Raw genomic sequence first — 138859 nt, 5'->3', positions numbered from 1 at the left:
CCTTCTGGCTTGTAAAAGTCAATAAGGAGTGATTGCTTCAGAGTTACAACAAAGTCTTCAGGATATATTCCCAGTACACAGACTTTGGCTCATAAAGGAATTTCCTTTCCAATTTTAGGCCTCATACATTCAACCACGCACTCCCAAAATCGCTGTAGCTTTGTTCACTCCCACAAACAATGAACTAATGTGCCCTTTTCCACTCTGCACACAAAAATCTGAAGATTGGGGAGCATTTGACTTAAACTGCATTAACCATTTATATTGTAATGATTTCCATTTCTATTAATAGAAATAGAAGCAATTTCCCAATCCACTTCATGAATATCCCCCTTTACATCAATTCTCCATGCCTCTAGCCAGGGGCGTTTCTAGACTTTTTTGACTGGGGTGGCACAAGAGCAGCACTGACTTATACAGGGGTGGCATGAAGTATGTGTGTGGGTATGGGTGTCCATCTTGTTTACCTTGTTTTGAGTGTAGTTGTACTACAGTTAGTTATTCAATTCTTGGTTTATATGGTTTTGCAATATTTGGGTAAAACTACAACTCCTGATTCTTCATTATCTTACTGCTTGGTCCCTTACATGCAGTAACAAAGGATTGTACTTCCCACCTCTGACTTAAAGAAATATTTTAGTTAGTAGTTAATGGGTAGTTAATGTGCAGAGTAGCACACTGACACGGTACTTCTGATTCTCTGTCTGTTTGCTTTTAAAGCCTATGTGAATTTAAGTCCCGATATCGATGTCTGCTCTGTAGTCACACAAACTGGAGAAGAGAGATAATACATTGATTATCTTAACTGAGCAGTGCAGCAGTGCCATTTTCAATTGGGGAGCTGAAGCCCCCCTCATTAATATGATAAATAAATCAGCCTTAGTTGGAGTGCAGCCTTTTCATTATTCCAGAGCAATTTGTTCAGTAACCTTACTTTAATATGTTGTTATTTTGGTAGATCTAACATGTAATTTAGTACATTTTAGAGGTTTCAACTTTGGACATAGCTAGGCTAGCTATTTCCAGTCTTTATGGTAAGCTAAGCAAACTGCCTGCTGACTATGGCTTCATATTTAGCTTACAGACAGGAGACAGGTGCCAATCTTCTCATCTAATTCCTTGCAAATAGATTTCTTTTTTTAAGGACAGGTTAAAAACCCATGCATATTTAACTATTTGTTATCTTTCCATAAATTTGTGGTAGGTCTGTGATACCTGTCCAGTTAGCACCCTGACTGGATGGACAGGCCACTATGAACAGGTTGAACATGTACAGAAAACCAATGATTGGATGCATTATAAAAGTGGAATTATATACAAATAACTCTGCTTAAAATTGTTAAAGCCCATCGGGGTGCAAATGAAAGCCACAGTCCTGTTTCATCTAGCATCTACTCCCTTGTCAAATCTGTATACTCCAAATGTTTTAATGAACAAAAAGAATGAAAAACACCTTTCTGAATTCTAATAAACACAGCTGATACTAGGTTGAAGCAGTTGTTGGTACTGTTTAAACCCATGTTCCTACAAAGGTGGTTTAAACTTGTCTGTCACCTTCCAGTTTTTGTATATAGCAACGTAGAGACTGACAAACTATTTGAAGAAGTGCAAGTTGATTTAAAATCAGGTCAAGAAGCCAAATTACTGAGTTTCCAACTGCCTGGAGGAGACAGGCATTGATTTTTGCGTAACTGCAATCAGCTAAATGAGAGAGTCGATGAAAACCTGGACCTGTCAAATTCAGCTGCCACCCTCCTCAACATGTCACACACACACACACACCTCTGTACCTCTTTCTGTCAGTCTCTGACAGACCGAGTGGCTTCCTTTCAATCATAAGCTCAGGCTTTTGTCTTTTGGGGGCATAAGCTGTTTACATGCACCTTGATGTACACAACACGACACAAATTATCACTATGGAAACTAAGCATGCAGAGTCAACATGAACCAAGAATAAACAGGAAAAGATGCACACATGCACTTTATCTAGGATACTGTAAGTTTGAAGTTATGTAAGATGACAATTCCAAGCACACTGCAGGTTTATCATCCATAAACTAACAGCAAATCCTCTTTTCTGTACAAGATCCCCTCCAGCATATATTAAGACATACAGTATATAAAGAGCCTGCTTGGAACAATAATGTGTGTCTGATGTTTTTCTATGTTAAAAAAATAATTTCCACATTAAAATCCTTAGTAATTTGTGCTACCTCATTAAAACTCCAGAATCTCTGAATATGCAAATGTTGTTCATTTCTAAAGTTTTCCTGCTGGACACAAGATGTCTCCTACTTCACTGTAAAGTCCATTCTCAGTGGACGTGCACTGGTGGCTTCAAGTTTCTACATCACACTGTAGGAATAAAGAGAAACACTGATTTTTGAGTGTGTGTGTGTGTGTGGGGGGGGGGCTTTAAATGCTGACTATTTTGATCTTGTCTGATTGTGTAAATCGCTAGAAAGAAAAGTGTCTGCACTCATTTATACACACCGATGATCCCTTCACTCTCTCCCAGACATCATCAGCCTGTTAACAGATCACTGTGTATTGTCAGAATGCGGACACACAGCACAAGTGGAGTTTGGTGGGGGAAAAAAGACGCATTCAGCTAATGAGTCTGACCTTTCCACATCTATACTCCTGTGTTATTCCACAATCTGGATATAAAGCACCTTGTAAATAATGTATCAAACACCTCATCTCACTTCCATCTGTGGCAGTTGCTGCTAAACGCAGAGTGTTCAAACAACAGATGTTGCATCTACTCGCCAGTTCAGAAGGTGCAGCAGACGTGATGTCATTTTGTGCTCTCCAAGCATTTCTCTGGCGTCTGTCACTCAGCTGATGGTGCTAGTGAGAATTTCTGAGGAGAAACTTAATTTTATCATTGTACAGTGAACTCTTTTTTACATAATTACACAACTGTGAATTATACCCCCTCCCAGCCTGGCTCCTGAGTATAACTTGCTGAATCTTTCACCTCTTGCATAAGACTTCTCAGGCTTATAGGGCCTGAAAATAGAGCCTGGCCTTTACTGCACAAAGCCATCTCTGCTTAGATACACTCTTTACACAGAGAATCCTTGTCTTCTCACACTTCTCATTCATGCACGTACAAATAACATTTTTCCTCCTCTTTACCAAAAAAATAACACATTTTTCCACCTGCGCCCCCGCTTCTCCTGTCACTTTCTACTCTTCTTCTTCTGTTCCCTCCCTTTCTTCTTTGGCCTGTCACCCTGAATCCCATGATTTGTGTGCCTCATTCCATTCAAATCCTACTTAATGTGCATTCAGATCTCCTCTCACGAAGTCCATACATGGGAAAAATAAATACACATTATCCCTCTGCTTTAGCTACAGTGACATACTGTGTAATATGCCATACTTGTCCCATATTTGTGAGGCTGTGGGATCCACAGTATTTTAATTTCTGCCTCCTTCCTGCACTGCGGGGTCTGTGGCTTTGTTTTAGCATGAAATAATCTCTTCAGCATTACAACACAGCCTTTAGTGGTTTAGGTGGCACAACATGAGGAAAATGGGCTTTGAATATGTTGACCTTACCGAAATGTTGAGTTAAGTAAGTTGGTCATTTTAAAACTAAGTAAAATAAACAATTGTTTAAGACCCCGCAGTGAGTTTTCAAAAGTTTTCAAACCTTCATTCATAGATTATGGCCACTTGGGAGCAGCACAACAAGCTGTAAACAAAATTCAAACAAACATTCTTTTATAGTCACGACTGTCCACCTGTTAAATGTAGGTTCAATATTAACTCTACTTTTAGCTTTGTTTTGGTCTAAACCAATTCCTGATCTCTATATCTCTTTACCAGCTTGTTACTGACTTTGTCTATCTGCTCTTTGTTACTGGACAGGTAGCATACAGTGAGTTGAGACACTCATGAGACCTGTGAGAGTGAACCAAAACAATAACGTTGTGGTCCAGGAAACCAACACAACTGGCTGAAAGACGTTAAAACTACAGAGGTAAAGAGAACTGCAGAGTTGAGTGTTAATTCTCTGTGAGTTAATCGCTAAGAGTGTACCCTTTCACATTACACATATTAATTTCATCTACTGCTAATATAAAAACAATTATTAGTGCAGCTTTAAAGGTCCAGTGTCTAACATTTAGGAGACACTATTGGTAGAAATGGAATATAATATTCATAGGTATGAAAATAAGAATTGTTGTGTTTTTGTTACCTTAGAATTAGCTGTTTTTAAATACAGACAGAGTCCGCCACCATGTTGAATCGCCATGTTTCTACAGTTGCCTTAAACTGACAAACCAAACACTGTTTTTGGTTCAAAAGTTTTACTGCCACCGTAGTTTCTCTAACAAGCTTGGAAGACTGAGCTGTATTCAAATGGTTGCAATCTGCAACTTCACCACTAGATGGCACTAAATTCTACACACTGGTCCTTTAAAGAAATTGACCTTGCAAATGTTTAGTGAGAAAAGGAATTCAACACACTTGTCAGGGCTCAAAGATACACACTGTACATTTTGATGAGAAACATTGAATTTAATTATTGTGTTTGTGCTCAGATATTATCCACAGGGTACCTCTGAAGTCAGTTATATAACAGAAAACACGTATTGCAATGTGTTTGTCACAATGCCAATGCTTACCTCTCATGTCATCAGCAGCATTTGAAGGACAGAGAGACAACATGATGTAACAACAGGCAGGGCCAGTCTGATATTTTTTCCCTTATTACAATCTGCTGTGTTAAAGATTCAAATGCATGTGATTCTTATTGTCTGTGAGAATCAGGCTAACAAGTACAGAGCCACACAAGATCAAAGGAACTGTGTTACTGTGATGTACCTGGTTCAATTATTTATTTCAGAGGACAAGTTTTGTGTGAGTATGTGTGTGTGGGAGGGAGGATGGAGAATGTGACAACTGCAAACAGACATTACAGAAACAGACTGCAGTGGGTGTCACAGTGTTAACTGCTACCTCTCTTACCCCTGTCGCCTTTGAGTCCAACATGACCCCAGCTAATGACTGTTATATTTCTGGCTCCAGCGCTGCTCTGCCCATAAACTGAAACTAAAACTTTGACTGATGCACGCACACACACACACACACACACACACACACACTCCACACAGAGAATCTCTTTTAGCTTTGAGGATAGATGGTACAGTATTGTAGTCGGTCTTGGGGATCAATCACCCGTGCATGGATGAGTCGGAGGACACCTAGGCTGTCTGGAAAAGATTATTGGCTCATGATTGCTGGCTAGGAACATACAGTACCCATCAATTCAGGAGGACAAGAGGGGCTGCAAGAATGAAAAAAGGACAAAAAAGGACATCTTTATCAATTATATGAGGGACATTCTGTGGGTGTTGTCTGTTTGGAAGTACTAAAAGAGCGTGTGTGTGTGTGTGTGTGTGCTTCCGTGTATTGCTTCCTAATTGAGTGCTGCAGGAGACTAGCATCGTCCTCGTTCCTTCAACAAAAATTCAAGGGGATCTTTCCATTCTTTCCATTGGATTTTGGATTGTTGTAGAAACTAAGCTCTGTGATGAACAAAAGTTTATGATACTTAAACGTTTTCTTCAGCAATATTATCTTCAGAAATTCAGCACCACTTTTATGATTTTTGAAGCGTAAATGCAATCACCAGAAGTAAAAAGCTAACGTAAGGCTATAAACAAACTACACCACGATTGCATGACTTCCAATTGTAATTGTAAATTGTAATTAAATTGTTTAATCAAAATCTGCAAGTTGGAAAGTTTGAGTTAGTTTGCAAGATAGTATAAACACAACGAGGCTGTAAAGGTGGACTAGTAAGTAGAAGTCTCCACGTTCAGCATTCTGACCACCTCTGTATTTTCCTTTAGACACCTTTTAGCAACCGCCTTTTAAGACACATAAAAGCTTTAGAATTTAAGGGGAAAAAAATGTTTTATGTTGACAGACCTTATTTCAGTAATTTTACCAAAAACCCATTCAAAAAACTCATTGACTTTGAGGCCAGGGAACCAGAAGTGCTAAAACTCATTTCCGGGTTTTTGGTCTCACTTAAAATTCAGAAAAGAATTATCTTGGCAAGAAATAATTCACCTCCTGGGAAAATAGCATGGGTCTTTCTTACATAAAAGTCTTGTCCTTGAAAATACAAGACAAGTGAGCAGGCTGCACCAAGCAGACAGCCTTATTAATTGAACTGACTTTCTGAGTCGCAGCTGCACCAATAAAGAGATATTTCTACATCCTCAACTGAAACACACTAATGGGACATTCTGTCCTCCACATAGTCTTAAATTATTCACTGACATTTCAAGATCTCTGCATCAAATGATTATTATTTTCAATAACATTAAGGTGAACTTTCAGCATAACTCCATGACTGTTCCTTAATGTCATAATGTTGAGGTGCAGGCCGGCCAGTGTGCACAAGAAGGGACAATAATTGGTTCTCTGGTACTGAATCAGAACCTCCAGTGTATAATATAATGCGTGTGCACATGTGGGCAGTTCAGATTAATTATCAATGCTGGCTGAACTCAGCGCTATCAGTCTCATTTGGAAATGGCACACTGGAGATTAATTGGAAGATATAAAAGCGATTTTTAAAATAACGCAGCCCGGTCTGTGCGTAAAATTGACTCCTGTGGTTAACATTTCCCCAGATAATTGTATTAGGCAGCTGTGGCATCAGGTGCACAGTCAGTGCTTACCAAACTTTTAATGAAACATTTGAATTAGTAATTTTTGCATAATCACACCTCTCAGTGTCCCAGAAAGCATCCTCTCCTCTTCTCTCCCCACGCGCACATTTCTTCCGTTTAAAGGGAGCTGAACGGTGTTTACAGTTGCACCCATGAGACGGGTGAGTATCATACACATTTTTGATATAAGATCTTCAGGGTGAGTGTTACAGTGGTGACGTCAGGAGCAAAGAGCAGCAGGCAGTGAGCGCGAGGCGAATACGCGAGACACAACCTGTGCCGGTGCGCATCTTCCCAAACTTCTCCAGCGCTGTCCGAGAGCGCGGAGCGACACACAACCACCAGCAGAGAGAAGAGCATCGGGGCGAGCGATGAATAACAATTCTACCAATTTAAACACGAGTCCGCCGCGGGTCGGTGGCGGCGGCTCCGGGACTGTGGACCACGAACTCGTCATCACCTCCACTTTCGGGACGCTTCTCTCCGTGGTCTACATCATCGGGGTGTCGGGGAATGTGTACACCCTGGTGGTGATGTGTCACTCGATCCGCTTCGCCACTTCCATGTACATCTCCATCATCAACCTGGCTCTGGCGGACCTGCTCTACCTCTCCACCATCCCCTTCGTGGTGTCCACCTACTTCCTAAAGGACTGGTACTTCGGGGACGTGGGCTGCCGCATCCTGCTCAGCCTGGACCTCCTCACCATGCACGCCAGCATCTTTACCCTCACCGTCATGTGCACGGAGCGCTATCTGGCCGTCACCAAGCCGCTGGACACGGTAAGACGCTCCAAGAGTTACCGCAAAGCTCTGGCGTGGGGGGTCTGGCTGCTTTCTCTGGTTCTCACTGTGCCCATGATGATAATGGTCGCCCAGACCACTAAGAACACGCCCGATGGGGGCGTAAAGAGGATGTGCGCACCCACCTGGGCACCCCTGGCTTATAAAGTGTATGTGACTGTCCTGTTTGGCACCAGCATCATGGCCCCGGGGCTCATTATCGGTTACCTGTACGTCAAGTTAGCCCGCACTTATATAGAGTCCCAGCGCAACTCTGTGATCAGCAAGGGCGGCAAGCGGTCACCAAAACAGAAAGTGCTGATCATGATCTTCACCATCGTGCTGGTGTTCTGGGCGTGCTTCCTGCCGTTCTGGATCTGGCAGTTGCTGCCTCTGTACCACAGCAAGCCCCTGAGCCTGGCCTCGCAGACGCACACCTGCATCAACTACCTGGTGGCCAGCCTCACGTACAGCAACAGCTGCATTAACCCTTTCCTCTACACGCTCCTCACCAAGAACTACAGGGAGTACCTGAAGAACAGGCACAGGAGCTTCTACAGGTACACGTCGTCGTTTAAGCAGCGGCCGCCCAGCCTCTACTCGTGGGGGAAGTCTGCGTCCTCCAGCAACCAGTTTGAGTTCAACTCCGAGACGCTGGTCATGGGGACACTGAAGTGACTTCTGAGTCACGTGGAAGAGAAGAGAAAGCTTTTGGAACCGCAATAGGTAGGTGATGACCTCTGCATTACGCACAGGCCGGTGCGCACTGCTGACCAAAGTCACAGGCCTAATACTTTCTCACCATGCATTTTTCTGTGTGGATTATTTTCAAGCAATATAATCGTTTCTAGTCTGAGGAAACCCATTTATTCCATCCATGTTTGGCCGTTTTCGAGCCCTAAATCCCAGTGAGCCCCATTAGCCCTTACTCCTCTTTCTGCTGCGCTCTTTCACCTCCTCACCCTCAGAGGAGGAACTGAGGGCTTTTATATGAAATACAAAGAATACAACAATGGAGCAGCCAACCCAGTTTAGATAAAATATTTAGTGGAAAGTCATTTAAGTTCTGGTAACATGAGCATGAACATGAGTCTGGGGTAAAAATAAAAGTTCTGTTGGGCCCTTACTGACCCTACAAACTACTGCCAAGGCTGGAAGTGCCGAATATGCACCTCTAAAGCATAATTTGAAACGTCACTGCCCGTAGGTGGCTCTTAAAGAGGGGACATGTAATATAATGTAATATACATGGTCCATGTGCTTTAAACAAATTTGTGTTTAATTAAAGGTCCAGTGTGTAACATTTAGGAGGATATATTAGCAGGAATACATTTGTGTATAATCATCTATAAATAAGAATCGTTACCTTTGTTACATTAGAATGAGACATGTTTATCTACAGATGCTGGGTTGCCTTCCACGAAGGCCACTGTGATGAACCTCCATGTTTCTACAGTAGCCCAGTACAGGGGGGACAAACCAACCTGGAAAAGGGAAGGTGAAGCGAGTGAGTTGCAATCTTCAACTACACTGCTAGATGCTACTAAATCTTACACACTGGACCTTTAAAAGATCACAAACTAAATTCATTATGTCCCAGGGCCACCTAAAGTAGCATTGATCTGGTCTGACTGCCCTTTGTGCAATGTGTATATACCCTGCCGCCCACTGAGCGCAGTGAAAACCACACACCTAAGCTGGAGGAATATGTAATTTGTGTTTATTTTATCAAACACAACTTTATTAGGAATATGCATCATAAAAACATGGGGTTTGAGTTTGGCCGGGGACCTTTGTTGCATGTCATTCCCTATCAATCCTTCCGTGCACTTCCTGTCCTCTCTGCTCTGTAAAGTGCTCCCAAAACACTTACTAAATGAAGCATCATGAAGGCATAATACAAACTAAAATAATAAAGCTCCTCTAATGAGGCAGGACCATTCTTAGTGTTCAAAGGCCCAAACAAATTTGCAATTAATCAAGGGGCAGCTGACCCCTCTGTCCGGTTAGTGATCTATCCCTGGCCATGGGTGGTCCCAGGCAAAGAGTCCTCTATTATTTACCATCACACCACTGATAACAGCTCATTTCCATAGCAGGCACATGTTGAGTAAAGCCAGACAGGTGGTTTGCTTTGTGACTGAATTTAGCTCAGAAGATCTGATGCAAGCCCACATCTGGACCTCAAAGGCGTTCTCTGGCAGGAGATAGGAAAAAAAACAACAACCTCCACCTGCATGCCCAATCACATTCACTGAATTTGCTCGCATCCTCCCACAGAAGCAAACACACATCCACTGCTGAGCACTTCCAACTAGGCTTTGTACGCTCTGTCTGAACTGTGGCCTACTTACCTGAATGAGGATGACGACACATCCTAGCTGTGTGGTTCACACTTGGTTTTTCATTCAATAACTGATCGCCTGATTCAATCAACATCCGAAAGGACTTAAGAAGTACAGAGAGAAGTAGCTGACGGTCCCATCTGTTCAGGGTGTTCCTTTTGGCAGGTATCATAATGAGTGATGCACAAACACTCCTCATGTTTTATGGAGAGTTCATAACTCTTTAATTAAGATGGCTTCTAGCACTGAAGGGAAGGTCTTTTACTTTAATCTGGTTTATTAAAGTCTTCTCAGCTCGCACCACCATCTGCTGTAAAGCTACCCCGTCCTCCTCAGATTCACCATGCAGGGACTGGAAAACAAACTGCGTGCATAAAGAAAAAAGGATGGTTATATTATGCATGTTTGGACACGGCTGTCATGTTCCACAAATAAAACATGCTTAGCATCAGATTTCTTATAATCATGAATACTATATGTATGATTTCTAGGGCTGTGACATTTTGCAACTAATATCCCAGGTGGGATTGGACACTTTGGTACTCATTGACTTTTGTGTGTATTTGCATGTCAAATGTCACAAACTAATGCATAAATTCATTGCAGCCAATCCCTTGGTGCTTCACAAACATTGTCACAGTATAGATGTGGAAAACTGGCCTCTCCTTCTTTCTTTTTCCCTCTTCTCCTCACATTGTCTGACAAGTCTTTGCAGCATTTGCTCTATGTAAATTTTAGGTTTGATCGGTCCTGTGTGGGACTTATCAGCTTATGGCTGCATACATTCAAGATTCATGAGAAATCTTAAAAGGCTTTTGTGTTGATTTATCTTGTGAGCCTGCAAAACCTGTTTATCCCTGAACTGGAGATTAATATGCTGCAATGCAATACTATATTGCCCAAAGCGAGAAATTAGACACATTTAATAATTCTTAATATACAGTGTAAAGAAATAGCCAGCCCTTTATCATCAAAACAAACAAACTATTTTTTTGTCTTGGTGGTGATTGAGGATAGGTGAGTCTGTACATTGTGTCCAAACTTTAAAAAATGAAACAGAAAACATGTTATTATCCTAAAAAATATGAAGGTGCTCCTTTAAAGTCCCCCTCAAGGCAAAAATATGTTTTTCTTCTTATTCCTACAGCTGGATGTTCACTGTGCAGAATGATGTATGCGCATGATTTGTGATATCACAAATAGTTTGGAAGTCAGTCCTGGTCCAGTATGCAACTTGTACAGTGTGATGTAGAAACTTGAATAAACCAGTACACATCCACTGAGAATGGACTTTACAGTGAAGTAGGAGACATCTTGTGTCCAGCAGGGAAACTTTAGAAATGATCACAATTTGCATATTCAGATATTCTGAAATGACACACATTATTGGTCCAAGCTGATTATTTGTCTTTAATCAATCAGAAATTAGATGTGTTCTCCGTCATTTTGATCAAAATTAGACTAATTTATCAATTAGTTATGGCCTTCCTGGGTATATTTGTAGAGTTTCTGGCCACCTGGGGGCAGCGCAACAAGCTGAAAACAAAGCACTGACGTATTATCACCACCAGCTTGTTGTTAACTTTGTCCATATGTCGTTTGGTGGTGGACAGGTTGCATACAGTGAGATTTTTTGCTGCAACAGCTGCCTGCTGTGTCTACAAACAAAGCAGAAAATTCGCTTAAAGACGCTGAAATGCTCTGTACAGCTGAGGAGAACTGCAGAGTCAGTTGATCATCTGATCTAACTCTGTGAGCTTGCCCTTTGAACACCCTTTTACCTAAGGCATTGTTATTGGCATTGATCGGTTGTTAACATAAAAATATTATATTATAGTCTGTTCAGCTTTGGCCCCATACCTGATGTGGCTGGCCACACATATCATAACCAATCCCATCCCTATCACCACATCTTAATGCTTTAATCAAAACAGCCCTCTGTTTAATGCCTCTCAACTTTGGCAAAAATATTGGGAATTGTTGCTTACGTTCTTGCGGTATATAAAGCATGTCAATCAGTCTTGTATTTTGTTTTCAGCCCAGGAAACATCACAACACTACAATGATTTAGTAATCCACTTCCATAAAATTTGGGGCATATGTAAAAAAGTATGGTCAAAGAGCAGCAGAGGCAGAGATATCCTGACTATTAGCATCCTCCTTGTCTTTCAAATGTCACCCCCCCCTACAACGCAGACTTCCTGTCTGTGTCTCTTAGCATAAGCTGTGATCACTTAAGTGATGTCCCTTAAGTAATCTCTTAGATTTGGCCAAGATCCCAAGAGGCAGAGAAGACATTATTCAATTGTTTTTTTGAGTGTTAATTCTCATGACTAATATACTCATTTTAAAGTGTAAAAATGGAGTGCCACTTTAATGAACTTGATAACCTGCCACCGAAAACAGCTTGTGCTTTGGAAGGACAGAAAGAGGCGTAGAAATTGATGAAAGTACACCTTTTTCACTTTAGAGACCTTCAGAAGTGTTTGAAAGTTATATTCACAGTTTCAGGATGTGGCCTTTAAATGACAGAACACGCTGCCAGTGTGTGTCATCATCTTTCCTTTAAAATCCAACCAGAGAAGTCACCTTTGTTGGACAGAAACTTTTCATCTTTACAGCTAATAGCACTTTTGTGCTTTGTGATCCTAGTTTTAACATTAGTCAAGCCAAAGTAATGTGCCTGACCTCCATCTGAAACAGTGTAGGTGGTATAGGTGGAGCTTGTGACTTGAATAAAAATAAGCTGTGATATTTGTTATCGACTACAATAAATAGGATAACATCTGGGTCCTAGTGGAGTAAGTTATTCCCATGTTGTTTAATAGAAATTAACTTTATTATAAAGAAATCATAAAAGTATCCATACAGTTCTAAGTGTGATCAAGGTCACATAGAATCATTTTGACGTACTGTATTTCTGTACTTTATTGCGCCGTAGGTTATACTGTTGTCAAATCCTATTATAGTATTTTGCTTTAGAATGAAATTTTGATATTAGATATTATATTATTACATTGACTTCCCAAGCTGTCTGAACCACCATCCAGCTGCAGCCCATGGGTTTATTAGCTGTTTGTGAAGTGCTTGTATTGGCAGACACTTCCAAGAGTTTCATTAAATGGGGCTTAGTCAAGTCAGCAGTCTGACTCCTCTCTAGACCTTGTGGACCTCGGTATGTAATGGGGCCAGTTGGCACAAGCCGGTTAATACCAGTGGTAATCAGACTTACAGTGCAACTAATTACATAACCCATATCATGATAGAAGCCCGTTGAGAGTGAGATATTGTACCATGAGTGCAGTTTTTGTTAAGGGTACAGTATGTTTATGGCTGCCAAAGGCTGGGTAATAATACTGTAAGCAGGTTTTTAAAAGTTCAAGGCAAGCATTCTCACTTTACTGTACGTTGAAAACCAGCTAATGAAAAGTTTCAAGTACAGAGTTTTAACTCTCCAGAGTTTTGGATATAGAGTTACTGGACAGTAAAAACTATTTACTGTATTTATGTAAGGCAAAACCATGCAAAAGCAGGGAATGTACAACTGTTTGCAAAAAAAACCCTCACCCTAACGATGACTGACTCACTCAACTCACATCACTTCACCACATGTTGAAGTGGTGTGAGCTTTAGTGAGAAAGCAGTTCCAAAACCAAAGACTCAAGAGTAAAAGTGTAAGGCACGGAGTGAACAGTGTGTTTATCTGCTCTACTGTTGCACCTAAACAGGTTAGCTGTCCAGCTAACTAATACTCAAAACAGCTTTAAGGCCAAGATGTAGCATAGCTTACTACATTTTGTGGGGTAGAGGTCATGTAAAAGAAATAAATAAAAAATCCCTGGTGAGGGGTGGTAATATCTGTCTGCACTGTCTGTAACTTGTAGTCCATCTTACCTAGGACTACAGTTCCTTTGATGTCACATAGGTTCAACTGATGACAAACAAGCCCGACTGATTGACACAAGTGTGCTGCATTACGGCTAATCAAGTGATGTTCTTTTAACCTTGTGGACTGCTGCTTCCACCTGCTACTGTCTCTGACTGAGAGCTTGTAGAATAAATAGGATTCATGCATATATTGGAGTGTGTGGATGCCTTTCTCCATTGAAAACCTTAAAACAAACCTGCCAGTGACCGTTGTCATTGCAGCTGACAAAACTGACGGTCACCAGCTAAAAATGACATGCCTGTTTTTGTCTACCTTTGTCTGAAAATGACTAAGAAATCTGAGTGGAAAGTGTTACAGTATCTAGACGGGCGTAACAAGAGGTGAGCGAGCAGGGCTTAGCGAGCAGCCAATAGCTTTCCATTCTTTAAATAAAAGGGGCTTCCTGAGATTGAAGTCTTTAGCAGAGATTATGGAGTCAACACAATTTTCTAGATTGCATGAAAAGTTTAGTCTTCTGTAAAACGAACAGAAATCATTAACTAATCTTGACAGCATTAAAGGGAGGGTAACGGAATAGGGTAAAGGATGTCCATTGAGGTTTAGACCTTTAAAGAATCCTCTAACCCAGTAGATCAATATGTCACATGAGCCAAGATGTTAGAGTTGAAGACGAAGAACCAAATCTATTGAATGGCTCTTTAACATGAATGATGGGAACCGAGTCGCAGTTGGGAGCTGTTCTTTTTTTTTTTTTTTTTTTTTAATCGCTGTCACGCACACAGCATGCACACACAGGCTCCTCCTTTGCTACTCCACTGAGACGGAGAGCATGCACAACATGGGGAGGAGCGTAGCAGAGTACATGTGGGGTGCCAATTTTATATGCAAATTTCACTTGACGTCATCTGAGTTGTCCTACACAGTGGCACATCAATATTTCAAAATAATTCAAACTAAGACATCCCACCAATATATTATATATTGGTGGGATGTTTTAATGATTCTGATCCAAATCTTACCCTATCATTCCTTCCAGTGATTATTTCCCAGATTAAATGGGTTACCCCCAGGCTTGCTTCTTAAAAATAAATAAATATAAAAATGAGCCAGTCTTTTGAACGGCTCTTTGAAAGGAACGGCTCCTCAAGATCCGGCTCCCTTCAAAGAGCCATAAATCCCATCTCTACAAGATGTGCTTAATTAAAGTGACCAGAGCATTTTCTTTGAAGATTAAAGGAAATCAATGATTCATTTGATGGGAAAACTACCCGCCAACTTCATGTTTCAGAGTAGATGAAAAACTATGAAAAAGGTGCTGAAACACATGTGAATGACCATGCCACATTGAAGCCTATTATGTTCTCTTTGTTGCTACTTTACCTTAATATATCCAGAACCATCCTCATTTCACTAAAGCTGGCATTCCTCCCACACAGCCTTCCTCCACGTGTAGGCCACAACACTAATGAGTGTTATAATAGGTCCCTCGGGAGCTGAGAAGAGCAATATTGTGCTATAGGCACAGTAGCTGTCAGTGTATGTGAGTGGATCTGAAGTAATGTAGGGATTATGTTACAAGCACAGCAGGATGCTCTCCACCAGTGTGTTTGCAAGTGTTGGGTCCTTAACTACAAATCATCTGTACTTCTGTAAGATTTTTAATGACCATTTAATCTTGCTTAAATGACCAGTGTGTAACATTTAGTGCCATCTAGCGGTGAAGTTGCAGATTGCAACTAACTGAACACTGCTGGTGTAAGTAATTGACAACCTGGGAATGAGAAGTCTGTGAAGTGGGTAGGAGAAACTACTGTGGCGAGAAACGTGGAAGGTCCAATTCATAGCCAGTGTTTGTTTGTCCATTCTGGGCTACAGGAGAAACCGGGTAGTTCACTGCCAATAGACTCTCCTAAATGTTATACAATGGACCTTTAAGTGACGTATTTCATTACAGTGAACATCAAGTTTGCATTTATTTTTGTCAGTGTTACATTATTATTATTAATGAGGTTTTAAAGCTGCACTAATCCATATTTTTATATTAATAAATTAGTCAAATGACTGTAGGGCTCTGAGGGTCTCTTGAGCTGTGTGGAGCATTTTAGTATCTTGCAGCTAATTGTTTTGGTTTTATGGCTCGCAACTTTACCATTAACTAAGCCAGATATCTTTCTTAGCACTTGGTGTCAGGTAGCGAGACACACAACTCGAAATGAATGCTTAGGTTGTTCCATGTTTACTGGATGTGTAAACTGTTTGCTAACACATGAACACATTTAGAATATCAATTATGTAATTATGTACCTGTTGTGTTTTCAGCTAGTTCTGCTGCCTTAAAAATAAAAATCTGAAAAAGCCCTCATCTTCTATCTCATAACAATAATGAAACTTAAAAAATAACGCAGTGTTGATGTTTACTTTTCATTCATATAGAACAGAAATGAATGGAAGTCAATGGCTGCCTGAAGCAGTAGTAAAAACTAGAAAATTCCTAAAGAAATTTTGATTGTGCCTTGCTCTGGTTAATGTTAATACCATGTCTTGCTCTCTAGCACGCTAGCGCTAGCATATACCATGTACCATGTAATTCTCTTTAGCTAGCTAGCTAGCTAGAGCTAGCATTTTCATACCATGTCATTCTCTTTAGCTAGCTTGCTAGAGCTAGCACACATAAACTATAGATATATACACATACATGTATATATCTATGCATATAAACACACTAACCAAAGCTAGCGCTTAGCTACGCGCTAATCGCTAGCTAAGTGCTAGCTTTGGTTAATGTGTTTAATTGTATTATGCTCCTGAAGGAGTGCTAATGTAAATTAAGGAACAGCTCATAGCAGGGTAAAATATTTAAGGTGCATTGAACTTATTTTGTGTTAATATTAAAATCATTCAGCTTTAAATTGTTTGCTTGTTAGCCACCTGCTAATTATCTTTAGCTAGCCAGCTAGCGCTAGCTTATTAATGCCCTGTCAGCCTCTGTAGCTAGCTATGTGTGTGCATGTATGTGTGTGAGAGGCAGACTTTGGTTGTCATGGCAACCAGGGGAGACCACAGCACTTGAGACTCTTGAGAGAGACAGAAACATTTAAAATGAATCCCCTCGAACCCATGGCCAGGAACGACCGAAATGAAAACCGAAAAGACCGTGAGCGTCGTCATCTTGTTGACTATAGGACTGCCGAGTTTCAGTGGTTAAAGTTTAAAAATGTCACCTGGGGAGATTGAGAGAGAAGAGGTTCAACAAGCTCCTTTCAAAATTTCTAATCTCCAATTAACATGGGAGTAGATGGGGCAGTGAGAGGGTGTTGCTGGCGCATCAGTGCGTCTCCCGCCAAAACTATTTGTCTGACAGCTTCAGCAGTGGTATCACTGCGACCCCAACGAATTTACCTACGTTTCTATCTATAAATTATTTCTGTAGAGTGACATTTGTGGCCTTGAGAGCAGTTTACAAAATAATTTGTAGACAATTTTTTCTCTCTCCCTACACTCTAGCGATGATGTCACGCACTCTAGCGGTTGAACATTCTTGCAATACACACCTGTTCATTTTTTGGACCGGTTTTTGGCGATTTACCGGCAAACTGTTTGGCGAAACGCCTCAAAAAGTCATGGCACTAATGTCCTCACCGAGCCGCACGTTTTGATACCTTTTTGTGTATGTGTGACCAAAACTGCGGGAGGAGTAGCGCGCCGAAAAACGTGTGGAAGAATAATAATTTTATTAAGCCTGAGGAATAATAGTATTGTGCTTTTCAAGGCACAATAATTACTTTCAAAAATTCTAAAATATAGTAGCAGTTTGCATATAAAGCAACATATGTGAAGTAAATAAAACATGCACAACCACTGGCCTTGTAATGGAAATAGCTGCTGGTGTTTGAAACCCACGTCCGTGATAAAGCTGCCTGCATCAACAAAATGAATGCATGACAATGTAACAATGTCCTGCAGTAAAGAGCCAAAGTAAATAAAAAAAAAATCACTGCTGCTAATCACATGTGGAGCCCTTGGTGACTTGGAGTAAACAGTTGATTTAGTTTTGTTTTGATTACTGGAAAATGGCTGCATGTCATAAAAAAAAAATCTAAATCCCATGCAACAAAAGTAAACAAAGCATTTTGATTACTGGAACCCAAACTACTGACTTTGGACACATTTCATTAAAGTTCCCACATACTATGAGAAGAAACTGAACAAAAAAAAAAATCACATGATCATACTACAAGGATGGTGCCATTAACATTTAACACAAGCTTTTTTTTGCGTATATTATATGCAAACAATGATGGAATCTATAAAGCAGAAATGAGAATGGAGAAGCCGCCTGGTTCTGGGAAGTTGTGCGGAAAATAAGAAAGGCAAACTTGATGACTTTTTTAACAAATGACAGTGATTGATAGATCAAGCAACTCCTCAAGTGCCTGGCTGACAAAGGAGGTGCCGATAGGACTCTAGTAGCAATCAATAGAAGTATACAAGGGGACGATAAATGGTTCATTTAATGAGAACTAAATATTTGTGTGGTTACTGAAGTGTACTGGTTTCTTAATAATTTTTTTGCAGAGAAAACAGATCAAAGGCTTTAATGGGGCACAGAGACAAAGACTTTTCAGGTTCTGTTAGTATTTTATTTCAGACCATTCTCAGTGACCACACTGGAGAAGTAAATGTAACACACAAGAAAGAGCAATCACTCTTGAACAAAGAGAGGGTTCTTCTTAGAAGAAAACACCTCCTGTGTCATAGGTGGGGGGCAGGATTTTGTGATGAAAGGTTGATTCAGTGGGTGATTGACCAGATTTATATCTCTTCTTCAAGGAATCGACAGCTCTCCTTAAAATGAAAAACACCCAGAGACACACAGAAAACACACAATCCCACTTTAGCCTCTTTGAAACAGTTTCAGTTGAGAGGCAATCTCTGCTCGAGCCGTCCCTCCAGTGGTCAAGGGGAACAGATTGTGGAAATGTGTGGGGAACCCAAACACGCCTAATGCTAGCAATTATGATGGTGCAATAAAAAAAGCAAGTGGTGTAGAAAACTGGATAAAAATACAAGGGTCAATAACAAATAAGAAAACACCTCTGCAGAAGAGATGTTTTTTCTGTAGCAGAATCAGTAACGGGCAGCATGTCAATATCTGAAAATAAAGGAAAATTACACAGATATTGACCGTGCAGCTACAGTATACCAATATAAAATCTCACTTCTTCCTTCCCCTCCGTCCCTGTCCCTCCCCTCCGCTGCTCCCCCTTCTTTGTTACAGGGCTTTTACGAGCCAGAGGCCAGTGCCGTCAACCGTGGGTGCCTTCGGGCAGGGCGGGGTCAGAGATGGCGTGTGCAGGGTCGCAGGTGAAGGACACGGTGATGGCGAAGCGCGTCCCCCATGTCACCCTCTCCACGCGGTGGAGGTTCTCGGTGCCGGAAGAGAAGAAGGAGACTCGTCCTGGAAAGAATGAGAGAGACTTCTTAGAACAGAGGAGAGGAAAAGGGTTTAAAGGAATAGTTCAACATTTTGGGAAATGTGGTTATTTGGCTTTCTTGAGTGAGTGCATCATAATCTGTATCTGTCCAACCAACTAAATGGTCTGTATGTGTATGTAGGAATGGGTGGGGCTTAAACCAAATGTAAATGGGACCAACCAGACGTTAATTTAAGCCTTAAAACTGATATTGGTTGATTACAAGTTACTATATTTATTAGAAAACTGTTTTCAGAACAGCCTTCAGAGCAATGTTTTTTGTAGTTGCTATGTTTATTATTTATTACAAAACTGATCACACTTTACTCTGATGACTCATAAAAAGTACAATACTCGTTTAAGCGGAGTACTCGCTCAATCCTGTTAGTTACTGAGCTTTGTTAACTGTGTTGGTGGAAGTAAGCTAGCTGTGCCCCCCTGCCTCCAGTCATTAAGCTAAGATATGCTAAACACATCCCAACTCCAACTAAACTGTTGTTTGTCATCAGAAGCTACAACAAGTAACTCCCCCTAAAAATCAAAAATTTCATTTTTACGTTTCTGTTCCTCTACAGCAGTGGTTCCGAACCTTTTTCTATATACTATTCAATGCATAACAATAACAGTAGAGAAGAGCTGATAAACTGTACAATGAATCCAAACAGTGAACACAATAACTGCTGAAGGTTTATGTAAAACGGGCAATTTGGATGAATTATGAGCAAATTATTTCCTGTGAATATTGATCGTAGGAACTTTTTATACAGTTCTCTCCGTATTATGTGTGTTATGTATTTTTAGTTTTGAACAATCATACATAGTTAATAAGATTTTTTTTGGACAAATTAAGTGTTTCCTTTTTATTGTTGTTTGCTCTTGGGTTGTTTTAACTGCGCACTAGCTGAGATATAGGCCTACTGTTTATATTTTTTAAGTTTTCTTACACCCCTTTAAATCAAGAAGGCCTTGCGACAACCTGTGAAGCTTTGGTGACCCCTAGTGGGGGTCCCAGCCCCCAGGTTTAGAACCACTGTACGGCATAAAAAAAATTAAAAAAAAATCGATACATTGTATTAACTAGTGAGCTTCTTTATGCTTTCCAGCTCTGTATTTAATTCACAGACATGACAGCAGTAATGATATTCTCATCTCAATCTTGGAAAGACAGTAAATAACCTTATTCCCCAATATGTTGAACGATTCATTCAAGTATGCACACTGTGCAGTGCTGCTTGTGGAACTGAAGGGAAATTGGACAAAGAAAGAAGCCTGAACCCTGTAGAGATAAAGTGGCCACAAGGACACGCTCAGCTTATTCCGGGAATATGTATTTAAGTGAATGCTGAAATGCATTCTTTTGACAGTCTGATTTAAAACATTTTTTCTTGGACCGACACGCAGTGTGGGTGTGGGGAGGTTTCCTCATGGTAAATTCTCTTCGTTTATCAGAGGCTTTGCTTCGCTGGGCCAGCTAATGAGCTATTACCATTTACTAGCTAGTTTGGTTCTTTCTAACACAACCTGCTCTCTCTTTGATCGACATTTGCATTAATGTTTACATATCTATTCTGCGTTTGTATCCCATAATTAAGAGATTTGTATTTTAAAAGTTTTCAGACTCTTGTTACAAAACTTTTTCATTTCAAACATTTTCTCTGCCTTTTGAAGGGGTTATCTCATTATGTGAATATGAATAAAAAGCTGGAATCATTGTGCCCCAATTTGTTTGGTATACTTTCCCTCCAAGGAATACCGACGACTTTCGTTTATCTGTGCGTGTGTGTGTGTGTGTCTGTGTGTGTGGGAGGGTAAATCCCCCTGGCAGGGCATTAGCTGAGGACGTCAGGGGAAATCACTGCTCAGTTAAACAATGGAATTTACGCACTGAGAACCCAAAGAATGGGACATAAGAAGAAAGAGAATGAATGCACAAAAAGCAGAGCGTGAGCAGCAAGACAATAAGTACTGGTCTGCTTATTTGATGTCATTGAAAAGGAGAGCATTTCAAGTGCTCAAATTAGCAACACAGCTTTAGATAACTGCACAATGAAATAATCTTTGAAAATAATCCAGTGCACTTGTCAATATAAGCGTTCCCCGTGTTTACTGTGAAGGGCCCGGCAGATACAGTACAGTCAGCAGTGCAGATTAGTGGCGACACAATGGAGGGATATTCACAGAGGAATTCAACAGGGTTCACTTTCCCAGGCATTTACAGGACATGATTCCAAAACCCAGACAACCTCCTGTATAAGGACATTTAGTGCAAAGTACTTTAATTCGACATATTATGCCCTCTACTGGTTGAATTTCGGCTATTGCAATTGAGTTTCGCTACTGGCTGATCTAGAGGCTGCTTCAAAGTATGTTAACCTCCTGAGCATTTTGGAGTTTTCTACTGTTTTACCATTATTTCTTTTATTAATCAGAACCAACAGTTTTTATATGAATCAACAGGTGTATGTTGAATGAAGAAGAAACCAACTGTAAAGTGAAAAGACTTTTGGTAAACTTTTGTAGGGGCAAAAGTTAGAGAATCCTAAGCTGGATTGTTGACCGAGCAGATCAATACAATCAGGTGATACAAAATTCTTAAATTGCTAAATGCAATGAAATGAAACAACTTTAGGCAAGAAATTGAGCAGCACTGCAATATGTAAATCGCAGAAGCTGCAATTTTTTGATTAAAAAAAATAAATAACAGCATTATAATGAACTTGAGTACTATAGTTCTGAAGAGAAGCTCTGAGCTACAAATGTTGTTCTTTAGATGTTGAAAAAAAAACATGTTTTCTCATCATGATTTCAATAGTTGTTTGTTTATAATTTTAATTGTAGTGCAAAAATGATCATTTCCAAAATAATCGTGGATCATATCGCAATAGCAGTATCAATAAAAATTATTGCAATATGATGTTTTCACCATACCAACTGTGAATGTGCTTCTAGCGACCATCAAAGACAGACCGTCTTTGTTTCCAGTGTGGAAACTGAGAGTCTGATAGCAGCTGTTCATGGGTGGCTAGCTCGGTTAGCTCTGGGTACAGGCAGATGTATTCCTGCCACCCTGAGCAGTAGTCAGTCACCCTGGTTGATGTGGAATGTGGAATTTGCCAAATTATACCCAACTCACTCCAGTAGATATTGAAGAGGCCCAGGTTTCTTTAGAGAACAAACAGGCTATATATGAAACTATTTTCTTCAGCCATCCACATAGAAGTGGAAATTTATTCTTTTGTTCCCCTGAGGCACAGCAATATACTTGTTTCCAGGAATCAATCCTTTTTAATAAACTCTGCCTCTTATGAAAAGGCAAAGGGGAGCAGTCCCCGGGCAGGACAAGACTGATGACCAAAGTCTGAGGCCCTGACTCCCAGTAGTGTTCTTATATCATTTCCAAACCATGTGTATAAGGGTCCCTGACTCTGTTTTGCATCTGCATGATGTGGAAGTAGTGTGGTTCATCTTGTGGAGTATTCCCGGTATAAAAACAAACAAAACAACAAGGAGCTTACGGTAACTATTTTTAGAGACTGAATCCACATAAGTCAACATCGATTGTTAAAAAAATTTCTCCACTTGGCCTTGTAGTAGACTTTCATTAGCAATAAGGTCCAACAATTCATTAGAAATGAAGACCAAAAAAAGAAAATATCTTTTACCATCTCATCAGCTGGAGGAGGTTTAACTGTGTCAACCCTCAGCCCTGATGTGCCCTGACCAGCAGCATCAAAGGGAAGACTGAAAATACCTCTCAAATAGCTGATGATCAGTCAAAATATACACAGACATCAATATGTCTTTAATGAGCTAGAATTGGCTGACTGTATCTGGCATTTCAGTTAATCTGTCAGCCTCTAAATGGTTGATGAGATGTTGATGAAGATGATTTATATACCGGACTGGATTTGTTGTACTGTATAGTGGACAGGATAGAGCAGCAAGTGTGCTAGTGTTTACCCATTAAATGTGTTCACAGTGAGTCATTATTTGCAAGCAAAATATATGTACAACAAAATATGTAATTTCATCCATTGTTCAAAGGCAATTAATTCTTCAGGCTTGTTTCCGCTCTCTTAATCCCTGCTGTACTGTTGCTACTCTCAGTTGTATACATGTCAAGATGCATTCAGGAACTACAGACTATAACTGTGAGTTAGACATGATTACAATTCCCGCTGGCTAATACATTTTGAAGGCTTATGACAGTTTCTCGCATAACTTGATTGTAAACTGGGACATATTGTCCAATTTTGACACGAAAGAAGCATTAAAGAGGAACACCAGCAACTGTATACATCAAGGTCTGTTTACAAGCCTTGGGGAGTACAACAAAAAAAAATTGTATAAAGCGTTTTTGTGGGTCCAGAGGGAGCTGTGTGAAGTCTGATAAATGTCCCATTATTAAAGAACGTAGCGGATTAATTTTCTGTCTAGACTAATTGTTTAGCTCTGCATGCATGTTTCTCTTTTTGGGGCTCTTTAATCTTTGACCTGTCTAGTAAAATGATTCACAGTCCCCAGGCTACAACAGCTTCCTTAAAATCAAAAGATATAATAAAAACCTTCCCGTTCTTAAATTCTTGTTTCTTATTAAGTTTCTCTTTAAACTGCGTGCTGCACAGTTTATTGACAACACAAGGTAGGACAAAATGTAATAGCCAAGTCTGGAGATATAATGGAAAAGCAATGTAATGACTATATTAACCAATGGCTTAGTTTAGGTATTTTTAAGCATGATTAAGCATGACTTGTAAGATTTTGTAACTTGTTAGGCAGCTAATGCATTATGCAGATAATGTATTGTATTTTACATTTTCAGTTTGTTTAATAGTGAATATAAGGAGAGCTGGATAGAAACCGTATCTGAACTGACAGAAAAAGAAGTGGCAAGTACAGAAAAGTAACCTATGAAATTCAAATTTCATCAACAGGAAAATTATGAATTCATTGCTTGAGCACTTAAAACACTGGTTGACATAATGTTGGAGATATGTACTGCAGAAACACTACAGTGTCTGTTTGAGCATTAAGATTTTCAATGGTTTTGTTTTATATGGTTAGTAATCATAGTTAGCCTCGGAGTTTGTATTTACTGCTCCGCTGGTTGCGATCACCGACAAACGACTTCCCTTTGTCATCGGTTCAACACCAACTGCCGCTCTTTAAGCCTCTGGTCCATCTTTGCTTTAATAAAAACAGCCACCAGCACTGATTTGCACTTAATGAGGTCTTTAACTTCAGAGAGCCAACGAGGATGAGTGTGCGATGCTAACAAGATGCTAAACGGTGCGTGACTCACCCGATCCTTATACCGAGGTTTGCTGCTACAGTGAAATGCCCATAAACATCACCAGCATAGTTAACAAGGCGCACAGCACATCGGCACACTGTCCAGTCAATGTATTGATTACTTCCATCGTTCCCGGCCTCATTATTAATTAGTGGTGGATGACTCACACAGGCTGTATGTCTCTAAGGAGGCTTTGATGAAAGTTAAAAGGAGATGATGTGCGGTGATGATGAATTAAAAAGCAGTTTGAACATTGCAGATAGATCTGAGGTGGAAAATACTTTCCCAAATGTAATTACCAGGATTACTTGAGATTCAGCCGGGGGCTACGATTTAAAACCCTAGAGTGGTCTGAAAGTAATAAGCATTTTCCATTTGTTTCCCACCACACAGTGGATCAGCCTATGGAGCAGCACGGAGGCCAGTGAAGCTGTCGTTGCTCTCAGCGATAATATCACTTGTTTACGATATTGGCATAGGAGCTCGGGGTTTTTAGTGTTTTATACAGTATGGACGTGAGCCACCTCACCTGAAGCAAAGACCACCTCCAACTAACATCTTAAAAACAAATAGAGTGTTATGAAATATAACATTCATCATGTATCACTACAATTTAATGTTTTTAGTCTAGTCTTGATTTGGAGCCTCTCTCTGTTTTATATTATTTCTAACTGAATATCTTTGGCTTTTGGACTGTTGGTCAGGCAAAACATGGTCAGCTGAATTGTAATGGACATTTTTCACTCTTTGATTGACTAAACAATCAATTAAAGTTAAGTTTACATGTTATATGGGAGTACTACTAAAAACATCTGTATGTTTTTTGTGGCTGTGGAAGAGTCCAAGTCAAGTATAAGCTCCCAGGAACTAGGCTGTGAGCAGCTCTCAAAAATACTTGACCAATACTTTATGGAAGTACAATACTAAATTGTTGGTGTGCACCTATAATCAAGAAATTAATTGATTATAAAAACAATCATTAGTCGCAACCCTAATTTTACCAATACAGCACTGGGAATCATGTGCCAAGAATCAGTTCAGACATTTTCTTTGCATTCAGTGTCTGTGTTAAAAGAAGCAGACCAGCGAAGGTCAAGCTGGTGGGTTTAAGGCGGCAGGCCAGCTGAGGTTATCTAATTCCCCTGTGGTTGTTTAAGCTGGCAGGTTAACCCCTGTTGGCTCCTCTGACTGACAGGCGTGCCTTTTTCACTCTGTCCTTCCTTTGCTTGTTTGTATCTTCCATTCCAGGCCAAAAACCTTATCTCTCTATCACATATATACACTTTATCTATCTCCCAGCCATTTTCTGTCCACCCTCCATGCAGTCTCCCTCTTTGCTCTATAGGGGATGCTTTCACGTTCTGCAAACCCATCAGTCATCTCTCTCTCTCCCCCTTCTAATCCTCCACTCTTTATCCTCCTCACTTCCTCCGCAAACTTGAACAACACCTCCACCTCCATCCTCCTGATGCGCACTATCATTACAGTTGTAACTTTTGCTCTCTCTGACAGCCAAGTCCTGATTGTCTTCCTGGTGTTATAATTACACCTTATTCATCGCCGTCACCTCAATGAGCCATGATTATCTCAGCAAACTAATCATCCGTCCAGATATGAGGATCAGACTTTCACAAGTCAAAACCTGTCAGTCGGCTCTTAAGTATGCAACTCAAAGAGCTTCTCAATGAGGTGATGTGTGTTTTAGCAGAGACAAATAAATGATCTGGGCTATTGATGCATTATGCATGGGGTTTTGCTGTGTCTCCTACTTGATGCATCTCTCTGAATGAGAATCACAGTGACAGGCGTCAGTGACAGTGCTTGGGTTTTATCAGTGGCTTTGACGGGTCCGTCATATTTAGATTCTCAAGTTTGCCCGACTCCACTGAAAGTTAGAAATCTATAAAGGAGAACCTTAGAGAGAGAGCAGTTGTCCTACATCTCTCTTGTCCCATCCCTTGTTCCTCTTCTTCGCCCAGCAGGTTTCAGTGGGTTTAAGATCATGCTGTCGCCATTCTCTCAGTTGTCTGGAGGTTACTCTCACTTCACTGATGCAATATGGCTGTGCTATTCACAAAGTCCCAGGAGACAAGGCGGTGGGCAAGCCACAGTCACTCCTTATTACCATATGTCCTTCAGTCCACGTCCCTCACCACTCCATCAACAGACACGATCAGTGGCCAAGGATGCTTCACTGTTGCTCACTGACTGGGTAAGAGGCTTGTGTCTGCCTGGCAAATGGGGAGTTTGCGCAGAGTGGAGATGGATGTCACAAAGGGGCCGGATGCGGGAGGAAAAGTGAAAAATTGTAGGCGAGGAATGAGAGGGAAGAGGACTGCCTTTCTGAATTGCTGTTGATTTAAAGTGGCAGAGGAGCTGGATTAGAGGGCAGGTGATGATGGACAATGGGTGAGATAATGGGAAGGGAAGGGCAGCAGAGGAAAAAGTGAAAGAAGGGACAAGGTGAACAGAGACAGCAGGGGATGGTTTGGCTGTCAGCTATGATAGAGTGGAAGTAATGCTGTCAGGAAGAGGTCGAGATCTTTTCCATATTGAGCAGGTCCACTGAGCCTTCGCTCATTCAGGAGCAACAGAGGCAACGTATAGAACAAAGCAGGGATACATGACTTGAGAAGGATGTTGTTTTTATTGCGTATTACAGGCTAATCGCAGTAACTACGCTAACAATGAAACGGAGAAAAATGCTTTCAAAGTTTTTTTGACTGTCCAGCCAAATGCGTTTAAGGTACAACAGCGGTTATGTGTTTATTTAATATGTATTCTTTTTTATTCATTCAGTCCTATGACCCCAAAAATGCACTATTCACTACCTATGTATATCTTTATGGTAATACAAAGACAAAGACAGCGTGCTCCCGGACACAATCCAAATCTATTTTCAGGTCATATTACATTAAATCTGTATTTTCTTATTCTTTCATACGTAAGAAGTATTATTTTCTGAGGTTTAACCTATTAAGATGGGAAACTGAGGGAGAGCGCAGTAACTACGCTTTGACCAAAATTGGCAGTATTGCTGTATCCCCTTTTCCCCCTGTCTTTTGTATAGTTTTTCCTTTTTGAGGGTGTTGTGGGTTGAGTGCGTAGAGAGGGCGTGTAGAGCCCCTTGAAACAAACTGATGAGCTTAGGCTTGACTAACACAAAACCTTAGGCCTCATCTAAGATTCCACAAGTGTTCTTTGACTTTCTGTAGGTAAACCAGATTGCTTCCATGACCTTTCAACATCGTGCTACTAGCTCAGAAACATTGCAAAGGTTTGTGTTTTGTGCTAGCCATGAGTCAAATTGAAAAGTTGAAAAGTTGAAAAAGTTGAAAAGTAGTGCACAGTCAAAACTGCAGAGTAAAAGTGGAGCAAAAAGGCTGAAAATTCACCATTCAATTCAATTCAATAGAAGTCTGAAACACATTGGTAAAGCCATTCTGGCGCATTCCTTTAAAGTGACCAGCTCGGAAACTTCCCTGATTTTCCACAAGCTCCCCAGAGAACTGATCCAGTTCCCCTGTTTTTAAATGCCACACATTTGCCTCTGAAGTCCCATGGTACTCCTGAATATTTAAACCCTGTATAGGATAGTTTTCCTGTGTGCTTTTTGCACAGGTAAGTTTTAAATCCCCATTTAATCACAGCTTTACCCATATTTTCTTTATCAAGTCAAGTCAGCTTTATTTGTCAAATATGCTATACATGCACGACATACAGCACAGATGAAATTTCAGTCCTCTCAGACCCAGAGTGCAAACAGGCAATATACTAAATAAAGATGTTCTTTATGTTCTATATGTGCAGTATATAGGTTGTATTAACAGACACAGACTACTGTATTTCCTAAGAAATTAAGATGTTGTTATATCTAACCCTCCGGGTACTATAAGGGTGGTAAAGCCTAATCCCCTGTAGCTTCCCTGTGCAGCAGTCTGTGCTGCTGATTACCCATTTACAGAGGATTACACCCACTTTTCTACATATTTTAGAGCACTAAAACCACCTCCAGATTCCCTAATGCAGCCGAGTACAGCAATTATAATTTTAAGCATGGCTGTTAAAATCCTTAATCTATCTTGAATCACTTACTTTAACTGTGGATTAATAGGCTTATATAGACAAAGCCAGGGGTTACCAGGAGTTACTGCTGATAGTCTGGATTTACAGCAGATCAAGCATCACAGTCTTTGAAGGTGAACCAGAAAAAAAGCAGCACTACATGGCACTACGTTAAGCAGATTTAGTCTTTAATAGCTTGTAGTTACCTGCACGTGGTTCCACTGTCCGGTTGCCATTTTGGTCCATGAAGATAAATCGTCCCCCGGTGAAGTCAGAGCCGTAGTCAGACAGGTACAGCAGTGAGGTGTAGTCAAAAGAGCCATAAGTCACCTGACAGAGAGTAAGAGGAAGACAGTTCCGGCATTAAAACGTGACATTTCACTAAACACTGTTCCAGATTTCATAGAACTCCATTCAACAGTGGAGATATTTCAGTTTTGATGGTAGGTGGTAGACCGACTGATCAATCTGACCTACACCCTTAGAGCCTAGAGGTGTTCGGATGGGCCTGCCCTCACTGCTAAAACTATTAGCAGTAGCAGCGTCTATTAAACTGGCTCCTATAATGTGCATAAACAGTGTCACTGCTGGGAATCACATTCACTTCTGACAGTCTTTTTGGTTTCTCAAATTTATTCTGTACCCAGCACCCATTTCCAAAGCTCCAAAAAGCCTTTCGGTGCTGCATCGTGATCACTTCACACAACATGCCCCTGAAGATTTTATTCTTTATATTATAAGGGTGCTTCATGTGTACTACGTGCTGCACTAACAGAGGCAACAATACACTGTCGCTGCAGTATGTCAGCCATTCTCATTGGAAAGAGTAATGTTTAATCTTCCTCTGGGATCACTTGCTGCTGCCGCACCTGAACTGCTCTCCTCATGAAGACCTTTGAGACAAATTAAATACAGGACTTCTTTATTTGAAAAATAATGTTCCAAAGTTGATATAAAATGTGGCTTCCAAGTCGCACTGGTGCAAATGTTTATACAACTAAATGGACTGTGGTTTGAAGGCAGACCTGCAATCTGTGGTCCCGCCTTAAGATGTAGCGAACTGCACTGTGGGCTATTTAGGCGGCACAAGTTACAGCAGCACTAATAAGGCATGTTCAGATCCATGAGAGCCCACTGCGCTCAACCAGTATGTAGCCCTAATGAAACATCAAAGAGTGAGTTGACAAGGAACATGAGAGGCTGTCTTTTCAAAGAGTCAAACAGTAATTTTAGATTGAGACTGCTCTCACTTGATCGTACCACAAAGAAAGAAAAACACAGTCAACTACAGAGAGTTTCAAGGAATTGCTGAAACAACTTCAAACTCCCCCTGGTTCAGAGAACATTCAGTGTTTCCAGCTTAGTTCAATAATTTCAATACACAACTTTGAAAATGACATATTATATTACTAATCATCAGTGCTTCTCTGTCTGGAAGACTGTGTTTCTACCTGCCTTAATGCCTCAATGCTGCTCCCCGGCCACAAGATTCAAGTACAGCATAGTAGTAGTAGTATAGTACAGTATAAATTAGTAGATTTCTGAAATGAGCTAATGGATTGGAGTCTAATCTTCTTAAACCATATAATGGACATACATTTTAAACAAATTTTATATTTCTATACATTTTTCTAAGGCTTTCACTTATATTCTACAATACACTCTAAGGTCTCTATTTAGCAAAGAATCACACTTGTACATTTCTGTACACTGTATTTCAGCTGCAAGAATGTTTTTCTCTCTTTTAAAAGTATGATGATATTTATAAAAGGGAGGTATCTTCATAAGCCATTTTAAGCATTCATGAGCCAAAAAACATTTTCTCAAATCTACTGGTATCTATCCATGCAGACAGTTGGTTTCATTCCCACTACTGGTTTATAGACATTTAGGGTAGATGTCCCGAGACCTCAGCAAATAAAACTAAACTATTAGAATTAAATGAGAAAACATATAGTTTTGTAGTAAAGTTCTTTAGTCCCACGTTCCAAATCAACCAAGTCTGGAGCCTATTGTGCATGGATGATTACTATATTAACAAGCTGTTGCATATCCTTCATTCAACAGTAAGACCAAGCCAAGGTCATGAATGAAAGTACTACATTTGACATTAGTGCCTGCAAATATAATTCAGTTTCAATATGAGTTTATCCCTGCCATGAAGGAGATAAAACACACTCTCTGTGTTGTCATATTACAACTGGTGCTATGACACCGTATCAGCGATATGATCGATGGGGAGAAAATTCACCGGCAAAGACGTCAGGGCCCATTTACATTTAAATGAGGGTAGGGTTAGCCAATTAGCCCCAAAATGGCGGCAGAGACAGATGGGGAAGAGAAGTGGGTCCTTTCAGATTAGATTTTTCCAGCTGTCGAGGGCCAGCAGAAGACGATGAGGTAACAAATATTAATAAGGAAGCAACGGCAAACATGCCATGTTCCAAGAAGCACCACAAGCAAAGTAAATATGTACTGTTGGGTCTCTTTTGCTCCCTCCTTTCTCCTTTTTCTCATTTAGCAAGAGGGGAGTATAGATCAATATTGAGACAGATGCTTCAACAGTTTTATGAGCGATGGCAATAAATAACGCCTGCAGGCCTATAGTTCAGAAATCTTTCCAAAAACAACACCCAGCGATGTCAACTGTATTACACAGAATGGCAATGATTTTTATGAGCCTGCCCTCCCGGTAAAAACAATAAGAAACATTAAACAACATCAAATATACTCCTACTCTTATCAATTCAGGAGTTACGCATCATATTTTTCCACTTTTTAACTTAAAAAAGTTGTAAAACATTCAAACTTTTCTCCCCAGATGCGGGATTTGTTTAAAACTTGCTTCAAGGTCTTTCCATCCCAGAGCAACTTCAACGTCTCATGATGATGACCAAAGTGTAAAGTGAAAGACTCAGATTAAAGCGGGGACACAAAAGCGGCACCGCATGAATATTTATAAAGAATGAACCATGTATGATGTGAACAGTTTACATAAGAGAACAGAAGCACGGGCAATAGGAAATTAAGAAGCTGCCTTGAAGGGGACCACTTAATTTAAGAAATGATGTAAAAATAACTATATCTTGGTTGAGCAAGATCTAAAAAACTTTCAGCAGCTCCATGTCTGAACTGAAGTGAATGTGAGAAAGAACCCAAAAGGGGTGTTCAGTAATTCTTATCCATTTTCTGCTGTTAATCTGATCACAGGTCCCATTGGCAGCAACCTCACAGTCCTGCATTTGTGACGTTTGGAAAGGTGTGGGTGGAGGGGGCTGAAGACGCTGTTTGATGCTGCTTGAATACTGCAAACGTTTTCTGAGCAATCCCAAGGTGTTCCCAAGCCAAATGGGTCTGCTCCCAGTTGGACAGGCCAGGGAAACCTCCTCAGTGAGGCGCCCAGGAGGCATCCTTATCAGCTGCCCTAACCACCTCAACCACCTTTCAATGCAAAGGAGCACTGATTCTACTTCAAGCACCTTCCGGATCTTTTTCTGTCGCTCTTTACTGGCTTGTTGAAGTTGAACTGACACCGAGCAACTTCCGGAATCAGTCGAGACACAAAATCAATGTGGCCATCACAAGTCTATTGCCTGCCTGCAGCTCTTTGCGCATGGTCTCTAGTACTGTAATTAGGTGTTGCACACCAGAAACCGCCTCTTCTAAAGTATTCATGTGGTGCTCGGTCACCTGGTGCGCCTTTTGAAGGATGGATAAGCGTGCTTCAGTCACCCTTTATTTAAAGCCCAAGCACCCTGTGGAAACTCATTTTGGCTTCTGCAGTGCTGACTGACTGATAAATGGAGAGCCAATCCATTCAAGATATCAAGAGGATTCCCATCAGCCCATTTAACGGGAGCAGACGACACCTTAGCCGTGTCATTAGGAATGAACCAAACCTGAACTTTTCGCGCCTGGTACCAATTCTAAAACTTAGACTCAGGGCCACATTTTATCCAATGTAGAAGGAGATGCGGCTGTTTTTGTGTTACCTTATCTATGTGTGGGTGCCAGTACTCGTCGTGTTGGGTCTTGGCTCCTGTGCTGTTGATTCTGGAGAAGAAGGTGGGCTTGGTGAGGTACATCAGGGTCGGGTCCAAACCAAAAGTCTCAGCAATAACTGTCTGGATACGCCCACGTACATCTCTAACGGACACAGAAAACAGACACAGCATGTCAGGTTGAAAAATCTGCCTTAATTACTAAAGGAAATATGATTTATGACCATGATACAGTGAGCAACTTTAGGCAACGTTCGTCAAGAGGATGTGTCAACTGCAGTTCAGCAGCTAAGGGTTGATGAGGACTGATACAAGCACATTAGTACTTCAGCTGCCACCAGCAAATGGTTTCTGACAATTTATTTGGGTGCTTGTGATGTTTTTTTGCTATACTCAGGAATCCGAGAGGTGTGTGCATGAAACTCCATACATCCAATTTGTAGACTAGCAACATCCTTTAACACTTTTGATCATTCCATACCTCTTCAAATACAGGCGGATGCTATCAAAGGCATTATAATAAGGAATTATGTTTGTTATATTGTGTACAAAGTATCATCATTTGAGTGTATGTCACAAAAAATGTTGGGTATTTTATTTTGGATCAAAACTCTAAGAATGTGCAATACATGCATGGGTGATTTTTAATTACGGTTCCTTAGTCACCTGTAAAGCTGGAAATCCTCTTGTGTGAACACATCCCTGATCTGATCCCCAAAGTACCTGCAGCCACATTCCGCCACACAATCACACACAGACAGTTCAGAACGCAGACAAAGCCAATCAGAGACACATGAGCAGACACAAACATGAGTGCAGACACAGCAGAGGGGGGGAAAGAGAGCAGAGGAGATGGGTTCTGTTAGCATAAATTAACGTTTCACAGCCAGGCACAGTGCGCCATTATCCAGACGGGTGTGCCACCCAGTCATCCAAAACACAGTAGATAGTAAACGTCTGATTGCTTCACATGAGGAAGTCCCCAGTGGGGGGTGAAGGGTGGGAGTGCTATCGTCATCATTTCCTGATTAAAATGAGCCAGATGGTCCCCGAGGATCCGGTGTCAGCCACCTGCCCCGTGGGATGAGAGAGAGAGAGAGAGAGAGAGAGATGGGAGGAAACTCAGGGAGAAAGGGATGAGGGGAGGAGGTAAAAGAGAGGGAGAAGGACAGAGAGGAGCAGATCATCCAAATAAAACTGGGTTCTGCTGGCAGTGATGAATGAGTGCCGTATGGGTCACTGGACCTGGAGAAGAAGCTCACAAGGTGTCAGTAAGATTGATGACTAACTTCATATTTTGGTGAATATATCTCTGCAAGTTCGACATATTATGCAGGATGTCATTTTTGCAGGCATAAAAAAAAAGTGTAGACACAGTGAAGAACAAATAAACAGGCGGTGTATTTTCCCACCTGTAGATGTTGACAAACTGTTTTCCCATCGACAGCGCCCCAGAGTGCAAGTCCAGTATGGAAGCCTGCAGGGTCAAAAGCAAAACAGGAATCAGTGCAAATGACAAATCGGTCGGCTAAATGAATGCTGGCTGTTTATGCACACACATGGCACAGTCAGTGCTTCAGGATTTAGCTCTTTCCCCTCTGTGGCCTTTTCATGGCATTCTCGCTCTGCCCTTTAGTTGTTATTGCTTGTCAACTCCTTTGAGGCACTCCACTGTTTATCACAATCCAGAAATAAGTCATTTTCTCAGAAGTTCCCCTGTTGCTTCCCCTCCCTTCACTTAAGTGTCTTAACACTCCATAAACAGTTCATTTATTGGCTGGGGACAGAGAGCAAGAGGTAGGGCATGCCAGGGACATCCAGACGTCTCTGGACAAGAATATGACTCCACGTTTTATCTGCCAGAGCGGCTCGTCAAGCTGGAAATCTGCTTATTGTGCCAGGCTGCCTTCTAGTGTCAACAGAGGCCCATTACAGCACGGAGTCAAACAAATGGACAAACGTGGGCTTTCTAGGCTGATCTTGGTGCTAATTTCTATGTAAAGAATGGAGATCTGTTCATGAGAGCACTGTCATGGCAAAAGCCCATTAGATTTAAGATTGACTGTATAATTAGAAGCAGAACATACTTTATATTTAAAAGGACTGTACCATTGAGTACACTTACCATACTTGTGCATGATTTCAGTTCATTTTAGAAAGCTATTAACATGAGAGGCTAGTGGTATTGCATATATTCTTATTGTCAACAAATCCAACAAATAGCCTACGCCAATTAGATTTATTTTTAATGATGATGATGAGACCTTTTGTTTAAATTCTAATTATTCAGCAGATCCCATTAGAAGACAATGGCAGATATATACACAGGAATCAAATTGCAGGGGAGACAATTTAAAATATTACACAGCTTGTTGAGTTCTTTTCAGTGTATTAGATGTAATTCAGTAATTGGTGCATAAGCACACATGTTGTAAAAACATCAGAGGAAACAGAAATTTCAAAGAGAGGTGAAAGATGACATGTTCACCTTGGTATGATTTGGACTAACCACCCTTTCAGTATACATTGGCAGCTAAGGTGGACTGTGAAAAATAACCATAACGACGATTAGTATGAAGAACTGTTAGGAATACCGCCTCTGGAGAAACTGACCCCCACCTTCCATGAACCGAGTCATTTGCCGGATTCACACTGCACAATACATTTGTCTGTTAAAATGGTCACGTGTCGAATTAAGCGTTTATAGAGTCATCAAAACTGACAAAGCTTGCCATCTTTCCCGACATACATGATGCTGTCGGTAAAGAGGTGCCGACAGGGACCGACTTCCGTGAACAAGAATATAAACAAGCAATGGTGTCTGAAACGGTGTGTATGACACAAAAAGGAAGAAAAAAACTAATGTGACCTTTGCTCTTTTTCCCAGTTCTCCTTGTAGTCCTTTAATGGGGTTTGTTGAGCAAAATAAAAACTACTGCCAATGTCCTATTTATTTATTTATTTATTTATTTAAAGCAAAGCGACATCCTCTTTCTAGCTAAAACCTTTTGAAAAGTTGGTGCATTAGAGGGTGTGTCAACAGCCAAGATTTAAAAGGACCAGTGTGAAAAAGGACCTGCTAACTCTCAAACGCCTCAGTCTAAGGTAAGTTTCAGGGGATTATACACTTATGAAAACATACCTATGAATATTATATTTCATTTCTGCCAATAAAGCCTCCTAGCCATCACAGCTCATCAGCACATTACTTTTCAAAAGACAATTATCAGTTCTGGGATGTCAAGGTGTTCTTGAATGCACCACAGTGGAGACAACGCAATAATGAAGGATTAACTACATATTCTACGAGCACTGAAACAAATGGATACCTACGGCTGCATGAAAGCTTATTCTTAGATTTGTGTTAGGCTTTGGGAAAATGGTCAGCAAAAGGTTTAATGGGTAAAAACATGCAAAACACCAAGGGGAATGGCTTCACCGTTCAGTCAAGCAAACGCTGACCGAGTATGCAATAATGCCTGCCTTCCTGTCAATTTATTATAACAATTTAATTTGGCGATATACTCACTCCTCCTTCTGACCCTGCCAACGCCAGCCCTCTCTCAGCCAGCCTGCGTGTCAGAGACAGATAGCATTAAAAAGGATTCAGCTGCACTACAGAGATAGAACCCAGTGAATGGAAAAACAACTAGGGAGGAAGAGAGGGAGATGAGACACATTGCACTTTGTATGACAGTGTTTACCTCCTGAGGAGCTGAGCCTCCTCCCTCGTCACCACGCTGTCTGTGACTGCGCGGCCACACTTCTGAGGGGTGCATCCTGGGAGAGAGACGTGTGAGAAAGGATTCGGAAAATAATAATAAAGTTTGTGAGGTACCCTCTGGTTTTGGAGGCTTCGGGCCCCATAGCAGAGAAAGAAAGTACAAGGTAAGGAGTTGATTAGAGTTCTCTCATTAATGCCACAAGATTCAGGGTTTCCCTCCAACCTCTGACGATTATCATTCATCGCTCGAAGCCTGAGCCTCCCGCTGTGTTTTCTTTGCACAGTTTGAACTCTAGAGGCCGGCATGTTTAGTAAGACAAATTTCCAATTTGTACTCTACTTTCTTCCAAGGATGGGCTCAAAAAAGTTTGAAATAAATATCACAGGAGATTAGGCAGACAGCTGTATCCAGTACATTTGGAAACGTCTCCATTCAAGTAAGTTGTGTTTGGAGTTTTAGGGAATCAAGAGTGCTTTGATTCCAGTAAGATAATAAATATTTGACTAGAATAATTCCTTTATTATTCATTTTATATTTCGGTTGATTTCCAGCACATCGGAATGAGCCGAGTTTTGTTGGCCAAATGGAAATCAGCCTCTGTCACCTGACCGTGGCCTGCAGACCTGTACTCACTCTTAAAATGAGCCATTTTGAAATTATTCTGATCAATCTTTATTCTAATCTATTCTGATTAATGCAAAACATTCTCTGCTTTTAGCTTCTCAGGATTTGCTGCTTTTTCGTCTTTTGTGAAAGTCAACTGTATATCTTCTGGTGTTGGACTGTTGGTTGGATAAAACATCTGACGTCATGTTGGGCTAGGAAAAGTAATGCTGCAACGTTTTCACTATTATCTAGGACTCAATAGACTAAACAATAAACGCAGCAAAGGGCCTCAGCCAAGAGTCAGACCCTGGGCTGCTGCAGCAAGGACCCAGCTTTGGTACAGTGGGCTAAATTTAGATTTCTATTTTCAGAGGCTTTTTAACCGTATGAATGTGAGATGTAAAGTTAGAAATGTCACACTTGTTACTGTGTGTGTGTTACTGTGACAAATGTCTCACAGAACATCATCTCTTCTGCACAAAGAAAACAAAATCAATTTCATTAACTATGAGACAGACCAGTTTTACATGTATTTCTCTCCTCACTGATCAGTCTAAAAATACATCATTATATTTCTTATATTTCATTCATGCCAACTGATTAAATGAATTTAAATACTGGTGAACAAACAGGAGTTAAATGACTCCCAAATGAATTTATTTTCATTCTATGCTTCTGCACTGTCTGATATTATAAGATTATAAGCAGCAGATTTCTTTATTTAATAAATGATGAAACTGGTGAGGAGCATTGATAAAAGATGTGTCTGAATGACAAAAGTCTATCACTTTAACATCTTAATGAAGCCAGCAATGGTACGTATCCCTTGTCTGAAATGGGCTTCTGAGCTGGGATTGTTTTGTCTTTTCAACTTTTCAAGGCCAAGAATAAACATGATTATTCATTCATTCATGATTACCTTTTATTTGAGTTTTTATTTTAGACCCTTATTTAAAGTTGAAAAATAACTTTTTATCATTATTGCTAAAATGTTCACAGTGTTCTGACAGTTAGTACGTGAGACAGAAAATCTATGAAAAAATCTGGTTCCTCTGGCTTGTTGTAGCATTCCTAATGGCATTTGCAAGAATCCATCGGGCTTGGAGGAAAACAACCAATCAGAGCCAAGAACAATGTAAATCGGCATTGGGTTGGAAGCTTGAACATAGTTGATTGATGAGTCTCATTCCTAGGGTCTCAAAGCCCAGACACCCTGGGAACACTTTACTATCTTCTTGGCTCTGATTGGTTGTTTTTGTTCAATGCCATTAGGAGCACTAGTAGGAGCTACAGGAACCTGATCTTTTCACAGATTATCTGTCTCATATACTACTGTCAGGATATAATGTAAGTTTCAGCAAATATGACAAAAAGTTATTTTCTATAAAGATTACTTACTGCAGCTTTAAGTTTAGGCTTAACAATATCTACATTTGGGGAAAAACTACATTTTCCAGTCAAGCATCTCTCCCTTCTGACCACAGTGACCTTCCACGGGTTTAAACACATTTCTATGTATGAAACTAACAGGTTAGTATTTGCTGTTCATCACTTTCAGCTTATCTATAGATGAAATATGCAGTCCTACAGTACATATGGTAACATTATGGTCAAGTAAGCTTGTGCTATACTGCCATCTAGTGGATTATTTCCATGCTGTTTCACACTTTTAGGAATCTGGAGACAATGGTTCTTTAGTTAATATAGTATAATATACTATATTTCTATATAATATACTATATTATATTATATAGTATACTATGTTATTTAGCCAATCAGACTTTTAAGTCTACTTTAAGTTCAGTTCTATTGTTTTTTATAATAAAAACAATTCACATAATTCAGTATGATGTTAAAGACAACAAGGTTTTCCAGCTCTTACATCATGTAAAACTACTGAAAGCCAGAGCACAATCCAACACCAGGAACGTGCCACTGGATTAGCATGGTATTTATCAAGTAGGCTTGGCTTTATCTCGTCCCAGCCATGTTTACACAGCAGAGAGGTCAGGTGTCAGCTGACTGCCTGACACAGAACAGTTCAGGGAACAGAGTCTCACCTGGATAGCGTTGGTAGTTCTCGTAGTCTTCAGAGCACTGGACTGTGTAGACTCTGGGCTGGGGAGAGACCAGCTCAGCTCGGCTGACCAATGTTTCTGTAATTTCGCTGTCCAGAGAGGTTATGTAGAGCCACACAGCCGCCCCGCACAGAGTCACTGCTATCAGCAGCAGGGCGACAGGCCCTCGGGACGCCCTCCACGCAGATCCCTGCCGCAGCGCATTACCTCTGACCAACACAGATAAAAGGTCCACGTAATCGAGTGAATTTGACTGACCGAAGTACAGGGTACTTCTGCAGTTGAGTCTATGTGGAAAGATTGTGGACTGGCTCAACTACTTTGAAAAAATGTAAATTATTTGATGATGATCAAAACAAAATATATCCACATATTTGTGTTTGGGAGGAAAATTAAACATCACAATAGGATTACAGATTGGTGTGATGCTTAACTTTAGTAAATATGATAAAGAATAAACAATAAACTACCAGCTATGATACGCCAACTTGGTAGTACACACCTCCAAAAAAACCGTAAAGCCAAGAGTAAAATTAACTAAAAGCAAAAATGGATATATCATTGAAATAGTTGGAGAAAAGTATTTTATAAACAGCTGAAATAATTATCTTAAAGTAATTCATAAACTGTTGAAGTAATTAACTAAATGAAATGTGTAACAGATAAACAAAGTCCAGCTTCTGCCACTCCAAGTGTACTAGTATAAACTCAAACTTGAGAAAACCATCGTAAACACAGAATTCATAATAATGACTAACAACTAATAGATAGTATAGTTAATTATATTTATAAAATCACTATTTTTATAATCATCTGTATTTAATCTCATGCTTTCCAGCATGAAGTTTTGCCTACAATCTCTTACCAACAATCACAATAACTACGATAACTGACTGTCTCATGTTGGCCTTACATAGTGTGTACTATCCCTATACATCCAGGTATTATTTTATTGGCTGGTAAGAGATTGTAAGGTGTTCTCTAGGTGAAAATGCTTTGTAACCACCTCGGCCCTCAGTGTGAGTCCCCACTATGAGGATGCCTGCAGCTAACATGAACAAACTGTTTACAGATTAAAGTAATGGAGTGATGTTAGTAGTACCAGCAACCTCATTCACATACAGACACAGAAGTAGTACTATTTATTTATTTAATCTATTTCTTTCAGCATGTATTTCTTTATTATTTTCATCTATTCATTATTAACTTAAGCTTTTCTTTTTTTTTTTTTTTTATTGCAATGATGTCATTTCTTGTCCTCCATATCACCACTAGGACGATGTGATATTGTGGGACTAGCAGCGATAAAGTGGTAAATAAACGCCAGGTACACTCAAATCAGGGTCACGATATGGTCCACAGAAACACGAATTCAGTATTAATGAATGAATTCGCTTGTTTGTCTCTTTTCCCTGAAGACTAAAATAACATCTTACAATAGCAGCATCGGTTTGGCGGCAATTAAAAGAGCTGCTAGCTAAAGCGTCCACCTCGGTCAGCATGCTGACAGTCCCTGGCTGGCACACCCTCCCCCTCCCCCTCCCCCCTCTCCTCCCCCTCCTCCCCCCTCTCCTCACCCCTCACAGACACAACAGTCGCTTCATTTTCTCCACTTACCTTTTAATCTTCTTCTCTATCTCAGTGGCGTTAGAGCCCTGCGCGTTTCTCTGTCGCAGTAGCACCATTTTGACTCAACTCGTCTGCTGTAGCATTTACAAACCACCGTCATAAACGGTTGTGTCCCTGCCCTCACCGACCCTCACCGACCCTCACCGACCATACCGTGCAACCCGCCAACAGCTTGTACCGCCACCTGAACGTCTCCCCACTTCCTGCTGCGCTCGCATTGGTCAGTCCATTGGCTCCCCGGAAGAGAAAGCAGCGTTTTCATTGGACCACATCCCAGGTCCAATTGAGTTCGGCTGCAACGCACAGCTGCAAAAACAGAGGACGTATGCTACTGCAGGGCTACACCGGGATCATGTGTTTGAAACTCTGCTTTAAGCTTCACAAACTTTGAGCTCTTACGCCCTGTAGCATGTGTTCTTCCATCCATTGCTCTGCCCGCTGAGACTAAATTAATCGATTACCTACACTGCGTAATTGCATTGGAAGGAACGGGAGCGGATAGAGGCGTTTCTAGTGCAGGGAAAGTGATCTACCTCACAACAACATCCTCCTCGCAGTGTCAGTCCTCTCTAATATCCCACCTCGGGTTCTTGCTGGGTCTCTACTGTTCTGGTGAGTCAAACAAAGTATCTAATGTGATATTTATTCACAAACACATGCACACCCGTCGGCTACTGTTCTTAATGTGAAGCTTTATTCATCCCTGCAGTCAGTGCCAGGCAGAATGACGTGTCCACCCTGGCCAAAAGGCAAGAAACTGGTTCACCTGGATTTGAAAGGTGCCCCCCCAAGGGTAGAATACCTTCACAAGGTAAGAGCTTCCTCTGTGGTCCGCTGCAGCACACATTCACACGTCACCGCTTGAATATAGTCATTTATGTTTAATGTCCACCTGATGTGTGTTTCATCTCCTCAGCTCATCGAGCTGTTCTCTGATCTGGGGGTGGATGGCCTGCTGGTGGAGTATGAGGACATGTTTCCTTACGATGGGGAGCTGAAGCTGCTGCAGGCCACAGTTCAGCCTGCTTACAGGTGCATTTTGGGATGTAAACAGCGGACACTGTTATACTATTCCTGATTTATAAGCTGGGTGCAGATCGTTTTTTATCTGCTTTATCGTGCTGTGAGATCCTGTAATAAAATCATCATCCTTCCTGTGCAGGATAGAGATAAAACTTAATGTGCAAGTCTGGTGTGCCATAAAATGCTTTGGGTCTGTAATTTATGTTCTTTTACCATGTGCTTTGTTCGCAGCCGAGAGGAGGTACTATCCATGCAGGAATTTGCCAGATCTAAGGGAATGGAGGTCGTCCCACTTGTGCAGACATTTGGTCACATGGAGGTGAGGAGAAACATCCTGTTCTCCTGCTGTAACAGCTACAAATGGCCAGTTTTCACATGGTGTTTGTCCCCATTGTCACCGTCCCTTCTCTATCATAGTTTGCATTGAAGCATCGGCCCTTGTGGAGCCTGAGAGAGGTGCCGTACTGCGTGGGCACCCTGAATCCCCACAGAGAGGAGGGCGTGAGGCTGGTGATGGAGATGCTGAGGCAGGTGGTGAAGCTGCACCCGGGCTTGAACACGCTGCACATCGGAGCAGATGAGGTAAGGTAATAGTCTTTTGTCGACTCGCTGTGGGTAGAAAGTATCGCCAATTCTCTCGTGCCCTCGCCCCTGATTCCTCCAGGTGTACATCCTCGGCGAGGGGGAGGAGTCCAAACTGTGGCTGGCCTCGCCCGGACGTACAGTGGAGCAGCTTTTCCTGAGTCATGTGACCAAGGTGGCCAAGGCCATCAAGGAGGCGTGGCCTCACATGACCATCATAATGTGGGATGATATGATGAGAGGCATGAGCCAGGACATACTGAAAGGTGAGGGAGAAATGGAGTTGGTTCCCACAGAACCAGGAGATCACTGATCACTCTGATCTCTCTGCTTTATACTTCTACTCAACTACATTTCAGGGAACATGTTGTACTTTTTACTCCATTACATTTATCTGATACTTATAATTACTAGTTACTTCATAAACTGTATATACAAAACATAATCAAATCAGATAGGATGCATTGTTACAGTACACACTACAACAATAAAATGCTACTGTTAATACTTTAAGTACATTTTGCTAATGATACCCACATGCTTTTAATTCCATCCAGGACATGTAACATGTAATGTATGTAACAGATATTTTCAGTGTGATATTGCTAATTTTTCTTAACTAGAGTATTTAAATGCTTCCACCACCACTAAGTGTAAATGGAGGGATGATAAACGTAATGGAATGATAATAATAACAGCTATACACACAATGTGTCTCTTGAGCTGACCATTTTCATTCACAGCTAGCGGTCTAGTGGGACTGGTCCAGCCTATGTTGTGGGACTACACCCCAAGTCTGGATGTGGACAAAACTGGTAGGAACGGCATATTTTGTAAATCTGTATTGAGGCATCAGGCTCTTCTACATTATGAAATATGTCTGCAACATGCACAGAGCTTTGTTAGTCGTGATGTGTGTTCTCTAACTGTGTTGTCCAGTGTCTCTGCTGGAGAAGTACTGCAGTGCCGGTATGTCAGACCTGTGGGTGGCCAGCTCCTTTAAAGGCTCCACCAGTGTTTACACCTGTGTGCCCAACACACAGAGACATGTGGATAATCATTTGCAGTGGCTGAAGGTGGCTGCGTCTGTATCTGCTGGTGTAAACCTGCAGGGCATCGCCATCACCGGCTGGCAAAAGTAAGTAGTAGAGGAATTTCTTAGTGTTTTTTTGTTTTTTTTTTCTTCATTGGTAGAGTAGATGACTCCAGAACTGTGTGTGTTGCTGATAGAAGTGAATGTGTAAGCTTTCTGTTGAACCTAAAGTATGGCTATATTAGACAAAGTTGCAGATTCCTTTTGTACACTGTGTACTGTATGAATGTGAAGCGGCTGCCCTTTGGTGGCTCCAGCACTTGAATCTGTTAGGGTCTGAAGGACTATATTAGTCAGAAATCATGTAATGTTACATCAGAAACCATTTTTTCACATGGTCCATTATTTTCCCGCTCTCAGGTATGACCACCTGTCGGTGCTGTGTGAGCTCATGCCCTTGGCGCTTCCATCACTAGCAGCCTGTCTCCAGACACTGAGCCATGGTCAGTTCAGCACTGAGGCTCAAGGCAAAGTAACTGAGAGACTGGGTATTTGCTCAGTGGAGGTAGAGGCCATGGGGAGGTGAGGTTCGACACTGTTTTATGAACTACACTGTTACTGTATAGAATATATGGATCCTCGTGGTTAACAGGGTTTTGTTCCATCTGGCCTTCAGGACTTCTGCAGGCGACTCGCTGTTCCCAGGAAGGAGGCTGGCTGAGTTAACTGTGGAGCTCAATGCACTGCTGAACTCAGAGGACATACGAATGTTTGAAAATGACATGTGAGCTGCCATCACAAGATTTTATTTCCTGTGTCTTTTCCAGCTTAAAGGAATAGTTTGACATTTTAGTAAATGTGCTAATTTGCTTTCTTGTCTAGAGTTAGATAAGCTAAGCTTAACAGCTGCTGGCTGTAGTGTAATATTTGTGTGTACAGACATGAAAGTGGTGCTCTCAGCAACTTTTGCTTTAATCTTTGCGGGAATAAACATTTTTTCCTTTCCTTCCTTTTTCTGTATTTCTGTGTATAAATAACAGCTGAATAACTTTATGCCTGTGCTACTGTAGGTTTGTAAGAGGATGGTTCAGCCCCTACCACCGACGGACAAAGCTGGTAACCCCTCTGATCACCATGCAGATTCACAGCCAAGCATCAACGTGAGAATAATGGACCTTTTTCACAGCATTCACTTTGACCTGAAATAGTAGGGTAAACACAGGTGTTACTAATAATACTATTGTAAAGTTCCTTTCTGTTTAGTGTAGCAGAGCCTTTCCAGTAAGCCAACATGCACAATAGCAGCACCTGACTCTGTTTGAACCTTAATTACCCTACTATTTCATGTCAAAATGGCTGCTGTGAAAAAGGTCTATTTGTTATTTTTCAGAAACATTCTCTGCACACTGCCTTGCCTCGCAGAAGAACTCGTTTAGCCATTGACAGAAACCCTATCTGATCTCGTCCCCTCAGGTTTATAACTACACTACAACAGAAGGTGGAGGCTGTGAGAGAGGAGATGGTGCGTCTTTACCCAGAGTCAACAGCCCAGGAGTGGATAGAGGAACACGTCAGCCCTGTATTGGGCCCTTTACAGAGGATAACAGAGGAAATCAGAGCCTGCGTCAAGGAGATGGTGCCATAGAATATTTTGCTAGCTCAGAATCAAATTGCTTTTTTGATGAATTCCAATACTGGTCTCTTAATTTTTATGTGAGCAGTGCTGAAATGAACAGGATTTTATGTGTAATTTTGCAGTTTTCTGTCGTATACAAATTGCACTGATTGTAACAAAGAAAGGAAATAATATTAAAAGAGGACATTGGGTTTACATATAAAACATCTTTATAGAACGCCTGCAAATGTATCAAAGTAAACAAAAAACAATAAAATCAACCTACAAAAGTACTTCTCATTTTCTTTCAAGCAGAACGGAACACACTGGCATTCACCGTCAGCCATTACACAGCCCTGATTCAAAACACTTTTCAGAAAAAAATAGTTTGACCCAAACACAAAGTTTCTGCCTGAGATTCAGTCTTTGGTTCACAAAAAGTATACAAATGTCAAAAGACAGAACAGCAACAAGTCAGAGCATTTCACACACAATCGCTATTGACTGAGCCATGAAAATCATTCATGCTTGATTACGGTTTGCACATGCATTCATCTGGAATGCACACTGGGTATGAAAAAACATGCAAAAGGTGATTATCAACTGGGTGGTCCAGGAAAATGTGGGGAAAGCATTTTCCATTGACACACACATAAATACTTATTAGAGTTCAGTAGGAAGGCACAGTTAAGCTGTAATCTGAAAGTGTATTCTCAAACAGTAATTAGGTAAAAAGAGTAAGGCGTGATATTCATTTGCTGAGAGATACATTTACAGTGCAATGAAAGATTTTCCTGCAACTGTTTTAGAAAAGTTGGACAAAATTATGAAATATTTGCATAACAAAACTTTTAATTTGATAATTTTTCCATCCCAGTGCACATGAAAATTACATTTAAAATGTTTCTCTAGGCTTCCATAACCCCACCTGACATAAAAAAAAATACTAGAAAGGAAAGAGTGTATATCCTTGGTGTTACATGCACATGCTAACAGTATAACATGTAGTAAGGGCATCACTAAAACTGCACCCTCAGTAATTTTTTCTTTGCGAAGCCATGATGCCCCCAATTCAATCCACCCAAAGTTACAGCAAGGTTCCAAGTCACAGAAAGATCAGAGTTCATCTGCTTCATCATCCGAATCACTGCTGTTGTCCAAAGAATTCTCCTCCTCTTCCTCCTCCTCTGCATACTCTGCCTCTTCCTCCTGCTGCCTGCGTTGTTGCAGCTCTTCCAGCCCCAGGAAGCGCTTCAGCAATGCAGCCACTGCCTCCACGTCACTGAGGGGTAACAGACGCAACAGAAGAACGTTGATAGAGTTCTGGTCTAACAAGCTGCAAACAAAACTCTGAAACCTTGTCCACCTTATCACCTTGTAAAGCTGACATAGTGAACAAGTAAGCAAATATTACACATAGAGAAAACACAAAGCAACATTAGCATTCCTTTTGACTCGTGTTTCTGGCCACCTGATTCATGTAAGTGCAATATTCACTCTCTTTCTAGCTCTGTTTTTGTCTCTACCAGGTATAAACCCACCCTGACATCACCCACTGGTGTGTGCACAACCTTTATAAAGCCAGCATTTTAGCATTATGGTTATCGCCATGTTGTTTTTTGGAGCCAGAAGTGACCATATTTGGACAACAGTGTGGAGCTGGTAGGGGACATACTGGCTGCACTTAGTTTTGCTCCGTTTTCAAAAAAATGGCAGCCTAGTCACAAACTTTCTCATATTACAGCTAAACATTTCTAAATTCAAATATGTAAGGAAGAATATATGGGAAATAGGCAATGCAGTTACAAATTCTTGATTCATATTTGTTGAGTACTGCCTAGTTTGACAGTTTTGTGTGTTGCACTGGACGGACAACCTAGAATAACTTTTCAATTCAATTCAATTTGTATAGCGCCAATTCACAACAGAAGTTATCTCAGTACACTTAGGTAGCGTACAGTGAGTTTATTAGAGCTTTTTGACTGAAACACAAGGCTGATGAGAGCCGTCAGAGTGACCCAAAACATTAAAGATGCTAGTAGTAAGTGATGAGCTCAAAGAGGTAGAAATGCTTTGTACAGCTGAGGAGAACAGTTGGGTGGTTATTATATGTGGGTTTCTTACAACGAGAGATACCTTTTACATTACACATAGTCATCTGACTCATTGATAACAATAATAACAATAATAATAATAATAATTTTTGTTTGGCCTTTTTATTGCCTTTAATTGACAGTAACAGCTGGCGATAGACAGAAAAGGGGGTAGAGAGAGGGGACCGACAAACGGGTAATTTCAAAATGCAAATACGGTGAATGGCCACTGCTGAGGAGGACATATAGAACTAAAATTAAAACTAAAAATAAACTTTTAAGTGTTAGAACTGTCAGCAGCAGATACCCACCTGCGTCCCCCCAGTGTGGCACTCTGAGTCAGGGGGTAGGAGAAGCCTGCAGCCAGCCGCAGTATCAGGAGGTAGCCCTTCCCCAAATAGCGAACCTTCTCTTCCTGGACGCAGATGTCACACAGCTGTGTCAGATCCAACACAACTGAGAGAGAGAAAGGGGAAAATAAGATTTAAGATCTAATATTTTGCACTCTCAAACAACTACTGGAGGCTACAGTGCTGAGTAACCCACTCTGCAGTGTTACTGACCTTTCTCTTGCCCCTTCCTCCATAACGTCAGGACCAAAGCATACAAGCTACAGCTCTTGAGCTCGATCAGGTTCTTGGTTTTGTCGAATACAGCCTCCTCCCATTCCTCCATGTTCTGCATGGCTACAAACAGACAGCCAGTCACGTAGAAAAGCTTCCACAAGATGCTGTCTGTGTGATCCGCACAACACATAAAATACAAGAGAGCGGAATGAGATGCAGTAAGCAAATGTGGACAGTAATCATTGTGGCAAACTTACTAATAGATTATGTAAATTCAGTTGGTGCACCTGAGCTGTAGTATGCAGCTGCCAACCCAACAGACCCTATACCTGCAATTTAAATGAGATGCTTATTATTTTAGAGGAAATACAGGGAGAGAGCAGAGGAGATTTATTACAGAGTTTGAACACATTGAGGGGATAGTGCAAGGCTTAGTTTGGGATATTTATTTCATATTTGAATGTACAGATTGTATAAACACGCACACTTACCGACAAGAAGAGACCAGGAACGAATGCCCGGGGCCCTCTTCAGGTGGAGCAGGGTGCCGCTGTGCTCCTCTACTGTCATGTATCCCATCTGAACAGAGGCAAGAATATCAATGTAGTACTTCATACCTATTAAAAGCCTATTTTACATGACCATAATACCCATACCATAAAGGGACAGTTATAGGGCTAAAAGCACATGAGTTTTTGGTAACAGTATCTGCCTTATTACCTAATCTTAAAGGACCAGTGTGGAGGATTTAGTGGCCTCTAGTGGTAAAGTTGCAGATTGCAACCATTTGAATACAGTCCAGCCCTCCAAGAGTTGTACTATATCAAATGCACAATTTATTTATTAAATTATATTATTTAAAGTGGAAATTCACAATTGGTTCGGGCTCGCACAGAAATTTAAACAAAACATTTTTACTTTTATTTTGTAATGATCACTTACCCATTATTAGTAGGGAAAGCAAGTGTCTCTAATAACACAATGATACATACAATACAATGGGAATCACAAATACCACACAGTATATCTAGGCCCATGTAGAAAAAACTGTATACAAGGCACAGAGAATGGGAGTAACAGGGAGACAAAAGTACCCCATCCCTAACAGGTTAATCCAGCCATGCCCTGTCCAGAAACAATGTCCCATTTACTCTGATGTTCTGAGGATTGTCCATGGTAGCCAGGACATTGTTCCTGGAGAGACACGGTGCAGTTTTGACATTTTTCAGTCCTTCAGCAGCAGCAGAAACGATTCACTATTCACCTCCATTATAATGGGGTGGGGGCAGAAGTCTCAGGGGTATTTATAGTTCAACACATAAAACTCAAACTATCTACATGGCTTCATGACATAAGAGGTAAGAGAGATTTTAGTTTATTGTTTTGTTATTTGGGTGAACTGACCCTTTAAATTTATTTTAAAAAAGACAGATGCTCCTGTTGATGATGGGGATCGGATGTGATGGATAACGACAGCCCACACACATCACTGTCCCACCACAATAAAGACACAAACCATGAGACATTTTCTATCACTTACCTTAGACTCTTCTTTCCTTCTCTAAATCGCCTTACAGATTTCGCAAAAGAGCATTTGTACGAGGAAACACATGCACTGAATTATAAGGAAGTTCTTTTCATTTTATTGCAACAACAACTGCCCCGAATGGGTGACACTTCCTTCCTGGATCGGTCTGTTCTGATTGGACGGGTTAAACTTCACGCTGCCTTCAAAATAAAAGCTTAAATGCATCAATTTAAGAGAAAATGATGTATTTGTATGCATAGTATGTTTACTACGCAAGAATTTTTTTTTTTTTGCAGGACAATACCATTTTACAAACAAAATGTCTTTGCTTTTTTGTAGAACTTGGCTTAACTCTCCTATTATTTTGACAATAACCACTTTTAGTCACATGCTTTGAAAAATCCACCGAGGAAAGCTTTCCGCGCGTGGTAAAGGAGACATTTCCAGACCTATTTTTGAGTTTTAAACTCCATCATATTCTTTTAACGTTGTGCCGCGACAAACTGAAGACGACCATCTTTTTAATAACCCATCAGCCAGTTTGAGAAAAAAAAAGCTTTTGAAAATCAAAGCTTCCGGAGCAGAACACTAATTCGTTTGCGCATGCGCTCTGGATTTAACCGGGGTACACAATGGAGTCGGACGTACATAGACATAACTGGCTTGAATATTAAAACCCCCGACGCCTCTGAAACCACTAGTTTGTATATTGTGAGATAACCGAGCAGGTTATTAAAGCGAGCAGTGGCCCACCGCCCACCGCCCACATACGACCTGACCTGAGACCAGCTGAGTAACCGCTGGGTTCACCTGCTGTGTATCAGAGCTCCTGTCTCCTCCTGCCTCCTCCTGTCTCCTCCTGCCAGTGGCTGCTCCTCTGACTGTCCTCTGCGTTTGTTCCATGTCTTTGTTTGAAAGAGCAGTGAAATAGAAACCGTCCGGTGAGTTACCTTAAAATTCGACCTTGTAATGCTAACACAGGGCCTGTCATGTTAAACCAGCTCCCAGTAACAAACACATGACTGAAGTCGGTCGTAAGGCCTCAAACGCATCAGCATTTTCTTCAGTGGCATTAGCTAAAATGAATTCTACGTATGCTAGCTAATTACACATTGCGTAATAAAGTATTGATATTGTTAGCTAGACGTGGCTGAAATTATAAGAAGCTATAATAAAATACTCACTACTGAGTCGACATTTTTCGCATTTTACATCATGGGAGAGATACTTATTGTGTCCATAATATATGTGGGGTTTAAAGGATGATAGCTTCCAGCCCATACTTGTCTTTTTTCCCCCTCATGCGAACATAATGTGATGTAATGGCCCTCCGTGGCTGTTGTTCTTGGCACTGTGTATATAATTAACGTTAGCCATTTAACTTTTAATGACAGGATATTAGTTTGTGTTCCTTGCCAGTTTCCCACCATTATTGTGTTCATGATAAGCCGGCTGCTTGTGTGATAGGACAGGGGGACAGGGGGACGGCCGAGAGGAGGGTGGAGTTGACAAAACAACACAGTCACCATGTCAGTGCTTCAGAGGGAACATGCTGTGAGGAAACTGATCAGCACTGTCAGCACTGGGAAGCTAATGGTGCTGATGTCTCTATGTGTATATATATCGCCCTCCATTTACAGATAACCGCCAAGGAAAATGTCTGAGGTCAACATAGCAAAGCGCAAGGAGAAGTGTGAGAACTGCACCAAACAGGTGAATTTCTGGATCTGTTCTCTTGTATATCAGTCGTCTCTCTTACACATGCAGAATTGTTTAAAAAGCTTCGTCAGTGGTGAGTTTAATTACTGATCTGCCACACACAGTGCAACAAGAAGCAGGGTGATGATGGCGCCAACTCACACCAGGAGAGCGATGAAGTCAATGGACAGGTAATGTCTGTTTACTCACCTTTTTTGTTTGTTCTTGATTGATCTGGCACATTGCTCATCAGGTTGCTTATTAATCTCCCATTCAGACAGTTGTGTTATGTCTTCTGCTGGTCTGAAGGAGATCTCAGCATCTGGGGATTTTTAAAATCAAATTAGTTGCTTGAACAGTGGCGAGAAAAGCTGCTTACAAACGCACGCCTCTTACTTCAAGGGCACGCCTCACCTTAATCAATGCTCCCCCCACATTCTCCTCCGTAGTGACACAAACTGGAAATATAGCAAATTGCTTTGTATAACGAAAATAACTTTTTATGACATTGAAAATGGATATTCCCAGCAGCCTTAAATTGTACAGTCCTGTTTACAAGTACATGTCTCTCATTGTTTCCACCCAGTTTTAGCAACCAAAGCTGGGAGAAATGCTGCAGTTTCTGCTGAGGAAAGCGTTTAGAGGTCTAGACTGTATCACAGCTTGGCTTAGAGACTATAAAAATTTGCTATTATGTTGCATTATGGGCAGTGTAGGATCCAGTGAAAAGTCAAGACATCTCAACCTCTGATTGAAGCCATTTAAAGTGTCTCTTGTGAGTAATGGAGAAGCTGGAGTACCCTAACAAAATGTTAAATTAGTCTCATTTATTTATTTTACTTTATTAATCCACAGTGTATTTCTTTACTCAATGTTTATAAACACATAGGCCCAAAATACAATCATGCTCAGGGCTTTTTTTTTTGTTGTTTTGTTTGTTTTGGGCCATCACATAGCGGCACTCTGGGAGCAGTTAGGTGCCTTGCTCAAGGGCACATCAGCAGTGCACAGGAGGTGGAACTGGCACCTCTCCAGCCGCCAGTCCACACGCCATCCTGTGGTCCATGCTGGACTTTAACTGGCAACCTTCTGGTTCAAGCCAAATCCCTACAGACTGAGCTACTGAGTTAAAACACTCATTTATTTTTTCCCCCCCTTAAGGTGCATGAAGGATCCCAGTTGCTGCTGAGTGCCTGTCTGTCTTGTGATGGCTGCCTAACAGAGGAGGAGAGCCTGAAGATCTCTCAGCAGAGCCTGCAGGAAGTGGAACGGGTTCTGGCACTCAATAAGGTATGACGAGCAAAACAACCAGCCTCTGAAACCTGAGAAAGTCAGGGAGTTGCCTTGTAATACTTTTGAACTGTACATGTGTCTTACATTGCTCCCATTGTTCCTCTGTCCCTGTCAGAAGTGTGACGTGTCGAAGCACAAGGTGCTGGTAGCGTCCATTTGTCCGCAGTCTCTGCCTTTCTTTGCTGTTAAGTTTGGTCTGGACGTCACTGAGGCCGCCCACAAGCTCTGTGGCTTCCTCAAGAGTTTAGGTGAGCAAGTGGGATTCAAATGTCCTTGTTTAGCTGCATTTGAGGTCTTGTTACATTTTGAAAAAAGTAATTTATTTATCTGCATGACCACTGCAAGGTTTACCCTGATCAGATTTAGGATGTCACTAAGCAGTTGAATTTACTACATTGTTCTTTTACATTTTGTGCTTCATAATGTTATCGGCTTCACAAGCAGAAATTTACATTTACATTTTTTTTATTTCAAGTTGTAGTTGCCACTTTGCATTTAAAAAAGCATTCAAGTTTCAGACATTTAGCTTCCTGAGACGTTTCTTTATTACTGGTGTGTAGAAACTTCCACCGACTCATCGGTATCTATCATGGACGCTCGACATTCTCCTCTTCTGGTGGGCGCTCCCTGTGCCTCTGTCCCTGTTCTCATCTCTCTGGGTTTTCCCTGCAGGAGTGCAGTATGTGTTCGACACCACTCTGGCGGCTGGCTTCAGCATCTTAGAGAGCCAGAAGGAGTTTATTCAGAGGTACCGAAGGAGGCACCATGACACCCACGCCATGCCCATGTTCACCTCCTCCTGCCCAGGTAAAACTACTTTCCTCCTCACCATATTCTCCTCTCCCTCACTTCACTTTTTTATTCCCCTCCTGTCATGCTGATTTTCTTTCCAACTGAACCTTTTATTTGCCTCAATTTCCATCTTTTTTGCCTCTTTCTTCTGCTGCTGCTCAGCCTCCTGACTGCACAGACAGTTAATGCATGCTGTGTGCTGAATATGGGGAGACTGAGCTTGTTGTAGAGTTGGAGATAGCAGTGGTGTGCTGGTGGAGAAAGATAGAAAAGCTCTCTCACCACTCCCTTCATCACAGATAGGAACAGAAAGAGTTAAGGACTTTCATTTCCTCTATGGAACAAACTTCACACTTTGCATTCATTCAGTCTGAAGGATTGCCACTGACAATGTGTGGCTTTGCTCAGCCCCAGAAAAGGAACTTGCTGGGTGAAGTGGGGTGTGATAAAAAGTTTGGATAATTATTATATGTCAGAAACCTGTTCATCACATTTTCCAGAGCCAAAGGTGACATCTTAAATGTCTGTTTGCCAGTCCAAAACCCAAAGATATAGAACATTTATTATGTTGAGAAAAGCAGTGAATTCTCACACTTGTGAAGCTGGAAACTGAGAAATGTCGGCGGGTTTGCTTAATAAATGACCTGACAATGAATTGATTATCAAAACCAATCGTTTCAGCTCTAAATGATTGCTTGTTGATTGTGATTTTCAGCCCAACGGTTGTGGAAACCAGACTGTTCATTCAATAATAATATTAGCCGATCAGGAAGGAATAAAATATTTGTCATATAAATTAATAAAGCTTTGAATGTTAAACCTGGGACAGCTCCATCACCATTTATAATGTATGTCTGTATACTTGTTGTCATGTATGTTTTTTTCTATGAATGAAAACATCTGATTCTGGAGTGCAGAGGGTCAGGGGTTATTTTAACTCTTTGTGTGTGTGTGTGTGTGTGTGTGTGTGTGTGTGTGTGTGTGTGTGTGTGTGTGCTGTGTGTGTGTGTGTGTGTGTGTGTGTGTGTGTGGTGTGTGTGTGTGTGTGTGTGTGTGTGTGTGTGGTGTGTGTGTGTGTGTGTGTGTTTACAGGGTGGATCCGCTATTCAGAGCGTGTTCTGGGCAGTTTGGTCACCCCTCATATCTGCACAGCCAGGTCTCCTCAGCAGATCATGGGCTGTCTGGTTAAAGACTACTTCTCTAAACAGCAGGTGAGCAGCCCCTGAACAGAAATCTGAGGGGAGTTCAATATCACTTCAAATAAAATCCCATCTGAGTCATTTTATATTGAGTGTGTGCCGATAAAAAACCAAACCTTCTATAATCTTTTTTTCTTTTTCTAATTTCTCTTTTGTTGCTGCCTGGAGGGAGTTTCTCTCTCCAGTGTTTGGTGCTTCAGTGCAGTGTTTACCTGACCTGTTTATTTCCATCGTCTCCACATCCTTTGCATGGATTACACTTACATTCCTGTACCCTCGGGTTGAATCATTCAGTGTTCTGGTTAGTATAGAGGCGTAGCTGTCCTTAACTAAATAAAGACAGTGAGATGTGTTTGCCAGTTGGCTGTGACAGGTGGTAATCCACTAGTGAAAGCTGAACAATGTGAGTGGAAAATTCATAACGCACCACACCCAATGAATGCAATGTTATGACTATCCATAGTGTTAATGTGCTAATGGCGGAATGGATGGTCGGGTATTGAGATCTGAAGTGAAAAGAAGACTCAGTCACACATGCTTCTGTATAAGGAGGAATGTGCCTTACTATGTTGTTTGTCCCTTTGCCTTGTCTCCCGGCAGAAGCTGAGTCCAGAGAAAGTCTACCACGTGTTGGTGGCTCCCTGCTTTGATAAGAAACTGGAGGCTGTCAGAGAGGAGTTTTACAACAGCCTGCTAGAGACCAGAGATGTGGACTGTGTCCTCACCTCAGGTTCAGTCTTCTGTTTCTTACTCACTGTTGACCTGGGGCAAATGGCATTTGAAAATGTTTACTAGTTTGTTTGAACCCTTAGGTTATGTTAAATACAGCTTTTAATATTATTATGAGGTTTGGTGTCTCTGAGACTCCTGATGTTTATATACAGTAAGAAGATACTAATGATAGTACAATACATTCTGTCATTATACAAGATTGTCATCTTAAATGACCAGTTATCATAAAACCTTCACAGTTTATTTATATAGCAGTCTCCGCTATTTAATGTAGCATATGGTAGCTCCAAACCCCAACAACACATACAAGCCATAAATAGCTAAATATAATTCTGAGAAATCTGTTTGTGTCAAGATCCATTTGAGACAGACAGCAGCTCACACCTGGCACCACAATGCACCTCACAGCGAGCATCCTGGTCTGGTTTTGCTTCCTCATTACATTTGCTTTTATCTGTGGTGAAGCTGCATCTGCTGCTAAGAAATCTGCTTCACTTACCGGGCATATATGCCTGGGTTCAGATTTTCGAATCTGCCCACTCCACCGAGTTTACTGATTATCTGATATCAGGCAACTGCTAGAACACAGAATCATCCATAAGTCGTGTGTTTTAAACTACCTTTGTTATCACATTTTGCATTTAATTGGATCAACAGTAAACATACATAACACACAAGTGATCACACAGATCCTGCTCATCAGGCACAAAGACAAATAATGTTTTGGTCTCAGTAACACCTACCACTTAGTAGATATCAGTAGATAACAGTGGAAGTGTTCTGTGTTTCAGGGGAGATCTATTGCCTGATGGAGCAGAGGAAGGTTTCAGTGGAGGGACCGGACTCAGTTCCACTGGACCATGTGTAAGTAGTTGGATTAGTTGTCATGCTATCATTAATTTTTGGTCAGAGATTAAACATTTGAACCTTTAGATTGAACTTAAATTAATATTACTCTCATGTAGTAACAACTTCAGTGATAGTTTGTTTAAACATTCAATAAATTTGACTCAGCAGCTATTATACTTTCCACACAGATCAATGGTGCTGTGATTGGTCCTGTGCTATTCTGCAAGGAGTGCATGGCACTTAGACAAATATCATATCAGTCACTTCAGGATTTCCCAGGCTTTTTGGGGATTGTTGCGGCCCTTAAACGCTTGAATTAACAGCAGCTTTTCTGAAAAATGGCAATTCATGTTGCAGTCTTCTTAGGCACTTTTTCTTTGCAATGAAATTGGTTTGGAAGTCGTTGTCAGAGTCACCTGTGCTGTCACTGCAGGCTGGGAGAGGCTGGAGACGTGGCGCTGGTGAGGCACGAGGGCCGAGGTTCTGAAGGCTTCCTGGAACACATCTTCAAACATGCAGCCAAAGAGCTCTTTGGTCTGGACGTCCATGAGATCACATACAAGAACCTCAGGTGAGGCCCACTGGGACCCTGAGACTTACTCTGGTGGCTGTAGTAGCTGTAGCTCCCAAGTCCAGTCATCCATACCACACTTTTTACCCCCCAGCTCTGTCTATCCTCATGTATCTCTATTCGTCCAGCGTGAAAACTCTCCTCCGGTGTGTCATGTTGGTTTCTTTAGGAACCGAGACTTCCAGGAAGTAACTCTGGAGCGGGATGGGGAGACTCTGCTGCAGTTTGCTGCTGTCTACGGTTTCAGGAACATCCAGACTCTGGTTCACCGGATGAGAAAGGGGCGGGTGCCTTACCAGCTGGTGGAGGTGCTTTCCTGCCCAGGAGGTAACACCACCACTCAACACGATTTTAAAGATACTGATTGTTTGAGAGTTAAATCCCGCCAGTCCTAGAGACTTCACGTGAAAGGACCTGCTGGTGTAAGCCCTTTTTTGTGTCTCCGATGTGTCCACTCAGGGTGCTTGAGCGGTCGCGGGCAGGCGGAGAGCGAGGCGGGAGGCCGGGTGGATAAAGCCCTAGTCCAGCAGATGGAGGAGGCGTACAGCAGCTTGCCAGTCCGTCTCCCGGAGGTCAACCCCGCCCTGCACACCCTCTATCAAGACTGGCTGCAGGGCCAGGACTCCTCGCAGGCCAGTGCACTCCTGCACACCCAGTACAGAAACCAGACTCAGAGCCACACGCAGCCCCCACACATGCAGTGGTGAGGAGAAAAAGGGGTGTTTTTACTCTGAGGACATGATGGAAGTTGAGTGGTTGCCGCCTCTAGCATTTAATCTGATTCTGCTTGGACCGTCTCATCGATCATGTCGGCACCATAAAGGACCACAGCAATTCTTCCATTTGGCCACAGGGGGGCGATGTCTGTATTTAAAACTTGTGGATCTCCCGTGCCAAACCTGAGCCTGAGGACAAACGTGCAGTAACACACACTTTCTTATCATTTTATGCAGACTGAGGCAGTGATGTCATTACACTGCAGATAACGGGAACATTACAGGAAGTCTGTAGCAAACTACGTGAACTATTTATGTGCATTTACAGAGCAATAAGCCACTGAGAAAGCGTAGAACAACTGGAGCTCATGAAGGGAACATGCGGATGCTGAATGTTGAGGAGTCCAATATAACCTGTCCATTATGAAACCTGCTTGTGTTAAAGGTTGTCTCCACTGTTCCTCCCTGAGAGACACCGGTTGATCTCAAACACATTGATAACTATGCAACAGTGCGACCGTCTTATCTCAGCCGTCCTAGTCAATGGAAAGTAAGGCTGCTGCTTTATGATTCAAAGGTTCAAAGTCTTTCTAATAACCCGACAGTGTTGGCTTATGTGTAACTACCAGCCCAGTGTGTGGTTGATCCGTCCCAGTGAAGAATCAAGAGTAATTATTTTTTAAATGGTACAAGATGCTTTCATTTGTATTATCACTTTGTTCCCATTCCACAAACTCGTCATTTTAAGTTATGTTGTTTTTCCTTCTTTGTTTTACGAGATCAAACATACATGTTAATGAAGCACTAAAATCTTCTGACGATTGAAGTGTTGTCTCATTTCATCGTAGAGTGTGTGTGGATTAACCCGTCGTTCATGAACAGAGGCAGAACCTTTGGAAATGTGTGCTACTGCTAATCCACAAAACAGTTTTTAATGTTAAAACTAACTTGTCAAACGGAGGTCTGTGGATTGTCCAGCGTGTTTTTCCAATGCTGTGAGCTCCACTGATGAAACTTCATTGTGATATCCCAAAATCTTAGGGAATTTAAGCAGAACTGCTCACATGATGAGATATAATGAAGGTTTTTTTTTTTGTTTTTTGTCATTTGATTGAAACCTTTTAAAAGTGTTTCATGTGTACAGTGTGCAAACCATAGTGCTGTACAGTTAATTTATTGATGCAAAATTAAAGTCTAATTTAATCGTTTTTTGTTAATCAAACTGCTGAAATGATTTATGGTGTAAGGATGTTAATCCCTGCTTCTCAAATGTAAAACCTGTGCTGCTTATATCACTGGGAATGGAATATCTTTGGATTTTGGAAATCAAGCAATTTGAGGACGTCACCTTGGATTGTTGGAAATTTAAATTGGCCTTTATTTGACTAGTAAAAACAATGTTTATTTGTTTTGATCCCCATTAGCTTCCACAGAGTGGTTGTTGGTGTTACCGGGGTCCACACAAAGCATTAAAACCACTTGTGCAACACTGGAGAAAGGTGCAAACAGCTCATCTGGTTCTGCCAGAAATTCTAAACTTTCCCTACCCATCCCTCCAGTTTCCAGCTTTTTAATCTGAGCAAAGGAATGTAATTCATTGTTGTTGTGTTCAAGGAGGTGCGTGCTGTTGTTTTGGGCTAACGGCCGCAGTGTACGTTGAGTTCCTGGAGTATGATTCACCTTGAGGCTGGCAGATGCCCAAAGAGACTAACAGACATTTCCAGTGAAAATGCTACAGAGGCCAGTACTAACTTGTTTGTAGACGTGATGCCACCGGATAAGCAGTGCTCACTGTCCTGTATTATACCTATGACAAAAATACACATTTTCACCTAAGACTGGGAGTATTATTCCGAAGGATATTTGGCATGAATAGATAGATTTTGATTTAACCGCCACAGTTATCCATAATCGTCGCTGATGCATTGTGTTCTCAAGGAAAGAATAAAGAAGAATCAATCTGGCTGCTCTGTTCTGCACGGTTTTTATTAATATTTCCCATCAGACACCAAGTGATCAGTCTAATCAGTACAAGATGTAATGCCTACTAATGCTTTTAATCAATACACAAATTGAGCTGGGTGGCTTTAGCAAGAAGATCCCTCCACCTGAAAACATTAGCTATGGCAGCTAATTTCCTCATTCAGCCGTTCAGCTTTGGTTTTGAGATTAATACACATGCACATTCTCTTTCAGCTCTTCTCAAGATCCATATGTCCTTCTTCATGGGGTTTACCTGCTGCTCAACTCTCACCTGAACCCCCCCCCCCACCAATTGTGTCAACAAGAAGAGTCCTATTAACACACCATAGTATTTGCTCCCAACGCTCTGAACTCACCTGAAACAAATGATTAATGAAAATTAAATTTTTATGAGCGGTTATATGCACTCAAACTCATATTTGACCTTCTGCCCCATTTGGAACAACATTTTCTCCTCCTCCCTTTCACCATCTCTGACTTTCCCTTTTTTCCTACCTCCGAGCGTCATTCTCTTTCATCTCTTTGTTCCTAGCAGATGGAAATACCCCCCAGGTGTAGTGCGTTGGTTGGCAGGTGGATCTTTAAAAGGCATCTTGTGTTTTTCTGGAGTCATTCACCGATGTTCACGTCAGACAGAAGCACTCTACGGGGTAAGTAGCTCTCTGTGTGTGAATGTTTATTCAGAGTGTGTGTGAGGCTGTGTCTGTTTGCCTCTCTGCACTTGAGGTGCGTAATCGTTCACTCAGAAGCTCAATCGTGCTTTTATCTGACTATTGATCCAAATAAGGTTAATATGCAGAGTTTGCTGAGCGGCTGCAATTAGTTGGACTCAAGTATGTTTTAATTAATGAGTAAAAGTGTATTTTCTTATCCTAAACACAAACGTGATTATATCTCTTTTATCAAATCATATTTTTATTTTTTTTTATTTTTATTTTTTTAAATGAGTAGAGCTACCCCACAATCTTTCCACATTTCCCCTGTCAGCTGCAAAATGTACCCCTGGTTGGAAATCACTGGTTTGATCTATAACAATCATTTTCATATGTTTTGTATGTAGATTTTTAAGCAGAATATTTACTAGTAGCTATATATATTTACAATTGTGATTTTAGATATGTCTTATTGTAACTCCGTAATTGGGAGTTGATTTTGTTAAAATATATCAAACTGTATTTCAAACTGTATTTTGTATGATGTAAAAAGTTAATTAAAAATACTTTCAACAGAAAAAAGGATATTGGCAGTACAGAAAAACCTCTGGAAAAGTTCCAAACAAAAACTAAAAGTTATTCAGTTATAACAGGTTTAAACCCTGGTTCACAGCCAGAACTCAAAGTACAAGTTTAGCAAGGCAGATACTCTGAGAAACTTTAACAGTTCTCAGCCAGCGACTCTGGTTCTGTCTGGGAGGGGCTCAGACAGACGACCAACTACCAACCTAAAACCCCCTCACTCCAACAGCGACTTGTGCCTGGCAAACAACCTGAATGAGTCCTACTGTCGCTTTGAAAGATAAAGGGACAGTCCTGATACCATTCAGTTCAGATCCTGATCCTGAAAAAGTCTTGAACACAGTATGACTTTGAATCTTGTTCAGATCTAGCAGGCAGAGACAGAGCCATTCTTTATGTGTTTATTTCCTCCCTCCAGTTTCTGACACTGTGGAAGCTCCAGGATGTCCTGCCTGTGGATGTGTTTGAGTCTGCTCTACGCTGCTTCTTTTCCACAAAGCAGTGCATCGGAGAAAGGTATTTTATTACCTGGCTTGTACTAAAAATAAATAGAACTACTGTACATTATGAAGTCAAAAAAGGAAGTCATGTAATTTTTTGCTCTTTTTATAAATTCAGGAGTGTCACTGATGTGCAACCAAACGGATGTTGAACCTGGAGGAACAGTGACACTAAACTGCACTATAAAGTTTAAGGTGGGCGACCGATGTTCTGTTTGTGGATATTCCTGGAATAACATACACGGCAGCCTGAATTGTACTGGTGACTCGAAATACAAGTGTGACTGGGATAATCAGACCTATGTGTCACTGACCATCTGGAATGTCACTAAGGAGGAAACTTACAGTGTTTCCATACACACAAACTGTGGTATTGATAACTCATCTATCAAAGTACAACTGAACTTAAAGCCTGGTAAGTAGTTTCTACTTCTAAACTAAAGGAGTGTATGTGTGCGCCATTATTATCCATTTCTACAAATTGAAAGTCTTTATAATGTACTTTCTATCTTGCCAGTTTCTGTGGGAGAAACAACAAAGCCTGAGGAGCCTGAGGAGCCTTCCAACACTCTTGTGTTAATCGCTGTATTGATTGTTTTCACCGCCATGGTTGTTTTTGGCATTTTGTGTTTCCTGTTACGAACTGAGAGATGCAAAAACATAATCAAAACCATCAAAACGGGAAATTCTCACGGAGCCTTCACACCGGAGAAAGAATGCTTCACTGAATGCTCGACGAGCTCTGAAAGTTTTGTTTAAGCATCTGTTCTGTTCAGTTATTCCTCTCCACAGCTGGCTGGGTTCTTTTTTTTTCTTCATCTTTGTACATATTGATAAATGTGAATATGATGATTTGATCTGGTTGAAGAATACTACTCAGTTTGTGAAAACCGTTGTATAAAGTCTTCTGGGGCTCTGATGGCAGCTCTCTTAATTCCAACAATCTTTTAACATTGTCAGGCTCACAGTGGGCAGTTTTTTTGTTTTGTTTTTTTAATATAAAAATGTATGCAACAGAACCAGAGATATCATCCCACCTCATTCCAGACATACGTCTTCCATGTCAAAACTTGGCAACCCACAATGCAACTCAACCGCAGACAGTAGCCCAATGTAGCCTCTAGTCTGTGACAGGAAGAGGAGTGGGCTACAGAGGTCTGCTAAGCTCACTCCTTTCAAACTCCAAGCCCTCAGATTATTTTCTTTTTCATTTTCAAACTTGTAACTCTGATGTGTGAAATTGACGTAGTTCTCCTTTAAAGCAGCAACCAGGAGCTTTCATTTTGTGGTGAATCTTGCGGCCCCTGTGGACAAAAGAGGGTAGTGTTTCTATCGCCTCGTTTCACTGATTTCCAGTGGGAATCCAACTGAATCCGACCCAGTGGCAGGCGTTAAGAATAACTACATAGAAATAACTAATCTTCTCGCTGATGTTCTTGTTTGTTTATGTAGCTCAGTGGTTCTCAAACTTTTTCATTAACGTACCCTCTTTGAAATATTTTTTCAGCCTAGTACCCCCTCACCAGTGCAAAAAGAGGTATAATACAGCGCAACCGTGTAACTAAAAAACACTTGAATGCTAAATTTCAAACATTTAGAATCCATTACTAAATTCATGGGCAAACAATGATCTCATTGTCTGTGGCAGGGAGGCATCTACAGAGATCAAACTCTTTTTGAATATAAAATCTGGTTTATCGAACATAGTATTGTAGTATCATTATTTGGGGAATTCTGCATCACAAATATTTTTTAAATTAACATAAAGAAAAAGAAAATCTCACGCATACCCCCGTTTGAGAAACACTGATCCGGGTCACTAAATTAAGACTTGGAGACGACAAGAAACTGCAATCATTATAACCTTAGTCTTTGAAACATGGGCATTTATCAAGCAGCGGAAGACTAATAAAAGACACTATTGGGTTGCATTGTGGGAAATAAAGAGAACCGCACTGATTTTTTATCACTTTTTAAAAAAATCTTACTCACAAGTCTACAACTTTATGGGTGTGCAGTAAAAGGCCTTTCAAAGCAACTCATTGTACAAAAAAGTAGACAGTAACTGTGATATTGTTGACTGTAAAATGAATGTTTGATATAATGTGTAGGATATACTGGGTGTTTAGATTATGACTAACTGAACCATGAGCAGGGGAACATATCTTTGAATAAAGTTTTGTCACTACCAAGCGCTTACGAGTCTTTGATCTGATGCAGCACAGCAGCCACACAGCTGATAAACAAGCAACAAGTATCACACTTCCTTTTGTACATCTCACATCCCCTTTTAAGTTCTCATGTGAACGTCTGTCAGTCAGTCACACTGAGGCGCCTCGGGCTGAGTCTGTGGTAGCCTGCCTGCAGCCCAGCTCACGGGATGAAAGCCCACTGGTGGAGCTGTGTGTTGGGATTACTCTACATGCCTGCTGGGGTAATACTCAGCCCCTGGACAGGTGAGTGTGTGTGTGAGAGAGAGAGAGAGAGAGCGAGAGAGTGAGAGTAAAATGTGCAAAAGATGGAAAGGTTTGGGTTTAAGATCCAAAAATATGAAGATGTCTTCAAAAGTGAGCCTGAGTCATCTTTTCCTGTTTGTTTGCAGCCTCATCCTGTTTGCCCTCTGTGTCTGTACATGCTGAAGTGAAAATGTGACTCTTACGTAAAAGTACCAATAAAACAATGAATTACAAGCAAAAATACTTCAGTCAAAATCTTACTTAATTAAAAGTAGTTTCACTAGCAAAATGTAGGAAATAGATGAGGTGACCGATACATTAAAGTGGGTCCTGAGAGAAATCTGAGGGGGTGATTAATGGAGCAGGTTCTGCTACACAGATTGGTCTTCTTTTTTTGGACTTTCATCTTTGCTCTCTGTAAAATGTGGAGTAATTTGACTTCTTTGGGCCCAATAAATAATGTATTTAAATGAAACCACATGAGAAGACTTTGGCAGAAGTGGTTACAACCCATAGACACCTGAAACGTTGGGAACCGGCGGTTTCATCTGTAACAACATATTGTGTTTTTTTAATGTAAAATCTGAATATGAAACTAACTATTAAAGCTGCAGTAGGTAACTTTTATCAAAATTATTTTTTTCCATATTTGCTAAAGCTTTTACTTTATCCCGACAGTAGTACATGGGACAGATGATGTGTGAAAAAAAATCCTCTACCTCTTCATACCAGTGTTGGTATTAGATGAATTTGACAAACAAGACTTGACAATCATCTTTCTCGGCTCTTACTGTTTTTGGAAAGTGCTGGATTTCACAGATTTCAGCCGATATGACAAGTTACCTACTGTAGCTTTAACTGTCTGATACATGTACTTGCCTTGTACTTTATTTTATTTACTTTCCAGCACTCTCTAAAACCATATATTTCTTTAGGAATTCCCTTTAACATTGGTGTTTGAATTGATCACTACAAATAACTTTTTGAAAGTTCTCACTGACATTATGACCTGCAAATGTTTATCTCCAAATATGGAGACTTCAGGTAACAATCCATCTCTCCTTGACAGTTTCTCAAGAACCCATGTCCATCTCTCTAATGAGAGTCAACTCATCTGCTGAGATCACATGCTCCACATCGTTGTCTAACCCGATGGGGCTCTACCTGCGCAGGGGTTTGCAAAACAACAAGGACATTATATACCTGAGCTTGGACAAGGGAAATATCAACAGGCATACCACAGCTGCAGAATTTAAAGGCCGAGTTCACATTGCTGACGGGGAGATCAAGGAGGGCAAAAGATTCACCGTGCAGCTGGCTCTGCTGGCGTTGGACGACACCAACTGGTATTACTGCAGCTGGGAAAACTTCAATTCAGAGACGGCAGAGACACAAACCCTGTCCAGCAATGGCACCATTATCATTGTCACAGGTGGAAAGAACCAAACCCGTCCTTTGAGTTCAAACATGCACAGTCGATTCATATTTTTTTTAAAAAGCCTTTAATTCACTTTTTGTCACAGATTTAACTTTCTTCCTCCATTTCTCCTCACAGAGCGAGGTCCCCAGGAACAATGCCAGACCCCCATTTGGGATCTCGTCTTAATTGCCTTGAGTGTGATAGCATTCACTGTCATATTATCCCTCGTCATCGGAGCTCTGGTCATGAGATGCAGAGTAAGTGCTACTGGAAGCAGATGGACCTGCTCTCATTATCATGCAAAGACAGCGCCATGGTGTTAATATGTTCTCTTCCTGTTTCTACAGTTTAGGAAGCACTTCAGGCCTGCCAGAGTTACGAGTCCACCCAGACCTCCCAGACCTCGGCGCGTCTGTCCCGAGCACCGTCCCTACTTAGTCACTTCTGTAAATACTTTGGACTACAGAGGGATCCTCTAATGCGAAAGAGTCGATGTGATGATGAAGATTAAAAAAGAAAAAATCAGTGTTGACATGTGTAAAATTGTAATAGATAATTCAGATGTGTTTTGAGTCAGAAGCCTAACCCCAGGCAAGGTGTCTCACTTTTTTGGTTTTTTCTCTTCTTCATTTCCTTTTATACAATTTTGTGTTTTGTTGAGTTACCACATCCTGGCTCATGTGTAGTGTACAGGTGTGATGGTGCATGTGAACAGTGCCGGGGAAGAAAAACTGCAGAGCCGGCACTTTTGTTGTTCTACTGTATGTGTTAAGTTACATGTGGTCTTGACCTGTTGCCTTTTGTGTCCTCTTCTCATATGTACATACATTAAAATCTAAGCTTCTGCCAACGTTGCTGTTCATTTGTAAGTGTTCTCTTAAAATACTAACACCAACAAAACAAAAACAAAAACAGCATTCACTTCATATTTCTGTGACACGACAAATTAATTCACACAGAAAGATAGGAAGATACTTATTTGGTACATCCGGTAAATGAAGCTGTGTGTATCTACAGATGTTCATGTTCCTCATGTGGAACCTACGTACTGAACTACGTTGCTGTACGGACCTTTGTTAGTGTAACACAAAGGTGCAGCCTTGAAAACAGTATAGTTATGATGATAATACTGTAACTATGTGATAAAGTTAATATTTGTATAATTAATTAAACGCGGGTCAAAATGCGCCAACGTAGCTAACTGTTAGCCTCAGTTAGCTAGCTGAGAACACGAAGCCTGTGAAAGTTTCCAGGAAAAGTTTTTCACCTTGGCTTTTGCTCTCAGTCCTGCTGCTCACTGCCCAAAGCTGCTGTTGGCTTTAACCAGACTGCTTGTGTGCAGCCAGGGGAGAGGATGATCGGCCATAAACTGCTGCTGCTGCCCGGGCTGAGCTTGTGGACTTCGGGGAGAAGTAGATGGATTAGTCGGCTTCGTGGTGGTGAGGCACTGTGTAACTGTATTATGCTTAAGTACAGTATGTACCTCTAGTACGTTTTCATGTATGGAGGCAACACACGCCAAACCCAGTACAAAATTGGGTCAATTATTATTTGCCTAAGTTGCCTTTCGACAAAGCTACATACTAACTTAAGTATACTTAAACCCTTTAACAGTGAGACTTCTCTTAGCAATTCGGCATATATCCAATGTATCTAGCAGCACTTATTGTTCAGCAAAATCTAATCTTGCACAACTTTCTGCCTTTTATCTTTTGTAGAAACACGCCATAGTGGTAGTAGTATAGTAGTAGTAACAGCGTTATGAACAGTGATAACCTTTGCTCTGGTTGTTTGTGAACTGCTCTTTCAGGGAGAATTATATTGCAGTGCCTCAATAAGAGGATTTATTAAAGCCCCCCCCCCACCCAAAACACAGTGTTTCTCCTTGTTCCTACAGTGTGCTGTTTGAATGCTGTATGTGCAGAGTTTGACACTAGAAGGATGTTTTCACATTCATCTGCTGACAGTGGAAAGTTTCTCTGTGCTCAGTGAACATCAGATTGTAAGGAGTGAGGCCTATAAGCATGATTTGTCACATCACAAACAATGTTGAAGCCAGTCCTGGTCTTATACAGGTGTGATACATGGCACTTACACTGAGAATGGACTTTACAGTGAAGTAGGACAGGGGTTCCCAAACCCGAAATCTTAGATGCTTTCGTCTTAAAGAATCCCCTGTGTGTATTTTTTGGGGTCTCAAGATTAGAAAATCCTCATAGTGAATTAATGATCAAACAGTTGTCAGTAGAAATTACAGTCAGTAGAAATGACCAACCCTATTTCTTTCCTTGTTCTGACTTCCAAAACATGTAATTAAAGTTAAAATCCTTCATTTCTCCTTTTGCCGGGGATCCCCTACAACCCATTCAAGGACCCCTGTTTATCCCCTGACCCCAGTTTGAAAACCAGTGAAGTTGGACACATCTTTAAGATGATAGATTAGATAGACAGAAAATAATCTTGAATTTCTAATGAGGTTGAAGGAATCCATCCCTTTTTTTAAACTTTTAATGTGGAAATTATACTTTTTTTATGGAAAAAACATCAAGCACACATTATTGTTCCAAACATCATTTGTACATGTCTTAATACATGATTCTGTAGGTATGAATGGGCGTGGGAAAGCACCCTTTTCATCATGCAGACCAAAGGTGTGCATTGTTGGCAGCGGTCCAGCAGGTTTCTACACGGCACAGCATCTGATAAAGGTATTTCATGTTTTTTTTCCATCACAGTAATATCATTGCGTATTGTCTTAATGATATATATCAGGATATGGTAGATTTTCTTGAAAATTACAAACTGTTAATGGATAATATGACGAGTTAAACACCTGAATCAAGGTACATCAATGTCTTTCTGTGCGCTGGTCCACCACTGTTTCAAGGTATATCTCGTCATATTGCCCAATCCTAACAGCCATTATGGCTTCTACCTTCATTTTTCACTACAGAATCACACTGTGATCCTTTTTAACTTTATCACATCTGCTCCACCATTATAGACCCTTTCTATATACCTTCACATTAACTGATTATTAATGAGTTTTATTGTAGTAGTATGTGGTGTCTTACTTTTTACAGACATTTTTTAGCAGTTATCAGCTATTATTATCATTATTTTGATGTAGATAGAAAACACTCGCAGTCTGTATCAGTGGCAATGCAGTGTACATTTCTTTCTTTATTGTATGTTTCAAATGATATTCAGGATTAATTCATTCTTATTTTAAAGGTAGTTATGTTTAAGACTTTTCAGCTTGGCATAGCATAAAATGTTTCTGGTGGTGTATTACTTTGTAGAATATTCTAAGCCCAAAATGTTCATTTGTGAAGGTAAATATTGGCTGCATGTGGTTTCTGCCTACAGGACCACCTTGAACAAATAATCAAGTCAAAACAGACAAATGGGTGTTAACCTCCCTACTGAATACCCCGCTGCACCTCTCCCACCCTGTGTGGTTGAACCTTGTTTACTCTCAGCTGATCGCTTTTAAATAGACGCTCATACCCTCGCAGGCCTGCTACAAGTAGGGCAGGAAATAACTTGCAGACGGCTTTGTGTAGCAAAAGTAAAGAAAAATTATTTTTGGGCCACTGCTCTGTAGACTGTGTCAGTACACATTTGATGATTTACATAGATACGTTCATTTAAAAGAATCAGCTAGCGTTTCTAGCCACATGCATTGTGAAAGCAGCAGGGGGGCTCTTTGAGGTTTTTTTGTGGGGTAATTCAAGTTTTTTTAACTTCCCAACACATACAGAACAGAATATAACAGAAAGAGGGCTGCAATGGTTAATCGGGTTAATTAATTAGTTGTCATCCAACGATTTTGACAACTGATTTATCCATTTGAGTATTTCTTTAAGTCAGAATTCTCTGATTTCAGCCTATTAAATGTGAATATTTTCTGGTTCCGTCAGTCTTCTGTGACAGTATATTGATTATGTTTGATTTGATGATGTCACCTTGGGCTTTGGGAAGCACTGATGGACAGATTAGAATCACTTACCCCACCTCTAACTGAACACCTGGACTTAACCACTATGACTTTCCTTACAGCCTCTCCTAAATTTGAATTAACATACATTATTATTTGAGAAATCCTTAATAATTTCTCTTTTTATGTCTAGTCTCTTCAGCAGGTTTATTGGATACAGCCGTGCTAGTAGCTCTGTGAGCTTGTACTCGGACGCAGTGTTGCTTTGAGCTAAATGCTAATATACTCACAATGACAATGCTGACATGGCGATGTTTGGCAGGTATAATGTTTGCTGCGTACACCATCTTTGTTTACTAGGTTTCCACGTTAACATTAGCATAAATAAACCCAAGTATTTAAGTAATTTTGAATTGAATTGAATTTTACATGTTGTTTGTCTCTCTCTCCTTTTCAACCTCCCAGGCCCGTCCAGATGTTGACGTGGACATTTATGAGCGGTTGCCCGTCCCCTTTGGCCTGGTCAGGTTCGGGGTGGCCCCTGATCATCCTGAAGTCAAGGTCTCTAATCCTAAAAAGACACATTAGCAGTGCTGGGCAGTATGACCAAAAACTGCTATCACAGTAGTTTTTAAGATCCTGGCGGGTGCATGGTGTATCACTGTATTTTTTATTGTTCTTTTTGCATGGCTGGTCCTTAATTTTGTTTTTTAATGGTTTATTCTTCTGTCAGGAGCACATAGACTATGCAAATATTTTAATGTCATCATGTATATAGTGAAAGATTACTATAGGGTCTCTTGGCCCCACACAATGATACTATATATGAAAAAAACCGAAAGGAAACCATTTTTACTCAACTCAGCATAGTAAAAACAGAACTGTATATAAAGATATGCCAACAACTTTAACATTGCTTCAACTGAGATAAAATACTCATACATAGTATTTGAAGAGATTTCTTAAATATCTCTTTGAATAAATTAATGTTACACAAGAAACAAATGACATACAGCAGTTGTTTCATATGAATAATTCTTGTCATGTAGGAAATCAAAAACCTGTATACTGGTTCGTCTGGTGTATCGCTCAGCACTGCGTGATAGTGAACAGATAATTATCCGGAATTATTTGGGTATTTACAGCATAAAACAGGTCTCTCGGGTTTTGAAGGGCTAGCTGCATTGGAGGCTGTTTGCTTTGGTCAAGAAGAACCTCAGTCATAACCCTAGACAAACTTGTGTACTATTGTGTGATGAAAGTTTCGTTTTTCGTTTGTCTGTGTGACAAAACCCTGGCACGAACAATCAATCTGTCAAAGCTGGAGGTTGGGACTTTTGTATGTGAATGAACAGCCCTTGCCAAACAAGTTCACACAGTGCTGGTTAGGCCTGTCACTGCCAGATAAATATCTCTGTACTTTAAAGTAAAAGTTTTAAACCAAAATGATTGGTTTGCCAGAGCTCAAGGGGGCAGCAATCCTAACCAGCCAGTGGTTCCCAACCTTATTCCTTAAGGGACTCCTTTTCTATCACTGAGTAAACTGACGACCCCTGACTAAGTGATAGAGTACAATTAACAGTGTATTCACTGACCACAAAAAGCTAATGATTTGGATGAATTTAATCAGATTATTTCTTTCTATTTCTATTTATTTTTTAACTGATCGGTATCGGCTAAATTGAGCTTTATAAATCCAATCGTTTGTTTTGCATCAGCTGTCACATAGCTGTTTTTACTTGTGGTGAGCACGGGAGCAGCCCCACCCGACACAACAAATCAAGTGCAAAAAGTCCCACGAACAAAAAGCCAATAACAATAATTCATTCATGTAATCCACACAACAGATGTAGAGACAGTTCGTTCAGGGAATTCGGGTAAAGGCTGCACAGAAGCAAACACTGAAGACAGAAAATCCCTCCAGACAGCAACAAGACAAGACAGCTTACAGAGGGGGTTTTATTTTAACCATTAAGCAACAGTTTCCATGCAGGCAGTTTGTTTCTTTATGCAATGCAGAGCTATTTCATTGTGAAGCATTTACACTGGCTTGACTTTAATGACTTTAATGTACGTGAAGCCCACACTGGGCACTGTATTATCTAAGTATCGGATCAGGACTGGGTATCAGCAGATACTGGATATTAAACGAGTGGTACATTCCTTTGTGTTACTGCTCTCTGCAGAAACCTGATAAACTAAAAGTGAAATGTTTGAGACACCTGGTTTACGTAAAGAGGACAGGGGAATGCAATGAGACACCTATTTTCCCACGATTTCTCCTTCAGATAGCGAAAGTATCCCAATGACAACAGAGCAGTGAAGTAAATCATTACATTTAGTAATGTGTTCTTGTGTATATATAATGACATAATTAAGTTCAAAGTAAAACGTGACATTTAAGTAGCCATTATAGATCAAACAGCTGAACTTTAGATCACTTGTAAAAAAAAAAAAAAAAAATATGCTCTTTAGAGTGTGTCACCCACTGCAGCATCAGTCTAAATGCTCTGATGCGCACGCACACACACACACACACACACACACACACACACACACACACACACACACACACACACACACACACACACACAAATACAAATCAATCACAATCACAATCAAAGACTCTCCTTGTGTCTCCAGAAGAATCATCCCATTTTTACATTTCCTTCATTATCAGAGTAATCCAGTGATAGTGATGTACATCCACAGGTACACTGCAAACAGGAACGGCCAGTAGCTAATTTAACCTGTTTTTAATGGTTCCAATTGATGCAGTTGTCATGATTTCATCTGCACGGGCCCTACATACTTTGAAAACTCCTGCCTCAGACTAGTCTTCTAATAGTGTTCCCATAACAAACCAGAGCCTGTATTCAGGTTTAATCACCACTAGAGAAGTTATAAAAGCTCTTTTTAGTATTTCAGTTTGAATAATTGTGATTTTTTTCCTCTCCTCAGAACGTCATCAACACATTCACACAGACGGCCAAACATACATGCTGTAGCTTCTATGGTAATGTGACTGTGGGGAAGGATGTGAGCGTTGGAGAGCTGCAGCAAGCCTACCATGCAGTGGTACTGGTGAGAACATGACAAAACACTGCCGTGCCTGCACAGTAAAATCTCCTTTACATAAACGTTGATGTGTGTTTGCACAAGCATCTTTATGTGTTGTTTCTTTGTATATTTCATGATAGAGTTACGGAGCAGAGGGAAACAGGAGTATGGGGGTGCCGGGAGAAGACTTAGCCGGTGTGTACTCTGCCAAAGACTTTGTGGGCTGGTATAATGGGTTGCCCAGCTGTCAAGAGGTAAGCCTTAAATTTGGGCAATGTTTCCGGTAAACCAAAGGAATGTTAAAAACTCACAAACATCTTTCCCCGGTCCTCCTACTCTGCATGCTGCTTCCTTATCATCACATCTCAGTTTCACTCTGTTATCTTTTCTGTTTAGCTGAGTCCAGACCTGAGTTGTGAAACAGCAGTCATTCTGGGACAAGGCAATGTGGCCTTAGATGTAGCAAGAATCCTGCTGTCACCCATTGACATTTTAAAGGTGAGAAACACACAGCCGTGGTCATTTTAAAGTCTGCCTCCAATTAAAAAATCAGTGTTTCTTCCTGTTCCTACAGTGTGCTGTCTGAATGCTGTCTGTGCAGTGTCTGACACTAGAAGGATGTTTTCACATTCATCTGCTGAAAGTGGAAAGTTTCTCTGTGCTCAGTGAACATCTGATTGTAAGGGTTTTTGGTCTTTAGCAGTTTCAACAGAGAAGATCTTGAATACTCTGTACTGTTGTTAGAACTCCGAGTCACCCCTCCTGACAAGTGGAGGAAAACTCTGGTCTGGGACTTTGGTTGTTACCAATGTTCAGCCCACATTATCTGGTAATGTGAGGGGTTTACAGATCCAGTCTTAAACCTCTACTGCCCCCATCATTTTCAAACCTTTTAATGGGTGGGTTAAAATCTGCCAGTGGTAAACTTTTTATCTCCCAATCCAAATTTTGGGAGATGCAAATGATTTTTATAATGTTTTGGTTTGTGGAAAAATCTATGAAATTGGGCAAACACACACTTAAAGTGAAACGCCATCTCTGTGTTGCTCTTGATGTAGGCCTCAAATGTGTCTCTAGGAATCTGGAGTGTATATATTATATAAACATATCTGAACAACCAGTGACCCAAAGAAAACTGGAAAGTGTAATGTGCACTGACAGGTGTGTGTGTGTGTGTGTGTGTGTGTGTGTGTGTGTGTGTGTGTGTGTGTGTGTGTGTGTGTGTGTGTGAAATAATGAAGATCCTTGTCTGCATTGCTGTATGCAGTGGTTTGATTTGAATACACATAACTGATGTGTGATATTGAGCTGTGTGCATGTTTAGACAAGGAAACAATTGCCGCCTACACAACTTTCCATTCACCAACAGAACAATTCTGTCATTGTACCAACAGCTTGTTTTTAAATTGGCAAAGTTCAAAGTTTCACATAATTAAAGACACACAGTGTTACAAATGACAGCACATATGAATGAGAAATATCTCTTGTTTTCTGCAGAAGACTGATATTACTCAGCCAGCCTTGGAGGCTCTGGCAGAGAGCCATGTCCGCAGGGTACTGATAGTTGGCAGAAGAGGACCTGTACAGATCGCTTGCACAATCAAGGTATGTGTGATAAAAACTGATATTTAGCTTTATTTTATTCAAGGTTACACATAAAACAGCTCTTTTTCTGTGTCATCACTCCACAATTTCATTATTAAACTCATAGTTCAAGCCAGTTTAAAGGATAACTTATTAAATTGTTGTTGTTAAGATCTGGGAACCTGCCATCATTAGAAGTAAAAAAAAAAACACAAGCAGTTAAGCCTTCAGGTTACTTATGAGAAAGAGAAAGCAAGGGCAAAGGATAAACATTACTCAAAGTTTCCACAACATCTATCACACAGACTGACTTCCTGGTTCAGCTTTGACCTTACTTACTGCAGTTGTGCAATGAGGAATTATTACACAAATTTCAAGTGCAAGTTCATCAACTCAACCTCTTTCAAATGTTTTATCATAGGATAAAGGTGATCACTTTGTATTGATTTGCAGTGACCCTTCCCCCTGAGGACCCCAAAACCATGTCAGCAAAATTTAACATTTAGTTTATTTTTTTTTAACACAGTATAACATCACACAAGTCTAACTTCCAGGTTCCCAAAAACAAATAGTTGCTGACTTATCGATATGATGTATGACGTTATTTATAAATCAAAGCTCTCTTCAAACTCACTCTCCCTCTCCCACTTCACAACTCTTCTGTCCAAGCCTGAACCCACCGTGTCTTCGTCGTCCCGGAGTCATAGTCCTGGTCAGAGCCACTGTAAATCACCTGCCCTCCCGCAGTGTCCCAGCCGTGGTCACTGCTAGGCTGCTGAGCCCAGTTCTGGTTCTGGTGCTCATTCTGGCCTTGTTCCCCGGCTGCATTATTTGCTGGGCCCCCCTACCCTGGGCCTGAGAATGTCCTCCTCCCACAGTTCAAAGCTCCTGCACCAGTTGTGTAAACGAACCTTCCCCCGGTACGTGGAGCTCACAGTCTGGGTACAGTCAGCTAATAGGACTGCTACAGTTAACACATGCAGCAGTGCACCGGAAAGTGACTTCCTCTGTCCGTGTTTCAGCGATCACCTGATAGTTTCGTCCCGGTGACAAGGTGCAGCTCCTGAACTGAGTTTAATGTTGTTTTTGTTCTAATGCTACTATCCGGCTAAGGAAAAGTAGGTCGACTAAGGCTATTCCCATACAGTTAAATGGTTTAGTCTGCTATTAGGGGGTAGCCCTACTCTTAAATATGCAGTCATCTTTGTAAGAGGGGTTTATGCAGAATCAACTGGGCCTGCTCAGTATTTTTATACTGCACATGCCCCATTTATTAAGGTTTTTCCTTTAATATGTCACCAGTCTGTATATAAATCATACATTTTCAAATCAGTTGAGCTACTCCACACTGTCTTACCACATACCTATGGTAACTGGAGATCTACCTGTTTGGCTGTCGGACACGTTGTTGCAATATGATATTTCATATCTCCACAAGTGTTGGCCAAAACTATGAAAGAAAAACCCTAGTTGTAGAAAACCAGAATTTTCTTTTAAACTCGCCATAGTCATTCACTAAGAGAGACACCTTCCATCAGCTTTGTATGATTTTCTTGTGCAGCCCTGCCATTCCTGCTGTGTTCTCCTTGTCTACAGGAGCTCAGAGAAATGGTGAACCTGCCAGACACCAGACCTGAGATGGTGGCGGCTGATTTTGAGGGTGTCAAAGACGCTGTTAAAGGTAAGAAATGAAGTTTTATCTTGGTATTTTCCGGCCATCAGTTTGCGCTGCATTCTTCATTTTTCAGTTGACACCAGGGCCTAAGAATGAGGACATCTCAGATTTTGAGTCAATGCTGCCCAATAGGCTACATACAGTAACATACTTATTAAAGGAAATACAGAATAAGAGTCAAAGAGAGAGCCAAAATAGCAATACAGAATATGCAAGACAACATATGTTGACAGTATAAGTTCAACAGAAATACAACTTTGACTAATGCAGAGACAGTTGAAAATGTCACAAGGAAGGAAGAACTATATGTTGTGGTTAAGCACCGGAACATGCGCTATTGAGACCGAGTATAGGCCATATACGATGAGCTGAGTGGAAACTGTTGAAAGGTAAAGACAGCTGGTGTTAGATGAGCTGTAGTCCCAAGGCTTTTCTGCTGAAAAAACTTATGCAAGACCATATGCCGTCCCTGTCCTGATGACCTTCTGGTCAGTACTTGCTGCAGCGATGACATTGAGCTGGCTGATGTTCCACATTATAGAGATAACAGTCTCCTTGCCTCTGTTCATGGCTAATTATGAGAACCCTGATCTCATCTCTGTTAAACACAATAAGCAGTAAGTGATGCATCTTTTTAGAAACCTGTGGTTTGCGTCTGTCTTGTGCATCTAAATGTGTACTGTCGTGGTTATAGCAGTACATCAAAAATAATTGACTTACAGGAAATGTTTAAAGGCCAATGACATGAAATGAACATTTTTCATCAAGAACAACTGATTTCACAGCAGAGTGTAGACATTTTCAGTAGTGTGGGTGTATAGGTCCTTGTATGAGTTTCTGATTACTGGAATTTGGTGTGTGCACATGTTTGCACATATGCACACGTATTCACACATACAGCCACACACTTTTTCCACACATGATAAGGCCACATGATCATACTTTCAGCTAGGAGACTTGTAATTACTGTAAAAGTTGGGGTCACAAATGATTGACAGATGCTCATTTTAAGTATTACAGTAGTATAGTATAGTACAAATGACTGATTACACCTGATCTGTATCTGTATCTGTATCTGTTCAATCAACTAAATAACGTGTATTCACATCTGTACCTTCAATGGGCAGGGCTTATGCCTTATGGGTGCACTTGAATCGGAAATGGGCAGGTCTAACTGGAATTTGTTCATTTAAGCCTGAAATTGATATGGATTAATAAAAAGATGCTATATTTATTAGAAAACTATTTAGAGAACAGCCTCGGAACTGATCTTCAGAGCAATGTTTTTGATCACAACTATACAGAACCACAATGTTTTTTTTTTTAAATAAAAGTTGCCATAGGTCCGAGTAGGGATATCGAAACACTTTACTCTGATGATACTCGTACCCATAAAAAGTACATAATCTGTAAACAAGTGTTAACTGGAAACTTGTTTCAGCCAAGTACTCGCTCCACCATGATAAGTATCCTTGCTCTGTCAGATTTGCCGAGGCCTAGGAAGCGTCTGACAGAGCTGATGTTGAAAACAGCGATGGAGATCCCAGGGGAGAAGGAGCAGGAGAGGCGGAACAATGCCTCCCGCGTCTGGTCCTTCCGGTTCTTCCGAAGCCCGATTGAAATCATGGCTGATCCTGACAACAAGCGAACAGCTGGCATCCGGCTGGCGGTCAACAAGCTGGAGGTAACCAAGTTTTGGATTTCAAAACTCAAGAAGTCCTTCGTGTAGCCATGTGGAGCTTCTTCATACATTGGCTTGGTTAAAGTTGGTTACCTCTGTGTGACCAGGGTTCAGGTGACGGAGCCCGGGCAGTGCTCACTGGAGAAGTGGAGGATGTGAGCTGTGGCCTGGTCATTAGCAGTATAGGCTACAAGAGCCTCCCCATCGATCCATCAGTGCCATTTGACTCCAGCAAAGCCATCGTCCCAAACAGCATGGGGCGTGTTCAACAAGCTGCAGGTATATACAACAAAGGACATCAGGTGGATGAGGTTAAATTACTGGGTGTGATAATAGACAGTCAACTGCCATAGGTTTGCAAGAAAATGCCACCCTTTTGTTTTAGCACACATTCCGGGACAAGTAATCATATCTTTATCGTTAATGTTGTCCTGTACAATATCAAGACAACTTAACAAGATAAACCCTTTAACTGAAAAGGGACTTTAATGAATCCATCTTTCTTTCCAGGTCTCTATTGTAGTGGCTGGCTGAAGACAGGCCCCACTGGGGTGATAGCCACCACTATGAACAATAGTTTTGACACTGCACGATCCTTGGTGGAGGACATGGACTCAGGAACATTGGATATATCTGCTGCCAAGCCTGGTTCACAAAGCATCAGTGGCCTGCTGGAAAAGAGAGGTAGTCTACTGTCCATTTGCTTTTTTCATCACGTTCTGTTATGACTCAGAGTCATGTTATCTGACCTGGGACCACACCTATGTTGCAAACATTTTGAAAGTCCGAATCCACAGCCTAGTAGTATGTAGGTTTGGACTAAATGTGGTGGCTGACCATGTTACAGCTATTATCGTAATTTTAAAAAAAGTAAATCTTTCTCTTTACATAATGACTCTGTTCTACCCAAGATATCATCACAGCAAATGTCAACACATCACTCTCTGTATAACTGACAGACACAAGTTTCCAACAGAAAGGACAATGTGTCATGCCTCCCCCACATCACACTGATTTAAAGCTAAAAGAATGTGATTGTTCTATTGGTTCACTGCAAATTTTCCTAATAATTGTTTCTTGTGATATTATAGCACAGCGCCATCAACAGTGCCATCACTTATCTCCTTATATGTATACATATAATGTATATATACAACAAACACACACTGAGCTTATACAGAAGTTTGCTAAAATTAAGATTCTAGGTACAAGAATGAATGTGATTGTGCTGTTGGGTCATGGCTGCTATTGATGAATACAAATACATCTAAATGGCAGCTGCGGACTATTCAACAAGAATCCATTACACTTCATTAAGTGAAATGTATGTTACTGGTTTGGTCACAAGGTGTTCTTTAGAAAAATGGTATTTAGCTATCGCCAAATGTGGTTTATATTTTATCTTCTGTAGGAGTGAAACCAGTGATTTTCTCTGACTGGGAGAAGATTGACAGTGTGGAGATGAGTCGGGGCGAAGCTGCCGGAAAACCCAGAGAAAAACTCCTGACTGTGGAGGAAATGCTGCAGGTGGCTCGAAAATGACTGAAGACAAGACACTGCTTACAGGTGAACAGTGGACACTGAGTGAGTGTTGTAGTATAGAAGAACAATCTTGGTGGGGACGTCAATGACTGATCACAGTGGGGACGGAAAAAAATGAAGAATTATGAAACACTCAACATGGACTTAATTCATATTATACATGTGGTACACATGAAAAGGTATTGGGTCCTGTAGTTTACCATTGAATTCTTACTCTGTATCCTCAAAAAAAACTGGACTTTTGTATTGTACTGTAACTTACTGTATGTATATTTGAGTAAAGACTGTGGTGACAAATATGCCACTTCATATAATGAAATGTATCATATCCTGTCCATTTGTAATTATATTCAATACAAAAATAAAATGTGATTTATATCTATATATCATTTGTCAACTTAAATGTCCTACATAGTGGATTTTAGTCTAGATTGTAATATTTATTCTTTTGTTGGATATTTATTTATGTGTATATATATATATATATATATACACACACACACACACATCTCACTGATTTTGCTATTGAAGATTTTGACTTTAAAACAACTTGACAGTAAAGAACAAGAACAATACAGTAAATGTGTTCGATACAAATGAGACAAGCAAGCATATTAATGCTGCCAAGTGGCAGCCGATTTGCTCCCTTCTAACAGCAATTGACCAGATATTCTCAGTGGCAATCTTCAACTTGAACTACACATGTATGGACATACATCCCACACTTACAATTAGATATATGGACACAGAGCCCTCTTAACTTAAGCCAACGTATCCCCAGGGATCTTTGTGTGTAAAACAAAACATGGAAGATTGCTAAAGCACAAGGCCAATCAAAAGCCAGAACGCCAGGTTGTACCCTGTCCACAGAGAACATTCTTACGTCTGACAAACAAAAATCACAAAGCAAGCGAAAGACTCCAGAGGGGTACTGCACAAACCAAGATAAGGGATTAAGCCGGGATATGTTGGTTATCCTGGCTGAATTTAGCCTCAAGTCGGTTGCATGAAAGCAGGTCAAACTTATCCCGGTTACTCTGGTGATTTATTCTCTGCAGCTAGCCTGCTCTAGACCAGGCAAACAGCCAGGCTAAGATTAATCCTAGTGATTCACCTGTATTTCCACCGTCGATCCTGTGAGGAATTAATGTGTTTTACAGCATGTCCATGGTCTTTCTAAGTATGTTGCATCATTTTAATTATCCTGTATTAAAATATTACGTATATATTGTCATTTCTCATTTCATTTAAATCTGTTGGCTGTTTGTAATTGCAACAGTCTTTTTATATTGATTCAAGTGGTAGTATTATTACTCAGGCCAAGTGTTATATTGCTATGCTAATGAAGACTGCTTGTCAAATATGAAGTTGTAATTTAATAACTAAGTTTACAAGTATAAGTGAAGTTTAACTTTTAATCTTTCGTTCAGTCTCATAATGGACAGGTTTGTTTGTTTTTTAAAACTTAATTGATAGACCTACATTACCCACAATGTAACTCAACTGTTCTCAGTTTAGAGATTTGACTGTTATGCTAGTAGTCTTCAGAAGAATGCTCATCTAGTTTAAATTACAGCATGTTCAAAATCTCCATAAAACATGGACAGCACATATAGTCTGCAACAAAGAAAAAAGTAAAAAAAAAAAATAAAAAAAAGTATCATCCCTGGATTTGCAAGAGACAGTAAATATTTGTCCTTTAACCCATTTACAAAGCTAATCTCTGGGGGAAGGAGACAAATCAGTTAATCAAGGGTTTTATTTGAAGCAGATTAAACCGGTACATGTAGAATGCAAAATTAACAATTGCATGGTTCTTCAAATGTAAATCTCTACTTAAAACGCAGTTCCAAACAACCTGCTTGCTTTAACCACAGCTGCTGTAGCACCTACAGGTGCCCTCTGCGTAGCTTCTTGAACAGCTGTATTAAAGTTTCTAGGTTGTCGTTAGCTGCAGTGTTGCGTGAAGCCCAATCAGCAAGGAGCTTTGGGTCGCTCGCCGTCAGGTGGTCGCCGTGCACGTGCACATGGTCGCCCGCCGTCAGGTTGTCGCTCGTGCACGTGCACATGGTCGCCCGCCGTCAGGTTGTAGCCCAGCACGTGCACGTGGTCGCCCGCCGTCAGGTTGTCGCTCGCCGTCAGGTTGTCGCCCTGCACGTGCACGTGGTCGCCCGCCGTCAGGTTGTCGCTCGCCGTCAGGTTGTCGCCCTGCACGTGCACATGGTCGCCCGCCGTCAGGTTGTCGCCCTGCACGTGCACATGGTCGCCCGCCGTCAGGTTGTAGCCCAGGACGTGCAGTGGTCGCTCGCCGTCAGGTTGTCGCCCTGCACGTGCACGTGGTCGCCCGCCGTCAGGTTGTCGCCCTGCACGTGCACGTGGTCGCCCGCTGTCAGGTTGTCGCCCTGCACGTGCAGGTGGTCGCCCGCCGTCAGGTTGTCGCCCGCCGTCAGGTTGTCGCCCTGCACGTGCACGTGGTCGCCCGCCGTCAGGTTGTCGCTCGCCGTCAGGTTGTCGCCCTGCACGTGCACATGGTCGCCCGCCGTCAGGTTGTCGCTCGCCGTCAGGTTGTCGCCCTGCACGTGCACATGGTCGCCCACCGTCAGGTTGTAGCCCTGCACGTGCACATGGTCGCCCGCCGTCAGGTTGTCGCCCTAGGGGCCCTGCACGTGCACATGGTCGCCCGCCGTCAGGTTGTCGCCGCCGTCAGGTTGTCGCCCTGCACGTGCACATGGTCGCTCGCCGTCAGGTTGTCGCCCTGCACGTGCACATGGTCGCCCGCCGTCAGGTTGTCGCCCTGCACGTGCACATGGTCGCCCGCCGTCAGGTTGTCGCTCGCCGTCAGGTTGTCGCCCTGCACGTGCACATGGTCGCCCGCCGTCAGGTTGTCGCCCTGCACGTGCACATGGTCGCCCGCCGTCAGGTTGTCGCCCTGCACGTGCACATGGTCGCCCGCCGTCAGGTTGTCGCCCTGCACGTGCACATGGTCGCCCCGCCGTCAGGTTGTCGCCCTGCACGTGCACGTGGTCGCCCGCCGTCAGGTTGTCGCCCTGCACGTGCACATGGTCCAGGTTGTCGCCGCCGTCAGGTTGTAGCCCTGCACGTGCACGTGGTCGCCCGCCGTCAGGTTGTCGCTCGCCGTCAGGTTGTCGCCCTGCACGTGCACATGGTCGCCCGCCGTCAGGTTGTTGCAGTGCACATGCACATGGTCGCCCGCCGTCAGGTTGTCGCCCTGCACGTGCACATGGTCGCCCGCCGTCAGGTTGTCGCCCTGCACGTGCACATGGTCGCCCGCCGTCAGGTTGTCGCCCTGCACGTGCACATGGTCGCCCTGCACGTGCAGGTTGTCGCCCGCCGTCAGGTTGTTGCCGTGCACGTGCACATGGTCGCCCGCCGTCAGGTTGTCACTCGCCGTCAGGTTGTTGCAGTGCACGTGCACATGGTCGCCCGCCGTCAGGTTGTCGCTGTTCACATGGTCGCCAGCTCTCCGTTGATGGTCATTTTTCTCATTTCTGAGTCCTTGAGGTCTATTAAGGGCCTTCTGTGCATGTTTCATGTGTTCAGCTGATGCATCAACTTCATTGGTTTCCAGTTGTACTGAAACAGACAGTTGATTAATGAACTACTGACAAGTAAAACTGACTCATGGTCTCCAGACACGCTGCTGTGAGAATTCACTCGACATTTTAAACAACGGCATTAACAGACTTGAGATTTGCCCCAAAAGACTCAGCTCAGTCCAATGCAGTCATTTTATTGCTACATGACAAAACAATAATTGAGTTCTTACTTCATCCATGATGTCAAAAGGTATATTATAGTTGTATCCGATTTTAAGTAGCCAACAGCTGTAATTAAAGTGAGGCTAACCAGGGCTCCACCCAACTCACATTTTGCCAGTAGTATTTTATAGAATATCCTCACCTTCCTTAGCCTCTGGCATGGACTTATCTGTAGAACAGAGAAAATTGATGTAAAGTTAGTGTCAGAAAGTAGCTCTGAAGAGTTCTGTCACAAATGTTCTTACCGTTCATTCCCATCTGCATCCCTTGACCACATGGTTTCCCACCAGCACCCATAAGAGAACCTATGGATGATGCACTTGTGGTTAATAGTTGTGCGGTGTGATGGCACAACATATCACAGACTCATTATAGCTAAGTTACAGTTTGAGAAATTATGCCAAAGCATACTCTAGTAGCCAAACCATTTTGGCTGAAGACATGTTGCCACTCTTACATTGCTATACTCCAACAAGTCAAACACAAGCTTGAAACAGTAGGTAGAAGTACACAAACCTTTGGCAAGCCAAACAGTCAAGACAACAATAAGCGAGGCCTGCACAGCAGCCATTTCAGTCAGTCAGCAAGAGAAAATGCTACCAGCTGTGCTACATGTCAGGTTTTAAGTCTTGCAGGTGCCACAGCTGTTTCTGATCAGCTCTAATTGTCTCTCTCTTTAGAGGAGTCAGTACCAGTTGGACTCTGCACTTCCAGTGACAAGCATGTGAAACAATTTTCAGATTAAAACTTTGAGAATGTTGTATTTATCTATTTAACAGCCTTGATCTGCTCAGGTTGAAGGAGTTTCTGCTTGTAATGCTGGGATTTATGTGAACCGACCTGCATGTACTTATTAGCAGTTGCAGTGACATCTGGTGGTTTAAAAAATGGATAGCAGCCATTTAAGACTGGGGCCAAAGCACTACAACACCTCACTGTTCACAGTTTCCCTCTCATTTGTGTGCTACACAAGTCCAAGTTGTTTATCTTGCTCATTAGTACTGCAATAAAGAAACATTTTGTAAATAAATATTGTGCAATGAGGCAGTGAAATGACTAATAAATACGCTGTCCAAAAAGCCTACATATAATATTTTGTTGATACTAAATATGAATGTACCTTATTGGTGTGCTGCAGGCCCAGTGCACACTGTGGACCCACATATTGCTTCATCTAGTGTTACAAAATTAACATGTATAAGAAAGAGTAAAGGTGAAGCAGTAATACTGTTATCTTTCTGGGGTTTTTTTTATAGAATATTCATACTGGTTTAAATTAACAATTTGGTAGTATTTCCCATCTTTGCTAAGCAAGACTTTCTACTAGTAGCAGCTAATGTAGCCTCAAGCAGAGATGAAGAGTGGGCTACAGAGCTCTGGTAAACTGACTTCTTTCTAACTTCACAGCCAAAGTTTTTTTACATTTTCAAACTTGTAGTCTTAAGCCCCAACCAACGCTGACTTGTGCAACATCACTTGAGGACGTGTATCAGATTTCATGCAGCTCCCTCTGGAGGATCTGGATTTTTTATGCCAAAATTTTACTTTTTACAGAAGTCCACTTGTAGTTGATGTGAAACCCCTCCCGGTCTGCTAGTCTGCCTGTTTACCTTGCTCTGCTGTCTGCTTTACAGATACTTGGGTTGGTTGGTAGGTGGAGCTTGGAGGGTCACTTGCCTTACCTGCCCATGTGGGTGTGGCTCTCAGAAAGTTATAGAAGACTGTCCTTCTGGGAGTCTCAGTCTCGCTCTCATCCTGGCCTACGGCACACCCTCAGCCCAACACACATTGCACCACATTTCACTCAACCACACACCTGTAACAATACTAATGTGACTAATATGACATGTCACAATTTAGTTCATATGTTTGGATTTGAGTTAAATAAGTTACTTGTTTGACTGATACACCTGTGTGTGGCCTCCCTTTTGCTTGTACGCCGGGTATGTAACAAATGGGGGCTCGTCCACCCAAAGCGAGAATCATACCCTTAGACCAGGTGATGTGGACGTGGGTTTGTGACCTACTTATGTGGGGAGTACATGTCATCTTAGGAAATTACCTGGCTGGCAATCAAGTGTGGCCAGACAATCCTACACTGGTGGACACTCCAACTTCCCAGGTAGAAAGTTAGTCTGTGGTACTTCCCACCGCTGCAGTGCCAAAGGGTATTTTTGTCCTGATAAGCCAAACCACAAGAGAGAGTCTGTATTTCCTGTTCCTGCTTTTCCCTTACCTACGTCTTGCAATGACCTTGCCAGAGAGTAGAGAGTGACCCCACACTTCAGGCTCTGTACAGTCAAGTTCTTCCAGATGATGAGGTAGAGAGTGTTGCCCATGGATATTTTCTCCAAAATCGCCTATTGGTGAGGAAAATGGGTTCCCCAGGGGGACAGTGTTGTAGGATGAGATTGTGCAAATAATTCTGCCCTCTACAATAAGACTCACTGTACTTCAGACTGCTCATGACAGCATTGCAGGTCATTTAGGTGTAAGGTGTAAAACCTACGATAGAGTCATACAACATTTTTACTAGCCTTGTTTGAAAAGAGACATCTCTGACTTCATTAAAACGTGCCACACATGTCAGTTGACTGGAAAACCTTACCAGGTAAACCAAATTGAAAGCTCTGACACAGTTTATGTCATTTTCAGTTTCCCAAAGATTATTCAGTCTGATCAGGGATCTAACTTCTGCTGTTGAAGTGTTAAGTGTTAAAGCAGGCAAACATTAAACATTCTCAGTCCAGTGCGTACCATTCTCAGAGCCACAGAGCTATGGAAAGGTTTCATCAAACTCCATCAAAGTCCCTTCTCTGTGCATACTGCACTGAGTCAGACCGTGACTGAGAGGAAGGGTTATCGTGGCTGATGTTAGCTGGCAGAGAAGTCTCCCAAGAGATTTTGGCTTTAGTCCTAATTACTTGGTTTTTGGTCACACAGTTCCAGGCCCTTTAGCTTCCCTGCAGACATGAAGAAGCCAAAGAGGCCCCAGTATGCAGCTGAAACATATCTTTATGATCAGCAAGGAGAACGATGTGAATTTTGCTCTGGTAATCAAGGTGTGGCACCTGTTCAGGCTAAGTTCCCACTATCGGTGCCAAAAAAGTGTCAGACCTGATTTGTTCAATCTTGATGCCTGAAGAAGAAATCTGTGCAGTTGTGTCACATTAACTTGTTAGAATCACTTTTTGCTCATTCTCCTGTGCCAGGTCTGGGGTTGTCTCATTCCTCTGTTGCCACAGCAGTCCCTGTGGGTTACCTCACCTCTTGATTCGGCAGCAGATTTAGAGGAGTTGGATACACCAGATGATAGCTTGTTAAGAGGTTGTCTTAAAAACTTGCCAAATTGGACAAAGAGGAGGGACTAAGATGCGAGGAGGTGAGAATGTACAAACTGGGAAATGAAAAAGGCCTCATGTATCTCTCTCGGCCTGGCCTACAGCACAGACCCTCAGCCCTCTTCTTTTTTTTGGTTCACTGCACCATACAACACACATTGCACCACATTTCACTCAACCACACAACTCTAACATTATGGATGTGACTGATATCTTTACACATCTTGCCATTTAGTTGATATGTTTGGATTTTGAGTTAAATAAATTACTTGTTTGACTTCTGTGTGTGGCCTCCCTTGTTCTTTCAACCAAACTTTTTTTTCAACTAACAAACTGATATCAAACAGGACTAAAAACCTTCTCATCAGAGGTAAAAATGCAATCTCAGCACAGGTGGAAAATGCTTTATTATTTGAACATAAATATGCCAAACACAACGACACATTTGCAATGAATGTGTTTTCTCCTTTCTGTGAGTGTGTGTCTAATAATCAATATATTCCATATGTGTTCTCCTTTCCGTCTCTGTATCTGTCCAGGTAGCGCAGGGGCTGTCTATGAGGGTATTTGACCTGTGGAGGGTGGTACACTGGAGGCCGGATAAACTCAAACACCGGCTCCCTCATGTCTGCAGGGGGAAGATACAACAGGCAGGCTTTATTATTAATCCACAGGCAACTGGCACACACATGAAAAGAGTTGGACTTGGTCAATTTTTGTAAAATGTCTGAAGGCCAAAAACCTTGCAGTGTGCTTGTGCGCATTGGCGTGACTCACTGAGTGTGTTGTGAAAGGTGTTGGTGACAGATTCATCCCACTGGCACTGGAAGAAGGCCAGGCCTGCAGGCGTCATGTTGTCCTGGTGTTTTCTGTAGAAATCCACCGTCTTAAATGTTCGATCCACCAGAGAATGGCTAGAGAGGAGAAGCAGCACAAGCTTAGTGTATTTGTTGCTGTATCAAACTTGAACTAACTTTTTATGCTGGTAAATACAGTTCACAGAGATTTTATGACTGCTGACACCTAAACTCTCAGGTTTAAGAGACCTGGTTACATTAAGCTGCGTTTCCACTGCAGGAACTTTCCCCAAGTTCCGGGGACAGATAGCCATCTTTTTTTTTAATTTGCCTTTTTGTTTGTTTTGCTTCAACACATCAACATGGAGTTAGAGAAGAAAGCATACGACAGATGGACCAACGACCAAGTCCAGGCCTCGTTGCTGTACAGTCATACACAATAATATCTAAAAACAGCTTTTTCATGTCAGCCAACTAATTTGCCTCATCTTTAGACTGTGGTGAAAACACAGACAACAGTGGGCTGAAGGAACATTGTAATTCCTTGAAAAGTAGTTCCTGGGATTAAAAGTTACTTTGGGTGCAAACGTGGCTTTACATGAAAAAATCCTTTTCCTGGATTTTCTTTGTTTTTTTTACAGTTTTTTATTTTTCAATTCTCATTATATAGTGATAGACAGTACATTAATAGACATCTTTAAAGAGAAAATCAGTAAACCTGAACTTAAATACCCACAAACAAATTCTCCACAACAAGAGGTCAAACATCGAATATTGGTGAGTTAACTTTATCTGAACTGAGTGCTGAGCGAATTTTATTTTATAGATATTTAACAGCTGAAGAAATGCACTTATTTTCTCCGTTAGATGAGACAGCTGAGACCCCTCTCATATCTGTCTATTAGAAATATAGTTGGAACCAGGAGACAGTTAGCTTAGCTTAATATTAACACTAAAAGCAGAAGGAAACAGCTAGACTGTCTCTGTCCAAACGTTAATTAAATCTGCTCAAAATCTAAAGCTTAAATATTAACACATTATGTCTTGTTTATTGTTTATTTCATACCTTTGAACAGAGGCAGGCTGGTTTCAGCCTTTACTTAGTGTAAAGCTAAGCTAACCAGCTGCTGGCTGTAGTGTCATGTTTAGCGCATAGACATGAAAGGTATCAATCTTCTCAGCTAACTCTCAGAGGGAAAAACAAATTAGCGCATTTCCTAAAATGTAGAACTATGGCTTCAAATGTCAGTGTATCACGTCTATTGTACGATCTGTCACTTCCTGTGGTGGAATCTTTGTTTTTGTGATTGAGGCCAATAACACATGCTGATCACTACACAAGGTTATTATTGAGCATCACTAGAAAAAGAAAAACTGTATTTCAGAACTCATCCTGTGCAGTGAATAACTTGTGAAGAGCGTCAGCTTCCTGTCAGAGTGCTCACCATGGCGACGGCCTGACATCCTCCTGGAAGTTGATGGGTCCCTCCTGCTTGAAGAGGACATAAACGTAGCGATGGAAGCCTGTTCCTTTGGCAGGGAAGGGGGGCAGGTAGTGACACAGCTCCTCCCCGGACTGCACTGCTCCGCCTGGTATGTTCCCACTACAGAAACATGAGCCATTCTTAAAATCGCATTTTAATTTGAATGGAACTGCCTGGTTAAAGATGGGTTGATTGAATAACTATAATTGATACAGTTTATCATTTGAGTAATGATAACTGAAATGATTTAATTGTACTTTTAAAGCACAGTTGACTTTAAGTACTCACACTAGCCAGTGGACGTATTCTGCCTCATTCTCCAGAAGATGCTCATCTGAAAAAGATGATAAATGATTTTAGACAATATGTCAGTGCTAAGAATAGAGCTACAATGATTGTTTCAATTAATTGTTTTATGTTTATATTGTTTTTAAAATACTGTTTTCAACCTCTCAAATAGAGTTTTATATCATTAAACTGAATATCCTTGGGTTTTGGACTGACAAAACAAGATGTTTAAAGACATAACCTTGGACTTTGAGAGACTAGCTGGGATATTTTTCACTATTTCTGTAGCCATAGCTAAGAATCTATCAATTATCTGACTGATCCAGTATAGAGAGTTGCTGATTATCTGGTGCCTCCTGTGAAAGCTGACCTGGACAAGTGAGCAGAAGGGTCCAAAGGGAGCCGTCCTCCGCATCAAAGCTGATCTGAGGGACAGATGCTGCCTAGAGACAAAAGGAATAGAGTCAGAGAAGACATATAAAGGTATACAATTCAATACAGATGCGGAACTCAGGGAGGAAATTAAGTGTTGTTAGGACCCTGTAAACTTCCATTTCTTTAACGTACTTCAGTTGGTGTCAACCGATTCCCAAAATGCACTGTACCACTGTTGTCCTGGCCGTAGCAGATGTGGAGTGAGACTTGAGGTAGGAAATAGGCCATGGGGAAGAGATCTCTGAAGACCCCGTAGTGGTCTGCCAGTTTCTTTATATGAAGTGGACCACGGTTCTTCTTCCACACTTCCTGCACCACATCCAGAGGGATTTTAACTAATGGGACAAAGATGAAAAAGAAAAAGTTAACCCTTTTTTTCACAATTAAAATCTGATTTTCACTGAGCTTAGAGGGGGACTGAGTGTGCGTGAGCTTACAAGTGCGCAGACGACAAGCCCTCTCCAAGTCAGCATTCTCCTTGTTGGCCTTCATCACCTGCCTCCTCTCCCTCACTTCTTTGAGCCTGCAGGGTCGATAGTACGGCAGTCCAATGTCCACTCGCACTGCGCCTGCAACAAAAGCAAGACCCGCTTAAACTGTGAACGTTTTCAAACTGCGACGGAATAAAATCCGAGCACTTTCACACCACCACAGAATCCCTATCAGCAGTCAGCGCCTTTGTTTTCCTCACCATGCTCGGGATCCGCTTTCTCCACGTAGCCCCTGTAGGTCTTCCACCAGGCAGGTTTGTTCTTCATCTCCTCGGCTTGTCTGAAGTAACGATTGTAGCTGCGATACCTCTCCACCGACTGCAGATTTTTCATATCAAACTCCTCGTTTGGCATTGGACCCAAAGGAGGTACCCGTTTGCAGAGGAAAGCTGTTATATGGAAACATCCCCAACAGTTCGTTACATAGCAATACAACGTTTGTCATGTTGTCCTACCATTATCTGTATTTGTAAGTTTCAGTGGTATTAAGGTTATACTTGTACATGTTTGTATATGCACAGTACTTATTTTCTACTTATTTTGGTTTTATTTTATATTTCTTGTACTGTAACTGTGTTTTTGCCTTGTAATGTTATTGTGAATTTAATAATGTTGTTAAATCACATTTAAAATAAAAAAACAAAAAGAGGTCATTCATGGTTTTTGGCCACCTCAGTATCAGCAGGCTCGACCAACTAAAGGACATCTTCTTTACATGCGAAACTCCCTTCAAATATATAGTAGTTTAGTTTTAGTTTTACATAAAGAAGAAGATTTATTTATTTCTTCCTCAGTTCACTTTAGCATGTGTAGAAACATAAGCCCAGTAGCTACAGCAGGCAGCACTTGTTTCACCTTTCATGTTTGTGTTTCCTCAAACCATTTTATTGTCAGCGGTAACTACTCTTGACCTACACGTCGTAAATGTTTCCCTTCGCCAACCTTTACAGGTTCACATTGAATCGTCATATTTTTCTATGGGGTTTGGTGAATGTCTTTCTCCTCAGCGTGTAGTGAGTCTGCTTCAGGCTGATGTAACGTGACATTCGCGCCGTACGTGTAAAACTGAAGTCCGGTGACAGACTTCCTAAATGTGAACCCAATTGAAATGAGCAGTATCGTTACAATACCTGTTGTGACGAATGTCCTCGCATTGTTGACCCCTAAATCTGTCCCAGTTCGCAAGGCAACGGCACAAGCCGTGCGAAGCGCCATCTTGGAGTGAGTTTGTCCCCTTTCCTGTCAGAAAATACGGTGGCCGAGAGGATGGAAACGACTCTGTGCGCCTTTACCTCACAGCATTTGTTTACTGTATCAGACAATAATGGTAACATATTATATATTATATATTATGGTAAGCTTCACCAGTATAATAGACCTTTTTTATTTTTAGGCTATTTTAGCACACCTTTATCATACAGAAATAAAAATAATTATACTTTTTGGTTTTGTGCGTAATTATTAGCTACTGTTAAACCAAACTGGGTTAGTGGAATATTACAGTGTGTAGCGAATGAGTGACTGTAAATAGTGAATATCATTGTTGCAAATGTATTGTAACACTAATAATAAAAGTTACACGTACTCGTGTTGTGTCCTTTGAGTTTGTCCGTTTTCCCGACAACACGTGAAGGCATCATTTTTGCGTGTGTCGTCATCAAGGAAGCTTCATCTGACGACTGTTCGCACAGATGCTGTGCACAAATATACATCTTTTGAAGTGGTAAGAATTCATTTGGTGTTATTTTTGGGTTGTATCTAGGCGGCGAGTCTACAATGAGCTCTAATTCACAGTTTAACCACCAGTCGGTTCATCTTTGACTATTATTTGTCCCCAACAGTCCCCTAGCTAACGTGAACTGACCATCCCAGGCTAACGTTAGCTAGCGTTAGCTCTTCCTTCCAGTGAGTGAGTTAATGTGTTGATACGTTACTCGTTACTCTGTGGACTGAGCCTTGTACTGCTGCTTGACCGTCCGTGGCTTTGTTGCACAGTCTGGTAACTGGCAGTACACAAAGTAGGGCAATTTATTTTTATTTTTTCCTGCCCTTCTGAGAGTTTTTATATACAGGACTTTACAAAATGTGACATTAACCTCTTAATAAACAGAGGTGAAGCATTAATTAACATTACTGTCAGGGTGTGGTACATATATATGATATAAGGATATGTTTGAGTTCTGTCACATCATGATCTACTTCTTTTACTCACAGAGGTGTCAGCTCTTTCTTCAAAGATGGATTCTCAGAATTCAAACCTGACCTGCATCATATGCCTGGACCGCTTCAAAGTCCCTGTAACCCTCCCCTGCGGTCACAGCTTCTGTCAGGCCTGCATCACCAAGTTCTGGGACAGCAATATAAAGCCTGATATCGGACCTCACTGCCCCATCTGCAATCAGCGGTTTCCCACCAGACCCATCCTCAAGCGTAATGTGTCCATGTCGCTCCTGACTGAGGCTACAAACAGCACCGCTCCCTCTCTTAGAGAGTCGCACATGAGGGGAGGCGAAGGGGCGAGAGCCATGCTGCTGTGTGAGCGCCATAAAAAGCCTCTGGTTTATTACTGCAAGCAGGACAGAATGTCTGTGTGCTGTGAATGCGGCATCTCTGAGTGTGTGAACCACGAGAAGGTCTTGTTGGAAGCAGAGAGGGAAAATCAAGAGGTACAGTAAGACAGCGCCACCACAGCTGCTTAGCTTGGAGTGTAACATGTATAGTCAGTCCAGTTATAACACCAATCCAAGTCCAGTTTACTATTGTGATTATGTAAAGCCTGCTGTCTCAGTTTGATGTGTATTCTTTCCAGCTGCTATTGGAAAGGAAGAGTAAGGAGGTGGGGAAACTCATGGAAGAGACCGAAAAAAGTATTAAGGACCTGGCTGAGAATATCAGTCAAGCCAAGGTGAGTTCTCGTTTCTTATGTGAAAAGTAGCCTTAAGGTTTTGCCATACTTCAAACAAAATGTTCTCAACATGCCAAAAAGGTGACCTAACTCAAAGTTGAGGAAAGAAGCCGCCAAAGAGAGCCGGAGGATTACAGAGGACGGAAATGCATTGTGCAAGAGTCGCTGTAGTTTGAGTTTTGTTTTACTGGAGCCTTACAGTTTACTGCTTCACCACTTTGCCATGTTTGATAGAACAGCTTCAGATAGACAGGAGAGGAGGAGGGAGAGAGGGGATGACATGTAGCAAAGGGCCACAGGTCGGACTTGAACCCATGGTCACCACCCCTATCAGGTGAGTCACCAGGGCGCCATGTTTGATAGAATTTAAATGAAGTTTAGTCATCTCTTGCAATGTTTCATACTGATCCAAAGTCAAAATGTAAGCCAGTTTCTTTCAAGCGGTGCTAACTTTCAGTGGCTAACCACATTAGCACACTCCCTGCCGCTTACAGCTTATTTTAAGGGAAGCATGTTGAGGCCTTAGCTGAATAAGCTGCAGCTCAGAAAACAATTAAACTTGTTATTATTGTAGATGAATAAAAAAAGAGCAGGAACAAAGCAGGCATATGAATCTGCATTTTTCCTCCAACAGGTGACTCTTCAGCAGACTTCCACCTGGGTCAAGGTCAAGTTCTCCACCCTGATGAAGATACTGGCTGAGAAGCAGGAGGTCACAGAGCTCTTTATTGAGGAGCAGCAAGAATCCGCCATCAGTGAGGCGGAGGCACGGCTAGCTGAACTCCAGGAGCGCTCCAGGATACTCCAAGAGAGCCAGGGGCAGATAGCAGCCGTGCACAACCTCTCTGATACAGATCTCATCAAGGTTTGTACCCCTGTCTTCACACTGTCGTTCATTTGGCTCAAATGGAAGGACTGCAATGTAACACTTCGACTGTACTGCACTGCATGGAAGAAAGAAAGAAAAGTCAGGACGTACCGATATATTTATACGAATATTTATTCCTGTGATCTCAACAGAGAATTGCTCGTTCCATATGATTCAAGATTCAATACTTTATTGCCATACAACTCGGTGCAAGTTGCTAGGGATTTGCTTCAGTGTGCTCAGGACATCAACAAAGACACAACATATAGATACATATACAACACAAAGGCCACAGAACATATAAGTACATATACGGTATCCCACACAGGATCACACTTGACGCAGGTAGATAAAAAAAAAACATACTGTTCACAACATACCTGGATGACAGTCCAGGAGGCTAGAGTGACAGATGTCAATATGTAGTGTATTGTCTCATTACATGACTACACGCACTCCTGAAACCAGAGCTGGCTGAGTGTGCTCACCCGGTGGAAGGTTTGACATCACAGACTTAAGTTTGGTGGCAAAACAGTATATCACTCACAAGCGGTTTTACATAATGAAGGATGGCTGTTCTCACCCTTGTCAAACCAGCAAAATCTGCAATTCCAACTGAGGATGAAGTCTTCTAAGGTCACATGTGCTGCATTTTTATTTTTTTTGTAATGCAGAAGAGTAACAAGCATACGCTGTGAGAGTGAAATTCACAAGAACAATACAGAAACAGTGAGATGTGTGGAAAAGGATGGATTTAGCTCAGTCTGGGGCTGTAGGTGTCTCATAACAAAGACACAGTTAAATGAAACAGAACTTTGATGATTTAAAAAAAATCCCTCGTGATATTAAAGGTCCGGTGCGTAACACTGAGGCAGAAATGAAATATAATATTCATAGGTGTGTTTTCATTGGTGAATGATCAGCTGAAGAGAGGAAGTGTTTTTGTACAATGAGTTGTTTGTACCGTTGACAGCATGTGTAAGGGGATATTTAAAGGACCAGTCTCAGTCAGAACCTCTGTCAACTTTCTTCTTTTCCTGTACGTAGATATGCTACGTGCTAGCCTCGTCTATGTTGAACATTTGAAGATGGTTAAAAGATCAAAGCGATATGTTAGCTAATGTAAGCAAAATGCCCGCTAACTAGCTAGCTAACAATTGATTTAGATAAGTTAGCTAGTTCGCAAGTGTTTTGATAATATTAGCTAGCTTAAGATGTGACTATTACTTTTATCTTTTAACCATAGCATATCTAAGTACAAGAAAGGGGCGGGACTTAGGAAGGGTCAGTTGTTTTGTACCGTAATATTGTAACAGTAAATTTAGTCTGTAAGACAAGAACCAAAGTCCCAGTCCCACACACTGCAGTATCTAGACACGTGTTGATATCTATAGGATATATCAGCCAGTTTTTGTGTGAACGGTGCTTAAACATTAACTGCAGCACACACTTCCAGTGGTTAACTCAAAGTCAAAAATATTCAACTGCTAAATCATCAAGGTCTTCTCTGATATGCATCTCTCTTCACAGGAATCAATGGTCATAGAAGTTCCACGTTTCAAGGATATCCCCACGGATGTAACCCCAAACCTTCAAGATCGATTAAACGGCGTCACAGATGTCCTGTCCCGAGTCTCCAAGCTGGTGGCCGAGGACCTAGAGAAAGCTGTGAGCACCGCCGTGGGTCAGGATAAAGACGGTAACCTGCCCTCTGGGAATGATGTTTCCTCTGTAGCAATTGAAGCTTGATCTGCCAGCAGTTTATTCCCCAATCTTTGCTCTTGTGTTTCTCAAGCTTGTCATTGGTCTCCAGGATCTCCTCAGGATAAGAGGCCGATCCTCGCCGTGGTTCCCAGTCCAGCTGCTCCATGCCACCCTGGAGGGAAGGAGGGCCTCAGTGCTTGTGAGTCCTATCAAACATTACAGAATGCGTCTTTGTTCCAAGTATGTCCTGGTCCTGGTACTTATTAATTATTAATGATGTGCAAAAGTGCAGCAGGGAAATAAGCTTGGATCCCATTAATTACAAGGTCAGTACGAGGTCAAAAATGAGGACAGCAAAGGTCACACAGGTTATTGGCACAGGAAAGAAATATGTGAACAGTGTAGATATCAGTTCCCGCTTCATTCTGTCTGATTCCTGTCTTCCTCATTACAGACCGATGCTCCCTGACCTTCGACCCGCGCACGGCCAACATGCACCTGTTTCTGTCCCAGGAGAACCGGAGGGCGGAGCACCTGGCCTCTGGGCCACGTCCCGTCCCATCCCATGAAGCCCGCTTCGATCACACCTGGCAGGTGCTCTGCTTTCAGGGCTTCAAACATGGACAGCACTACTGGGAGCTGGAGGTGTCCAAGCCCTGGGCCTACCTCGGGGTAAAGAACCACGCCCATTGTGGCTGTCACAGTTGTTGTGAGAGCAGTTTACTAAAGTTGACATTATCTAAAAACAACTGTAACAGTAGCTGTCAATAACTGTCAATGGGGTCGTTTTTTGAAGTAGGGTTGTTTGAGGTACTTATCCAAAGTCAGTGTGTTACCTGCAATAGATGGAGGTCAGCATGCCCCCAGTCTGGAGAAGCAGAGCAATGCACTGCTGAACACAGGGTCAGCAGAAAACCCTATTTCAGCCACAAACAAATACCGCCTTAAAAGAATCTACATCATTAAGTGTACACTGTATTAAGAACATTTCCACCGCTTTGCCATCAGACAGCCTTTTACTTAGGCACTCACATTGCAGCGTCACTGTCATAACTATGGATCAGTACCTCACACAACCCCGCTTCACATCTCTTTTAAAAGGAAAATTGTTTTAACTAGCAAAACATATACATTTCACATAAAAATATGCACTACATACAATTAACACCCCCCGCCTCTCGACAGGTAACCTACGAGACCATCCCTCGGAAGGAGAAGGGCAAGAAGTGCATGGTGGGTATGAACGATCTGTCCTGGAGCCTGCAGCTGGACGAGCACCAGCTGAGCGCCTGGCACAACGGCCGGAGGGAGACTCTGGCCGGACACTCCCAGCACAGCCGCATCGGCATGCTGCTTGACTACGAGGCGGGAACCCTCACCTACTACGGAGACGGGCAGACCAGGCTCCACGCCTTCCACTGTGCCTTCACCCAGGAGCTGTTCCCCGCCTGCTGGATAGGAGAGGGCGTCAGCATCACCCTCTGCTCCACATGAGCGGACTCATAAAGAGGGGCGAAGAAGGGAGTGGCGTAATAAGCACTATCAATCATGGGCACTAGCTGACTCAACATAGAGCATCCCCCCATAACCATTTAGGAGGTTTTTTTAATCTTTCTCTTTTTCTTTTTACAATGACTGCCTTCCTACATTGTTTTAAGCAGAAGAACTGAATGATATGGCCCCAAACTGGCCACCTAGTTTTGGCTTATTCACAGTATAACTTACATCATGACAATAACATAAAATGGTCACAAACTGTGGTCCTAACGGCCCTTAGCGTTGTACTTTACTGACAGCACAACTTCATTTGCTTTCAGGTAGGAAATACCCAATCTCCTCAACTCAGTATGTCAGATTATTGTACTTTCACTACACCTTGTTCCACTGCAAGGCAATATGCATTTATTACAGGTGGGCTGATGTCCCATTATAAAACCCACTGATTCATAAAATCCACATACATGCTGTTGTATGAGTAATTAGTTAGAAAGGAGAGGGTTTCTGAAGAGCACAGGGGTATCAGTTTATCCATTGTGTTGCTTTTAGAGTGCTGCACTACAACTACTCCGGCATTATTTTCTTGAACCCCCAGATTGTCGAGTGTGGCACACGTGCAGTTTGGCTGCTCTTACAAATACACAACCTTCAGTGTGTGAGTCAGATTTTACTGTGCCTGACTCTAGTCTGCTTTGAAGACGTCATTTTTGGAAGATAGGCCTGTTTTGTTTCTTGCTGAGTTAGGTGAGAAGATCAGTACCACATCTGTGGTAAATAAAAAGCTAGAGCCAGCTAGCTGCTTAGCTTAGCACAAAGACTGGAATTAGCTATCCTGGCTCTGTCCACACGTAACAAAACCTGCCTACCAGCACCTATAAAGCTCACTGATTAACATGTTGTATCTTGTTGCCTGGCAACCAGCAGTGACCAGCACTCTGGTTTTTCATCGTTTAAAGCAGCTTTCATTTTGTGTTGATTCTGGCAGCTCCTGTGGACAAAAGAGGTTGTGATTTTGAGAGGAATCCAACACAATCCGACCCAGTGGCAGGCGTTACAGCACTGAGAATTATATAGGCATAGCCAGTCTTGCTGCTAACGCTCGTTTGTTGATATAGGTCATATAGAGGCGTCAGTATTAAATTGAAACTCTTTCATAACCAACTCTTTGTAGTATTTTTAAATAATGTGGAATGTGTTAAAGAGTGAGCTCAGGCTCTCTGTTCTCCCGATTCCAGTCTTTATTCTAAGTTAGCTAACCATCTGCTGGCTTTAGCTTGATATTAAGGGTACAGACAGACAATCTTCTTACTCTGCAACAAAGCAAATAAGCGTGGTTCTTCCTGGGATCAGAGTCTCTAATTGACCACTGCCTTTTTAAAAAGTCTCCTTTCTGTAAGCTGGAGATGGATGAAAACATATTAGTTTCATTGCAGCAAAATAAGTGTAAGAGAGAGAAAGGGACTGTTTTGTAATGCAATGAGAGGCCATTTTTAAGGACTTCACAATATCGGCCAAGCAGTCTGAAAATCTGGTAATTCTCCTGGTTAAACTTGAATTTAGAAAATTTAATTTTTAAGTTCAAGTAGAGGCCACGAGAAGAAAATCCCTAAAAATGATGCTCTTAACTAGTTTTCATCTCTTGCTGGAATTCAGTCCACAGAAATATGGGAGACCGTTCATAATATGGTGCGTACAGGGCGATAAGCCACTGCAGGGTAAACTGAACCCTCCCATGTTGTACCATAAGCGATGTAGGTGAAACCAAATCGTTGTGGGTTGTACATTACTACTGAGAGTACAGGCCGGAAAAAAATGGAACAACATTTCTATTTCTAGCATGAATGCACAAATAAATTGCTCTGCCTGTACAGTCTCAAACCTGTGACGCTGACAGTGTTGTGATGGAATCTGCTGTACTGTACAAATGTTTTTAAACAGACTTTTTACCTTTTTTTTTTTTTTTTAATCACGAGCACTTAAGAGGGCAAAGCTGTGACCTTTGGAATGTGGAGGTACTCGAGGCTCAGGACATCAGTCTTTGGGAAACTGCTGTGGATTTGCACAAGTTGTCCAGAAGCGCAGATGAGGACTACTGACTGAGAAGGGAAAAGCATTCATTTCCAGGCTGTTTTTGGCCTAACCGCGAAAAACAGCACCCCTCCGGCTGACTCTGGAATATGTTTCATTATCCTAATGCACTATGCTGTGTTCAAAGTGGACTACCCATCAATGTGTGATAATAGCAATGCTCAGTGTAGAAATAAAGACAAAGACAGTTCTGTTTCACATGAGTCAAGATCCATTTAATAAAATCCAATCCAATGCATACATGCATTAGCTGAGACCATGCTTTGTTTTTCTTACTTGAGCCATTTTACATGAATTATTCAATAAATTAGTTTGAAATAAATACAGAGCTTTATTATTATTTTTACACACAGCCATGACAGAGCAAAGAGGAGCCTGATGCATAGCATTCTGTAAGTGCAAATAATCAGCCACAGATGTGTCACAGATACAGTATATAGATTAGTTACCATAGAGGAAGGAAGAGTAGAGGCTCAGATACTGAGGTGCTCAGATCAGTTATCAACACTGACCTCAAACTGGAGAGTTAAGATCACAACCACAGAAAGTAGAAACAGTGAGAAACCCCTCTAATGGTCCTGTTTGTTTCTATGATGTCTAAAATGTGAGTTAGAAGAATGAAAGGCGAAGCAGGCTGGCGGTGAGTCTGACCATGTGTGTTCTCGAATGTTCGAACGCATGACAAAACAGGAAGTGACATCACTGGGTGACTGCTCTGCTCTTGTACATTACAAAGATAATCCCTCCTGGCAGTACGTCCCTCCGGGCCCTGGTCGCCCTCGCTCTCTGCTCTAATCCAGGATCAGGGATTCAGCACTGGGGCTTGGCGATGCTCTAATCTTCGCGGTCCCTCTCATCCGCTAAAACATGTCGAAGCAGACCGGACCACCCCACAATCTGCTCTCTTTACAAAAGCTAGTTTTTCCTCTAGGTTAGTGTTCTTGAGAAAATATTGCATTTTTTTTTTTTTTAAAGAATACATATTACAAGCCTGTACACACAAATAATAGAAAAATAAAACACTGCATTCAGCTTGCCTCTGAACAGATTAGCAAAGTAATTAACATCATCCGATTCAGTCTAGTTTGAAAGACAGTCATGGAAAATTATACGTGAGCTTCACAGCATAGCTGAATCTAAAGTTTGGGACACCTGCAAGGCAATGAACGCTAAGATAGCTGGTCAGGTTACAAAGTTTCTGTCAACTACATTGAAAAAAGCCACCAAATCCTGACAACTTCTGTCAGAACAATCTTCTTGTTGCTACCAATACTTCTAGTTTCCATCAAGTAAAGGTGCTTCTGAAGAGAATGAAGCTGATTACAATATATGAATCATTAAAAGGGATGTAAAAGGTATAGGTTGAGGTGGGAAAGCGATGTGAGAAGAAAAAAGTGAAACCAAAAGCACTGAGCTGGAAGGGGACTGGCAAGGTGAGAAAGAGAGAATTCATGTTACAAAGGAAAACTTTGGCCTTCCCGATGTCCAGTTAATGGAATGAGAAACAAGGTGATCCAGTATGGATGGAGGTTACAGAGAGACAGAGAGGAATGAGGGTGAGAACAAGCTGGTCTACTGGTTCTTCTTGTCCTCTGGGGGGGAGTAGGGAGGAGGCTTGTCCTATGGAGAGAGGAGAGGTATGGGTTGAGACAGTGCTGTACAATAATCCATCCTGAGCATGTTAAAGGCCTTCAGGACGACACGAATTTAAGACTGTTCCCCCACTTTAGTTCAATACATTTTAATACACCATAAAAGGTAGCGCTGTGGATTTGGTTATAAGATACGTATCGCGATACAGGGATTACGATTCAGTACATTGTGATATATTGCAATTTTTTAAACATCTAATTTTTTCATAGTAACAAGAACACACCACCATATGCATATATATATATATATATGCATATGTAACATTTAGGAGGATCTATTGACAGACATGGAATATAATATTCATAGGTATGTTTTCATTAGTCTATAATCACCTGAATATAGGAATTGTTTGCCGTTTTTATCTACAGAGGGAGAGGGTCTCTTCTACAGAGACCGCCATGTTTCTTCAGTAACCCAGAAGGGACAAACCACACACTGGCTGTAGCTGGGGCCTAGAGTTTCATGGCCACCATAGTTTCTCCTACAGAATTCACAGGCTGTTCTCATTCCCAGGTCATCAAATACAGGTGAGAGTGGTATTCAGTTTGCAATCTGCAACTTCACCGCTAGATGCCATTAATCTTACACACTGGACCTTTAAAGTGTTTGATGCAAAATGTATGAAAGGAAGCAAATGGTTGTTTCTCAAACGGCACGATTCAACCGCTACAGGTGAGTGACACTAATTAGCCCACACCTGACCTGTAATAAAAAAAGACCACATCAAACCCAATATCTAGCAAACTGCTGATAAATCAGATCAACATCAGATGCATAGCAGAGTGATGGAGGGCAGCTGACATTTGAATTTCCCGTAAGGGGGATCAATAAAGGAACCTCTTATCTTACCTGCGGCAGGTACACGTGTGTATGAGGCAGTGTGGCACAGCTGGCGCTCGCTGCTGCCTCAGCTGCTTTGGCCTCCGCTGGGAAAGAGAGGAGGGGAGGGGACGTTAATTAAACATGGTCTTACCATTAATCCCTGGGATATACGAGACGACTGGAGCTAATCAAGCCTGAGGTACAGAGAGTGGTGTAATGAGGAGGGGGAAAGGAAATGAAGACAGCATTATTCCGTGGCTTCGGCTAATGGAACTATTACTATTTGGAGTTATGCAATTTTTTTCTGAATCTGTTAAAAATGTAAACCTGCCAATACTTGTCCTGTAAATAAAAAATATGGAATGGGAAAAAAAAAACTTTTTTCGTTCCCCAATACCCAAAATTGGATCCTCAAACGTCTTGTTTTGTCCTCGAGCTAAAATTATTCAATTTGCTGTCATAGAGGTCTGAAGAGAGAGTATTTACATTCCAGAAGCTGAGTTTGGACGTTTTATTGAAAAATGACGATTGGTCATTTGTAAAAGTAGTTGCTGAGTAATTTGGTGAATGACATGACGTCGCAGCTCTGTTTCTAATGATCCTCCCATGGGGGGGTAATTACTTGTGAGTGGAGGTATTTATGATACCCGGTTACTAGTATAATGTGTCCTCTGTTGTGAATTCATCAGTAATCAATCAACTATACCCTACAAACTGATATTTATGTAATCAGTTATTTTATTGTCCTTTTTTACCTGTTATCTGTTTCTCAGATTATAATTTTGTTTTTGTATGTTCTGTAACTGTATAACACAATAAAATGCGATATTAAATTATATTAAAAAACATATTTGCAATGTTGACATATATCAAGATATGGCCAATGTTTGCAAAATAAAATGTAACTGTTCCACTGATATGCTTAACATTAGACAAAACTCTCACAGACACTTCAATAAATAATTTCATTAGTTTCTATTATATAATTGTGACATAACAATTTTGTAAAACGCGATTAGAGATTAAAAGTTTAGTCAAATCCATGAGTCAATTGAAACTAATCAGCAACTATTTTGATCATTTAAGTCCCACGGTAAGCTTCCTAAATCAACTCAGAGCCAGCAGTTCCTTTCCATTCTCATTTTTATTTACACCTGGAATGAACCAGAGTGATCACCACCTAGCTACAAACCAGAGCCTCTTGGCCAGAGAGACGCACCTGCTGCTGAGGAGGGGAGGTCTGGGTCATGTGGGGGCTGCTGGCCCAGAGGAGCAGAATAAGGAGGCGGAGGTATGTAGGCCGCAGAGGCATCAAACGCTGGAGGGCTGGGGTAGAAGCCACCTGGACGGCAGGAGCACATAGTCTAATAAGACCAGCTGCCGTGAACACTTCCACGAGACTTGAAGGAGATTTGCATTGAGAAATCAAGGTGGTGATCACAATGACGGCAATTATTACAGCCCCTACCTTGTGGAGGAGGGTTGGGGTAGGAGTAGCCGGGTGGAGGTCCGGCAGGGTACATGCCGTTAGCAGGGGGAGGAGGGTAAGCGTAGGCCCCGTTGGCCATGTAGGGGCATCCACCAAAGCCAGAAGTCACCGGCTGACCTCTTGAAGCTGCGAGACACAAAGGGGGAGGAGAAGGCAAAGGATGAAGAAACAATAGAGGGAAGTCAGCCAGAACATCAGGACTTTCACAAAAGTTTTATGACACCGGTAGTGTTGATGTGTAACTTTACCTTGAGCTGCCACCTGCAGCATGTACTGGCCAAACTCTATCGCTCCTCCAGCAGCAAAGACAAACTTAAATGTAGCAGTGCCCTCCCAGCCACCTGTAAGAGAGATTGGAGGGGTCCATGTAGTTACTGAGTGCTGAACAACAGACACAGAATACTATACATTCATAGCTGACACACATGTACCTGCGCACACACACATATACCTACCGCCAGGCTCTGCGCTGACAGTGCCCTTGATGTAATTGGCTCCCAGTACAGGTTGTTTAATCTCACAGCCCTTCATTAGGTAGAAGGGCATCATGAAGGACTGCAGGGCATCCCGTCCTTTAGCCACGAAGATCACCTGAGAGGAAACAACAGAAACTAGCATCGTCTCGTCACTCACAAGACCTTTCCCTGCTGCTTTATAGGATTTTGGGAAAGCTAAACCTGCTTATTAATGGAACCATAGTTCTGCAGGTTGTTGTGTACTTGCGGTCAATGGTGACAGCAAAAAGGCAGCATGATGGTGTGACCAAATACCAAATAAGACGTCTGGGTCTTGTCTCTCACCCTGTACGGAGTTAGGTAGACGCTGCCCTTCTTGCTCTTTCTGAAGGCTTCAGGGAGACTTTCTGCATCACAGAAAGTCAGCTCCACGTTATCATAGTTCATCAACAGGCTGGTGGCAGAAATGGACACACAAAAAAAAAAGATTACGGGAGAAATGATCTGACATCATCATATCAGTGTACAAAAATAAAAATCTACATCATTCATATGGGGTTTTGTTTGATTAACAGTATGACTCAAACCCTGCTTTCATAATCTTTGACACAGCAGCTTAATAATGAGATCACTGGGTTATTGTGCAACTGTCCAGTTACTAAACATGGTCTATCAGTCGCTTTCAGTAAATAGTTCTATAGTAAAAGGATTAGGCTTACATGCCATCTAGTGACAGAGCTTACTACTGGTTCTGGGTGAGCTGTAATGGGTTTATCATTGGACTCCAGTATGTTCTAGAAAAACCTGCCACTGATGTTAATTCATGGTGACTTGGTCTGGATGTGACAAAACAAAAGAAACCTTTTATAAAAGAGCAGGCCAGAGTGCAGATGGTGAAGACAGTGGGCAATGCAGCAGCACGGCAGTACTGCCACAAATGCCAAGTTGCTGTTACAATATGAATAAATAACGCATTACCCTCGATATGTTTGTCCGAATATGACATTTAAAACAAGTAAACATGTATGTAGTCTCACATGAAGCCTGCTATGGTTGACTGCAGCGATGATATAACAGGTTGAAGGCCATGTTTGGGCTACGAGTCCGAGATCCGATTCATGCAACGCGAGTACTCCATTAAGAAACATGGCGTTATAACAATGAATGTAGCGTAGAGTGCCATTTCAAAATTACATGTGGATATTGGGTGTCGTTTTGCACCGATTAGGAACCACTCTTCAATTCGTCCTATGTGTGATATAGAGAAAGCACGCTGTTGCGATAAAATGTAGTATGATGAGTGTTTCACAGTGCTAGCGCCAACACTACACATTTGTGATAGAATTAGGCTGTATGCAAAATAAGCTAACAGATGCTAAAAGTTGTCATTTTCAGTGAAGTTAGCGTTAGTTAGCGGTTGTGCTTTGAGTATTAAGTTAGAAATGTTGAATGTACGCGTGTTGCTGGCATGTAAAGTATCTTCACCAATTAACAGGGCCACATTTTTCTTCCTCTTCATCTTTAAATGAGTTTTGGTGTGACGTTCTCCACGGACAGAGCGTAAAACTTGTCACACAGGTTAACGGTAAGCGCTAGCTAGCCCGTTGCACCCGTTACCTTTCACTGTTGTTGATGATGACTCCGCCGGACTCAGAGTTGTTCTGGTTCAGAGTCATGTCGACGGGCCTCCAGACTCTCCGACAACAAAAAGATTAAAGGTTGTGTTCCTCTATCAGAAACCGTATGTGCAGGCCTGTCGGCAGCCTCGGTAGCCGTCCCCTCCGCGGTGATAACGGTTGTTGTGATAACGCTGCTGCTGGGTTCGCTGCTGCACCTGCTCTTCCGCCATACGGGGGAAACGCCCACAGCGTGACGTCACCCAGCCCTAAATAATATGATGTGTGTTTGGTGAAAAATGAGATGTTGTGGGAAAGGTGGGGTCAAGATAGTATTATTAAACCGCTGTACAGTGTCCCTCAGGTAAATCTGGGCTCACTTGGATATGACTGAACAGTGGCGACAAATAATGTGTAAGTTAAGTAATGAAGGGAGAAGTTTCTAGAGGGTTCTATGGTGGATATACCGGTATCATCCACTCAAATGTATGTTATGACTGTAATTATAATAATAAAGTTAGATCAACTATTATATATACATATTATGTTTGTTTGTTTGTTTGTTTCATTTATTGTCCACAATGTTGAAATTTGTCTTTGGTCTCATAAAAACAACAAGCAGGACGGCAACAACAACAACACTTACACTCAAACAACTTCAGGGCAAAAAGCAGGACAGCAATGGCAGTAACATTAAGAATGCATCAACGGGACACTATTATATATTTATATTATTATTATTATATAAAATATATAATTGTATTGTGTTGTTAATATGCCTCATATGATTTATATGTTTTTCCTATATATCCCGGCCATATTTGATTTTTACATAGCATACAGTGTGTTGAATCCATATATGTTCTACATTCTGTTAATAAACAGGGAAAAAGCAAGGCAGAAAGCACTGTATGAACTTACTTGACATGTAAAGACTTTAAGAATATTACACAAAATGTATCCTTGTAATCTGTATATGTATGTTTGTATCTATCAAACATGTCTGTGTGTATGTGTGTACATGCATCTATTTTTATTTAGATGTATATCTGTAGACCTGTATTGCATGGTGACACACTGAATCCCATCCATATAAGAGGCAGAGAAACAGCTCTGAATGAGTTACAGGCCAACATGGCAATATTAGGTCCAACAGAGGAACATAAAAACACTTCATGCTTTCCAAATCCTTTGTCACAGGAACATGGCAGGGTCATAACAGTTCCTTTTTGATGTGTGAATAGAATAAGGCCTGAACCTCTTACACTAAGGAACAGCGCTTCTCATAATGAGTCAAGGAAAGAAGAGCGGTCAGGTTGCAAAAGTACCCACTTGCTTGTGAAAGATGCAACAAGATGCAAAGTCATGGCGTGGGTTGGCGAACAATAGTAGAGGTCTTTGTCTATCTGGCCCTCTCTTTGTCTCTCTGTGAGACACACACACACACACACACACACACACACACACACACACACACAGTTCCAACCACAAAGTGGAACAGAATGGAAGTGACTTCTGTAAATTATATAAGAAAAGATACTTTTCTATGTATAATACACAGGATGTGATGTAACTATCTTCAGTGCCGGAGTCAAAAAAAAGAAAATGACGTCATACCTGGGCTATACCATGTCTTCACACAAACACACACATACATGCATTGTGTGACCACCACTTGTGTTTGTTTGATGCTCAAAATTAGAGCCAAGACTATTTAGTCTGATTGTTTATTTGTTTTGTTTTTTGGCATTTTTACTTTAGAAACCTCTTAAAATGATAACTCGATCATCAGAAAAGTTGCTGATGAATTTGATCTTGCCTACTTCAGTAATTACTGACTAGTTCATTAATTTGTCATTGTATTCAATATTTAGTCACTAAGTAAGGAACTAGTCAATCAACATCAAATTCATTGGCAACTATTTTTTATAATCAAATGATCATTTCAAGGGATTTCTTTCAAGAAAAATGCTAAAGAAAATCACCTGTTGTTGCTTATAAAATGCAAATATTCTCTATTTTCCTTCAACTTGGGCTTTAGGAAATTGTGATGGGCATTTTTTAAAACCCACAACTGATCAGTTAATCAATAAAATAATCAACAAATGAAAATGACATTATCCCATAAAGGTACATTTACTGGGTAGTATCAGTATATCTACTGTTTATATCTTTTACATTATACTACTACAGTACATGTTTTCACAGTGGTGTGTATGGTTAGTGCTAGAGCTACCTAAACAAGTTAGCTAAACTAGCTAAACAGAATCAACTCCTTAACACAAAAGCATATTGAAAAGACTAGTACAAACACATTATATGTACTAACATTTGTGTTGAGCCCATTGAAGCAAAACTTTAGGTACAAACAAAGTGAAAGGGTGTGTGAAATATCTCTGTGTTTGGTTGAAGACTGCGAACAGCTAATCCAACATTCTTGTGCTTGTTAGCTATATTACTAAATGTATTTTTCTGTCACAACAAAAATGGACACCCAGAACATTTCACAAGCACAATGGTCCAACAGTCAAAGAAAGGATGCAGAAAGGTTTTTAAATAGAGATATAGAGATAGAAAGCCTAGAGATAAAGATGTATGTGTATACTTGTGGAGTATTGGCAGACATGAACCCTCAGAGCCGTAACCATAATAGTATAACAGAGTGAATAAACTCAGGTTGGGCTAAAACCACAGCGGGACTGCGGTGTCTCATGTTACATCCACTTTCATTACTCCATTCAGCTGCAGTTAAACAAGGGTTACGTGAGATTCGCACCATGGATTTCAATTTAACATTGGGGTCCATGGTAATAATACTAACAATAAAATAATGAAAATAGGCCTGGGCAGCGACTGGGCATGCAAAACCCTCAGCATGAATACAACCAAGGAGCCAGTAAAGTGATATAAAGTCTATATTTGTGCTTTGGCTTGGAGTGACTGTGTGTGTTCAAACAAATACAGCAGAGAGAGAGAGCTCTGTTATTCTTGCATTCAGACTAAATGCAGGGCACTAGATGAAAAAATAAAACTCTTAAGTCACAGTTATTGATGTTACCACCTTCTACAGGAAGTGATGACTTCCGGCTGCTTTGTGATAGTTCATCGAAACACATCGCACACACAGCTTCCCTATATCACACACACACACAGAGCACACAGGCTTACCAGGCAGGAGTCTGCGTGGTTGTCAAATATTAGCAGCATTATGTCAAGTCAAAGTGAGCCCACCAGCATAGGAGACAAGCTACTGCAAGCACCTGAACAGGTATGGACTACAGTGCACTTGTATATTCTAATATGTCTAAAATATACTTACTATTTGTCTCATTTTGGCTCTCTTCAGTTACTAACCACCTAGTTGTATGTGGCGCTGTGGTGATGGCCAAACCGATGATCCTGTCAAATATGTTAAAATACTAGGCTATCTTCTTTTGTTCTAAAAGTGTTTCTCTAAATGTTCTTAATTATAACTTCTGCGTAGATTGTCTGACTTTTAGCTGATCAGTTTTTCTTTTTGTGAAATCCCCAACCTAAAATTGTTAGATGAGTGTTAAGAACAGCGTTAAAATTTGCACCCAAACAATGAGTCATGTGTTGTCCAAATGGCTATTTCAAGAGGCTGTGACTATGAATCATAATTGTTTTAGATGTATGCTTGGATCAGATGATGCAGAATGGAGCATTTTTTTCATGGAAAACAGTCACACAGCATGCTTCTGCGTATGTTGCAACTGTTGCCAGTCATTGCATTTAGAGATTCTGCTATCTGTAAAGTTAATGGAACAATGTTTTGGGCACACGGTATCTTTAGAGTTTTCCAATACTATATGCAAACATGATGAAAGTAGCTGTATCTACACAATGTCGTTGGATCCAGATGTATTTTCCTACTTATTCTTAGAATGGTCATATCCTTTCTGGTTTCTCTGGTTTGAATATTGAGTGGGCTGTTGCCTCTCTAAGTCATTTTCATTATCAGTAATAGAGGAAGTCCCTGACAGAGCAGACCTTATCAGCAATCAAAAACACGAGCCTTTCTTGAGCCTAGCGATGCTACTTTGCAAATGAAATATTTTAAGGTCCTTTTCACAACGAGCTGATGGTGAATGAGGCCATCTTTAAATGCCTGTTTGTTTCACTTTGATTTGATTGAACTATATGCTTTGACATCATTATTAGATTCCCTGTATTTAAACATAAGCACCTTTATTCTCTGTTTTACAGGAACATGGCTTAAGAGTCAGACAGGTAAAACACACCAGTCTTGTATATTAAAGTGTAATTTCTTCATTATTTCTTATAGAAATCAAGTTTCAGCTCCTTATCTTTACTACTTAACACTCTGCAACAAGACTACCAGTCTACAGCCACACTCACAGCTGTGAGGTTGTACTTAGCATGCTAACTTGCTAACAGTGACAATGCTGGCATGCTAGTGTTTAGTATTTTCACCATCTTAGTTTATCTTTAGCTCTAGCGTGCCAATTAGCACTAAACACAAAGTACAGCTGAGGCTTATGGGAATGTCATTAGTTTTGCACGTATTTGGTCATAAAGTAAAGTGTAAGACAAATTAAAACTTTGTTCTATTGATGGCAACAGAGGAAAAGTCTGAGGGTCACTAAAGTTTTTAGAAATTATTCCGAGTAGGACATTAATGTCTGTACCAAATATCATGGCAATCCATCTCATAGTTGTCAAGATATTTCCATCAAAATACAAATGTCGACCTGTGGGTGGCGCCTTAAAGGAAATATCAGTAGGATTCGTCCTCTGAAGACCATGATGTGTCTGTACAAGATTGAAAGGCAACTCCTCCAGTAGTTGTTGAGAAATTTCCTCCAATAGTTGTTGAGAAATTCAGCCTGAATCCAAATTGACTGACAAACCAACGTTGCCATACAGTGAACATCAAGTTTGTAGTGATTACTTTGCATCATAAAAAGTCAGGATATCCCTGCCATAGATTTTGATCCTAATTGTTATAATATGTTTCTCACAAATCTCCAACTTTACGCAATTGCAATAATTGCTAGAGTAGACTTGTCATTGTCACTGTAATGGAGTCTATGAACAATAATTTATACTGTGTGGAAATGAAACAAAACCAATGGCTGTTTATAAAAAAAAATTCAAACAACAACATGGTTTGGAAAATAGTCAACAGTAATGTAGTCAGTCACTAGGTAAGTCACTGGTATGGTGCATTAAGTCAGTGATTCCAGGGGATGAGAGAAAATTTTTACAACTACAACTTAATAGAATACATATCAAGTCATCTGTAAAACTTGAACCACATGTGTTGAGTGTGTGTTAGTCAGCAAGCAAGTCTCAAAAGTTAGCTAAAAGTAATGGATGAAATTATCTAAACAGATATATTGTTTAATACTGTAGATGAAGTTGAAGCTAAAAACTGTATAAATGATTGAAAAATCCTCTAAAAATTTGTAATTGTTCGTAACAACACATTGTCAAAAGTAATGGATTCATTTTTTTTAGCTAAACTGTTACACCCAGCTTCAGTTAGTACAAATGCAAAGTTGATCAAACCAAAACACTCACAGTTCAACTGTATGAAAGAAATCTTGTAATAATATAGTCAATAATGTTAAATAACATCTAGTTTGAAATCAGTGAACACTTTTAGAACATGACTGGTAGTGTTGAGGAAATGGTACTTGAGTTTCTCTGGAAGGACTGTGGGCAAAGGTTGGGAACCACTACTAGTATCTGTTGTGGTCTTGGCTGACTTTTGTCTTTGTCTGTCTGTCTCTTCTCAGTTGTCGCCCGGCCATGTACGTAAACTGGCACAGACGAGGAAATCACGAGATAGGAGGGTAGGTGACACTGAATTTAACCCTGGAATGTCTTAATTTACCTCATGCATCTAAAGGAATCATTGAGATGTGTACTGTTCTTCCCCTTTAGGATTTTAAGGAAGATGAAAACCCGGAAGAGAAAGCACGAAGACACAAGGAGCTGGAGGTATCATCATTTCTGTGCTGTACTTCACACAGAATGTTTTTTTCCAACCAAGTGCTCACTCTGTTTGTTTCTGTTCAAAGCTGAAGCCTCTGTATAAGGAGCTGTTATACACCATCACTCATAAAATGGGTAACCCGTCATCAACTGAGGTTTTCACAGATAGCCAGCTTCACCAGTACATCAAGGAGGTAAACACCCTGACTTCACACATAACACCACCCGTATCTCCGTTACTGTGTTGGTGGATGACTGATTACTGAGATTGTTTTGTCCTATCTACCAGGCTTTCACTATGACAGAGTCAGAGCACAGCAGTCTGATGGAGAAAGTACAGAGCACCGAGGTAAGAAAAGGAAGTCAGCATGTTTGTTCCAACGAATGCGCCTTTAGAGACCCCTTATATCTATTTATAGTACTCATACCAAGCATCTTAACTTTCCAAAACTTTCCATTGAGTTTAGCAGTGGCAGAAATGATGTCATGTTCATGTTTAAGGCAGCAATAAGTGGCAATAAGTACCAAAGTATCTAAATAACTGTCTGACCCTTACAGCCCCCTGTATACTGCCTGATGGCCACTGTAAAGGAAGCCAAGGGAATCCTGGGAAAAGATGTCAGTGGTGAGTTCTTGTGTAACCTCAGCAGACAATACAGTTGACATTCTTCAATGACATGGTGACTGGGACTTTTAATTTACCCTTTTTAGCCACACTAGCGTTGTGTTAACCTTGGGAAGTAGAGAGCACAAAATCATACGAGACATCTTCTGGCGCAGTTAGGTTAGCGGCGTATCTCTAGGGATTGCAATTTCAGTTGACCGGTTGGTTGGGTCCCAAGTGAAGTATCTCAACAACAATTGGATGGACTGCCATCAACTTTGGTAAATGTATTCATGATCCCGTAACGATGACACTTAATGACTTTGGCGATCCCCTGATATTCCATCTAACGCTACTAATTGCATTGATTTTTCTTCTAGCACAATCATGCCAAATTGTGCAATCAGTTGGTTTTTAACCAAATATCAGCCTCAGCTCTTCTTTATGTTAAGTATAAGTCTGTTGCAATATCATACTTTTACAACATAATTCTCATGGCCAAAAGAATTCACAACCACAATATCATTGTGCTATCTATAGAAAAATGTAAAGGTCAAATTAATCTTTTACTTTTATTGTGTGTTTTGTCTCTTTGGCAAATTAATTACATTCAGCTGTAACACTGGCAACCAGCATTAAAGGTCCAGTGTGTAACATTAAGGAGCATCTATTGGCAGAAATGGAATATAGCCCAGAATAGACAAACCAAATACTGGCTGTACATAGGGCCTTTTGTGTTTTTCATGGGTTTTATGGCCTCCATGTTTTCTCCTACACACTTCACAGCCCGTTCTCATTCCCAGATCGTCAAATACAGACGCGAGCAGTGTTCAGTTAGTTGTAATCTGCAACTTCAACTCTAGATGCTACACACTGGTCCTTTAGGGTGCATTATCACCACCTGATATGTCGGGGTGTGAACCACAAAGCAGGAACGGAAAGAAATGATTTAAGAGGTCATATGTGTATTATTAACACAATATACAGCATGTTAGTCAATGTCATTATAAGCATTTTAGCAAGCTGAAACTGGCACTTTAAAGTAAATTGGTTCCTTAGATGATACTCTGAAAGTGAAGTGAAAAGTACTTGTGGTTTCTCTCTAGCTTGGTTGAATTCCTCCACACTGAGGTGTTGCGTTCCAGGTCACTTTCTGTTCTCATGTGGACATTTCATCACTTTCTTCACTTTCGTTTCTTCAACTGTGTGCAGTCTTTGATTTTCTTTACCTCTGGACCAGTCTTTTGCTAACTCTGAATTATGAAATGATGTTTTCACATGTCACTGGACTAGTTACATCTACTGCAGATCTCTTGTGTGTTTGGTACAGGTTTCAGTGACCCATACTGCCTGCTGACCATACTGGAGGATGAGGAGGAGAGTCGAACACGCCGGTCCAGAGCCAAACCCTGTAAATCTGTTGTAAAGGATGCTGTGTCAGATGACAAAATCTACCAGACAGACATAAAGAAGCAGACTCTGAACCCCATCTGGAACCAAACCTTCGTACTGTGAGTCTATGTGTGTCTATGTTTGTATTTATGTCAGGGTAAACCGGGCTGAAATTTGTTTTCCTGAATCTTTTTCTTTTGGGTTTAGCGAGTTTGGAGACATCGCCGGCGACAGCTTCCACCTCGAGATGTGGTGAGGAAAACATCCAGAGCTCCACTTGTTCTGCTTTTAAACCGTTTTCTTCATTGAATTCGCCTTAACGGTGCCATTTCTGTTTCAGGGATAAGGACGAAGAGGTTTCCCTCACTCAGAAACTAGAGGAGATCAAAACCAACTTCAATAGTTTAAGAAGGTATTAAGCTCTCTTTGTGACTTACACACAAACAGCTAACCAAGCAAAGCTGGTGAACCTTTCTACTTGTGCCTGTTTAGGATGATCAAGGAGGCCAAAAAGGAGAAAGGCACAGATGACTTTTTGGGAAAGGTTGTCCTAAAACTACAGGTAGTAAATGTTCTTATTTTCATATCTGCTATCTTACTCATCACTGTCTCCCCAGTCTAATACCCATTTGTATCATCTCGCTTTAGGATCTCCACTGTACCGAAGACAACTGGTACAATCTGGAGCCCAGAACAGAGACCTATCCCGATCGCGGCCAGTGCCACCTGAATCTCAAGTTCATCCATAAAGGGGTAAAAGTGCATTCCCATCCTGTAACACTTTGTTGGTTGAAATATCAGGTGCTTATCTTTAAAGCTAAGATAGTGTTACTGACAGTAGTACACAAGACAGATAATCTACAAGAAATATCAGGTTCCTCTGCCCAGTGCTCCTAACGACATTTGCAAGAATCCACCGGGCCTGAACAAAAACAACCAATCAGAGACGAGAAAGATAGTTGATTGTTGAGTGTCATTTCCTGGTTGTCAAATACCGACACTTTGGGTTGGTGGCTTGATGATAGCTGATGATTGAGCCTCATTCCCAAAGCATTGGTATATGACAACCAGGGAATGAGACTCAACATCTTTCTTGGCTCTGATTGGTTGTTTTCATTCAGGCCCAGTGGATTCTTGCAAATTCCACTAGGAGCACCAGGAGGAACTAGAGGAACCCGATTTTTTCCACAGATCATGTTTGGTTAGGGAAAGTTTCAGCAAATATAAGAAAAATGTATTTTATATAAATGCTATATAACTACCTACTGCAGCTTTAATGGTGAAATGTGCACAAAAAGAGGAACTGGAATTAACAGCCATATGTGTATGTTATAGGACATAAAACCTGACAATAATGTATATAACTGTATGCATATGCTTCAGTTTGGAGCAACTTAAAGGCTGGATTTGTGTTTTGTGACTGACAGAGAGACGGAACCCTGAGTGCCGGTCGCAATGCTTACATCAACTACTGTGGGATTCTGCAACAGTTTGTTCAGGCTTACATCTCCAAGCAACAGGTACAGGAAGAGCACAGTTCTTTTTAAAAGCCCTTGTAAATCTCCTGCTTCACTTCCTGTCTTTCTTAACTCTACCCCCGTGTCTTGTTTGGCCTCTCTCAGAGTTCTGCTCCGTGGAAAGGGGCGCTGTGCGGCGAGGCTCAGACTCTGCTGGAGCTCTACGCCACGCAGAATGACCTCTCGCCTTTTCTTCAGGACCTGGCGTAAGCAGCATGTTAACATGTAGCAGACATATAGCAGATAGTATGAGAACATAAGGAACATAAAGTTCTGGAGCCCTACACAAACTGGAAGGAACTGATGCTGCACATTCAAAAACCATAAATCTAAAATCACATTGTTGTCTGGATACATTTCCCTTAGGGCTGGGCAACCATTCAATTTAATAATTTATCAGCTTTCAGTAGTATTGTAGGTGGTAATATGAACAAATTTTACTAACTAAAAAACAAACTACTTTATTGTACATCAAATATTAAATTTCATTACAGTTTTGAAAAAGGAAATCACCTACTGTTGCCTATGTTTATCAATATCCAGAATTATCTCTGTTACCACTACAGTGCGTGCAGGCCACGTTGTCTTTCTGCTGCTCTTAAGAGTACGTGTATGGATGTGTGTATCCCTGACAGGAAGTGGGTGGCTTACAGTAAGCTGTACCAGAGTTTAGAGGTGGATTCGTCTGTGCTGTTCCAGCAGCTAACCAGTGTAGAGTACCACTGGCATCAACAGGAGCTGCCATACCAACAGGTATAAGTTCGAGTACTGTACTTCCATTTTATGCTACTTTATACTTCTACTCCACTATAAGCAGAGGAAAATATGGAACTTTTTAACTCATGTCTTTGACACCAATAGTACTTGTTACTTTGCAGATACAGATTTTACACACAAAATGTCATAAACTGTGATCCATTATTATAATTTGTACTACCCTACATTGCATAGATTAGTTAAAATGGGCCCTACATTGACCAGCTATAACATTAAAATGATGTTACAGCAATAATAATCCAATAAGTACCTCGTGGCCATTTATTTTGAAATGCTGAGTATTTTTTACTGCTTATATTTCTATATTTCGAAAAAGTAAAATTGTCAATGCAGGACTATTACTTTAATAGAATTTTACGTTTTTTATGGATTGGTTACTTAAGTAAAGGACCTGAATACTTCCTCCACTGCTGTTCACTGCTTATTATTATATGGTTGAAAGCTCATTCACACCAGCTTTCTCTGGTTCCTTTTCTAAAATATTAAAACAAAACCAGAGGTTAATATTTAATTACAAATGAGTGTTGAGAAAGGTGTTGCACTATGTTAACAGAAACAGGAACTTGGGGACTCTCTTCATGGCTTCCTGCAGTACGGACTGTGTCTGGTGGCCAAATACAGAGACATCTTCCCCCCTTCTCCCAGTGCTACTCCGAAACTACACACACTGCTCAGGTACACATAGTTATATGTGTTCAGATAACTGCCGACATAGGAGTTAAATATATTAGCGATACACAAATGTGCTTTCTTTCAGAATCCTGGTCCAGATCTGCAAGACTCAGGCGTTTCAGAAACTGAACCCAGCTCAGTTTGACTTACATGATGAGGTCAGCGATGCCATACAGGTCAGTATTCATACTAATGAGATTATTAACAACAGTATGGATATATTTAATTACTTATGATACGACTTTCATATCAGACAGGTACACAGGAGTGGTTTAGCATCAAAAAGGGTTTGCATCAGCCAATGACTAAGGTAAACTTCATGAGGGTTTTCACTAATTATTTGGAACTCAGCGTAATATGGTTTATCTATCTATGTCACACTACTGAGGTCATGTTATTTTTGCACCATGTTGACATACAGGACCTGTCAGAGATTGTGGACGCCCTCTCAAGGCTGATTACGGAGGTGCAGGAAGACATCAAACACAACAAGGATGTCTGGAATCGAGTATTTGTCAGGTGAGTTGGGAAAACACCATGGGCTTATCTCCATAACATTGATTATGGCTGCATTCCATTCAGGTTTGTCAGTTCCTGGGTCCTGGTATTGTGTATGCTGGTTTACTGGAATAACTGGGGCACTCAATGGGAGAGAGCCATAGCTAATGTTATCAGTTACACCTTTCAGCTTCCAAAAAACTTATTAGTAGCAACTGTCAAACTGCATTAGGGATAGTTTTACTCATGTAATAATGAATGTGGCTTTTTGTCATCATTATAGTGCTGTGCAAGTAGATGTCTTTACTGTCATCTATAAGAAGTTTGACTCCCTGGTAAGTGGCAATTGGAACCATTTTGGGTCCCCTCAAAGTAGTTTTCTTGACAAACCTCTTTTTAAACACTCTTATTACATCTCACCTCATTCTCTCCTCCATTCATTCCTCCATAGCTTGCTAAGGAGGTGAGGGAAACCTTATCCCTGATTGAGGGTCAGATGGAGCAGGCTCTAGCCAACAGCCTGTTCCCCGTTTACAAGAGCCTGAAGGCTATCCACAAAGACAAGGCTTTCTTACAGAAAAGGTCAGTAATCATACTCACACCGTACTCTACAGCAGGTTCTGTCTGGCAGCTGTTACCCCCACCTCCCCATCAGATGAGGTGCACCCTTGGGTCAACCCCAAGTATACTGTGCAGTCAGTCTGTCATAGCTGGCAACTTATACTATTACTATTACTATTACGATATATATTGTGACAATACATTTGCTAAAGATCAGCATCACACCAATTAATAATATTTGGATGGTTATATTTTACTTAATTGAATCACAATTTCAGGGGATTACTTGAGCTGACAAACTTTCAAGAGGGCTTCAGAGAGGCTCTACCTTACTGGTTGAACCAGGCGTTCAGCACGACACAGGACAGGGTGGAGAGGGCTGTGCAGGTGGACAAGGTAACACTCATGTTTTGATGCTTCACTATTATGATAAACTATTATGATTCATCCACAGGTAGATTATCATGGTAGACTTTAAACTCTTTCAGCTCCAGCCCCTGCAGTCTGGCGCCGTGCCCATCAAACACAGTTCCTCAGCAGTGGACCTGGTGGCATGTATCCAGCCTATCTGCCAGCTGTGGGAGCAGCTGTCCTGGCCTGACCCCGAGGAGGCCTTCATGCTCATGGTCAAACTCACTGAGGTACAGCATTCTGGCGCTAACATGGTCCTAATCAGATGTTATAGTGCTCAAAGTGATCTGAGTGAGGGAATGCTGGTAGTGGTCAGTGTTTGCTGTCTCTGTGTTTTCAGGACGTGTGTAAGATTGTGGTGAACTACTGTCACATCCTGAAGGAGAGGGTCAGGGTGCTGTCTGAGAACTCCGACCACGGCAGCGCCATCAACATGGTAAGCCACTGGCGAGCACAAAAATACTTTTTCTAGAACTATTTCTGATGCTATATAATAAACACGCCGAATCTGTCTCCTCTGTCTGTAGCTGTGTGTGGTGGTGAATGACTTGGAGCACTTGCGGTCAGTGCTCACCCGACTTCCAACGCAGCTGAACTGGGCAGGGCTTCGAGACCGGACCCAAAATGTCATCGGGGAGAGCCAGTTCCACAACACCCTGCCCTCGCAGCTCCAACAAGCCCAGAGTGTCCTTGGCCGAGAGATTCGCTCCGCTTTAGACACTCTTGGGAAAAAGGTGAGAGATTTGTAACATCTGTTTATCAGTTAATCCTTGAAAGTATAGAAAAACTTCCAACATCTCTCTCTGCCCTCTGTCTTTCTCTTCAGTTAAACACAGACATTGAGACTCATGTCAGAAGCATGTCTACCAGGCGGAGAATTCCCTCAAAGTCCACAGAGGATGTAGGTGACCCTCACTGCCAGTCGAACACAAACACAGATGCCTGCTATGTTTGCTTGATGTCCAGCCTCTTCTCTGTTTTAGGCTGCAGCTCCTCTGATGCGCTACCTGGAGCAGGAGCTGCATTATATGAATGAAAACCTGGTTCAAGAGAACTTCAACAGGTACGAGGCCTACGATTCATGTTGGTTTAACCCAGTGTCTCTCCCTGCATCACGTCACAAAAGCGTGTCACTGTCTTTTCTGTCATGTCCAGCCTCCTGACTCCTCTGTGGAATAACTCAGTGAAGATCCTCTACCAGGTGGCCACTCAGCATTCGCAGCAAGAAGGGCTCATGGTGTTCTGCCAGAGGCTGCTGTACACACTGCAGGTTGGTCCTCAGCCATGTGGAAATATGCTCATTCGCTCTCTTGCTGAGCAGAGGAGAATCAGGAGACCTCGTAGCTTAGCTTAGCATAAAGACCACAGGTAGGGGGGAACAGCTAGCCTGGCTCAGTCCAAATCTGAGATAAATCCACCTACCAGCACCTCTGAAGCTCACTAATATACATGTTATAGGTTATTTGATTAGTTTGCACAAAAACCAACATGTTGGGCTCCACGGGGGGCCATGGCTTCATGCTACATTTTATTTTCTCTGTATGAATTTCAGTGTCTGGAGCAGTGCTTCCACGCTGAGGGAAATGGGCTTCCTCTTAATGCACTCCACTCTGATGAGTACAAGGTAAGTATCGAAAGACAGACGGGATTCATGTCATTGAGTCGTATCTGTTTTCATTTCCGCATTTCCTCAGACCAAAATGAAAAAGAGAACATACAGTAGCCCACTGGTTCCTAACTTGGGGGTATTGACCTCCACTAGGGGTCGCCAAAGCTTCACAGAGGGGTTGCAAAGCCTTCTTGATTTTAGGGGGTGTAAAAAAAAAAGCTTATATCAGTTTACTCAATGATAGGAAAGGGCTCACTGAAGGAAAAAGGTTGGGAACCACTGCAGCAGCCTATTTAATCTTTCTGCCCTGTGTCCAGGTTCTCAAAGCTCATCTCACTCACAACTCTCTGAGCAGCCGGCAGCTTGTGGAGAAGTTCCTTGAAAGGAAAATATGGGAGCAGGTGAGACAGCCGCCTGCAACACATGTTTCTCTGACTAAACTTGTGCTAGCTGTTCCAACTTTCTTTCCGTTTCTCCTGTATGACAGAACGTGTACAGTGGGGAGAAGTATGGCGCAGTCACACTCCTCACGTCCTACAGGAGGTCAGACAACAAACTCAGAGTTGAGGTGTTGAATGCAGTCAACCTCCTACCAATGGACTCCAATGGTAAGACCATGCAGAACAATTGGAAAGCACGCATTGCTAATTTCTTCTTTCAATCTTTCCTGATGCCCTCATGCTTTGATGCGTTCGACAGGTTTTAGCGATCCGTTTGTGCAGCTGTGTCTGGAGCCTAACCACATTTTCCCTGAGATAGAACCTCGCTGCACTCAGATCAAAAACTGTGATCTCAACCCCCTTTTTGACGAGGCCTTTGAATTGTAAGTTGTTGGTCCTACATTTGTCGGTATACTACGTCACCTCTCAGTTTTCACTCTAACAAGTGAACCCGTAAAGACATCTGCTTTCCAGACGTTTTTGACCTCCTCTACCTCCATCCTCTGCTCTCTGCCTCTACCACAGCATGGTATCCCTGGATCAGTGCCAGGCTGCAGGGGCTTGCCTGGTGGTGACAGTTCTGGACCACGACACCTTGAGGACAGACGACTTTGAAGGCGAGGCCTTCCTCGCCCTCAAGGGCTTACCGGGAGTTCCTGGAGGAAGGGAAGGAGATGGACTCAGCGCACAGCCAGATGCTGTCCCTGCTCAGATCCGGCTGCCTCTGATGCATCCTAAACCGAATGGTATGATCGTTGACCGGTTTAAAGTTTTATTTTGAATCAGGGCATGACTGGATTAACCTGCTAGGGGGCCCTGGGCAAGAAATTACCCATTTCTTCCAGCTTTCTGTGCAATGTGAACAGTATTGCTGTGCTAAAATACTGTCTGGCCCCAGATGTGTGCTTGTTGTGTGGTAAAAATCTGATCACACGGATTCAAATAGGCTAAGCTTGGGCACAAAAGTGACACAAGGACGAACTTTGAGACAAAGGCACACGTAATAAAATAGGACCTCCATTAAAGCTGCACTAATCGATATTTTAAAATTAACTGCAGATCAAATGACAATGTGTAATGTGAAAGAGGTCACTGTAGTGATGAACACACAGTCCCCGTCAGCTCTTTGCAGTGTTTTAGCATCTTTGAGCTCAGTGTTTTGGTATCATGGCCTATAGCTATACTACTTTGGTTCTCTAGCACCAATCTCCAGTACTTAGCAGCTAAAGAGCTAGACATTCAAAACTGTCAATTGGCATTAGCTAGCTATTGCTAAATTGTACTACTGGACACTGTATATGTAGTTTTTTAGAATTAGTCACACTGCGCCCTGTTGAAGACCTCCGTAAAGCGTCCATTGCAGTAAACAGTATCCTTTGTTTTTTATAATATATTGTTTTTTATAATATACCCAAAGTTCCCACTTTGGGTATTTCATTGACATGAAACTGACAAATTTAAGACATGCAATAATGAAGTAAAAAGTCAGTTGGATATTAGTTTGTGTTGAGTCTTTACTATCCAACCTAGATCATCAGAACCACAAATTTGTACAAATTTGTTTCTTTCAAATGATTTTGGAATAGCTAATTGAAATCCATGTACCAATCTGACAATCCTGCAAACTCTGAATGTTTTTCTGTGCACATTTTCCAGAAGACAGCATTCTGAGACTACTGGAGTCCAGGAAAGGAGAGCGAGAGGCTCAGGCCTTTGTGAAGAAGAGAAGACAGAGAGAGAAACAGTCCCAGGAGGGGATTCAACTGTAACAAACACACCGACAATGTCTTCCTCCAAAAATATACAATTTGTTTTAATGATCTGTACCAAAAACAAAGAAAAATCCACTCAGAAGGAAACACTGGTGTCGAATGAGTTATGTGTGGACAGATGCTGAGTGTGGGTTTACCAAAGACCATCACAGTGATCATGAACACTTTCACACTTGCATTTAAACCTCATACACCTTTAAATATCTGTCTGCTTCCTGATGTTTTGTCTAATCAGTGCAAGAGATATGACATCACTTAACTATGTGTATATATATAATATATATATATTAGACTACATTTGACACACTGAAATGTCAAAGATAACTACAAATGTAAAAATTTTGGCAGAGAAACCTGTCACACATTGATTTTAAACATTGCAAATGAGCCGCTTTTAACAAAAATGTGTATGTTTGTGTTAACATGAAAAGCGCTAAAGTAAAAAATAAAAAAATGTAATTTTAAAGACTACACAAGTTGACTGAGTACATTTGCCTTGATTGTGTTAACATGCTTTCCTCTTCCAGTTTACGTAGAAGAATATTAGAGAAAACCTGAGTGCTTTAACAGAGGCCATCTGTTGTAAATTTAAACAAATATTACTAAATTTTTAAATATTTTCTGTTGTCAGTAATTGACCAATTTAAATGTATTTTGCTACAAAAACCTATAAAAGAAAAAGAAATCAGAATGAAACAAGTAATTTAATATAATCTAAGCAAGCATTACCAGTAGACTGGTTTGACGGCCCTGTTTTGGCTGTAGCAATATAGGATCTTTGTGTTTTCAGCCCTCTTGATTTAGTTAAGCCAACTGATAACCCTCAAAAATAAAAAGAAACTGCTAACCTGCCGTGTCATCCATCCATCTAGAAAGTTTTGAGATCTTTTCCAGAAGATATAACGCAGTTACTCATGGAACCCTGAACTAAACACACCAGAGTGATGCTACCAGGCCACCAAGCAACGTTCATTGTACCACAGCCAAGAAGACAATTATAGTTACTTTTACCCACTTAATTACTCCCTATAGATAGTAGTTAATTACACTAGTTGTTAAATTACTTCTGCATCAATCCACAACATCGCCTCAGACCACGTTTTATGAACTGCATTTAACAGGCCAAAGTCACTCGAGGTGCTTGCTCACCAAACCGTGCCTTCATAGCAGACTGATCCAGCTTATTAGACGTGTTTCAGCACAAGACACCGATGGTGTCGCTGTGTTGCATTTCATGGATATTGAACCTTCTTAAGTTCCCCCCTTTTGCTTTGTGCTCCAATAACGGTTGAGCAAGCCTCTATCTTCCCTGTACTTAGATACGCTATGTGGTAGCCTATGTAGTTGTCTATGTTGAAAAGACAACCAAACTTTGAAGATGGTTAAAAGATAAAAGCAAGCGAAAGATGAAAGTTTTGCAAAACACTAGCTGTATCCTGCTCATTGAAAAGCAAAGCAGTCACTCGAGGCGATTGTGAACATGCATGAAAAGATTTTTGATTTTATGTAATCCGCCCATTATGCAGAAAACTGAAGAACTTGTATATCGCAATTAATGACATAATTGTTTGATTAGTAACTAATGTGATTACTGATTTAGGTACCATTACACACTGGTGGGTGCATATGCATCTCATCCATGAGTATCGGTATACTTCATTCAAAATGGCGTATACAGTTAGTGGGCTTACTTTAGTAGCAAACACCTCTCAGTTAAACTGTTGGTAATGAGGATTGCTCCTATCTGTGGTTTATCTTAAACTATCTATATGGATAGATAACACTCCAGAAAGATGTTTTCATGAGGGCGAGCTTTAAAACATATCAAAATATGATTCAGAACTATGTTCGCAAATTTCTTATAGTTAAGGTTAGAGAACAGCAGGTCTTAAAGTTATTTTCACAAATAAAGAAGAGGGGTAAAGAACAGTGTTGCTGGTCAAGAGCAATAACTAGTAAAAATGTACTGGTGTTCCATGGGGTAACACTGGAAAAATTATTAATCCTAAATTCCATATTAAGAGCTTTCACTTAGCGACCTGTGCTCAGTAAGCTGGTCATTCATCAGTAAACGTCATCTTAAAAATACAAAACCAGATCAGTGCTTGTGTTGTTGCCACATTATGAAATGACCTCAACATAATTTTGAATGGCGGTTGAGATCAAAAGCTGGTATCTGTGGAATCAGGACTGATTGGTCTGGAATCTGTGGTGGTCCGAGTAGGTTGTGAGGTCAAGAGAGCTGCTGCTCCAGGGTCTGTTCGGGGCAGAGCGGGCACTCTGTAGAGGTGGAGCAGCTCTCACATTGTAGTCCATGGCCACAGGGCAGGGAAACTGAGCCCTGCTCTCCACACGTCACACAGCACTGTCTCTGTTTCCTGTACACCACCTTGGAAAACACAGTGTAAAATACTTAAAACTCTTAAACTGAAGAATGCTGGACCACAGGGGATGTTCATCAATATTTTGTGAGCAAAGGTCAACAAAGACCAACAGATATAGCATGCTAGTGTGGGTGGCAGTGTATAAAAAAATAGACCAGTTCTGCCAGTAAGGCAAACAGAGCATTGTTTTTCCCAAAAAAGGCCAGCCCAAATAACAAAGTTGGCAATTTGAAGGCAACACACTGCTCTGGCAACTTGTAGGGCTGTCTCAGTGAAGGAATTTCCCTTGCGGTGATTAAGGGTGGCTCAGTGGTGAGGTATGTGGTATTACCTCCATTTTTGTTGCTTTTGCAAATTACTTAATAAGGGGTACAGCGGGATTATGTTTTATCTCATTACCTGCCTGCATTAATCACCACCATTGCCCTTTCTGGATCTGTGACCCTGTTAATTAGCAATTTCAGCCAAAAAAGTTAACATATTTGTCCTAAAGTCAGCCGTTAACAGGGTGGTTAATTAAACCGTAACACTGGCGAGGTGAACACCACAATTGGGGTAATTCGCAGACCAGCCGGCATCTTTTACTACAAGACTGCTGGTGTTTCCAGTTGGGAGTTTTTCCAGAGTGAGTGAGGCGGAGTGACTGTGTGGTAATCCTGAACTAAGGGCTGTGAACTGAGGGATACTGAGTAGCACTACCTTGCAGACAGCGCCTCTACTGTGTTGAGCCTCTTCAGCCTAGCTGGTCTGGGACGCTTTCCCATCTCAAAAAACAAATAATGAACATGACATGATGATATGACGTGCGGTTGTGGTGGTGGTTTGCCATCCCTTGCGGTTGGCTTCTCAATAGCACGGTATTCATTATTGGGGTTATTGTGACAACTTACGATGGGCATTTGTCATTATTTCTGACTTTTTACACGCCTAATTATCAAGACATTATTTCTACATTATTTCTTAACTAAAATAATAGAAATCACTCAGGTAGAACTTGCATTACTTATTAAATATGATCACATATAAGTATAGGGGCAGGTCTTTAGGTTGACTTAAACACATGTAAGTTGTGTTAAGTAAGTCCATAGTATTACCTGTTCCACAGCGTGTAAACAGCTACAGAGCTGAGCCTGCAAACTGAGGACAGACTCCAGCGGCAGTCGGTGTAGTAGCTGGAGTTGGTGCAGTGCTAGATGGGGATTGTCTCCGCTCCTTAAGCTCTCCAGCGCCTCCTGCAGGAGAGAAGCCTGCCTCTGTGCCTCCTCCTCAGCCTGCCTGGCTCTCTCTGCTTCCATGGCTAACCGTGCTGCATGGGCACGGGACTCCTCAGCATCTGCTTTCAGCGCAGCCCACGACTACAAGAGGCGGAATACAGAATATACGTTCAAAAATGAAGTCACTTTCCCCCGGTCATTGCAATAAACATGCAGGTCACTGCACTAACTCAAACAGCCATTTCACAGCGTTGCATGCACACATGCCCCACTACATACCTACCTGAGCTGTGTGTCTCCAGCTGTGACCCCACTGCTTCAGTGCCCTGTGGGCTTCCTCCAGCTCCTGTTTGAGCCTGGAATTCTCTGCACAGGGGCCAGAGGGCAGAAGAGTGGGGGGTGTACCAGGGGATCCCTGGCTCGATGGAAAATGCTCCCAGATATTAGTGCTCATACCATTAAGACCTACAAAGAAAAGGATAAATATCAACAAAATCATATTATTCCTCACTGCACCATTTGATGTTCTGAATCAAATTCCACAAACCTAAAGAGCTATGAGATGGTCCCAAGAAGTTGCTTTCTGATTGGCCAGGTTGTGACAGGTGAGTAGAAAAGAATGGGGAAGTGTGTGGTCTGATTGGGGGAGATGGCGACGGGGAGCTAAAAGGAGCAGAGCTGCTGAAGGATCCTGGGATATTGACTGGGGCGGAACTCTGAAACTGGCTGCCTCCTATAAAGGCAAAGAGACAAATCATTATGAGTTATGTTCGTACGCATATATATACTGCTAAATGGTGTACATCTGTTCATATTTAAATTGTATGTAAATCTGTGTGGTTATTCTTGTGTCTTTGAAATACCCAGCACAACTCCCACACTGGGCAGAGCTGCAGAGCTGCTCTCCAAGCTCCTCTCCAACGCTGACACACCAAAATCATTCAGGTCAAGATCATCCAGGGCTGACTCTATAATACATACACCAGAACAATTTGTCCGATTTAGAGTTATTTTAGATTTGTATTTTCACAGCTACTTGAAAGATTGTACATCAGAATTCTGTACATCTTCACTCACCAACTACAGACTCTACAGTCTCACTGGTGGGGTAAAAGGGCAGGGCGTTAGCGTTCATGCCTGAGGAGATGCTGGATCCAGGGGGTCCGAGAGGGGCAGGGCTGGGCGGTGTGGCAGCCAGACTGGAGGGAATGCTGGACGACAGACTCAAAGGGCTGCCCACTGGCAGAAACACTAACAAGTCCTGAAGGAATGTGTTTTTTTTTTTTTGAGAAATGGGTGTTACTTTATTCTTGTGTCCTTGCAGCAAGATTAGGTAACACTTTATTTGGATAGTCCGCCTACACATAGTTTGTAGAGTATCAGTAACATGTCAACTGTTTGGCTTTGTCTGCAGATGTTAAACGTTAATGTTTCATTAACATACCAACCTTACTAACCAAACCTTAACCATAGAGTTTTAATATCAGAAAAATGTTGTTGAATCTCAACTTATAAACTGTTTCAAATACTCTGTAAACTAACTGTAGGCAGACTATCAAATCTAAAGTGTTACCCAAGGTTAATATTAACAAGAAAAGTATGCTTCCTGAAGAAAATATGTGAATGGATGTGGATCAGCTGAAAGAATGGATCATTTTAAATGGCATAAAAAATTAAATATCTTAAATTCAGGATTGTGATTGTACCTGTTTGCTTTGTGTAGATGCCAATTCTCTGTTGCGCTGCTCAAGAGCAAAACTCCTTTGCTTAGCCTGAGAACACAAACAACATGCAGGATAAGCCAAAAAGAAGCACCTGGGTTAACACAGGTTATCTGTGAGTGAGAGACTAGTTTTCCATGACTGAAAGCTAATTTCCAAGATTTCCAGGACATGTGGGAATCCCGTTTGTCCATCTCACCTGATCCTCCCTCTCAAATCCAGGCGCTCTGCAGTACCCTCCCTCTACTGCCCAAGGAGACAGAGGCTCTGCTCCTCCACTCACATCCTCACACAGAGACAAAACGCTACCCAGCAGTCCCTGCTCCGCTACACGTGACCCTGCAGATGGGGAGAAGGGGTCTGAAACGGACCCAGAACCAGGCCCAGGCCCCATGTTGTGTCTACTAGGACTTGAAGAAGCTTCCTGGGCAGGAAGTGGGTCTGGAGGTCTGGGGGGTGGAGGGGAGCTGGGTGTGGGGAATGATGGTTCCTCAGGAACAAAGGGCTCTAGAGGAGGTTTAAAAAAGCATAATAATAAATACAGTGTTAACCAGCTAAAGGAATCATCAGATGTTGTTTAGAAATGTATTGTGGGGACTTACTTTCAACATGCGCAAAGGCACAGAAGGGCCCTCTGGGACAGCTGCCACACTGCTGCATGTCATTACACTTAGTGGATTTATAGATCTGTGACAGAAGAACAAATCAACACGCTGATATTCATCTCCTGTGATTTCTCGGCTAGATTCTATAAGGTCTCTGCTAAACCACACGAACCTCTGGGTGGAACTGTTGTTCTGTCCTTGTGTGGCAATACTGACATCCCTCTGCCCCCTCACATTTACTGGGATCCCCCCATTCCTCGCTCTGTTTCACAGCTGGACACGGCAACGCTCTGGGGCGGCAAGAATAAAACAACTTAACTAATAGGCACGAACCATACATGATCTTCAAATATTTGTCTTTTAAGTGATGTAATTGAGCACCTGTATTTGTGCTTGTGCGGGCTGCGCCTCCTGTCTTTACTGTTATGGTAGTATGGACAGGCATAACCTTGACGGCACAGACGAGGCGGTTTCTTACAGAGTTCTGTCTTGTAGTGGGACAGCACGTAGTTGTTATCTAAAGAGTTTAAATACACAGAAGGAAACAATCAATGGCTATACGCCTGTTAAACAACAGGTACCAACTTGTGTCTAATACTTAAAAAAATATTCTTTATAGAAGTAGAGAACAAACGAAAAACAAGAAAACAAGACATGTGTTAAACATCTGCCTAGTCAAAACCAATAATGGACAGAGTGTTTCAGGAGAAATACAAGAACAGCTAGAAATGTGTTGGATGAAATTAGTCGTTCAGTAAGGCTACTTCGTACTAATGTTAGCTCTACGTGAAAAAAGGGCCAGTTTTGTGAAGTACAGGGGGACGCAGATGACGCAATCTGGCTCAGCTTTTGCTAGACCGGAATGTGTCATCAGAAAAGGCACTCTGTTGACCAATCAAATACATGCAACTGCACGTGCCTGGTAAATTCATTTGTAACAATAATCCAATATTTGTACTGTTTACCTCACAGAGGGGCAATGAAAAACAGTCACCGCGATGACTATTTGATATTGCTGTCAGTTTAACGCGTTATTAACGGCGTTAACGCAAACCCATTTTAACGGCGTCAATTTTTTTATCGCGAGATTAACGCCTAGCACACTTTGTAGTTTTTTTCACATGCTATTGCAACAACTAGTAACGTTAGAAAAACTACAACACCACACCGGATCTAGCTAGACTGGAAACAAAACAACAGGCACGCCGCACACATTTGTTAAAGAGTAGTAGACGTTACGTTTTGAGTGGATGGCGAGTGCGAGACGCCGAAATGGATGGATTCCTTGTTGTCTGAAAATGTCAACAGGCTTGTCTGTTTCAGTAACTGGCTCAAAGCAAAGAAGTAGTAAGCTAACCTTTTATTGGTAACCGTTACTGTTCATTCTTTCTGAAATAAGAGGCTGGGTTGAGCCTCTGGTGAATAAAGAGCAGTAGCCTGACTGCTATGTTCAAAGCAAACTTGAGAAAAGTATTAAGCCATGGTTTAACTGTCCTAGTTTACCTTACATGTGCACTGTGTAATTTTATTTTGTATAGCCCTGTTCTGATCCCTTAGAAAGGGCTGTTGAAGGGGCTGTTTGTTTGACAAAGTATTTTTTTCACCCTTTTATTGATGGACAGTGTTACATTATGTGAGACATTATTTGCTCCAAGTGAGAATGTTAGTGTGAAATTGAACAATACAGTATATGCCAATGTTGTTTTCAATAAAAACAACATTTGCACAAAGCAAGCCAATCCACTTTTCCATGTTGATAAGAGCATTAAAATGAGAAAAAAATAATGGGACAAAAAGAAATCAATTGCCACAAAAAAACCCAGCTTTACCTTGCCAGCGTGGCTCCTCGCTCAGGATCTTCTCTATGAGGGCTGTACTTGCTGCCTGTCCTGACTGTCCATCTCCTCCACCTCCCTCTGTGGCCCCCGAGCCTCCCTGAGACTCCATTACCTGCACTTCTCTGTAAAATCCACAGTGTAAAGAGACACTGTAAGCAACTACAGCACAGATGCACATACAGAAACTGATATGAAGTCAAAGGTCGGTTTGTGACATGTTACAATTAAGTTCTTTTGGTACCTGATATCATAAACAGGGCTGCGCAGGTCATGTGAGCCGTGTGCAAAGGCACAGTGGGAGCCGTTTTTGCTGCAGTGGCCTTTTGCATCCGTTTCATGGATACATGATCCCGTCTTATAGTAGCGGAGGTGATATCTGCGCTCTGTATCACCTGCTGTCCGATGTAGAAACGGACATCTGTAACACACAGAAAAATCTAATTCGAAACATGCATCCAAACATAAAGACATACAGGTCTGCTGAGTACAGTATATGTATGTTGTACACTAGAGCTACATTTTATGATTATTTTAATTATTGATTAATCTGCAGATTATTTTCTCGACTGATCAATAAATCAAGAAAATTGTGAAAAGTACCCATCACAATTTCCCAGAGCTCAAGGGGAGTCCAAAAACCCAAAACTGTCCGTTTAAAAAAAGACAAATCCTAACTTTAAAGAAGCTAGAACCAGTAAAAGTGAGTAGCTATCAAATCAATTGGTTTTCAAGTTCTTTGCAAACACACAGGAGCGGACACGCTACAAAGATCCTCTGAGTGCTGCCTGCTTCCTTTTGGCACCCATGTTAACCAAATGGGCTGTTCACACTGCGGAGCTCTGTGATCGGCCTGTGCTCTGCAGCGATCGTTCCGGTGTCTGTTCTATTTTTTCCGTGAGCCACAAGCAAATCTGGCAAGAAAACACACTGATAATCTATTATAAACTAAATAAATTCTATATTAAATGATCTGATTCTGATAAATGATGAAATATACATCCAGTGCTCGCGAACCCTGTTCAGTTTCAGTTCCCTGTTTTTATTCCCCAATGATGAAATATCAACATTTGCCCACCCACTATAGTGAGAGAAATAGGCACATACAGGCAGGAGAGAATCCTCTCTGTGTGATCATCACAGGACCATCCTTTTAACTTCATTGTAGCACATAATTCATTGGGTTATTAGAAAGATCAGTTATATGTGTGATTAGAAAAGTGCAGAGGAGCAAAATCACTTGCTGACCCGGCACAGAGAAATGCACCTCTGCTGTGAACAGACAGACTGCATGGTAACTTATATATTAAGTTCACACAGTTTTGTACTCATATGCAGAGCTACAAACTCTGCTGAGGTACAAAAGAGCCCTGCACACAACTCTGGCATACAAAGTTGTTTGCGAGGTTCGCAGCAGACAAGAAAGTATACAACACTCACAAAATATTATTCCTTATGCCCCAACAACATAGAAATATATATTTAAAAAACAGTAGCTAAACTTTTCCTTTATTAGTCTGTAGGTACTTGTGCACAGGCCATGTTATATGTTATATTTATAACTAAAAGTTTCAGAACTCCCCCAAATCTGTGTAATGTGATTTTTCTCTGCGACTAGGCATTTTGAGATGCGAGCTTGTCGTTTGTAATGTTCACTCCACCAAGTGCTTCATTAGCATGCAAGGAAGACGTCCCAGTTTGAACCTGAATCAATTTCCCTCCTCACATTTACATTCCTTTTGTCTGTGATCGTCACCAAGAGGGTGTCATAAAAACCATCAGCACATTTCAGTCTCAAAAAGACCCATAGAATGGGAGAAGGCTATGTTCAGGTGCTAATGCCCCCTGGAAGGATTATGCATCAGACACTATTCTTCCAAGGTGTTCGACTTGACTTACAATTGTGGATAGGGTGTATCCTCAATCACTACTTCACTGACTTTTACCCAATTGAAAAAGGTAATTTGCCAGGCAATGTCCTACACATTCTGGTCAATCACAATTCAGGATTTGAATGTAAAAAGGTGTACAAACGTTAGAGATGAGACAGGGACAACGCTTTGGATACCAGCAAGAATGACCCATTTAGATTAAAGACACTTTGGTATCTCAAACAGGGGCCAAGTAATACTTTTCACTGTAAGTTACGTTTATACACAACATACCCCCTACAAAAAATGAAAACGTGTTCAGTAAATCTATAGATCTATTGAGGGGCACATAATAATGAATTAGATCTGCAACAATTAGTTTCTTAATTGATTAGGTGTTGACTACTACATTAAATTAATTGCAGTTAATTGTTTAGAGTCATTTTTTTAAGAGCATCTTCTCAGATGTGAATATTTTCTGATTTCTTTAGTCCTCTATGGCAGTAAACTAAATATCAATGGGTTGTGGCCAAAAAAGACATTTGAAGACATCGCCTTGGACATTTTTCACCATTTTCTGGGCCAAATAACTAATCGATTAAGAAAATAACCGTCAGTTGCAGCCCTATGATGAATGCAAACATGATGTGAAGCAGTCTTGTACAACACTGAAAGCGCAGTTGCACTCACTCATCTCCATCAGGACAGGTGCCTGTTCCCTCATCGTATTTGGTACAGTAAACATCTGGGCTGTAGTTGAACGTCCCGTCCCGTCTGCGGATGGGTCTGCGTCGCCGCTGGTTCAGGAAGTGCCAGTAGAAACAGGAGAAAGGCCTGTGTTGTGTGCATTTGTGCTGTACGAACAGGGGGCACTGCTCAGTTCTGAATTCCTTCAGATATCTGAAGAGAGAGGATCAACAACAGAGTGGAATACATTTATAGACACTGTTACTGTCTTTAATACTTTCTTACACAAGCAAGAGTGTATTCATATTTATTTACAGTACATTCAACAACCCTTCTTAGAGTCATTCTTTTCCAAGGGGTCTCTATCTGTCTACCATATTGGTCTCTGCTGCTGTGACAAACCCCTTCCCGCTAAGAGTTCATGTATACTGTCACTAAACGAGCCTTAGGTTTAAGCTACAGTGAGACATCACAAACACAGAACTTTAACTCTGCAGTGTCACAAAGCTTGTGAGAAATGGCTACTGTTAGTGAGTAACGTTAGGCCTCTTTCTCGAGACCTGCCCCGGTAAATAAGCACATTATCGCCGAACAGGCTCGGTTCAGTCATTTTAAAGAATATCAACTTTATCCCTTGCTCATTTTTTCCAATACAATTTAGCTGCAGTTTGGTATATGCAACTACACGTGAGGTTGTGTACACATAGCTAGCTAATCCAGCTAACTAGCTACGTACGTGTAATGTTGAGGTTTCTCGGGCTGCACGTTCAACACGGTTGCGGGAGATGTCGAGCCCCCTGCGGGCGAAGACGAAGAGGACGAGGAGGGTCCCCCGGTACTCGTCGCTGCCGAAGATGACGGGGGCTGTGAGTGTGTTTTAGACATTGTACCCGTTTGAAGCCTAACAACAAGAACCTTGTTTTTAGCTTACTGGCTAGCTATTCGTATTAGCTTCGAAATCCGCATTCTACTACGATGTGAGCTTGCGCAAGGCAGGAGGAAGTAGTAGTAGCAAAGGGACAACACGGAACCATGGGACATGAAGTTCAATCATAACTTCGATAATAATGCAGATTGTGAAACACGTACTGGATTAAGTCATTCACAGTGACATTGTATAACCGCGCTACATACACCTAGTTTATAAAAAAAGTGAAAAACGGTGAGAATTGAGCGATAGAGTTACGTTTGTGTCTTTATGTGCTGCTATTGGCTGTATCATATGTCCACTTTGAAAGGTGAACCAATCAGAGTGTAGGCTTTCACAAGAATGACGTCACGGCAAAAGTATTAATACACGGCAACCCCCCCAACACAAATCATTTTCATCGGTCACCGGCGACGACCTGCCAGCCACAGCGATCACTTCATCAACCCACGTCCTAAAGGTAAATCTCACAACCGTCGTCTCTGGATATAATGTGCGTGGAGTCGTTGTTTTATGTGATATGTATCCGAGGATAACGTTTCTGTTTCAGGCATTGTTTGGCTAACGTGTCGACCTGCTAACATTAGCGTTAGCTAAAAATAGAACAATGGAGTCCACCGTTGACGTTTCTCGTCAAACGTCACTGTTGGGTCGCTAAAGTGAAACCATAAACAAGTCTCACATTAACTGGAGTCAAATGTCGAGTGTCATATTGGCTTTTTATACAACGAGAAGTCATTAAAGCGGAGCTAATTATATGGAAGCTAATGTTGCTTGAGCGGAATCGAGGCAATGTCGCTTGGGGGTGAAATGAGACTGTAAAAATGGCGAAGTCGAAAAGCTCAACTGAAGGCTGTCTGACTGGGACGGACGGACGGACGGGACAGACACCGACTGTTTTGACGACACTGTCTCTGTCTGGTTGCTGCGGGCCTCTGATTTTGTTTGATCGTTGCTGTCAATGGTCATGGCGCCATTTACCATTTGTACTAATCCCACTCAACGTTGAGTCGTTTAAATGGTGACTATGATATTAAAGCTGTAGACTGTTAGTCTGGTGTAGCGTTGATAGAGCAAACCCGGCGCCTCCCAGTGGGTACAACCTGGGGGGAGGGGCGCTGTATGAGAGTGTAGGCTAGGCTAGGTTAGCATATGAGCTCGAAAAATAATACCGCGACCGTACGGATGAGTTCTGATAGTTTTGGGTTTGGACATAAACCAGTTGGATTTTAATCGGTTCATTTACTGTGTACAGAAAGTACGAGATGGCCCGTACCAAGCAGACTGCCCGTAAATCCACCGGAGGAAAGGCGCCAAGGAAGCAGCTCGCTACCAAGGCAGCCAGAAAGAGCGCCCCGTCCACGGGGGGAGTGAAGAAGCCCCATCGTTACAGGTGTGTAGTACTTTTATAAACAATAGGTTACCTGTGTCATACAATCCTTCATTGTTGTCCTATGACGATACGTGTGGCTAAAACGGTTTGTTGTCTAGGCCTGGAACCGTGGCTCTGAGGGAGATCCGTCGTTACCAGAAGTCCACAGAGCTGCTCATCCGCAAGCTGCCCTTCCAGCGTCTGGTGAGAGAAATTGCCCAGGACTTCAAGACCGATCTGCGTTTCCAGAGTGCTGCCATTGGGGCTCTTCAGGTAAATGAGACGGGAAATTAAACTCCTGTAGTCAATGTACTTGTGGATTGGTTTCCTCCAACCTAATGTATGTTTCTGTTCTTTTAACAGGAAGCCAGTGAGGCTTACCTGGTGGGTCTGTTTGAGGACACCAACCTGTGCGCCATCCACGCTAAACGCGTCACCATCATGCCCAAAGACATCCAGCTGGCTCGTAGGATAAGGGGAGAGAGGGCCTAAGCAGCTAGTGACAGTGTTGTCATGACAAATGATCCTATTTATCATACTTAACCATCTTTGTGGACATTTTTATTTCTTGGGTATTTTTATAAGTTTTCTTTTTGAATTTTGTATTGTATTTTAGACTGAGACAATTATCAATCATTCCACAAGACTGGGTAAACTTAAGGTAGTTGGAAATGTTGTGCAGTAGTAGTGTCTGCCTATTCCATCATGGGTTATGTTACAGCCATCATACCACCCTTCAGGTTCTGTGTGGGTATCAGGCTCTCTTCAAGGATGGCGTTATCTTTTCAAGGATGACATCTTCACATCTTCCATGGGGTCCGGGGTTTCTTAACCCACCTAACATTTACCACAAAATGCCAGCATGTTGTGCTCAACAGGTATCACTGCAGTGTCATTGGTATTGGCTACTACAGTTGATACCATGCGCTCAGTGGCAAGGAGCATGGCAGACCCCTCCTGTATTTTTCTGGACTGCTTTTTACATGTTTTTCAACATAAAATCTTGGCAGCTACATTTAATACTATTTATGAAAATGTTGTCACATGTCTTTCTATTAAAGGTCTTTATGAGTAGAAAACCTTGTGTGTTGTGGTATTCAGGAAGTAATTCAGTATATGATCTGACAAATTTTACATTTATTTACAACACATAAAACAAGAGTTGACAACTGTTGGTGAATTGTCATACAAACCACTCCGTATGCTTGAAACCAGTAGCTGTAAGAAAAAGAACAAGCGCTTAATGTTTAAGATGAGAAAAATAATGGCTGGGTTATGTAAAAGCTCATATCTGCTATGCCTCACCAATACGGCAGACAATCTCTTCACACTCCTTGATGGTGCTGGCTCTGAGCGCCACACAGCAGAAGCCTGTCGACTGAGGGGTTTCTGGGGAGTGTCTGTGAACAGAGCCAATCATATGCTTAGATGACTTCTGGGTCCAGCCAATGACAACAGCTGTGATGTCTTGGGTATTGCATCACCACATGTCAAAGGAGGGGAGTGACCTACACTACAGCAGGCCTGGATTAGCAAGGATGTGTGTGAAAACTCTTGTTTACTTGGTGTCTGCTGCAAAATCAGTGGCATGATTTGGAATATATGTATATACTTACGCCACACAGAATGCAAATATTGTGTAATCTGGTCGACCAAATCTCCCTACGCATGAAATCTCTGGATAGTGATGCTCAAAGAGCTCCTGAGGAAACAAAGACAACCAATGTGTTATTGGCCATTGTCAAACAATAGTAAAAAGGGATTTCAACACTAGCTATTACTTCTGACAGACAGGTCACAACTTACCACTTTACTGCTTCTGTCTGTGCATGTCAAATGTGTTTCCTTCATATCTAAAAGCACCTCCTGTGGGACAACATATACTGAGTGAGCACATGGAGGTACTGATAAGTGTTTTGCAGACCTTGACAAAAATAGGGGAGTGGTTTTTTTACCTGGCTAGGCAGGTTTTTCTGCAACACTTGTGGGATGGCTTGCTGCAGCACCTCTTTGCCCCCAAACTAACACAAAAAGATAAGACCAGATATCACAAGTTACATAAGAGACAAGAACATGTACTGTATAGACAAATATTTAACATATATTGAATTGTAGAGCAATTATTTACCATTCCAATGTTTGTTTTTCCCAAGAACTGCACTATGTACACAATCCTGTTGAGCAGGGGTAAGTCAGTGTCTTAATGTCAAGAGTACACTTGGGAAAATGTCGCTTAAATCATCTTTAAGGATTTGGTAACCAACTTGCCTTCCCTCTTTGAGACACTGTGATGGAGAGTTTCTCTGGTCCTTGGTGGCTGACTGCTGGGACGGAGCGGGACCAAGCTGCAGGGTGGGGTTCTCCATCCTCAGGGCCCGCAGGAGTTTGATAAGGGGCCGATAAACGGTTCCATCCTGAGCCCTCCATCGCAGGACACTGATGGACAGGGGGCAGCCCTTCAGCCGAGACAGAACCACACCTGCCTTGGAAAATACAGAAAATTAGTTGTAACTCTACTGTGTGCAACAACTTCAAAGGCTTGTACAGGATCAAACATTTTTAAGAGTGGCATGGGTTTTAACTATGCAAACACTTTAGGGTTTGTCAAGGGTGTGACTGACTAGTTTCTAATGGGTTGAATTTGAGCTATGTCCCTAAAGAACCAATATATGTGTGTGAACACTGCAGTTCATTGGAAGACCTTAATTGGTTCTCTGCATAGAACGTCTGTATTAACAGCTGCTGTGAAACCCCAGAGCTCAGGGACTCATGGTTTGGGGTCGTCCTTATATATTGTTAAATGCTTTTCAGAAAATGTATGTAAAAAAATAAATTAAAGCAGCCAATTTAAACATTATAATTCAAAAACCACTTCCTCGCTGTAAATATTCCTCACTTGTATCTTCAAGTATAATCTACCATGTCAACAACAACAGTCACACATAGTCAGTTTTTCACTGTGATTAGAGTTTAAGTTGTCCCACCCTAACTGGTGCCACTAAACTAACAAGGAAATTGGGGAGATATTTATCAAGAAGTCTGTATCAGAGTTATTATAGCTAGTTATTATTAGTTGAAATTTTATTCTTATGTATTTGTTTTTTTTTATTTTATTCCAGCATTAGTTAGTTTTGTAAGCACACAATATTGTTTGAGTTGTTTTTTTTCTCCTGAAGTCTAGTTTTTGTTTTTATTTCAGTTAACTAAAATGTTTTTAGTTTATAACCATCGTCTGTACACATCAACACAGTTCAGAGAAGACATCTAATCAGGCAATAAGAGTGAAAAGACCTCAAAAAGACCCACCAGAGTAAATTGTTTCATTTATACGTGCTACACTGCGGTGACCCAGAGAAAGAGATAATGTCTATGAGTGTCACGGGTAATTACTTTAATATGAACACTGCATGTTTGAGGATACCTGTCCATTCTTGGAATTTCTCAGCGAGGTGCCATTGATCTCATCGATAATGTCGCCGGGGCAGATGAACTTGTCTACGTGAGCCTGACTACCAGGCATCAGGTCGAGGACGAAGACGCGGCCACTGAGATACCTGAGACACAGATAGAGATGCAGGTTGGGCAGATCCATTTATGAGTAAATATACTTGATTACTAAAGTACTGTTGAGTATTTTGTAAAGGAAGATACAAACCTCAACACCATCCCTACCTCCCGACAGGGCACTACTTCGTATATCTCACACACCTGGAAACATATACAATTAACAGAGATTTTCCCATGCATTTCCAGGGATCTTAAATTTCCATGGACACTAAAACCATAATAATATTGCTGTACGTTACTAAACAGTAATCATGACTTTTTACCGGTAGGAGCCAGCTCTCATCTAGAAAACTGCAATTCTGTGTAAAGAAACCAGAGGTGGTTATTATTGTAGAGTCCTTTGATTTCAAAGAGCTTTGAAAGAATAGCCAAGGTTCTATTTTGGAGGGAAATCCATTATAATATATAATAATAATGAAAATGGATTGACAGCACATTTGCAGTTTATAAATTGTATATACAAAGAAGTTGCTCTGACCTCCATGTCCAGTTTAAACTCCATGTGAGAGAGGACCAGCAGCAGCGACATGAAAGGCTCTGGAAGAGTGAGAACACTGTTGTTGATGTTTGACACTGATTGGCCGCGATGACAAGGACTTCCTCATCTTTTCTCAGCTTTTAGTGGAAACAATCAGATATAGTTAAAGGCTCACCCACAAATTCCTCATTCCTGAGGATTGACGCTGCCGGACTGTACCACTGGAAGGGAGAGAAACAGAATGAGCTGAAGCTGTTTTACAGGAAGAGGCACATATGGGTAGCACCAGAAAATGGCTCTGAACATTTGGCATTATAAAAAAATATTTCTGGTCCATGTATCTGACCTCCAAGACTCTGGGTGTGTGTAGCAGGTGTGTGATGAACTGTGGCAGAGCCTTGCGGCTGAGGGCCAGTCTGAGCAGATAGCGGCCTCGGCCCTGAGCTGAGAGCAGCTTCCTGCAAACTCTGGTCTGCTCCACCACCAAGGACAGGGCAGACAGCCTACACATCAGCAGGCACAACAGGTATAACAAGGCTTTAGCAATAGCACTATTTCTATTATAGTCATTTCTTTTACAGTGTACAGTTATAAATGTCATTTATGTTACACTTCCTGTCAGTTGATATAAGCAGGACGTTGTTACCTGCCACAGGCATCTTGGTGGATAAGCTGTTCAAAACACTGCCAGTAGTCTCTGTGTACCAGACTGATAACTGGCTCTGCAGGGAGAGCAAACACACTCACTCCATACTGCAAAAATATATATTTCACATGTGCTTCAGATGATTTAGTATTAAGATATTCAAAATAAATCAAATTCTGTCCCCAAATATTGTTGTTTTTTTTACACAACAATGCTTTCAACTGGAGTACAAACTGACATCCCAACATATGTAGATGTTAAAGCCCGGTATAAAAGTTTACAATACAGCAATTTGTTCTCATTGTACAAGAACCCTGCATTTTCACAAATTTTTTCAGGGGAAGCAAATATTATATTATTATGTTATTACTGACGTTGGAGCCCCTTCCTGAGGACCAGCTCCAGAAGCTCACAGCAGGAGGCGAGGTGAGGGTTGGTGTCTGACACCATCCCTCCATCTGACTGCAGGTGGAGGACACATACTGGGAGGGGAAAAACACGCATTTGACAGTGGCCAAAAACATACACATTTTTAATGCAACCTGCGTAATCATCGCCATTTCACACATCAACACTGATACAGATAAGACAGCGCGGACGATAAACGGACTGGCAGGTGTTGTTTAGAGAGAGAAAATAATGCTTTTGTCTGCAACAGAAATTAAACTCAAATTATTAAGACAGCCGTTTGTTTTGGCCAGAAGGCGCGTGAAACTGGACGAAGCAATCGGCTGCCTCTGAAGCTGAAATTAGGATGAAAACCACATTTGCATCACGCATTTCTAATGGTTCCTTACCTTTGAGGGTGCCGAGCAGAGGGTCCTTTGGTGCCATGTTGAGGGAGCAGCTGTGATCTGAGGCTGTCGTTCACAACAGACGCACCGAGCCTCCTGTCATTTAAGCACGGCGACACACGCTTCCGTGTATCCTATCTAACATACCGAGACACCCTCCCATTCCACAGTACCTGCCCTGGACAGACAGACAGAGAGACAGACAGACAGAGAGGGGGACAGCTGGATGAAACAATGCTATGGATAAAATGATTTTACACCCATCGCGAATATGGGGGAAGAAAATCGAGATATGAAGTGTTTATTATCTGTAGTGACATCTGCTGTTCCATTTCTAAACATAGAAACGGCCGTGTTGCCTTTCAAAGACTCAGTCCAGGCTATAGGGACTAGCCTTATTTCCAAAATTCGCGCGTTTATTGTCAAATATTTTAGCTAACGTAGCTGAAATAGCTAAAACACAGTTATGCTATGCTGCAAATAAATATTTCATGTTTAAAATAACCCAAGGGTTGTTGTAAGGGTTTGTTAAGAGTTGGTTTCATCTAAAAATTTAGTTAAACACCACTAAATCTTAACAGCTAATGTAAAATAATGATATATGATAAAACATGACCCCATTCATATAGTTTTAGTTACCTAACCCACTTAACGTTACTACTGGGAACGTGGCCTGAACAGGTGCCACACCTTGATCACCGGAGCAAAATTCACATCGTTCTCCTTGCCGATCATAAAGATATGTTTCAGCTGCATACTGGGGCCTCTTTGGCTTCTTCATGTCTGCAGGGAAGCTAAAGGGCCTGGAACTGTGTGACCAAAAACCAAGTAATTAGGACTAAAGCCAAAATCT

The 138859-nt window shown here is 41.5% G+C and overlaps 14 protein-coding genes across 20 annotated transcripts; 7 read left to right on the top strand and 7 right to left on the bottom strand.

Annotated features, from left to right (window-relative positions):
- The first annotated feature begins 6806 nt into the window (after nucleotides 1–6806).
- LOC127373735 (urotensin-2 receptor) lies at nucleotides 6807–8535 on the top strand. Its single transcript, XM_051418462.1, has one exon. It carries the CDS (start codon nucleotides 7076–7078, stop codon nucleotides 8162–8164), a length of 1089 nt encoding a protein of 362 aa, XP_051274422.1. The 5' UTR covers nucleotides 6807–7075; the 3' UTR covers nucleotides 8165–8535.
- Nucleotides 8536–18338: 9803 nt separating this feature from the next.
- Nucleotides 18339–40801, bottom strand: uts2r2 (urotensin-2 receptor 2). Its single transcript, XM_051418463.1, has 9 exons — nucleotides 40580–40801; nucleotides 38945–39171; nucleotides 36258–36333; nucleotides 36083–36125; nucleotides 33966–34030; nucleotides 33220–33276; nucleotides 32545–32698; nucleotides 28759–28882; nucleotides 18339–19178 (listed from the first exon to the last, which is right to left on the bottom strand). Exons 1-9 carry the CDS (start codon nucleotides 40645–40647, stop codon nucleotides 19027–19029), a joined length of 966 nt encoding a protein of 321 aa, XP_051274423.1. The 5' UTR covers nucleotides 40648–40801; the 3' UTR covers nucleotides 18339–19026.
- Nucleotides 40802–40904: 103 nt separating this feature from the next.
- Nucleotides 40905–45137, top strand: hexdc (hexosaminidase (glycosyl hydrolase family 20, catalytic domain) containing). Its single transcript, XM_051418457.1, has 12 exons — nucleotides 40905–41203; nucleotides 41301–41402; nucleotides 41508–41623; nucleotides 41846–41933; nucleotides 42032–42196; nucleotides 42279–42462; nucleotides 42940–43011; nucleotides 43136–43334; nucleotides 43650–43811; nucleotides 43906–44013; nucleotides 44300–44389; nucleotides 44703–45137. Exons 2-12 carry the CDS (start codon nucleotides 41316–41318, stop codon nucleotides 44872–44874), a joined length of 1443 nt encoding a protein of 480 aa, XP_051274417.1. The 5' UTR covers nucleotides 40905–41203; nucleotides 41301–41315; the 3' UTR covers nucleotides 44875–45137.
- On the bottom strand, nucleotides 45057–49934 carry LOC127373738 (cytochrome b-245 chaperone 1 homolog). 2 transcript variants are annotated; one of them, XM_051418465.1, is made up of 6 exons: nucleotides 49842–49934; nucleotides 47995–48082; nucleotides 47791–47832; nucleotides 47501–47671; nucleotides 47249–47393; nucleotides 45057–46126 (listed from the first exon to the last, which is right to left on the bottom strand). In XM_051418465.1, exons 1-6 carry the CDS (start codon nucleotides 49932–49934, stop codon nucleotides 45961–45963), a joined length of 705 nt encoding a protein of 234 aa, XP_051274425.1. In that variant the 3' UTR covers nucleotides 45057–45960. The 2 variants fall into 2 exon arrangements, with proteins under 2 accessions (XP_051274425.1, XP_051274426.1); XM_051418466.1 differs by lacking the exon at nucleotides 49842–49934 and adding an exon at nucleotides 49044–49209.
- On the top strand, nucleotides 49823–65325 carry narf (nuclear prelamin A recognition factor). The gene is made up of 18 exons (XM_051418458.1): nucleotides 49823–49972; nucleotides 50672–50744; nucleotides 50855–50920; nucleotides 51891–52019; nucleotides 52138–52270; nucleotides 52695–52829; nucleotides 53907–54025; nucleotides 54614–54743; nucleotides 55537–55609; nucleotides 56028–56165; nucleotides 56335–56492; nucleotides 56625–59514; nucleotides 60518–60615; nucleotides 60718–61014; nucleotides 61117–63055; nucleotides 64125–64487; nucleotides 64611–64732; nucleotides 64823–65325. Exons 2-12 carry the CDS (start codon nucleotides 50688–50690, stop codon nucleotides 56870–56872), a joined length of 1386 nt encoding a protein of 461 aa, XP_051274418.1. The 5' UTR covers nucleotides 49823–49972; nucleotides 50672–50687; the 3' UTR covers nucleotides 56873–59514; nucleotides 60518–60615; nucleotides 60718–61014; nucleotides 61117–63055; nucleotides 64125–64487; nucleotides 64611–64732; nucleotides 64823–65325.
- Nucleotides 65326–65543: 218 nt separating this feature from the next.
- Nucleotides 65544–78341, top strand: fdxr (ferredoxin reductase). The gene is made up of 12 exons (XM_051418456.1): nucleotides 65544–65914; nucleotides 67080–67183; nucleotides 68881–68976; nucleotides 71377–71499; nucleotides 71616–71729; nucleotides 71872–71973; nucleotides 72973–73080; nucleotides 74656–74740; nucleotides 76219–76418; nucleotides 76523–76694; nucleotides 76926–77099; nucleotides 77827–78341. The coding sequence occupies exons 1-12, from the start codon at nucleotides 65830–65832 to the stop codon at nucleotides 77955–77957; spliced, it is 1494 nt and encodes a 497-aa protein (XP_051274416.1). The 5' UTR covers nucleotides 65544–65829; the 3' UTR covers nucleotides 77958–78341.
- Nucleotides 78342–79698: 1357 nt separating this feature from the next.
- Nucleotides 79699–82428, bottom strand: LOC127373828 (uncharacterized). The gene is made up of 7 exons (XM_051418666.1): nucleotides 82253–82428; nucleotides 81982–82041; nucleotides 81879–81905; nucleotides 81082–81551; nucleotides 80782–80916; nucleotides 80447–80560; nucleotides 79699–80234 (listed from the first exon to the last, which is right to left on the bottom strand). Exons 1-7 carry the CDS (start codon nucleotides 82305–82307, stop codon nucleotides 79932–79934), a joined length of 1164 nt encoding a protein of 387 aa, XP_051274626.1. The 5' UTR covers nucleotides 82308–82428; the 3' UTR covers nucleotides 79699–79931.
- A 3038-nt stretch (nucleotides 82429–85466) lies between these two features.
- mrpl38 (mitochondrial ribosomal protein L38) lies at nucleotides 85467–89846 on the bottom strand. 2 transcript variants are annotated; one of them, XM_051418461.1, is made up of 9 exons: nucleotides 89703–89846; nucleotides 88773–88961; nucleotides 88519–88650; nucleotides 88214–88416; nucleotides 88017–88089; nucleotides 87647–87692; nucleotides 87320–87478; nucleotides 85820–85991; nucleotides 85467–85705 (listed from the first exon to the last, which is right to left on the bottom strand). In XM_051418461.1, exons 1-9 carry the CDS (start codon nucleotides 89785–89787, stop codon nucleotides 85700–85702), a joined length of 1065 nt encoding a protein of 354 aa, XP_051274421.1. In that variant the 5' UTR covers nucleotides 89788–89846; the 3' UTR covers nucleotides 85467–85699. The 2 variants fall into 2 exon arrangements, with proteins under 2 accessions (XP_051274421.1, XP_051274419.1); XM_051418459.1 differs by having other exon boundaries at nucleotides 85855–85991; nucleotides 89703–89845.
- A 360-nt stretch (nucleotides 89847–90206) lies between these two features.
- On the top strand, nucleotides 90207–97890 carry trim65 (tripartite motif containing 65). 3 transcript variants are annotated; one of them, XM_051418454.1, is made up of 8 exons: nucleotides 90207–90295; nucleotides 90787–91238; nucleotides 91382–91477; nucleotides 92112–92342; nucleotides 93876–94044; nucleotides 94141–94248; nucleotides 94504–94721; nucleotides 95235–97890. In XM_051418454.1, exons 2-8 carry the CDS (start codon nucleotides 90810–90812, stop codon nucleotides 95541–95543), a joined length of 1560 nt encoding a protein of 519 aa, XP_051274414.1. In that variant the 5' UTR covers nucleotides 90207–90295; nucleotides 90787–90809; the 3' UTR covers nucleotides 95544–97890. The 3 variants fall into 3 exon arrangements, with proteins under 3 accessions (XP_051274414.1, XP_051274413.1, XP_051274415.1); XM_051418453.1 differs by lacking the exon at nucleotides 90207–90295 and adding an exon at nucleotides 90407–90477; XM_051418455.1 differs by lacking the exon at nucleotides 90207–90295 and adding an exon at nucleotides 90412–90477 and having other exon boundaries at nucleotides 94159–94248.
- On the bottom strand, nucleotides 97823–103903 carry wbp2 (WW domain binding protein 2). The gene is made up of 8 exons (XM_051418464.1): nucleotides 103671–103903; nucleotides 102399–102507; nucleotides 102054–102189; nucleotides 101847–101939; nucleotides 101578–101724; nucleotides 101329–101451; nucleotides 100137–100213; nucleotides 97823–99254 (listed from the first exon to the last, which is right to left on the bottom strand). Exons 1-8 carry the CDS (start codon nucleotides 103727–103729, stop codon nucleotides 99207–99209), a joined length of 792 nt encoding a protein of 263 aa, XP_051274424.1. The 5' UTR covers nucleotides 103730–103903; the 3' UTR covers nucleotides 97823–99206.
- A 2888-nt stretch (nucleotides 103904–106791) lies between these two features.
- Nucleotides 106792–120380, top strand: unc13d (unc-13 homolog D (C. elegans)). 2 transcript variants are annotated; one of them, XM_051417250.1, is made up of 34 exons: nucleotides 106792–106937; nucleotides 107897–107920; nucleotides 109453–109509; nucleotides 109601–109657; nucleotides 109738–109845; nucleotides 109941–110000; nucleotides 110210–110276; nucleotides 111586–111766; nucleotides 111855–111899; nucleotides 111988–112059; nucleotides 112140–112209; nucleotides 112296–112400; nucleotides 113075–113167; nucleotides 113270–113370; nucleotides 113800–113917; nucleotides 114495–114616; nucleotides 114699–114789; nucleotides 114867–114923; nucleotides 115035–115132; nucleotides 115395–115446; nucleotides 115563–115693; nucleotides 115951–116068; nucleotides 116161–116313; nucleotides 116424–116519; nucleotides 116611–116817; nucleotides 116910–116984; nucleotides 117067–117146; nucleotides 117239–117353; nucleotides 117636–117707; nucleotides 118010–118093; nucleotides 118180–118300; nucleotides 118392–118515; nucleotides 118658–118878; nucleotides 119792–120380. In XM_051417250.1, exons 1-34 carry the CDS (start codon nucleotides 106878–106880, stop codon nucleotides 119899–119901), a joined length of 3345 nt encoding a protein of 1114 aa, XP_051273210.1. In that variant the 5' UTR covers nucleotides 106792–106877; the 3' UTR covers nucleotides 119902–120380. The 2 variants fall into 2 exon arrangements, with proteins under 2 accessions (XP_051273210.1, XP_051273209.1); XM_051417249.1 differs by having other exon boundaries at nucleotides 119789–120380.
- On the bottom strand, nucleotides 119921–131294 carry unk (unk zinc finger). 2 transcript variants are annotated; one of them, XM_051417251.1, is made up of 15 exons: nucleotides 130958–131291; nucleotides 130225–130434; nucleotides 127908–128084; nucleotides 127658–127788; nucleotides 126210–126345; nucleotides 126001–126118; nucleotides 125826–125910; nucleotides 125423–125730; nucleotides 125209–125274; nucleotides 124580–124763; nucleotides 124366–124470; nucleotides 124050–124235; nucleotides 123786–123967; nucleotides 123383–123643; nucleotides 119921–122293 (listed from the first exon to the last, which is right to left on the bottom strand). In XM_051417251.1, exons 1-15 carry the CDS (start codon nucleotides 131104–131106, stop codon nucleotides 122138–122140), a joined length of 2454 nt encoding a protein of 817 aa, XP_051273211.1. In that variant the 5' UTR covers nucleotides 131107–131291; the 3' UTR covers nucleotides 119921–122137. The 2 variants fall into 2 exon arrangements, with proteins under 2 accessions (XP_051273211.1, XP_051273212.1); XM_051417252.1 differs by lacking the exon at nucleotides 119921–122293 and having other exon boundaries at nucleotides 123473–123643; nucleotides 123782–123967; nucleotides 130958–131294.
- A 197-nt stretch (nucleotides 131295–131491) lies between these two features.
- Nucleotides 131492–133600, top strand: LOC127373129 (histone H3.3A). Its single transcript, XM_051417254.1, has 4 exons — nucleotides 131492–131609; nucleotides 132405–132542; nucleotides 132641–132794; nucleotides 132885–133600. The coding sequence occupies exons 2-4, from the start codon at nucleotides 132415–132417 to the stop codon at nucleotides 133011–133013; spliced, it is 411 nt and encodes a 136-aa protein (XP_051273214.1). The 5' UTR covers nucleotides 131492–131609; nucleotides 132405–132414; the 3' UTR covers nucleotides 133014–133600.
- Nucleotides 133601–133636: 36 nt separating this feature from the next.
- On the bottom strand, nucleotides 133637–138294 carry si:ch211-250n8.1 (uncharacterized). The gene is made up of 16 exons (XM_051417253.1): nucleotides 138010–138294; nucleotides 137587–137694; nucleotides 137213–137288; nucleotides 136913–137069; nucleotides 136742–136787; nucleotides 136567–136625; nucleotides 136352–136387; nucleotides 136177–136229; nucleotides 135943–136075; nucleotides 134790–135004; nucleotides 134650–134695; nucleotides 134477–134542; nucleotides 134328–134387; nucleotides 134138–134223; nucleotides 133827–133921; nucleotides 133637–133739 (listed from the first exon to the last, which is right to left on the bottom strand). The coding sequence occupies exons 1-16, from the start codon at nucleotides 138044–138046 to the stop codon at nucleotides 133705–133707; spliced, it is 1308 nt and encodes a 435-aa protein (XP_051273213.1). The 5' UTR covers nucleotides 138047–138294; the 3' UTR covers nucleotides 133637–133704.
- Between the last annotated feature and the right edge of the window lie 565 nt (nucleotides 138295–138859).

This window comes from Dicentrarchus labrax, unplaced genomic scaffold, assembly GCF_905237075.1.
Source record: "Dicentrarchus labrax unplaced genomic scaffold, dlabrax2021, whole genome shotgun sequence".
Lineage (NCBI taxonomy): Eukaryota > Metazoa > Chordata > Actinopteri > Moronidae > Dicentrarchus > Dicentrarchus labrax.
Note: the sequence above shows the minus strand (reverse complement) of the source record. Positions and strands in the feature narration are given on the sequence as shown.

Coding starts and splice junctions, on each gene's coding strand:
- LOC127373735 (XM_051418462.1), top strand. CDS start 7,076: ATGAATAACAATTCTACCAATTTAAACACGAGTCCGCCGCGGGTCGGT.
- uts2r2 (XM_051418463.1), bottom strand. CDS start 40,647: ATGGTGCTACTGCGACAGAGAAACGCGCAGGGCTCTAACGCCACTGAG. Junction 34,031..36,082: donor TGGCAGGGTCAGAAGGAGGA/GTGAGTATATCG, acceptor TTGACCCTGCAG/GCTTCCATACTGGACTTGCA. Junction 28,883..32,544: donor GGCACCCACACATAGATAAG/GTAACACAAAAA, acceptor ACTCTCTGTCAG/GTGACTTATGGCTCTTTTGA.
- hexdc (XM_051418457.1), top strand. CDS start 41,316: ATGACGTGTCCACCCTGGCCAAAAGGCAAGAAACTGGTTCACCTGGAT. Junction 43,012..43,135: donor TCTGGATGTGGACAAAACTG/GTAGGAACGGCA, acceptor TGTGTTGTCCAG/TGTCTCTGCTGGAGAAGTAC. Junction 44,014..44,299: donor CGAATGTTTGAAAATGACAT/GTGAGCTGCCAT, acceptor GTGCTACTGTAG/GTTTGTAAGAGGATGGTTCA.
- LOC127373738 (XM_051418465.1), bottom strand. CDS start 49,934: ATGGAACAAACGCAGAGGACAGTCAGAGGAGCAGCCACTGGCAGGAGG. Junction 48,083..49,841: donor GGAGCTCTGATACACAGCAG/GTGAACCCAGCG, acceptor GCCTCTGTTCAG/ATGGGATACATGACAGTAGA. Junction 47,833..47,994: donor TTCCTGGTCTCTTCTTGTCG/GTAAGTGTGCGT, acceptor TTTAAATTGCAG/GTATAGGGTCTGTTGGGTTG.
- narf (XM_051418458.1), top strand. CDS start 50,688: ATGTCTGAGGTCAACATAGCAAAGCGCAAGGAGAAGTGTGAGAACTGC. Junction 52,020..52,137: donor GGGTTCTGGCACTCAATAAG/GTATGACGAGCA, acceptor TGTCCCTGTCAG/AAGTGTGACGTGTCGAAGCA. Junction 56,493..56,624: donor GGTGCTTTCCTGCCCAGGAG/GTAACACCACCA, acceptor GTGTCCACTCAG/GGTGCTTGAGCGGTCGCGGG.
- fdxr (XM_051418456.1), top strand. CDS start 65,830: ATGATCGGCCATAAACTGCTGCTGCTGCCCGGGCTGAGCTTGTGGACT. Junction 67,184..68,880: donor CGGCACAGCATCTGATAAAG/GTATTTCATGTT, acceptor TCAACCTCCCAG/GCCCGTCCAGATGTTGACGT. Junction 77,100..77,826: donor TGGCCTGCTGGAAAAGAGAG/GTAGTCTACTGT, acceptor TATCTTCTGTAG/GAGTGAAACCAGTGATTTTC.
- LOC127373828 (XM_051418666.1), bottom strand. CDS start 82,307: ATGGCTGCTGTGCAGGCCTCGCTTATTGTTGTCTTGACTGTTTGGCTT. Junction 82,042..82,252: donor GACTGTTTGGCTTGCCAAAG/GTTTGTGTACTT, acceptor CATCATCCATAG/GTTCTCTTATGGGTGCTGGT. Junction 80,235..80,446: donor ACCTGACGGCGAGCGACAAC/CTGACGGCGGGC, acceptor CTGGGCTACAAC/CTGACGGCGGGCGACCATGT.
- mrpl38 (XM_051418459.1), bottom strand. CDS start 89,787: ATGGCGCTTCGCACGGCTTGTGCCGTTGCCTTGCGAACTGGGACAGAT. Junction 88,962..89,702: donor GAGGACATTCGTCACAACAG/GTATTGTAACGA, acceptor TCCATATAACAG/CTTTCCTCTGCAAACGGGTA. Junction 85,706..85,854: donor CACCTTTCACAACACACTCA/GTGAGTCACGCC, acceptor TTCCCCCTGCAG/ACATGAGGGAGCCGGTGTTT.
- trim65 (XM_051418454.1), top strand. CDS start 90,810: ATGGATTCTCAGAATTCAAACCTGACCTGCATCATATGCCTGGACCGC. Junction 91,478..92,111: donor AGAATATCAGTCAAGCCAAG/GTGAGTTCTCGT, acceptor TTCCTCCAACAG/GTGACTCTTCAGCAGACTTC. Junction 92,343..93,875: donor CTGATACAGATCTCATCAAG/GTTTGTACCCCT, acceptor CTCTCTTCACAG/GAATCAATGGTCATAGAAGT.
- wbp2 (XM_051418464.1), bottom strand. CDS start 103,729: ATGACTCTGAACCAGAACAACTCTGAGTCCGGCGGAGTCATCATCAAC. Junction 102,508..103,670: donor ATCATCAACAACAGTGAAAG/GTAACGGGTGCA, acceptor TTCTGCCACCAG/CCTGTTGATGAACTATGATA. Junction 102,190..102,398: donor TCTACCTAACTCCGTACAGG/GTGAGAGACAAG, acceptor GTTTCCTCTCAG/GTGATCTTCGTGGCTAAAGG.
- unc13d (XM_051417249.1), top strand. CDS start 106,878: ATGTCAAGTCAAAGTGAGCCCACCAGCATAGGAGACAAGCTACTGCAA. Junction 107,921..109,452: donor ATGGCTTAAGAGTCAGACAG/GTAAAACACACC, acceptor GTCTCTTCTCAG/TTGTCGCCCGGCCATGTACG. Junction 115,133..115,394: donor TGGAATCGAGTATTTGTCAG/GTGAGTTGGGAA, acceptor TCATCATTATAG/TGCTGTGCAAGTAGATGTCT.
- unk (XM_051417251.1), bottom strand. CDS start 131,106: ATGTCTAAAACACACTCACAGCCCCCGTCATCTTCGGCAGCGACGAGT. Junction 127,789..127,907: donor AGCCCTGTTTATGATATCAG/GTACCAAAAGAA, acceptor TGGATTTTACAG/AGAAGTGCAGGTAATGGAGT. Junction 126,119..126,209: donor CCGCACAAGCACAAATACAG/GTGCTCAATTAC, acceptor TTGCCGCCCCAG/AGCGTTGCCGTGTCCAGCTG.
- LOC127373129 (XM_051417254.1), top strand. CDS start 132,415: ATGGCCCGTACCAAGCAGACTGCCCGTAAATCCACCGGAGGAAAGGCG. Junction 132,543..132,640: donor AAGAAGCCCCATCGTTACAG/GTGTGTAGTACT, acceptor TTTGTTGTCTAG/GCCTGGAACCGTGGCTCTGA. Junction 132,795..132,884: donor CTGCCATTGGGGCTCTTCAG/GTAAATGAGACG, acceptor TTCTTTTAACAG/GAAGCCAGTGAGGCTTACCT.
- si:ch211-250n8.1 (XM_051417253.1), bottom strand. CDS start 138,046: ATGGCACCAAAGGACCCTCTGCTCGGCACCCTCAAAG. Junction 137,695..138,009: donor TCTGCTCGGCACCCTCAAAG/GTAAGGAACCAT, acceptor TTCCCCTCCCAG/TATGTGTCCTCCACCTGCAG. Junction 136,388..136,566: donor AGTTTAAACTGGACATGGAG/GTCAGAGCAACT, acceptor TTCTTTACACAG/AATTGCAGTTTTCTAGATGA.